The sequence below is a fragment of the Barbus barbus genome (assembly GCF_936440315.1).
Source record: "Barbus barbus genome assembly, chromosome: 40".
NCBI classification, from domain to species: Eukaryota; Metazoa; Chordata; class Actinopteri; order Cypriniformes; family Cyprinidae; genus Barbus; species Barbus barbus.
In genome coordinates this window covers 10,727,305-10,839,731 of record NC_136718.1, presented here as the reverse complement: position 1 = coordinate 10,839,731, position 112,427 = coordinate 10,727,305, and the positions used below count along the sequence as shown (strand labels likewise).

Sequence of the window (112,427 nt, the reverse complement as noted above, 5' to 3'; positions counted from 1 at the left end):
AAGCGACAACGAAACCCACCTCAGCACCACTCAGACATGCACAGTGCTGAGTATGCACAAGAACAAGACAGCTTACCATCAGAAGACATGGAACAAGTCATGAAACAACTGAACGAGTTCCTTCAAGATAAGCTGAACACGGATGACTACAAAATTGAGTCATGCTCGCTGTGACCAGCGACAGAACGGAAGGCCGGTGATCACATGGTACAACACCATATCAGAGATGACAAGCACCTGTTCAACAACCACCCAGAATGAACAAGTCTCTCACGGCCAACCACTGACGAAAACTGAGGTACCAGAGAACATCACCTCAGTCACCCATCACTCACTAGCCAACTGCTAAATGAACTAAAACTTCAAGAACCACATTCACGTCTGTGCAACAGCAACCACCAAAGCACAGAAGGTCAGAACGTCTGCCACATCCAGAAGGCAGCACAAGAGGAATGCAACATAGGAGACGAAGTTTGCATCCCAGCTTCACACAGCCATGCCAAACTACCTCCGACTGTCTGCTTAAGAACTTCCTGCCTTGCTGGACTGACTCCCATTAGATCATGGACACGCCCTCATCCACGCCAAGGATGCAGAGAGCCAGTCTTCACTGACATACCAGAAAAGGGGGAAGACAACACAGACTGAAACAGATCTGACCACACCTACACTACACCACTAACACACATAACATTACCTATACCCAGAGGTAACCACATCTACTGATAACACATTCCACAAACATATTCTTCTCACAAGTAGAATATACAAATTGGAGCATAACAAAGTTACATACACCACCTTGAAGAAACATGCAGCTATCCTCACAATAGGTAGAACACCTGACACTAAGTTAAGGTACATTACTTCCTAGCTGCACATGACATCCTAGCTCAACAGAAGTTGCAAACCACGCTAGGAAAACCCACAGCAGCTTTGTTTGTTTTGTTCTTCTTTCACCTATACTTTTCCTTCCCCTCTTTCTTTAGTAGGTGCAAAACCTAGATACCCTGCAAGGGTCAAAGGTCTGATATTAGGATTGACTCGTCACACCTAATATCCGCAAGCCACTCTAAACTGAATGGAAGCCAGAGAGCTCCATGCACGATAGGTCAATTCATTTTACCACAAATGATGCCACCAGAAACTAAAGGTGAACATTCATAAGTTAAGACAACTTAGAAGGAACAAACAAATTTAAATCACAAAACTTGATCGAAGAATCAAAGTATTCAACCGAATTAGAACAACAATTTCCAAATTGAATTGTTCAATTTACTAAACTATACTGACTAATTGAATATAACCGTCTGTACCTCAAATAACCTGAGGACCTGCACCAATACAGTAACTGTTATGGAGGTGTTGTCTTGTTGTTTGCTGTGTTCTTGTCTGCTTCTTCTGCCTTTGTGTTTCCAGCGCTCGACGACGTCTTCAACTAAACACCTCGCCGATCGAAAGGGGGAGATGTAGGATATCATAGACTGAATCAGACAATTTTTAAGATGCATAACATTGAAACCTGAGATTCCAGAAAGAGAGGCTCCAAGAAACAGGATATCATAAATCTGTCCGGAGTCCTAGTTCCAACTAGCTGAAGCAAGCCCAACTAACAAGCTCTCTTTCACCAAACAACTTACAACCTTGAGACAAACTAACACTTATTGATAATTCCAATTCAAGAAGGAGACTGTCAAATTTGTTGCAAATAATCAAGACTGATGGTCAAAGAGATGGCCATCACGGGTTCCACGATTGTATTCACAAGCTTCCTTAGACTGACTTCTCCCCCACATAGAATACAGACCAAACCAACATTCCTTCTCTAAAGAACATGCCTCGTTCTCCATAGAACCACATAAAGACTTTCATTTTCAATTTTAATGAAACTAATAATTTCTATGCATAACTGCATATTGTGTATGTAACCCATTTGAATATCCTTGTTTTAATAACTCAATATGTCTTGCTTTTAATGAGTATTGAATGGCTCGAGCCTTAAAGAGACCTATTGCATGTTTAGTATCTATGAGTTTGAGAATTCATGCTTGAAATGTTTCTTCCAATCAATCCTTTGTCAAATGCATCATAGTCGTATTATGAAATCATGTTCAAAAAGGTATATTTTGCCAAAGCCTCTAAAATTCGGACCATGTGACTGATAACAGGCTGATTTATGATGTGAAGAACACACCCTAGCTAAGCAAGGACAATACCTAATTGGTCAATACGTCCAGATGGGACGGTCCAGAAGCTGAGTTTAAAACCTCAGGACATCCTCCATTCTCTCTTCTACGTTCTCTCTCTCTCTCTGACTCTCGGACCCTTGTCCCTCTCACCGCGTGCGTGCTGCTCTTTGAGCGTGCCCTGGCCCACGTGCCATAATGAGAAAGAAAACAACTTAGTCTCATTACATCATTTTATTTTATTATTTTACTTTAGTTTCTTTTCTTTCCGTGGAGTTTCGTGTTCTAATGTAAGTTTGCTACAAAGTCTAGCTCCGACCCGTTTCAAACTTCAACCAGAAAGAACTCTGCATCCTCAGCCAACGCCCAAGAGACATCACTTCAAAGACTACTGAACCTCCAGCCAATCAGACACTTCGGGGAACCCCCTTGTCTGCAACGACGACACAAAGGAAACCCCGTAACACAGGCAAGCAAGCAATGCCTCCAAATACTGAATTGGTGACTTTAATGTAAATTTTAGCCTCATTGAGAAACTCAAAGCGAGGGTTAAATAAGTGATTGATGGTTGTTCAGGTCTATGCAATATTACATATTGCTGTAAACTTGGGATTTCACGTTTCCATTCTCTTAAACTCATCCTTTCCTCACTCTCTCTCTTTCTGCAACGTGTGAATGTGTGAATGCTTGTGTTCATGTGTTAGATTAGTTTATGTCTTAGGTTTATATAAATAAAATCTGATTTATATTTTAAAAGAGAAGTATCTTGTGTTTTCTGCTCACAAGTTAATGCCTTAATCTGTCGATTTCGTTACTGTGCTATTTAATAGTGTTTTCACTATATTTGGGATTTTAATATCCAGTGCAGAGTTTGTTATACGGCTCGTTCAGTGAATCGCCGTAACGCTGATTCTGTTCAAATCCCTAGAAAATCATAAATGATTCCCTTTGAGCTAAATTAAACTATTTGTTTAAATTACGTATTAATATTATAATGTAATTAACCTTACATCACATATATTTTCAAATTTGAGAATAACCTGATTGAGAAAATAACATATGGTGTGTGTATGTATACATATGAGGGCTAGCATGAATTGATTTTCTGCTAATTTCTGTCTATTTCAATATAACATGTCATATTTAATGATGTAAACTTCAGATCCATTTATGGAAACACCCACTCAGAAACATCCATGAATATCCACTAATAAACACATCTCTGTTTTTGGATCACCCACAATTAAAGACATCAGTTTTCCTTTTCACTCTTGGTTAGTTTATCAGTCCTTTCTTTATTTGTCTGACATTTGACCCTTACCTGCTTCAGTATGTGCCCTGAGGTCAAGTTAGCATGTACCACCCTAACAACTGCCTGTAGCAAGGTGTTTACAGACAATGAGCGGGAATCACTGTTAGATGGAGGAATCAGTCGTTCAGGGACTCTCTCAAAGCCAGTTCTTTTGTTTGGGGTTTGTGTTGATTCTCATCCCCTCCCTTTTTTGTCCCTGTACTTTTCCTTCTCCTTCTTTACCCAGTTTTTCTGCTGAACGTTTGAGAGGAGAGACAGAAATCTTTCGCCACTGTCCGCAGCTTACAAAGTGTATTTTTTCTCGTTCACTCTAGTTCTTTCTTTTTACTTCTTTTCTGTACAGGCGTGGGTTAGTCTGAGCAGGTCATCACTGAAGGAAGTGTTTTTTTAGTCTCATTTGAGGTGCTACAGCTCTGTGCCGACAGCAGCGGTGCCCTTGGCCTCACCTTATGACCCTTTTCTCACAACTTAAATTAGCCTCTCTCTCTAACCTCTTCCATGTGCACATCCTTTACTCTAGCTCTATCTTTTGTAATCTACCCTTCATTTTCTTCACCCTGATTTGCCCTTTCTTTCTTTTCTGGGGTCTTGTTTCAGCAAGTCACTTTACTAATGAGACACATAGTTCTAAACGAACATTTTAGCCAATTCTGACCTCTAGTGTCTAATGCGCCTAACTGCAATTAATCAGATGTGGAATTCAAACTGAACATGAGCAGGAGGAACACAATAAAACCCCTCTGTTTAGGGATGGCACTGTAGTGTGGATTATGCATACTTGCATTCACCATATGTGCATACTTTGCATACAGTATAGTATATTACATATTATACAAATGTATCATTATATGATAAAATATTCAAATTTTAGTTTAGTATTATAAAAGCGTAATCCACACCTCTTAAAAAATGTCTGCTTTCTTTCATGACTTTATTTTTCTTGGTCAGTTTCTTAATGTCTGGGTCATAATTTGCCACAAAATCAAAGTGGAAAAAATAAATTATATTTTGGTTAAAGAAAATTAAGTTTATTTTAAGATTATTAAGATTTTATTTAACCTTATTATTATTTATTTTATTTTTTTGTACTGTGGTATTATTTTCATGGCAATTAAGCACATTTCCCCCTAAATTCTCATTACTGTAATGGTAAAAAAAAAAGAAAAAAAAGAAGTAGTAGTAGTAATTAAATGAACCTGTCTGGAGGTTATATAATATGTTATTATATGTGATATTCTTTAGTTTTGTCTCATATTCATCTTTTAATCTTATTTGTAAATGTCTTGACTCCACAGCCAAAAGAGCAGTTGATTAATCGCAATTAATTGTATCCAAAATAAACGTTTTTGCTTTGTTTACATAATATATATGTGTACTGTGTATATTTATTATGTATATATAAATGCACACACATACAGCATATATTTTGAAAATATTTACATATATGTATTTATATTCATATAATTTATATAATATATAAATATATTTAATATATAAAGATAGTTTTCTTAAATATATACATGCAATATTAACATATTTTTCTTGGTCAGTTTCTTCATCTCTGGGTCATAATTTGCCACAAAATCAAAGGAAAAGAAATTATATTTTGGTTAAAGAAAATTAAGTTTATTTTAAGATTATAAAGATTTTATTTTATTTTATTTTATCTTATCATTATTTATTTATTTATTTTTTGTACTGTGATGTTTTTTTCATGGCAATTAAGCACATATTCCCCTAAATTCTCATTACTGTAATGGTCAAAAAAGAAGAAGAAGAAGAAGAAGAAGTAGTAGTAATTAAATTAACCGTCTGGACACAGCAATTGATTAATGATTTTTGATTGATTATATATATAGTATGTATACAGTGTGTGTGTGTGTGTGTGTGTATATATGTATGTATGTATATATATATATATATATATATATATATATATAAGTGATGTCAAATGATTAATCGCGATTAATTGCATCCAAAATATAAGTTTTTGTTTACATAATATATATGTGTGTACTGTGTATATTTGTGTCTATATAAATAAACACACATACAGCATATATTTTGAAAATATTTACATTATATGAATATAAATATATACATTTATATCATATATAAATATATTTAATATATAAATATATTTTTCTTAAATGTATACATAATAATATGTATTTATGAATCAGTCATAAGCGGTCAATTTTTTTTGGAATAAATAAGCTTTCTATTAATGTATGGTTTGTTAGGATAGGACAATATTTGGCAGAGATACAACTATTTGAAAATCTGGACTCTGAGGGTGAAAGGAAAACTAAATATTGCGAAAATCGCCTTTAAAGTTGTCCAAATGAACTTCTTAGCAATGCATATAACTAATAAAAAAAAAAATATATATATATATATATATATATATTTTATTTATAGATATACATGATTCGCCTTGCATTACTTAGCATAAATTATTGGTGAAAAAAATTAAATAAAATAAATAGCAAAATCTTCTAAAGGTTAATCTTCTAGTGTTTGTGGTTTTACTCATTTCTTAGTTCCCAACAGCATGCACATCGCCAATGAGTGAATGAATTCTCATTCTGAGGAAAAACAATTCTCTCAGAAGAAATGGTAACAAAAGAAAGGTGTTCTGGAAAGTGTGTGTGTTGGCATTGGCAGTATTTTTGTGCCCTACCCCCCGACTACTGCAGGAGGCTGTGGGGAGGGGGAGGAGAGGAGAGATAAGGGAGGAGGGGGAGGGGTCAGCCTTGGGACAGGCCCGGCGTGCTAGTGGAGGGGAAGCAATGGGATGGCTCGGTTGCCAGGGCGATGAGAGAGGCTGGAACTGAGGTGAGTGGTAACTAAGTAACAAGAGCAAACAATAGACGAGAGTTAGAATAATGTAGAAAGAGAATTTTTTCACTCTTTTATATCAAATCACATGCTTTTAAAGAATACAAAAAAGCATGTTAACTCTGCGCACCTGCATATCCTTACTGCCCGTGTTAATATTCAGGATGCAGATCACACTTTCTCAAGGCATACAAGTTGAGGCCCTTCTTCCTTCAAAGTGGCCTGCGCAGGCCGTCTGTCCTGCCCAGATTAGAGCCGCAGCGCCTGGGGGTGAAATACTGCAGGAAATCCCCCTGTGCACCACAGCCCAATCTACACAACACAGTGATGTCTGTGGTCTGCACCCCAGAGGAACCTAAAAAAGAAACCATCAATTATTCTCCAGTGGACGAAAGGCTGAGGAGAGTGTGTGTGTGTGTGTGTGTGTGTGCGTGTGTGTACACGTTCATGAGAACAGGACAGAGTGAAAGGCGCAGTCTGAATGAAAGTGTGCACATGGCTGTGAGAAACGCAGATGGGGGAAGAACAGGACCGTATATGAAAGAGGAAGACTGTAGGAACCATACTGGCCTTGTTTCCTGTTTGAAACTGCGCCCTTGAGAGGCTCATGGCTGGAAATGTGTGTCTGTGTGTGTGGGATGAGTATCAGTATCCTGGTGTTCAGCCCACTGAGCCCCTGTATGGGGCTGATGAAGTGCTAAACCCTCTTCTTCCTTTCTGAGCAACTGTTTCAGCTCAATTTCTCACTCCGCTTATTTATGGCCTCAGTGGAATCCACACACTTAGCTTTTTTTGTGAGAAGAATTGTGGAACGGATTTAAATGTGTTGAAGCCAGTGTAAGACACATTTCACAATGCATTTTTCTGCTGTAATGCAATATATTTCCAATGTTGCTATTGTTAACTACATAAATATAAATTAAAGCTAAACAGAAATATTACAAATGAAAAACTAATAAACTGAAAATATAAAAATTAAATTTAATTCAAAATAAATACTATAATTACATACTAGTATAAATATGTATTATTAATTTATGAATGCGAGTCATTTTAGAGGATGAGCAGGTTATTACATTTTGATATATTACAGACAATAGAATAAAATAGATTTTTTTATTGCTACCAGGGTATCTATAGGATTTTTAAGATCTGATTTAAGACTTTTTAAGACCTGCACAAACAAAATTAATACTGCATGAGTGGAAAGGGGAAATGTCTATGGAAACATAATCTGTAAAATGACTGTAAAAAGCATTTACACTTCAGATTTCACAAAAACAAAAAGTTTTATAAAATGATAAACTTCACATTTCAGCTTTTAAACTATTTTAAAGAAAAGTAGTAATTATATTTATTCAAACAATTATTATCAATCATTAATTCTATTAATTAAACAACATAAACATATTTTACTGTCTTAAATGTTTAGATTTTTATAATGCATTATCTTCTTGTCGATCTACCAGTTCACATTTACAACCCTGCCTGTTTGCTGCATAACAATATGGGATTTTCGCAGTGTTCTGAACAAAAATAGCTGACGGGCCTAATGAAAATCCACATTCATTCTCTGCCAGCAGGTGGCGCTTTCGGAACGGCAGAAATGTAGCACCCGCCTTTGAAACGTGCAGCACTCATATTTATTCAATGAAATCATAGCCTTTTGAAGCCATATCTCAATTCTTGTCTTTTAGTCCCCAAATTTAAGACCTCTTGTCTTGATACAACTAAATTTAATACTTTTTAAGGACCCTTGGAAACCCTGTACTACACAGCTATGCCGAAGCTATAAACATATATTAAGAAAGTAAATTGGGTCAATTCTGATTCCATCTTGATGATACAGTACTGTATTCTTACTGGTAGGAAGATCTGCTTTGAAAGTTTATGGAATTAAAATGTGTTACGTGGATTGTTTTAACATTAATGATGACCTCTGCCCATTTTCTCTGCCCTAGACATTAGAAAAAAGAAAAAATGCCAGTCTAAACTAAAAGCAGGACACAATTGGCCCCCAAAAAAAAATAAAAAATAAAAATTCTTCATGACCTCCATACTATTGGATGCCCGTTTTTGGTCCAAAAAGTGCAAAAAGACATTAGCAGCTAAAGTTTCAGAAGATCATTTTCACAAGATATATATATATTTTTTTATCTCATAACTTGCCAGAAGTGCATAGCAGATGCTTGGAGAATTGCTTTAGGGTATCTAGTAAATACTCGTGGGAATTTAACTTCTTTTTCCTGTCTAGAGTAACAGTAACTTTCCCCTATACCTTTCTCTACTTTCAGTTATGTTCATACCTCACACTCACTCACACTCACACACACACACACACACACACACACACACACACACACATGTTGGGTTTCCATGTTTTATGGGGACATCCCATAGGCGTAATGGTTTTTATACTGTACAATCTGTATGTGCTATTGCCCTACACCAACCCTACACCTAAACTTAGCCCTCACAGGAAACATGCTGCATTTTTAGAATTTCAAAAAACTTTATGCTGTATGAATTACGAGCTTGTTTCCTCATGGGGACCAAAAAATGTCCCCACAAGATTAAGATTTACTGGTATTACTATCCTTGTGGGGACATTTGGTCCCCAGGACGTGATAAATACCAGGTGCACACACACACACACACACACACACACACACTAGGTAAGCTAATAGTATTTCACAATATTTTAAATCTGTTTGTACAGAGAATTATTGTAGCACATAGATTACAATTACTGAAAGTTATATGGAGCAAATAATGTCACTGCTGATTCAAAAGATGTTTAACTTTAGATATAACTTTAAATTCAATTGATCAATGTACTGTATTAGTACTATTCATGAAATATCGAATGATGTTTTATGAGGTCTGCATTTGATCATTTCAAACACCTATTATCTACCCTATTGCGCAAAACGAGCAAGAATTTTGCAATATCTTTGTACAGCAGACAGTTGGCAGTTTTCAAACGATGAAAGATTTTGTTTTTACATTGTGATGAACGTAGGACATATTTTTCATACGTCAACACACCCTTGCATAAAGTGGTAATTTGATTTTAACTGACACAACTTGAGAACTGGTTTGCCCTATTCTTCCAGAACATATTTATGTCATAGCAAGTCGTAATTGTAAATGTAAAAAACACAGTCCCAAGAACATTGCCACAACATCATTTGATTTTTTGATGTGCACCTCGGGCTACATTATAAAGTTTAGGGCCACACTGAGGTCAGTGATGATAGCTTTTACTTTCACAGCTTTTGGTGTACCGACTCAACAGCATCCCAAACTATGCAAGCAATCTTGTTGTTTGTTTAGCAAGAGTTGTAACCGAGGTTTTTAAGTTTGGCAATAAAATGTCCCACTGTCTAGATACCACAAGCAGCTACGTAACTTGATACCTGTCAGCTTTTAAAAAACTGTTTGAGTCCTTTATTTTCTTTGCTAAGTGACGTCTACCTTCTCCTCCAGCTCTCCCAACTTCAGAAGTGCTTGTTGAAACAAGCTGTTTTACATTGGTATCAAATGAGGCAAAGACATCCATAGAGGTTTAAATGATTTTTCCCTTTACTGTTACATTTCTTTGCTTTTTTATATGCTCTCATTGACAATTATTTCTAATTTGATGCATTAGTCTCATTAGATTAATATGACCATTAATATGAGGAATAATTGACTGCTTGAGGAAGATCTCTGTAAACATTTTAACAGCACACAGATTATTATATCATTAACGTGAGTCTTGGTAATATTTACCAGTAACGATGGGTGTTACAATCCATTTTATTTCTTAAACCTGCTTCAAGCTTTTCATGAATTGCTTGCTTTCAGCTGGCTATTCTTCTTACTGGTTGGGAAAAGGGGTTTGAATGAATGCTTAGTGTGTTTACATAGATTGTTTGTAACATTCTCTGCATATTTACTATGGCTCAGACCTTCTGGCCCTCATAAAACTGGGGATTTTTTTTTCTGTTTTGTCCACTGAGATACAATTTAATTGCCTGTATATATAGCCGTCCCTCACATCTGTCCTGTGACAGTTTTGCAGCATTCCTCCATCACCCCAATAGCAAGCTAGAACGTGTTTGTTTAGGGCAGAGTGTTCAAATTCACCCTGTATTTTCATATTTGGGTTATCTTATGTAAATAAAGGTTGTTTTAGAGAATGAGAGGAAGAGTAGGTAAAAATTGAGGGTGAAAGTAGAGCTTCACAATCCTTCTGGCTTATAGATTTTAAAGAGATAGTTAATTCTACTCACCCTCATGTAGTTCCAAACCTGTAAGATCTTCATTCATCTTCGTAACACAAATTATGATATTTTTGATGAAATCCGAGAGCTTTCTGACCCTCTATAGACAGCAAGGGAACTACCAAGTTCAAGGCCCAGAAACCTAGTAAGGACATTGTTAAAATAGTCCATGTGACATCAGTGGTTCCGCTCTAATTTTATGAAGCTATGCAAATAATTGTTATGCGAGTGTGCCAAACAAGCGCCACGCATCTAATGAACCACACAGCAAGTTGTGGAGAACCTGGTGCTAATGACTCATGACCTGCACATTCTGCACATGCAGACAGAAGAGTAGCAGTCAATAATTGAGAAAATTAGATTATGAAAACAGGCCTAAATTAACTAGATTTCTCAGAATGAAAAGAACGGAAGTATTACTGCTCAAAGAGAGGGACACAATGACATGTAAGGACAAATCAATTGGATTATTTATCTACACAGCCACTGGGTGTGTTCTTTTGATATTGTCAGTCTTGATATTAAGTTGCTTCAGGACACAAATACCATCTAGGGAACTCATATTTAACACAGTGTTCATTTATTACATCCATCTGACTCTTTGTAAAGCATGACAGCCTTTGATAAAGGCAAACACTTTTCAAATGTCTGCTGACAGCAAAATTAATACATTTCTGTAGTAGACCTACTAGCAGTAATAGTCAAAGTTTCAAATTCATTACCATTAATTAAAACGTTATAAATTTACATTTTATTTGATTTGTAATTATGTTATTAATACAATAAGCAGATGGTTTGATTTGAAAAATGTCTTAAGTAGTGGCTTTTTATTTAAAATATATTAATTTATTAGTGAACAAAGTACATATGCTGGTACAAAGACATGTATAAAAGGTTTAATAAACAGAAGATCATCAATAAAGAGTATGAATGTGTAATGTCATCTTTGTACCAAACAAAAACAAGGGTGTACAAGGGTGCAAACAATCACACAACTTCTTAAGATTAGAGAATTATAATTATTAAAGTTTCTTCTTAAATCATTTGGTGAGTATGGGAACATCATTACAGTGTTTTACTGTTCAACAGGCAAAGAGGCAAACACACCTCAGTTACAAAGACCTCGGTTAACTGAAACAATCCATACTGGCTTTGGCGCGCTCCATCTCATGGAGGAAGTTGTAGAACTGAGGTAAAGTCAGCTCTAATGTGGACAGATACAAACAAAATTACATTAAAGCTGCTGAATCGTATACAGTATGTTACAACTTGTTACAACAAGACAATGGATTTGGAGAAAACTTACCTATGTACACATTTTCTGTCGTGTTTCCTTTTCTGATCACCAGCTTCAGCTGTGAGAAGAAAGAAAAAGCGAGTGAGCCTGTATATTTTGTCTAATAACTCTAAAACTTCCTAAAGCAGAGAGATATTACAGATCAAGAGTTTGATCACTAAAGGAAACATTATACTGCAAGTGAAAAACAACATAATACCAAAGATTAGCCAAATATACCCCACCATAGGTATAATATGACTAATATAATATTCCAGGGGAGCCATGAAAAGGTATTTTCTCCACATTAGAGTGCAGTTAATTGGAAGCATAATTAGAAACTGACAATATTTATATTTTAGCTAGGATAAAAGGAGATGGTATGTACTTTTAAAATATAAAAGAGGAAGATGACGACATAATTATTTACTTTGACAGTTACCTGCCATTAAGAAAATACATTTTCTTCCAAGACGACTAATAGCACACCATCGATCCCTGAGGCTTGAGTGTTTTGCTGGAGTGCACTGATTCAGATGCTTGTGATCATGCAGTCTCTCATGATCCTGGTGCGGTTAGTGCATGTGCTAAGGTTCTCATTAAGTCGGCAAGAATCTTTCTCTCTATCATTTCCTGCCTCATCTCTCATTTTTTATATAAATAAAACTTCTGTGTTACATGAGTCTAAATATACTTAGATAATTAATAATTAGGCTACTCTACTAATCATCTCACTCATTTAAAAAGATACTCCACCCAAAAATGAAAAATCTCTCAATAATTTATAACCTGCTGTATTGTTTATTGGTTTATAGATTACAAAAAAAAATTTCTTGCTCAGAACTATCATTTTGCTTCAGATGACTTTGTGTTGTATGAATCTTGTATAGAAATCTCAGGTTCTGTTAAATTTCTTCACGCACTTAAGTACCGGATTAAATATTTGAGAGGTTGGAATATACACAACTTTTAAAATCTGAATGCATTTTTAAAACACTAAGCATCATACATTTTATAAATGGTTACAGAGTGGGCATCATACACTGAATGTCTGAGACAAACTCTCGTGCAAAAATAAGCCTCTCATTGCTAGATGCAGCATGACAAATAAAAATTCTAAAGTTCTAAAATTAGCTCAAAATATCAAACATGTCTCATATCCTCTGGAATCATAATGGGTGAAATCATAGTCTGCAGCTTTGCCTATCATACACTGTACAATTTTCGGTGAAATCTGTCAAATCTGACCACCCGAAATCTGCAGACTGGAACTGACTTTTTTTCGACAAACATTCTATAGCCTAATACAACCTTAAAGGGTTAGTTCACCCAAAAATGAAAATTATCCTGTTATTTACTCACCCTCATGCCATCCTAGGTGTATACGACTTTCTTCTTTCAGATGAATCCAGTCGGAGTTGTATTAAAAATTGTTCTGGCTCTTCTAAGCTCTATCATTGCAGTCAGCGGGTGTACACAGTTACACAGTTCAAAACACATAAAATAAAGTGTGCAAAAAACATGCCTCACACGTCTCCCTTGTGAATAAAGGCCTCCTGTAGAGAATCGCTGTGTTTTTGTAAGTAAAATATCCATATTTCAAATGTAATAAACACATCTCTCTCGCTTCATCTAACGGTGGTACGCGGAAGCCATTCCAGCGGATGACGTAGGACGTCGGTGTTGCGTGATTAGTGACAAAGGCAGAGAGAGAACAAAACAAAATGCTGGTCACGAATTAGAAGCACAAAACGAGGATTTGTAAAGAAAAATGACGGAGGATTTCGATATAAGCCAAGAAGAGACTGGTTTTCCTATGCTAAAGTAAGGAAATGTTGCTTCCTTTGCTCCTATAAACAAACGTTGGTGCGCTGTGTGTTACTGCTCCTACGTCATCCGCTGGAAAGGCAGTCTCTTGTGAACGCGCGTACAACAGATAGCAGAAGTTACACAAAACTGTTTATATCGTTTTAATATGGATTATTTTATTTTTTTTACAAAAATGCATTGTTTCGCTACAGGATGCCTTTATTCACCCCGGAGAAATTTGAGGCAAGTTTTTTTATGGATTTGCGCACTTTATTTGACGTGTTTTGGACTGTGTAGCAGAAACACCTGCTGACTGCAATGATAGAGCTTAGAAGAGCCAGGACAATTTTGAACATTATTCTGATTGGATTCGTCTGAAAGAAGAAAGTCATATACACCTAGGATGCCTTGAGGGTGAGTAAAACATGGACTAATTTTCATTTTTGGGTGAACTAACCCTTTAATTACTCACCCTCATGTCGTTACAAACCCGTAAGACCTTTGTTCATCTTCGGAACACAAATGAAGATATTTTTGATTAAATCTGAGAGCTCTCAGCCCCTCTGTAGACAGCAACAAAACTACCATGTTCCCAGCTCCAGAAATGTAGCAAGGACATCGGCAAAATAGTCCATGTGACATCAGGGGTTCATCCATAGAAGAATTGATGAAGAATTGTTCAATAAAGTAGTTATTTTTGTTTCCTTTGCGCACAAAATGTATTCTCACTGCTTTATAAAATTACGGTTGAACCACTGATGTCCCATGGACTATTTCGCCGATGTCCTCGCTATGTTTCTGGAGATGGGAACATTGCAGTTGTGTTGCTGTCTACAGAGGGGCTGAGAGCTCTCAGATTTAATCAAAAATATCTTAATTTGTGTTCCGAAGATGAACAAAGGTCTTACAGGTTTGTAACGACATGAGAGTGAGTAATTAATGACAGAATTTTTGGGTGAACTAACCCTTTAAATCTGATTCAGAATCATGTAAAGGGTAAATGTATCTTAAAATCAATCTTGTGATAAATGTAAAGAGTTTTACCTGTAGAAAAATGTTTCCGGTCTTTTGCAGCTCACTAGTACCAACAGTAACTGTAAAGAAATATGCATCTTAATTACTCACATATTATTTAATCACATTACTTATATTCTTATTTGCGCTGTAGATAATACAGATTTACATGCTAATGTTTATCCGTTGCTTACCACCAAATTTCCATTCCATGTCAACAAGCTGGTTGACCATTAGTGTCTGTCCCACGGCCAGTCTGGACAAAACAGGGTAGTGGATTCTCCACTGAGAAATGGAAGATGTAGACATACTGAATCTTCCAGTCATACCCATCCACAAACACATGGAAAAACAATTAAATAAATATTTTAAGACAAACCTGGTCAGAGAAATGACTGGCCTTGTCTTCATTTAATCCTGTAATTAAGCAGTAGATCCCACTGTTAAATATTGACTTGTGACAAATATAATCAAACAGGTACAGATGATGGGAAAGATGGTACCTAATGAGAGCAAGTCTGCCTTCACCTGTTCAGCTGTTAGGTTTCTTTTTAAAGCACCTGAGAAGGAAAGAAGACATTTAAATTGCTTCTATATGCACATTATATCTCTGTTCCAAATCCTAGGGAACTAAATAGGCAGCATTCTAACTGATATGGTACCCTAATAATGTATCAATTAAATAGGGGTGTAACAATACATTTGGATCAATGCATTCTATGGCTCGTTTAAATGACTAATCATATGATGTATTGATGTAAAACGTAAAAAAGATGCAGATTTTTATACTTTTTTAATACCTTTTGAAACGGTCTTTACAGAGAGTACACTTGTGCTACCTACGTAGGCAGCTTACTAGGTTTTGAAATACAGCCTATACGGTTTTTACATCTCTGTCTGATTTCTCAGATTCTTATCATTCTACACCCCCCCCCCCCCCCCCCATCATTTTGGCCCATCAGTATGATTAGTAATTTGATACGTTCCTCTTCATTCTAATGTCTAAAAGCACAGGCAGCAGGATAATCATTGCATGCAAATGTAGCAGCATACCAATGCATACTGATTGGTAGGGTCGACCAGTCTACATGTGACATTAGGTCCAGATTCCCAGGGGCAATTTGCTACAAGGGCTATTTGCATATGTTAGGATCCTCTAGACGCATAATGCAGCAATTTGGTGTAAAATAAACTGAACAATCACTCAGTGAGATTAGGATCATAGCATGTTTTGATCAGTGCTGGGGTCAGGCTAAACGACTACATTTGATGTTATCACCAGGGGAAGGGACTGCATTATTCATTGGTGAAATTTCAGATAAAGGTGCTCGATTTGTTCAAGATGAGGGTCCTGAAGGATTTACCATGAGGTAGGAGGAGGACACTCTTCATCAGAGCCCTGAGTGGTCCTGCACTCATCCCATTCTCTCCAGCAAACTCTGTCAGCTGACGCAAGAACCGCTCTGACTGATGAGGAAGAAGCACAATGTGTAACTTTTATTTGTGTGTGAATCCTGTTAACTACATATTTTCACAATTTTACAAGTTATCACAATAAACATTCACATAATCAGTCTTTCTGTACCAGCTTGCCTGTACCTAATTCAGACAAAACAACTTTTTCCCTGGAGTAAGCAATATTATGGATACAAGATTTGTATTTTTGCCAGAAGCAATTTAAAAATGTCTAAAGGATGGATTTGTTTCTTACAAACATTTGTTTTCTTCCAGAGCTGTTCACTTCACAAGACATTCATTTATGGACTGGAGTGGTGTGGATTACTTGTGAATTACTCTGATGTTTTAATCAGCTGTTAGGACTCTTATTCTGATGGCACCCAGTCACATATAATGCTAAATTTCTCTAAATCCGTTATGATGAAGAGACAAACTCATCTACATCTTGGATGGCCTAAATGTGAGTAAATTGTCAGCAAATTTTCAGTTTTGGGTGAACCATTCCTTTAAAAAAAATGTTTGGTTCATGCATTTGCAGACACTTTTATACAAAACAAATTGTACTGCATTTAAGGTACATATTTTATCCTTTCATGCAGTTACTGGCAATGATTTAACACACAGAAATGGCTTTACAGAGATGTAATCTCAGAGCGTTGACTCACCTCTTTGGGTTCTAGAAGGAACCCGTATAAGATCTCTATCAGACTCACAAATTGCTGCAATGGGGAAAAAAAATAAAGCTGAGTAATTGGCATTGAATGAAGGTTGCATATCTGCACTATCTAGGTGAAAAGCATAAAATATATTATATGCATATTAATGTATATTAATACAGACACCTTTTAAGTAGCAGAGAAACACGCAGGTAATTACACAAACCACTATTTCCTATTTCACTATTATAAATTATGAAAAAAGTAATGGAAGTATGGAAAAATAATGTAGTCACATGAACATTAAATAAATCAAAACTACCTAATATATTTTAAATTCTACAAATTTCCACCGACCAACTTTATGAGGTATATCTTGGGATGCTTTTAAACAGTTTTGAATGCGTTCCCAAAGACTCAAGTGTCTTATTGGCTGCACTTCCTGAGTTTTTCATCCATTAAAATATAAACTTAAAAAAATCAACATATACAATAAAATAAAGTAGTAAAATAAAATGGACATTTATCAGCAGAAGGCTAAAATAAGAACACTTTCATATAAAGGATAAAACTGCATGATATGGTTTTATGACGTGTCTAAATGCAGTAAATATAAGTTTATCGTGGTCGCGTTTGGCCTCTACATCACTAAAGAAGCTCAGGTTAGTCGTGCTAATGCTAAGTGTTATGGTAATCACACGCGACGAAACGTTATAGACACATCAGGCGACTTTTTTCTGAAGGCGAGATGATCGACAGACCCGTTTATTTACATCTAATGAAATTATACAGAAAATCTGTTGATCACAAATACACTAAACTCATTCATTAGGATCATAATTCCCACTTTCCGCTCGCAGCATACTGGATTCCTACCTGTTCACTGAATTTATTCAGATTCTGAAAGTCAGTGCTGACATTATCGGGTAATGTATCATTCGTGAAATGTAACTGCAACATTGTTTCTCTGCAGTTGATACCCTGAACTCACATCTGCTTCCACACTTCCGCTGCCCAACGAGTCCACGATCAGCACTTTCGTTATTCTCATACTTGTGCATATGTGATCGGGAAATTTTGTAGTGCAGTGATAATCTGGATGTTTGTATGCATTAATTAAACTCTCATAGAAGACAAGATACGTAAATATTATTTTCTTTGCAAAAAGTAGATAATTTCGTTTTATTCAGGCTACATCAAATCTGTGCCGATGAACTTCCAAGACATTAACCCTTAAATAGGCAGAAACATAAAACATAGCTCAGGAAATTAATTTAATATTATTTAACAAAGCAAATAACAAATTTTTTATGTTTTTCTTCAAAATGTTGTATAATTGTCCATTTTGTATCTACCATATAAACAACTTATGTGAGTTCAGGCTGGACCACAAAACTAGGGTCAATAAGGGTCAAATAGGGTCAATTTTTTTAAACTGAGATTTATACATCATCTGAAAACTGAATAAATAAACTTAAATGTATGGTTTGGTTTAGGATAGTACAATATTTGTCTGAGATACAACTATTTGAAAATCTGGAATCTGAGGGTGCAAAACAATCAAATATTGAGAAAATCGCCTTTAAAGTTGTCCAAATGAAGTTATTAGCAATGCATATTAGCCTACTAATCAAAAAATAAAGTTTTAATGCATTTTATTTATTGTAGGAAATTTACTAAATATCTTCATGGGACATGATCTTTAATATGTTAATCACTTTTGGCATAAAAGAAAAAGACCCATATTTAATAATTCCCAACATTATAGATAGCCTACATATAGAAAACTGTGTGATAAGCAATCCAGTAAACATTAAGAAGTAGTTCTGTAAGCGAGAGTAAAAATAAGCATATTTTATGGCACAAAATAGAATCTCACAGAACACGTGCATGGCATACCCATCTCATCCTGAGAAAGGGTTAAACAGTAGGAGGTAAAAGTAGCTTTTATTTAGTGGGAGTGCGATTCGAGACCCGGGAAAAGTCACGCCTGAGTGTAGAGGCGAAAGACCGAGCGGTCCTTGTGAACGAGACTCCATTTACATATTCACCCTAAGGGTTTAAAGGCGTGTGTACCAGCAAAGATTAGTGTGACATACCTCCGCACTTTGGCAGTGGACTACTCTAACGGCACCTTCAGTCTCTGCGTTTCTGTAATAACACTACTTCTCCAGAGACAGGTAAGTTTCATACCTCTTCTGCATGGAGCACTAGTGCGCGTTCTCGAGGAGAGTTCAAGTGCAGCGTGGCCACACATGTCTGATGATATAGACTACTTGCTCAAACTTACTTTTATTTGAGTTACTTTAACCTGTAGACTCTATATGCATCTAGAAAGTATTTAATTTGTTGTTGTGAGAGCATGAGATAGTGTGTGGTTATCGAGCGCGCATGGCTGAGGCGCGCGGAAAGCTCGTCTTATAGGTCATTATATAAGCGTGGGGAACTTTTGTGAGATTTATTCCTCATTTTCCTGCATTACCGGTCTGAGTTCTTTAGTGTTTTGTACACATTTTCGGACGAATTTCTATTCAAAATCGATTATTCTAAGATTTACGTGTTCTCGTGAAAATCCAGATGTTTGATGAAGATGCAGCGTACAAAAAGAGGGCTTTCCTCACATATTAAAATTATTGAAACCAATATTTTTAATTTTGTGGTTTAATCTTTTTTTCCTAACTTTATGAAGTAAATGCTCTCAAATAATTTTTGTTGCATTAAAACCGGTTTATTTCGTTGACGTCATAGAAGTGTTATAACGCGCGTCACGCGGATTAAAGTTTTTACTGTTCTGACAACGTCTCACTTTTGCAGCATAATTAATTATGGAAACATCTAATTTATATTTCTGTCCTTTTCTCTTAAGCGTATTGCCATGCATTTATAGTTAACTGAAAATGAAAGTTCTGTCATTGTTTTACTTACTCATCCCAAAAAGTATGACTCTCTTCTGTGGAACACAAAATGAGACGTGGTTCAATCTCGGTCATCGTTCACTTTCCTTGCATCTTTTAGGAAAAGGGAATAACGACGAATGAGGCTGTCATTCTGCCTAACCGCTCATTTTGTGTTCCTATGAAGAAAGATAATCACACAGGTTTGGTCCAACATGAGGTCGAGTATATGATGACTCTGGACTTTCATTTTCGAGTGAGCTATCCCTTTAAAACAACAGATATGTGAGCGCGTGCAGGGGGGCGCTGAGTGCAGGTGAATTCCGCAGCGGGGTGAATGTGAGTTGAGTCGAGCGTGCATCTGAGCGAGGGTAACGTGCTAATTGGCGTTGGTAGACTGTACGGCGTGCCCGCGGGGCCTCTCGAAGGAATGCCGCGCCGTCACTTTGGCTTTGCGCTGCTGCATAGAAATGACTCAGACTTCAATCAAATCACCAGTAACAATGAGAATGCACTTTGAAGTTACAACGATATGGCCAGCTCGAATACCGCGACCTTCTCTCGGCTTTTATTACTAGGCTATCTGAGAGTATCTGTATCCTCGGTGCACGCAGATTAAGAAACTAGTGATGTTTCATTCGTTTACGAACTGTTTTTTTTCCGGTCTCAAATATTGCTTAAAACTTGTTTTTTTTACTTTAGCATTAAATGAAAATTCACACTATGATTTTTCTAAATGCATGTTATTCCATGTATGTTTTCAACGTGTATTTTGACCTTTAATTTTTAACTAAAAAGTCATGTCAGTGACAAAAATTACGCTATATTGATGTGCGCATGCCCAGTAGCGGCAGCTGTATCTCTTCTAGCCACAAGCATGCTGCAGGATTTATCCAGTCACGTGTTCTGCCGAAACCCTGCCCCTGCAAGCTAAGGTTTACCCAAAGTCCCTTTCAAGGAAAGTCTGATCACTTGGTGGCTATATTTCCAACGCCTCCAGGCAGCTATTTCAGGCACCCAAGACCAAGTCCTATTTACTTGAATGGGGAAATCCTGAAATCAACAACAAAATCTGACATGAATGGTCCCATTAATGTTGTTTTTTTATGCTCAAATAGTATAGAAAAATCTTAGATTTCAGGCTGAACCAGTAAATGTGCACATGCAGTCCTAATCACACGTCTCAGAACACTCACTGTTTCTTTGGTCCTGTCCCAAATGGCACTTTTCATGTGTACTTGCAGTGTTGAGGGCTTACAATGGCAACCACGAGCGTTTGTTCGTTAGGTCCATAAATTAGGGTGTCCAATTTGTCATTTTAGCTTTCAGAAGGATGCTCATGAGTGCCCACTTTGCAGCCGTTGCACCTTCGATAAGCACTTCTGCCGAGCCCACACTGAGACGAGCTATGCAGCAGACATCAAGAAAATTTGTGGACTCAGAGGAAGATCGCAAGGGTTTAGGGTGTGATTTGGGACAGAGCCCATGGCAACCGGAGCTTCTAACGGCAGTGATGTAATGATTTTACCAACTGGCCAATTGCTGTTATATTTAGAAAACAGAACGTATTCCACCATATATTGGTATATCCGTCTTGGTATATCTAAAGTCTTCGGTTCACTTGCCTCCACTTTTGAGTGCAATGCCCACATCTACAGATCTAATCAACAACCAAAGTATAGAACCAAGTCCCCGCTCACCAATTTTTTTTCTTTCGATAATCTGTTACACTTATAAATGTTATTGTACAATTTCAATAGAATAACAATTAATTTCGCAGCACATTCTTAAATGGACTAATAAAAAAAAAAAAAAAAAAAACAGACCTGATGCACATTCTTTATCATTACAGTATTTGAGGAAACATGTTTTGTGCTATTTTATTATTCATAATAGAATTTGATAATGAGCTTAATCTCTTTTTATGTGAAACTTAATATAGGTTTTGTGATCATTGTGGCAGATTCAAACACACACATACACACTCAAAGGTGCGTTTATACAAAAACCTTCCTCACATTAGGTTCAGTCGACAATCTGTCATTCACATAGACCTTTGATGTGGCCTCTTATTGTATTCACTCTTATTCACTTCTCAGTTCTCCCACTGGGCTGTGGAGAGAGCATGTGTGTTTATAGGACCCATAAGGAAAACTTACGCATTGTCACTTAGATAATGACTTGAAATGAGATCCATAGAAGTTAAGAAGTAAGTGCCTTTGTGTGTGTACTTGCACGTTCTTGTCTGCAGACTTAAGCACAATGTCATTTAGCCATTTCTTGTAGGATGCACCTGGAGGCCTTGCCTGTGTCCTGTTTGCTTAATGTGGTTTGACACTTTACCCAGTTTCCCTATTTCCCCAAAACTAGTGTGCATGTCAGATATAGACTTTTATATAGGCTATAACTGCCTTCCAAAGCGATGGGAAAAGGTCATTATGAGTTATAATGACACAGAAATGCATTCGCCACCCTCAGGGTGTAACGTGAACAACAGCTGTGATCTGAAAGCATGAATGACTGATGAGTGTTGTGTTGACAGGCTAAATGTTTCTACCTCGTGATATTTTTGGACTACAGCTGAACATAAACTCTAGATAATGATATTAAACATGACAGTATTACAAGGCAGTTCACCCAAATATGAAACATTTGTCATCATTTACTCACCCTCATATCATTCCAAAAATTACTTGCTCTCTTCTGTGGGATTCAACAAATAATTAGAAATTCATTAAAAAACTGAATTTAAAGTTTTCTTAATCACTTTGGCTCAGTTCTCCAATAAGATTGATTGGATTGTGACAATAAAACCAGAATTCTGACCTCTAAGAAAAATCCATAAAAAAGTGCCCAGAGAACCATGTTAATATGAAGGAATTTTCCTTTTTGATTTTTCACAGTTGTTTTACCCATATTTTGAAATGTACATTGCATTGTGTTTTAGGTTTTCTCATAGTGTAAACAATTAATTTCTTGTTTACACCAGATTTGAATTTCTTATTAATTTAAGCAAATTGCATGCGTTTTGGCCCATGTTTGCAAATCAGTAAGTACAATTGTGTACAGTTTACACAATAACTAAGCACATGGCTTGCTGATCAAAACTGACAACTGTCACACTCTTCAAAACTTCTAAACAATCTATTATTGTGTAAGCCATCAATAATCCAAAAATGATCCATTCAATTCTCAGAAACTGTCAGACCAATTACTTAGAGCCCTGCACGGGCCTCAAATTTAGGCCCTAGCCTGGCCCTGGCCCGAGACTCTCAGGCCCTAGCCCGGCCCGTGTCCGACATCTTATCAGAATTACCGGCCCGAGTCCGACCCGAGCCCGTCTTTTTTTTCCCCTTCTCCTAAAAGAGTTTTAAGCAATGTTTAAACGTTAAACCTGCGCTATAATAATAATGTGCGCCAGCCTATATCTAAGTTTGTGCAGAGAGTGGAAGTTAAAGTGCGCTCTGCAGGACATGAAGGCACCAGCTTTGGATTTTTTTCAGTGAAAACAAATTAAAGTAGCCTACGCCGTCATTTTTTTTTTTTTTTGATAAAGCTAAGAGTAATACATCATTCGGACCTGTAAAGGGTCCACTTGTATTTGTGTGCACTCACAATACCAACAAAAGGTAGTTCTTTTATAAAACAAAGAAGTACTTCTATCATTTAAATGGGTAGAACTAAAGTCATCATAGTAGTTATTTGAGAATTGGCTTACTAGTCGCGTTCCGTCTCGCGGAGGGGAGCGAAGCGGTTCCGGGTAGAGATCCCGAAGACCGGAGGGGGAAAGGTCGTCGCCCGGGTCCTGGCTCACGTCTTCCGCTGCTGGTGCACCCAGGGTCCGTGGCGTCCCGGCGCCGGAGTGAAGGACATCTGGGAAGATCGCGTCCTGGCTGGATCGCGCACTGATGACCTGAGAGGATTCATTGAATTGAAAATGAATCTTCGTCATTGTCCTCTTGCATTATTGACAAGCTATTTTCCTGTTGATACTGTAAAGCTGCTTTGACACAATCAGTACTGTATAAAGCTCTATATAAATAAAGGTGACTTGACTTGACCTATTTTTCTATTTATTGTCCTCAAAGGATATTTGAGTCTCCTAAAGTCAAATGTGATCACATATTTAGTTGAGACAGAGGTCAATGTAGTCTGTAACACTTATCCATTAATTATTTCTCAGAGGTCCTTTATGTTTTTTTGAAGTCATATTTGCTATGTTTTGCCTCTTTTTGACATTTATCCAAGTCTAATGTTTCTTTTTTTGACAGGATTGAGAGGAAGAAATAAAAAAGACGACTGAAATAGTGATGCCATCCAACAAGTACTCCTCCGCTATCATGGCGGAAAGTGACAAGATGACTGCCACGGTAAGATAAAGAAAGAGTGTTGAGATAGCATTAGGTTCTCTCATGATTTACCATCCCTTTACTCTTTTTTTCTTCTTTTGAAAAAACATTCTTGTTGCTCTTAATGCAGTTGCAATGAATGGCCAAAATCTGGATTGCACGCATGAATGCTTTGTATTTTTCCTATATATTGTGCAGTCTTATTTAATACACTCTAATATTGTGCAATAGCTTTGACCGCTATTCACTAAAAATCCAGCATCCACCCCAACATGCTATTCCAGTGTCTGCATCACTTTAATGATATCAGCCTTACATTTTTCTCTCCTACATGCACACAAAGAGTGTGTGGAGTGGTGTGGGTGTCTCCCTCGTCTCTGGTGTTTTGGGTTCAAAATGAGGCCAAAGGTGCAGTGGAATTTATGGGATTAGAGAAGGGAGAGAGAGGGAAAAATGGCAGTGTCTGGTTCTCTTGGTGGAAGAGCTGCTCTAACAGGTTTTTTAATGGCAGCTCGATTCAACTTTGTCCTGAATTTTTTACTTTCTAACGGATATTTCTCCATATTCTTTGTTATTGTAAATGAGGCAAGACTGCTTCATTACTTTCTTCTGATCCTGCACTCCATAAAGTGCAAAGAGAGAGAGATAAAGAGTGAGAGCAAGCTCTTTGAACGCTGCACCTGGCCGAGGAAGTGCTCTGGTTCCCAGAGACCAGCTGCTTGGCCGGGGAGGAGAGAAAAGCACACTGGCCATTCAGATGCCCAGGAACACGCACCATGTCAGTTTGAGCTCAACTGAACCTAGTCTGTACTAACAAATCTGTATTATGAGACGTTTTAAAAGGTTCTGACCTCCTTTTACTCTGTTGCAGCATGTCAGTGTTTTGAGCATCATTATTTCTTTTTAAATTAGAGGAATGTTTGGGTTCAAAACGGGTTAAACTACTGACACAATTTTTCATATGCTGTCAGTAACCACAGAGAGTAATTTTAACTCGCCTTAGAGTTTGAAAAAAAAATGCGCTGACAGAAATGGAAGTCTGTGGTGTAGGGTTGTCACGATACCATGATTTCTTTCTGAAATCCTGAAAGTATGGTTATAATCTTGCCATACTTATGACCTGAAAGTTAAGAAAAAGTAATCCTGGCATCCTTTCCATTTACAGTGCATGTTGTAAGTCAAACGTTTTGAGGATACCTCAGTTTGTTGGAGGCATTCATAAGTATTCAGAAAAATATTCTTATTAGTAGTATTTATTTATTTATTTTTGGAAATATCACGTGGTGGATCAGAATTTCTAATCAAATTAATAGACAAAAGATTTAATAATCAATTAGGTAATTGGGCTGTTCATGGAGAACAGAAGTTCTCTATAAAAGTAGTTTCTATAAAACAGGCACATTGGTTATTATTCTTATGTTATTCTTATAATGCAAGCATTTCTATTTTACAAAGCAGTGCGTCCAAAATCAATTGAATAAATTGTTAAGCTTCAATTACATCACATTGTGTGCATGTAAATATCATTAAGATTAAGTCATTTTGGATCATTAGGTTTTAAATGAACACAAATTTAATGAAAGAAATTACTTCACTTTTATTTAGTAAAATATACATTTTAGACCACAATGAAGTATATATTGCATAAACTTACAGTACATATACATTATATAAATACACTGAACTTTGTTTATTGGAGAGCATTGGGCAGAGGTGTAATGTTGATTTTATTGATTAATGAAGAAATGATTGACTGATTAATTTATTTTCAAGATTAAGTCATTTGTCGCAGCTCAAGAGTTTTGAGTTTAAAGTGATAGTTCACCCAAAAATGAAAACTCTGTTATAATTTACTCTCACTTCAAACCTTTATGTCTTTCTTTTCTTCTGTGGAACAAAAATGAAGATACTTTGAGAAACTTTTTTTTTCTTTTTTATCCACACAGTGGAAGTCAGTGGTCACCAAAACTGTGGTTACCAACATCATCCAATGTCATTTTTACGTACCACAGAAAGTCATGCAGGTTTGGAACGATGAATGATTCTGTGTAAAGGCTGATAAAAGGGTCCTGTCCAAACTGTTGCTATAAAATTAGAAGCACACAATTCATATCATTATATATAATAAAATATCATTATATGCTTAAACATTAAGATTTGTACTAACTAAAGTAGTCAAACATGTTCATTAGAAGGGGGTGACTATTTTGAAAATACATTTGCGGGAAAAATTACAGAGCGGTTATTTTTCTAATGTACCGCGGCCGCACAAAGTGGCCTATATACACGTGATCGCAAAAGGAAGTTATTACAAACACTCGATGGTGGTTTAAAGTGAGTAAAAGTGTACTATTAATCTCATAAACTGTCTTATGTAGCATGATTCTAATGTTAGCTCTAATGCACCTGCAGAACAGGTCCAATTCTTCTTCATAATACATTTTATCATAATACTCCATGTAAGGTCGCAAGAAAATGTTTTGTTGTATTTATTTAGAAATACTTTTGATAATAGTTGGGTAAATGTGTACTGGGATTGAAGTAAATGTTTTATTGCCAGTGTAAAGCAGGGCTTGACGCTTACCTTTTCCCCTAGGAGCACATGTGCTCCTAAGTCAAAAAATTTAGGAGCGCATTAAAAACATTTAGGGGCGCAATGCAAAGTTTTCAAATTAGGTGTTTTAGCTTAATAAGGGGATACAAAGAGACATTTACAAGCACAATTATTTAATTTATCAGAATACAGAAAGTACACAAGGTTTTTAAATAATTTTATTTCAGACACTATTTAATAGGCTAATTATGTAATTAGTTATAATCCTATTAAACTGTGTCGGTATAAAATTTTCACAATAATCATTGAAGCTTTTGTCATATGTTTTTGTTCTTAAATCACAATATATAATTTCTAAGTGAAAAAAAGTGTTGTCCTCCTAACAGGTTAAATAACTTTATTAAAGATAATTTACTAAAAGACTTTTATAAAAAAATACATAAAAATATAAAGTAAACAAGTGTTTCAAGATTAGAGTGCAAAAGATTGTTCAAATGAACGAAAGAACAATATGTAAGTAAGGTCCCATTTGTTAACATTAGTTAAAGCAGGTTAACATTAACTAAAAATGTGCAATAGCTAATTGTTGCAGTAGTTAATATTCTTTGTTAATGTTGATTAATAAAAAATACAACTATGTTAGTTAATGTTAGCTCCATTGAATTATATTAAGACAACTTTTGATTTTATAATGTATTATTAAAAGTTGAAATTAAGATAGCATTATTAATAAATGCAGTCATTGTCTTTTTCATGTTAACTAATGGAGCTTGTGTTACTGAACAATAATAACGAATCAGTCGTTGATATATAGATAGGCCCACTGTTCTCTATTATAGATCAGTGGATGGGCCATGTTTTAGGTTAGAAAAAATGTTTGAAAATAAATAGCTCATTAAGAAAGAATTATTTGATGCTATTGTGAAGACTAAAGCGAATATAAATATCTAAATGACTGTGAGTGTGAGACATTATTTACACAGTTTTAGGAAAGTAGCGCAGCTGATTTGTTTACTGGGTTACCGGGGTAACGGCAGCGCCCTCTAGTGGCGAATGTGCGTCATTCAGCGCGTCTTCACTTTAACTCGCTCCGCTTTTGTGCTCATTTAAATTAAACCGTTGCCTTTTTAAAGTTCTAAAGTAATCATATGAGGCTGCATCGCAATTTTTCCATAAATAAACAGAATAAATTAATACGTTTGTTATAGGCTACTGTATAAGTTAGGCTGTTTTGTATTTTGTTTTGTATTCGCACTTGTGCTCCTAAATACATTTTCCAGTTCGCACACATCTATTTTTAGTCGCAAATGCGAGTGAAATGCTCGCACTGTCGAGCCCTGGTGTAAAGGCTGATAATGGCTGAATTAAAACAAAAGAATAATAAGTCTCATACCTGGCGGAGGTGTGAAAGGTTCAGTTTCCATGCATTCCTTTATTTCAACACATTTACAGGTAAATTCTAGTATTTTAAATTTGAAATTAATCGTGATTAATCACAGTCCAGGACTGTGATTAACGCGATTCAATTTTTTAATCGATTTACAGCACTAATATATATATATATATATATATATATATATATATATATATATATATATAAAGCTTATGTTTGGAAAATGGCACAGTTTTTATAAATATCTCACTTAGCATCATTCAGTCAAACATTATATGATATTATGATAATTTAGCATTGAATGAAGATAGAACTTTAGTAATTAGAATAACCATGTCTGAATGCATATTTGTCATGTTGACTGAATTTAGGTCTGGTGCTTAAGATATTGTTTGTCATTTAGTGTTTCTATAAAAAAAGGGGAAAAAAACTACAAATAATACTGATAAGATAAAACTATTACGAATTCTACTACTAATAAGAACAATATAAAACACACTAAGGATTATTGAGCTGCTGGCTTCATGAATATTAATCAGGTTGTCTGCGTTCGCTCGAACTGATTCACTGAAATCAAAAAAGGGAGGATAATAGGTGAGTGCCAGCCTATGAGATTGTCGTTTGCGCAATCAAGTCAAGTCAAGTCACCTTTATTTATATAGCGCTTTTAACAATACAGATTGTGTCAAAGCACTTAACAGAATCAAATTGGAGGATAGAGTGTCAGTAATGTATAATAATAAGATTAAACACTCAATTTTCAGTTAAAGGCATTTCATTATTGAATTCAGAGATGTCATTGTCTAGCTCAGTTTAGTTTAAATAGTATCTGTGAAATCAAATCGATGATAATCGCTAGAACTTAAGTGTCCCCAACTGAGCCAGCCAGAGGCGACAGCGGCAAGGAACCAAAACTCCCTCTGTGACAGAATGGAGAAAAAAACCTTGGGAGAAACCAGGCTCAGTCGGGTGGCCAGTTCTCCTCTAGCCAGGATATTATTGTTTATTTATTGTTTACGTATTGTTTTAATTAAAATTTTAAATGTAGAAATGTATTATATTTCTATTTTTATATTGTTGCAATTTCTAACAATAATAGTATTATGTAGTTCAGTATTTTATTATATTTTTAGTTATTTGTTTTATTTTACATTTTATTGTATTTTAAGTTGAGGTCTTCACTGGGGATATGTCCCCGGGGCTCATCCAGGTGTCCGGCCTCCGCCGACGGTCAGGGCCACATACATCATCTCCCGGCGCCGATCCACCATCTGATCCGGACACGGACTGAGAAACAGAATAGAAACAGACAAATATTAGCGTAGATGCCATACTTCTTATGATGTAACGAGTACATCATGTGTTATGGGGAGTGTTCCCGGTTCCGGTTGATCTAATTAATGCAGCCTAACAATCCTTTAATGGATTTGAATAATAGAAGCATATTAGTGTGTTATGTGTAAGCTAGGTTAAAGAAATGTGTCTTTAATCTAGATTTAAACTGACAGAGTGTGTCTGCCTCCCGAACAGTATTAGGTAGATTGTTCCAGAGTTTGGGTGCTACATAGGAAAAGGATCTGCCGCCCGCAGTCGATTCTGATATTCTAGGTATTATCAAATGGCCAGAGTTTTGAGAACGCAGCAGACGTGGAGGACTATAATGTGATAAGAGTTTGCTCAAGTACTGAGGAGCTAAGCCATTCAGGGCTTTATAAGTAATTAACAAGATTTTAAAATCTATACGATGTTTGATGGGGAGCCAATGCAGTGTTGACAAAACTGGGCTAATGTGGTCATACTTCCTGGTTCTAGTAAGGAGTCTACCTGCTGCATTTTGGACCAACTGTAATTTGTTGATCAAGCGTGCAGAACAACCACCCAATAAAGCATTACAATAGTCTAACCTTGAGGTCATAAACGCATGAATTAGTATTTCTGCATTTGACCTTGAGAGCATAGGTCGTAATTTAGATATGTTTTTGAGATGGAAAAACGCAGTTTTACAGATGCTAGAAACATGGCTTTCATGGCTAGTCCCGCCCACTACCAGAAAACCCGGCAGTTCTTAAAAGCTGAAGAATTCCAAAGGAACTCAAATACAACAAAGTGATATCATTTACATGCAGCGCGTCAATTCTGCATGATATGTAAGACCGCAAACTGCGGACTTGGCAACATAGCGTGCCAACTTGATGCTTCCTCTGAAGACTGCTTAGATGTGTTCGACTTGAAGCAGCGCAACTAGACCGATCGCTGTGTCATCTAATACTGCGAGAGCTATAAGCTATATAAGAGAGCAGACGTCTCCTTATGCTTTCGCTTGCTGTACTTTGATGTCATACACCAATCGATCTTCAAGTTGAACACACCTCTTTACTCTCGCGTGTCACGTGACAGTGTAATCACAACCTCTGCCGTTGAAAAATCGCGTTTTTTCATATCGCGATATTATCACAAATGCAATTAATCGCTCAGCCCTAGTTTGTGTTGTCATTTTGAATTTCACTCGTGGATTAATTGTGTGATAACAGGCTTTACTGGCTAAAATATGTTGTCTTACAGGTTTGAGGACATGACATGTGCTTCCACATTTTGCTCATTTTGCATCTTGTCTGGAATTATGTATGTCTGCTTTAACATAACTGTTATCTGATGAGCCTCTCCGCTCATCATTGTGCTCAAATATGCTTTTGTCTACTGTGAGAGTGTGTGTTCACATGGTTGACAAGCATGGCAGCAGACACACACAGAACTAACAGTTCTGTGGAAACAGGAAATAACAGTGAGTTTTCACACATTGCTATTTCTTGGTGTGTGTGTGTAGTATTATGTGCCATAAAAGGGATCTGAGCCACCTGGTTTGATCCGCTGACTTTCTTTGGCCTTTCAAAAGCTCGAGGACGGGGCCAGGGGCCCCTTTAGGCAAAACCAGAGCAGGGGGTGTCATTAGGAGCCAGCAGATAAATAAACTGAAAAACTGAAGGAGCCCATAAACCCTTTCACCTCTCCAGCCTCTACTTGCCTCCTTAAACGGAATACATGCTTTAGTTTTATGTAAGCTTATTCTTGTGTGTTCATGCTAAGATGATTTGAGCAGCTCTTGCTTTGATCTATAGAGAGATTTATTTTGATCATGCAGTGCTCCTATCATGCTGATGACATAAGCAATAATTCATGTTTCAGGATTGTCATTCCTATGTGAGTCATTGTTCAAGTCATTGTATTATTATAAAACACATACTTAAAGGGATAGTTCACCCAAAAATGAAAATCCTGTCATCATTTCCAGACCCATGAAATTTATAATCTGGTTTAATCTAAGGCTTGTGAAGAGATATGATGGTTTTATATAATGTACTGATTTAATTTAGGCTTTATTCACAAATAAACACACATACATGTGGCAAACATGGAAGCTTGTGTGTTGTATGCTAGAACAGGTCTCATTGGTTCCTGTGCATGTTTGAACTTATTTGTTTACCATGTGTGACCCTGGATCACAAAACCAGTCTTAAGTCGCTGGGGTATATTTGTAGCAATAGCCAAAAATACATTGTATGGGTCAAAATTATCCATTTTTCTTTTATGCAAAAAATCATTAGGACATTAAGAAAAGATCATGTTCCAAGAAGATATTTTGTAAATTTCTTACTGTAAATATATCAAAACTTAATTTTTGATTAGTAATATGCATTGCTGAGAACTTAATTTGGACAACTTTACTGGCGATTTTCTCAATATTTTGAATTTTTTTGCACCCTCAGATTCCAGATTTTCAAATAGTTCTATCTTGGCCAAATATTGTCCTAACCTAACAAACCATACATCAATGGAAAGCGTATTTACTCAGCTTTTGGGGGATGTATACATCTCAATTTTGAAAAATTTACACTTATGACTGGTTTTGTTGTCCAGGGTCACATATGTGATGTGCTCTATGTATGTGTGTCATTGTTAAAATGTAAATAAATGCCAAAAATTAAAGTGATAATTCATCAAAAGAAACCACTGTCATCATTTACTCAAGTTGTTTCAAACCTCTATGACTTTCTTCTGTTGAGCACAAAAGAAGATATTCTGAAGAGGAGGAGAATTAACTTTCATATTATGGAAAAAGATTGGCTACCGTCAACTGTTTGGTTACCAATATTCTTCAAAATGTTCTTCTTATGTGTTCAACAAAAGAAAGAATCTCACAGGTTTCTTCAGGTTTGGAACAATATGAGGGTAAGTAAATGAAGACAAAATTTCCATTATCGAATGAACTATCCCTTACAGAACTATCCATTATTGCATCTCTTCACAAGACTGATTAAACCATTTGATTCATATGGATTAGTTTTTCTGGATGACGCCTGTAAGACCTTGTTGGATCTTCTATGCTTTAGTTACCTGGACAGAAACCTCATAGGTTTCATTAAAATATCCTCATTTGTGCTTTGAAGATTAACCAAAGTCTTATGGGTTTGAAATGATGTGAGGGTGAATGAATGATGGTATAATTTTCATTTTCTAAAGTCTGCTTGGATGAACTGTGTTCAAAGCTGTTGTTAAATTACTACAAACACACATCTGACACTGCACAGGTGCTTTGAGCAAATTGGTTTGTAGAAGTTTGAGTTGAAAATATGCATGAAGAATATTTGCATGCACAGACCATTTCTTTATTTAAAACATGTAAGGACTAACCTTTTACACATTCAGCTTGGTTGTTGTGGTAGTGTGTGTGTGTGTGTGTGTGTATGTTTCCATGTTGGCAAGACCTCTGATCCGCTGAAGCACAGCTGTGGCATGAAAGATGTCTGGCATTCCAGTGGACGGCACAGAATTGCGACAGCAGCCTGTATTGTTCCCACATCCATGAACACACAATCTTCAGCCTGTGTGCTTTACTCTGTGTCTGTACTTATAGAAAACTGTGTTATCTCTGGTTCATTAGTATAGTTTTCAATTTTCATATGCATGTCCATACAGAAACACTAATTCTCTTGTTCGAATGTTCAAATGAGGGCTGGGTTATGAAGCTGTAAAGTGTAATATCATATGAATATTTATATTTATAATGTGAATATTTTTCACCTATATGATATTTATGTACATTTTGATATTAATGTCTTAAGTTTATGCACTGTAATATTTATACTGATAAAATAGATAACATCAGAAATACAATATCAAATGTAGATTCTACTGCGTCTAGTATTTCAGCTTCATTCATCGCACCCAAAGAAAAACTGCAGTGCCTTACAACTATAGGACATGAAGAGCTAAATAAACTTATTAGTGCATCTAAACCAACAACGTGTTTATTAGATCCTGTACCCACTAAACTACTGAAAGAGTTGTTACCTGTAGCAGAAGAATCGCTTCTCAATATTATTAACTCATCGTTATCTTTAGGTCACGTCCCAAAACCATTCAAGCTGGCGGTTATTAAGCCTCTTATTAAGAAATCACAACTAGATTCTAATGAAGTGGCAAATTACAGACCCATTTCAAATCTTCCGTTTATATCTAAAATTTTAGAAAAAGTTGTGTCTACTCAATTGTGCTCCTTCTTGCAAAAATATGATCTCTATGAAGAATTTCAGTCAGATTTCAGGCCTCACCATAGCACAGAAACTGCACTTGTTAAAATTATAAATGACTTGCTTCAGACCAAGGCTGCATCTCATTGCTAATATTACTTGATCTTAGTGCAGCGTTCGACACTATAGACCATGACACACTCATATATCGATTACAAAACCATACTGGTATTTAGGGTTGTAACGGTATGAGATTTTCACAGTATGATAATCGTCTCAGAAAATATCACGGTTTCACGGTATATATTAAACAATAATTCTTATCAGTAACAATGACTCTTAAAAGAATAAGAACAAGTTATTTGAGTGAACAAATTGTAACAAACTTGAAATCATTTTAATGAAAGTAAGCCTCCCTTCTGAGGAATAAAAAATTACAAAATAAAGCCATAAGCCTTATGTATATCTATATCACACTTTAACATTTTAATTAATGTTTTAAAATGTTATCAAATGAAAATTTAACAACTTTTATTTTTGGCAAAGTGCTGCACAACAGAGGTATTCTAAGTTAAAACATGGACAAACATGATATTCCTTAAAAATAATGTTTAAATAAATGAATTATTATAAAAAATATTATTATTGTTGTCATAACTTTTAAGTACATTGTACAATGCTAATTTATTTCTGTCAGGACTTCAAGTTAAATTGAACTTTTATTTTGACGGGTTGTAGCAGACCTTTGAGTTATTTGACAGTGGTTTTTCTCAAATAAAACTTGTTTTCTCTCAGAGCAGCTCTGCTGATGTTCATGTTTATGTAGACGCTGAAAACACCATTAGTGTCATGCATGCATACTTCAGTAGATAAAACGGTGCCACTCATATCTACTGATTTATCCATCCATCAGATTGCGCGTTTTAAATGACAACCTCGTTAACGTTATACTGTAAATCCCATGTTCACGACTGCACCGGGATTCCCTCTGCATCACGGAAATGATACAGCCTTATAACTTGTTATAAATGCGACATACCTTTATCTGCACAGAGGGATGGTGTCCGTGAATATGAGCGAACATGTTGGATGTATTGCCTGCTTTTGCAGCCACTTTGCGTCCACATTTTTTGCAAATTAGATTCGTCCTCAAGGACAACCCCACGCTCGTGTTTTTTTTTTTTTAAATATCCAAAGTATTCCCTTACTGCAATTTTTAACTTTTTTTCACGGGGGATGGAGATTAGATACAGTCTCTGTCATTTCAGCAGAGTGAAGCAGCCGAAATAAATTGCATATGCGCGGGTGAGATATATATATATATATATATATATATATATATATATATATATATATATATATAATTTTTTTTTTAAACCATAGATATGCAAATGTTTACGGTATGCTAACCGTGTACGTTCAAACCGCGATAGACGGTCATACCGGTATATCGTTACAACCCTACTGGTATTCAAGGGCAGGCTTTAAGATGGTTTAGATCCTACCTGTCCGATCGCTATCACTTTGTTCATTTAAATGGAGAGTCATCTCAGTTATCACCAGTAAAGTATGGAGTACCACAAGGATCTGTCCTAGGTCCTCTGCTATTTTCAATAAACAAGCAATAAACAAGCTACAGAAATGCAAAATGCAGCGGCTAGAGTTCTTACCAGGTCAAGAAAATATGATCATATTACCCCAATTTTACAGTCTCTGCACTGGCTACCTATTAAGTTCCGTATCATTTACAAAATATTATTACTTGCCTATAAGGCCCTAAATGGTTTAGCTCCTGCGTACCTAACTCGTCTTCTACCACGCTATAATCCAACCCGCTCCCTAAGGTCGCAAAACTCTGGAGTTTTGGTAGTACCTAGGATAGCAAAGTCCACTAAAGGAGGTAGAGCTTTTTCACATTTGGCTCCCAAACTCTGGAATAGCCTTCCTGATAACGTTTGGGGTTCAGACACACTCTATCTATTTAAATCTAGATTAAAGACACATCTCTTTAGCCAAGCATTCACATAAGGCATTTTATAATATTGTACTGCAGTTATATCTGATCAAATGTACATTATTATTATTCTTTAGCTTGGGTTGAACAAATCATTTTTGCTTAGATGGAACAGCAGCTACGCTAATTATGTCTCTATTTGTTTCTCTGTTTCTGTCACGGCATTAACATCCTGTGGTAACTAGGAATGACAGAAGCTTCAGTCTGGATCCAACCCTTAAATGATCTGAGATGACCGAACACCTGAGAAAAGATAATGCTAACCCCTCAGAGGACCTCAGAGGATGCCAATGCTTAGACAACATAAAGAATTACCAAATTTTGCTATAAGTTAAAAATATTAAGGTTCTGCAATATATAAATATATTGTGGAAACTTAATTTCCTGTAGAGCTGCTTTGCAACGATTTGTATCGTAAAAAAGCGCTATACAAATAAACTTGAACTTGTAAAAAAATAAAAAATAAATTGAGCCAAATTGAAAGTTTAAGGCAACCAGCTTCGGCAGATTTTTGAGTTTTCTCAACTTAATTTTTAGGAAATTGCTCAACTTTGTGTTGAATAAACTTAAAACAAGAAGTTGAGAAAACTCAAAAATCTGCTGAAGCTGGTTGCCTTAAACTTTTAAGTTTGCCCAACTTTTTTTTTTTTTTACAGTGTGTTTAAGTTTTGGTAACACTTTAGTATAGGGGCCAATTCTTACTATTAACTAGCTGCTTATTAGCATGCCTATTATTAATAACATATTGACTGTTTATTAGTATTTATAAAGCACATATTCTGCATGACCATATTCTACATCCCTAATCCTAAAAAGCAGCAAATTAGGAGTTTCTTAAGGCAAAGGTTATACCTAATGGTTTGTTAATAGTGAGATTTGGACCTTAAAATAAAGTGTGACCAAAGTTTTTATTGTTTTGGCACCATAAACTAAATATTAGGGATAAATTCAGTATGATTAAAATTAGCGAGTTAGGTAACACTTTACAATAAGGTTCCATTTATTAACATTAGTTAACAACATTAGTAAACATGAACTAAGAATGAACAATACTTCTACAGCATTTATTAATCTTAGTTAATGTTAATTTCAGCATTTACTGATGCATTATTAAATTCACAAGTTGTGTTTGTTAACATTAATGTAATGTGAACTAACATGAGTAAACAATGAACAACTGTATTTTCATTAACTAACATTAGCAAAGTTTAATAGTGTAATAAATGCATTGTTTGTTCATGTTAGTTAATACATTAACTAATGTTAATAAATGGAACCTTATTCTAAAGTGTTACCGCGAATTATATTACAAAGTCTTGGAAAATTATTTTATATTATTTAATGAAATTAATAAATAATTATTTAAAAAACAGTTTCAGTTTTCGGGCCAGAATTTTAATTTCAGTGCATCTCTAATAAATATGGCAAAAATAACATTTTAATAGACTATATCTACAGTAAAATGCGAAGCAGGGATTTTTTTGAGGGACAAACAAATCTTTGATTCATAGAAAAGGACACTGTGCAAGCGTGGGTCTTTGATCGGCGAACAATATCCAGAGGGCTTGACAAGAGGGGTAATCCGAGTACACAAGCAATAGTCCAAACAGGGGCAAACAGAGTCCAAACGGAAAGACGAAGGGTGAATCCAAGAAACACAGGCAGGAATCAGAAAACAGGAAACAAGGCAACACGGAATGACAAGACTAGAACTGAACACTAGACTCAGTAAAGCAGCTATCACTAGGTGAGTGATAAACGCAGAACATTACATGAGACTAAACAGAAACACAGAATGGCTCGGTAAGGCAGCTAACACTAGGGGAGTGCTATACGCAGAACAATACACAGCGATCTGTGAAAAGAAGTCCATGGTTTATAAAGGGTGTGTGATTGTGAGATGGTTCTCAGGTGTGAGCGTGTGATGGAGACAGCTGTGTGTACTTGATGGGAAATGCAGTCCAGGGTAACATGTAACAGTCTGTGTGGTGTGAAGGTCAATGTGTTGGAGGAGTGACCTCTGGTGGTGAGTAAACGGAAGTTCATAGACCAGATTCGTGACACCTGATGAGAAATTAAATAGAAAGAATGAAATGTACAGCAGCCAAGACCGGCAGGGTTTTTGTATTCTGTACATCATCAAAGCAAATCAGAGAAAGGAACATTCTGTTATTTTATTATGTTGTATACATAATAGATTTATAGGACAGGGGATACATTTGATGTCTAGTAGTCCAGGGGTTTTCAACCTTGTGCCCCCCAAGTTTAATTTCACTGGTTTAACAGGTTTACCAAATTTGATTTAATCAATGTAAATCATGAGATTATATACATATGTATGCACATATGTTAATTTTTCTCTTTGAGGGATTTCAAGAAAAGAAGTGAGATATGAAGTTTTTCCTTGCTATTGTGAAATTGATCTTGGTCACTAGGTGTTTTAAGACTGTACTTGATAGAATTAAAGGTGTTTCTTTTCAGATGTGTACATCTAGTTTTCTTCTAATAGGTAAAAATATTTTCTGTCAACACAGTGCAAAAGAAAGGGTCAAGGGATCGAGGTTTGGCTGGTTAGCATGTCCCAAACTCTGGTGCTAAATGTAACCATTCATTGATAACCATAATGGGCGCTGTGTTAGAGTGACAGTGATGTTGTAGAGATGTTTGGGCCTGCCCACCATTAGTATCAGCGAACACCTGTACCGCCACAAACCCAAACTTCTGTTGTTGTTTTGCTTGTCTGATATTGAAGATTGTGAGTTGTCCAAATGTTCTAAACAAAATGTCTCTTTTTTTTCAGGCTGTTGTGAATGGTGACATGTCAGTAGGAGAGGGATTGTCAGAAAACGACAGTGGTCTGGAGATGACCAATGAGAACAGCCCGCTGACTGCGGCAGAGCCACCTTCACCTTTCTGCCCCAAACAGAATGGAGGCGCAGCCTCACCCGCAGGTACACAGACCCGATTTAATATACATTTTCATTTTATCACTAGTACTAGATGTAATTCCTGTAAAACCTGTTTTTACATGTGAATGCTAGGAATGTTTTATGACAGGAATTAAAAAATTTAATATAACTTTAGCAATTCTGTCACACTAGTCTTATTTTCACACAAATGTGGCCATACTTTGGAGAAGGGATGCACCGATCCGATACTCCGTATTGGTATTGGTACCGGATAATGATATTTTCTGTCGGATCGGGTATCGGTCAGATGAGACCGATCCAAATCCGATATTCTGCGTATACTATTCTGTGTTATCATTAAGCCCCACGAAAGGCAAAAAAAATATTATAAAGCAATGTGAGGTACAGATGAATATTTAAGTCCTTAAATTCAAGTTGAGATAAACTCTTCTCTCCGCTGCGGCTGTCTGTCATCCTCCATTTAGTATTCAAACTGCGTGTCGTGTTGGAATAGACAGTTAAAAATGATAAAACTCTCTAAGAGCACACAGTAACTGAAATTTAAAACTGTAGTAAACTATCGCACAGATATAATAAATTATGCATCAATATCTCTTCACCGTGTGCTTTGAACATTTCTGTTCAAAGCTGCTTCAAGTGCATCATTCTGCGCACAGGATGCGCATAAGCACTTTGTGGCACTCTGCATTGAGCATTCTTTTGAACAATGAAAGATTATTAATAGCCTTTCTTGTTCTGTCCTATCTACCATATGTGTAGGGCTGGTCCGAATACCTTTTTTTGATTTTCGAAACTTCGGTAGTAAACAACACCGAATATGCGAAGCTTCGGAGGGAGGGGCTGAACATATTCTTCTCTCTAATAAAGGCAGGAATCTCTGTGTGTCTGTTTGCATTTTTATTATGTCGAGAACCGTTCATCCAATCGACTTCACGCGTGGCAGATGTGTTGCTGCGGACCCAAGGGAGCTCAGTGTTGCATTTTGGTGCAATATGGACACACGACATGTTCAGAATTAATAAACTACAGAACAGCACGAGCCGGAAGAGACACTAGCTGCGTTTACATGGACCCTATAATCCGATCGTAATAGGACTAGAAGCACAATAGGAATAAAACAGTCACATGTAAACACGTCAATCGGATTGAATTGGCCAGATCTGATTAAAATTTTGATCGGATTGTAAGGGGTGGTTTATTCCTTTTGTAATCCGGACGAGAGGACATGTAAACACTTGATCGGATTGAAAACTGAAACTGGAAAGTACTGCGCATGTGCAGTGATGTAAAAATAGCATAATGACATATGACGCGTGGAACGAGCTGTTCTTCCCGGTGAATAAAAGTGTCATAAATGAGTGTCCAGTCATTCTAAAATTCTGCTTTCACTCAGTGAATGTGAAGTGGAGCAGGACAACGTCCCACCAGTCCTTGTTTAAGACTCTCATCCACAGACGACTGGTTTTGGACACGGGAAGGGGCACTTTTACTGCTTTCTAAAGTAAGCAGCACTGCACAATAGTTAATGTGCTGGTCATCGACAAATTAGGAGCCGAAGTAAATAAATATCAAATATGCTTTTTAAAACAGTATGCTCTGACAGCGGGAAACTCTGAATATTCATGCAGTGTGCGCATGTCAAAAGATTAAATCCGATCAGAAGCTTGTGACATATAAACGCTCTCATCAACCCGATCACTTTATTTAGCGTACATGTAAACACTACGTTCAGATTTGACAATCAGAATGAATTCATTCCGATGGAAGCAAAAAGTGTCCATGTAAACGTTTCTCAAGCTACTGTTTCTCAAGTGCCTTCCGCGAGCGCGATTCGAGACGGAGCGAACACGGACAAATGCGTTTCATTCAATCGTTCATAACCACTCGTAACCGTGCTCCCACACAGCTGAGGTCTTTGGCATTTTTGTCTTCTCTTCCAGAGGAACTGAAACATGACGTTCATGATGTTCACTCATGGGTGATGAGTGTCCCATACATTCCCAAAGTGCGAATGAGAACCGTTCTTTTGGTTCTTTTGAACCGTGGGTGCCTTGCTCAAGGGTCTCACCTCAGTTGGTATTGAAGGTGGAGAGAATGTTGGTTATTCACTCCCCCACCTACAATTCCTGCCGGACCTGAGACTCGAACCCACGACCTTCGGGTTACAAGTCCAATTCTCTATCCATTAGGCCACAACTGCTCTAAGAGAAGACGCTTCTCTTAATTATTCACAGCAGCATGTGTTGATTTGCTATGACAGACGCCTCAGACTCTGAGATCACGTACATTAACTGAGAGAAACGTTCATGGATCGAAGGAGAGTGTTTGTTTTTGCTTTGTTATAAGAGTTCAGCACAAAAGCGATTCAGTGAGTGTAACAGCTCCTTGACACAACCCATCTGCAATCACCGCAGAATAAGCCTTAAAAGTTATTTTAAGGCATTTGCACTCTGCATGTTTTCGATGCAGAGTGCAAATGGCTGTTCATTTGTGTTAACTCAATGGGAGTGAAATGAAACTGTCTAAAACCAAAGTTGTCTGTGTTGTCTGTCTCCCCTCTTACCCCTCCACTCACAGCGCACCACGACCACTAAATAAAGTTATTTCACTAAATGTTTAGATTTGAAAAATTATTGTGCACTCATGATTTTTCTAGAATAAATTTTGCTGCTGAATTATCCACTAACCTAGTTTATAATAGATATGTCATAGATTATGATTAGATATTTTTAATTTGTTATTTTTCTTTAAAGTTGTCTATATTTAGTAGATTGTGTTTAATGCGCAAAACAGTGATGATCAGGTCAACACACAGAAGTATATAAATTCTACATTGATTTAAAAAAAACAAAAACGCTGTTATCAGATCGGATCTGTGTCGGCCGATAATCCGAATTTTCAGTATTGGATCGGTTCTGAAAAAATGATATCGGTGCATCCCAACTTTGGAGCAATATGTTATGATGTTTATCCTGGTGCACGACCTTAGCTTTTTTGCTTGTACTTTCAATGGAAATCAACAGTGTTACAGACAGTGTCAAAAATTTGCTTTATTATTAAGGAGCAATATTTGTCTTTAATATGTTTTCAGTTTTTTTTATTGTACACGGTTTCATTCATTTATGTCACATATTATATTACTACTACAAATACTACCAAATACTACATACTGTTATTCAGTTGAATATATAAAATGAATGATCACTCCGATGTTTAAATTTCATAACCAGGTAGGCTTAGGGTGAAGTATTATGCAGTAAGTGTCTGAAATTTCATATAACCCCTTATTCTTCCAGATGAGAGCGAGAACAGCATCAGAAGAAAGAGATCTCGTAAGCGCTCCGACACAGAGGAAGACAGCTCCTGGGATTCCTCCTACAGTGAGGTGAGAATTTATGTACTTCACATCTGATCTTATCACACCTTGACAGAACGGTTCACATTCCAAAGGTCATTTTGCTGTTGTTTCCAAACGCATGGCTAAAACAGGTCAAAACACAATTGTTTTACTACAGGAAATATCATTTTTTTAAACCAATGGCAGTATTGTTAAATAAGTGAGGAGAATGCACTACAAAATTAGTGGTGTAATCATATATGCATCCATTCATTCACCACAATTCACGTTTATAAACAAACATCATGAAGCCTGCAGGAAAACACATAGAAACCTGAATTTGATATCACTTTTGAGGCCCTCTGTGCATTATCAGCATAATGAAATAAGACATGCAGAACATTGTGTGGCATTCCTGCCCCCCTTTAAATAAACACTCTGCCATACACATGCGTGCTAACTGCAAACTAAGTGCATGTGTATGCATGTCTATGTGTGTGTTGTTGTGATACATATCTGTACGATTAACACATTTCACTCTTCAAGGTGATAAGGGCTATTCATTCTCTACTGTAAAGACTCCTTACAATCAGATAAATCATGATAAGCAGAATTTACTATTTTATGTCTGTTCTGTAGTGTTTATGCTTGACTACGGTTTTACTCTGTATTGATAAAACTTGTGCATCCAGTGCAAAGCGAAAAAAGCAAAACAAGTCAGATTATGGGCAGTTTACAGACTGAACAGATATGGGTCAGATTTATACAGACTGAACAGGTGCTGTAATGTGCATAACAGGTTGCCATTAACCTTTGAGGTTATGGAATTTAATTTCAATAAGGAAATATTGAGAAAGTTGAGTTGAGCTCATTACTTGACAATTCCTCTCGATAAAAGTGTAAATATGCTGCAAACAACATGTAAATTTAGAAAGTAATAAATCATAATAAATAACCATTTTCAATTAATTTCAGCTATAATATAATATAATATATAAACCTATGTAACACTTTACAGTAAGTTTTCAGTTGTTAACATTAGTTAACATGAACTAATGAACGAAACTTCTACTGCATTTATTAATGTTAGCTAATGTTAACATTAATTTTCCTAAGATGGCGGCGCGCGCAGTCGCAGCAGCTTCTCTCTCTCCCGACAAATCGGTGTTTTCGTGTTTTTTGTCTTGTAAGTCGCAATGTTTTTACACATCTTCGTCTCGTCTACCTGTCTTTAAGCGCGCATACAGTCGTGAGTTTCTGCTCAATGTCGACAGAACCACATTTTTAGAGTTAAACTCCGCGCACGCTGAAGAGCTGCGGGACCTCGGTCTGCTCCGAATGCCTTCTCCATCACCGACCCCCACTACTGCATCTCGCCCTCAGCGGAGGCGCTACAAGCGGCGTGAGAGGAAGCAGAAGAGGGGTAAGCGCGGAGGTATCCGAGTTAGGCTAACGGCCAACCCACACAAGCCAGCTATCCCCACCATCGTACTGGCGAACGTACGCTCTACATCCGACTACTCCACTCTACTCAGAGGACTGTAAGAGACTGTTGTGTTTTTGTGCTTACGGAAACATGGCTTAACAACAGCGTACCGGACTGTGCCATACAGCTCAACCAGCTAACATGCTATCGAGCTGACAGAGCTCTCGTCGAGGGAGGTAAGATCCGCGGCGGTGGTCTCTGTGTTTACATCAATGATGCATGGTGTCGCGACGCTGTTGTGGTCTGCAAACACTGCTCACCCCTGGTGGAGTTTATGATTATTTAGTGCCGCCCGTTCTATCTACCAAGGGACTATACAGCCATACTGCTCGTTGCTGTATACATCCCTCCCAGCTCCAACAACAACAACAGGAGTGAGGCACTAAATGATCTGTACCAGCACACCAGTGAGCAGCAGACAGCCCACCCAGATGCTTTTCTTATCTTGGCTGGGGATTTCAATCACGCAGACTTAAAGAGTGTGCTCCCAAAAATTCACCAACACATAGACTTTCCAACAAGGGGAAAAAACACTCTGGACTTTGTTTACACCACCCAGAGAGGAGCTTACAAGGCCCTCCCCCTCCCCCACCTTGGAGCCTCAGACCACATCACTGTCATGCTAATGCCTGCATACAGACCGCTCGTTAAAGTCACCAAACCAGTTCACAAACAGATTCAAGTGTGGCCGGAAGGGTCGTCAGAGGCACTTCAAGACTGCTTTGACACCACTGACTGGAATATGTTTAAACAGGCTGCCACATACAACAATACTACAGACCTCCAAGAGTACTCAGAGACTGTTACTGCCTACATCTCCAAGTGCATTGATGATGTAACAGTCACAAAGTCCATCACTGTCCGGGCCAACCAGAAGCCGTGGATGACAGGGGAGGTCTACAGACTTCTGAAGGCTCAGAACGCTGCCTTTAGAGCTGGAGATGAGGAGGGCCTGAAGACAGCTAGGGCCAACCTATCCCGCGGCATCAAAGAGGCCAAGAGACAGTACTCCAGGAGGATAGCCCATCGTTTCAGCGACAGCAGAGACACCCGGAGCCTGTGGCAGGGGATACAGACCATTACGGATTACAAGCCCCCACCACAGACCTGTGACAACACCATCCCCCTGCTGAACGAGCTGAATGTCTTCTTTGCTCGCTTTGAGGCACAAAACAGCACCACTGCACAGAAGACTCCACCTCCTCCCGGTAACCAGGTGATGACGCTGTCCCCGGACAGTGTGAGGAGATCCCTCAGCAGGATCAATGCACGCAAAGCTCCGGGTCCTGACAACATTCCTGGGCGTGTACTGAGAGACTGTGCAGTGGAACTCACTGATGTCTTCACAGACATTTTCAACATCTCGTTAAATCAGGCTGTTGTCCCCACATGCTTCAAAGCTACCACCATCATTCCAGTCCCTAAGAAGTCATCTCCATCCTGCTTCAATGACTACCGTCCAATAGCACTCACTCCCATCCTCATGAAGTGCTTTGAACGGCTAGTCTTGCACCACATCAAGTCTGTCCCCCCCCCCCCCTCCCTGGACCCCTTCCAGTTTGCATATAGGTCCAACCGCTCGACCGATGATGCCATCACCACTGCCCTCCACCCAGCCCTCACACATCTGGAGAAAAAAGACTCATATGTCAGGATGCTGTTCATAGACTTCAGTTCAGCATTCAACACAATCATCCCTCAACAGCTCACTCACAAACTGGCCCAGCTGGGGCTCAATACCTCTCTGTGCAACTGGCTGTTGGACTTCCTGACCGGGAGACCTCAAGCAGTACGGGTCGGCAGTAACACATCCAGCACCATCACACTGAACACTGGGGCCCCCCAAGGATGTGTGCTGAGCCCCCTCCTCTTCACTCTGCTGACCCACGACTGCACACCATCACACAACTCCAACATTTTCATTAAGTTTGCGGATGACACGACTGTGGTGGGTCTCATCAGCAACAGAGATGAGACAAACTACAGGAGCGAGGTGAGCCGCCTGGCCGGGTGGTGCAGTGACAACAATCTCTCTCTGAATGTGAAGAAGACGAAGGAGATTGTTGTTGACTTCAGGAGAGTACACACTCAGCATGCCCCTCTGACCATCAACGGTGCGACTGTGGAGAGAGTGAGCAGCACCAAGTTCCTGGGTGTGCACATCACTGAGGACCTCTCCTGGACTAACAACACTGTAGCACTGGCCAAGAAAGCACAGCAGCGTCTCTACTTCCTCCGCAAACTCAGAAGAGCCAGAGCCCGAGCCCCCATCATGTGCACCTTCTACAGAGGCACCATCGAGAGCATCCTAACCAGCTGCATCACTGTGTGGTATGGTGCTTGCAACGCATCCTGCCGCAAGTCACTTCAACGCATAGTGAGAGCAGCTGAGAAGATCGTTGGTGTCTCTCTCCCCTCCCTCCAGGACATCTACAGCACCCGTCTCACCCGCAGAGCCCTCCGCATTGCAGGTGATCCCACCCACCCAACACACAGCTTCTTCAGTCTGCTGCCATCAGGGAGGAGACTGCGGAGTCTCCAGGCGAGGACCAGCAGACTGAAGGACAGCTTCATACATCAGGCTGTCAGGAAGCTGAACTCCCTCCCGTCCTTGCCCCCCCTCCCCTCTTTCACCCCCATTTAACACAGCAACACACTAGGAACGCACTGGCTGATCACTACCCATCCAACATTGACTGCAAATTACCTCTTCGGATAGTCTGACAAAAATCTATCCGAACAGTCACTTCGACTTGTCACTTCAACAGACTGATAAGCTCTTCTTGCACTACACTCATAACAAAACAAAACAAAACAAATCTGCACAGTTTTGTTTTTGTACATTCAACTGGTTTGCACTCCATCTATTCTGCCATGTGCCTTATGCACTTTATCTATCTCTCTTTTTTTTATTTTCTACAATGTCCTCAGACTGATAAGCTCTTTTGCACTACAAATATATCTACACAGTGTTGTTTTTATTTAACTGGTTTTGCACTCTATCTGCCATGCGCCTTATGCCACTTTATCGATCTAATTCTTATTTTTTTCTACAATATCCTCATTTGTATATTTGTATAGTTGTATGTACATATGTTTAAACTGTATTTATCTGTATCTGAACGTGTTTAATGTTAACTGTATGCACCAAGGGTCTGAGAGTAATGCAATTTCAATTCTCTGTATGTATGTGCTGTACATGTGGAAGAATTGACAATAAAGCTGACTTGACTTGACTTAATACATTTTTAAGATCAAAAGTTGTATCTTTTCATATTAATGCTGTATGAACTAACATGAATATGAACATTTATTCAGTAACAATAACAAGGTAACACCATGTAGTTCATGTTAGTTAATGCATTAGCTAATGTTAACAAATGAGACCTTGTTGTGAAGAGTTATAAATATGTGTGTGTGTGTAATAAAATATATTATTTGACATCAATTATCAGTTATTAAAAAAATAAGCCACCCCACACTGTAGTGATGATGGCCATTGAAAAACCCATAAACGTCAAAACACTAATTATTTACTCTACACATGCATCAGCTAACTGTCACAGCATTATGGTTTTAGGAAAAGGCTGACGTTGGGTCCGGTTGTGAGACGGGTCTGCGGCAAAGGCCTCGTCCAAGGACTATTTTTCAGGCAGGACTGACAGCTCACAGTAAACCCCGCAACAGAGAGAGGGGACATATCAGACAGGATCACAACAACCTGGTAATGCTCACATTCACACACAAAAAGCTTCTTTATTCTGTGAATGTCTGTCCTTCAGACACACTGAAATCAATGCAGATGTGCAGAGATCACCCTCGCGGCAGATTAAAGCTGTCATGCCTCTGTCAGCACCTCACACTTAACTCAACACTTTTAAGTCGAGTCTTTATGTTGTCAGACATCTGAAGTTGCCTGTACCTCACCCAATCAAAACAGTCAACAACAGTTTTTTGTAATGCTTTATTTTGTGTTTTGTCTTTTGTTTTGGGGTTGAGTTTGTTTTGTTTATTTTTTTATTTATGCATTTATTATGTTTTTATTAATTTCTATTTATTATATTTTTGTTTTGTTTATGTTTGGAGGGGGGGGGGGGGGGGGTTATTTTTTGTGTTTTGGGGTTTTGTTTACGTTTGCCCCATAGATTTTCAATGTAACTATCATTGTAACTATTTAGATTTTTTTTGTGTGATATTTTTTTTGTGTTTTTTGTTTTGTGTTTATTTTGCTTAGCTTTACTTAGACATGTAATTGTGTGTGTTTGTAGGATACTAGTGTCCCTGAGGGTCCCACACTAGAACTCATGGAACAGGACTCTAAAGACTCTGCACAGAGCAGCACCACATCCATCTCGACAACTGACACAGTCAGCCAACCTGAGTACAAGGTACCAGGACATCTCTCTCTCTCACACACACACGTATCCACCTATCCTGTCATGTCCCGTTCCTTTTTATGTTCATGCACAAACAACACATGAGTATCTATATTTGTCCACCTGCCTTTGACATGTAACAGTAGCCTCACAGAACTACTCTGTTTGAATGTAAAGATAACAGCCTTTGTTCTCACGGTGTATCCTCTCCTTTGCATGTCACTAAGCCAGGCAGCTGCACGTTTAGAGAGCATTTATGACCAAGACAATGAGACCGTGAAGGTCTTGAATGGGGGTTTTGTGGGTAGTAACGTCTGGGTAAATCACTGTTGACCACAGACTCATAAATACTCACAGACACTTGCACAGGTGAGGAAACAACAGGGCTGTTGAAATGGTCCTGATTGATTGAGAGTCATGCTCAGACAAGCTCAGTGTCAGAGGTTTCACTTGTGTCTCAGTCCAGCTCTCTGAGTGCCATAGAGCATGTGATTGTCATTTTTTATGTAACTGGATCAAAGAAATCTGTGCAGTGATAATGTTAATTGTCTGTCTTATTTAAATGGATAGATCACTCATAAATTAAAATCTACAAGTTGAAACCTGTATGATTTTTCTTTCTCTGTGGAACACAAAATAAATTATTTAGCAGAATGTTCAAGCTGAAAAGGAAACAAAAAGGACCGAAAAACACAATCAAACTAGTAACGAAGAAGCCATATTATCAGATAGCTATGTCTAGGGAACAGAAATCTCATATGCCATTGTTAACTGAAATTTGTGACTCCTTCCTGTTCAAATCTGATACAGGTTTCAGTGAACAGAAAGTATGAAATCATGGTGAACTGTGTCTCATTTACATTTCTGCTCCTCAGGATAATAAAGGCTTTGGTATTGGAGAGTTAGTCTGGGGCAAGATAAAGGGCTTTTCTTGGTGGCCAGGGATGGTGGTGACCTGGAGAGCAACAGGGAAGAGGCAGGCTTCCCACGGCATGCGCTGGCTACAGTGGTTTGGCGATGGGAAATTCTCAGAGGTAACAAACAAAACGAAGGGTTGTCATTATACCCGAATACCACAGTACCTGATACTAATAGCAATACAATTTCAGGATCAATTTCAGCAGCAAAGTATAAGCCAAAATGCCATACTTCTTTTTTAATGTTAAAGGGATAGTTCACCCCAAAATGACAATTCTATCATTAATTACTCACCCTCATGTCGTTCCAAACCCCGTAAGACCTTTGTTCATCTTTGGAACACAAATTAAGATATTTTGATAAAATCTGAGAGCTTTCTAACCTTCCCATAGACAGCAACGGAACTGACATGTTCAAGGCCCAGAAAGGTAGTAAGGACATCATTAAAAGTCCACGTGACATCAGTGATTCAACCTTAATTTTACAAAGCTACGAGAATACTTTTTTTGCACAATGAAAACAAAAACAATGACTTTATTCAACAATTTTTCTCCAAGTGACCATCTTCCGCCATTATGGAGACCATGACTCTATGTCAGCAGAAGCCCAAACATGCAGCATGGTACTCTCCAGCACATATTAACAACATGCTATATGTTAAGCATGTTAGCAATGTTATAGCGACTTGGTAGCAACATGTTAACAACACGCTAATCATACTAAAACACACACTAGAGCATGCTAATCTTGGTAGCAGCATGGTAGCAACATGCTAAAAGCATGTTAATCATGTTAGAAACATGACTAGCAACATGCAAATCATGCTAAAACATGTTAACAACATGTTAATCATGCTAGCAACATGCTAATCAAGTTAACAACATGCTAGAAATATGTTAATCATGTTAGCAACGTGATAACGACATGTAGCAACATGTTGACAACGCGTTAATCATCCTAACAAAGTGCTAAAACATGATTCTAACATGATTAGCATGATATTAGCATGTTGTTAGCTTGATTAGCATGTTGCTAGCATGTAGCCAGAATGGTTCTAACATGATTATCATAATGTTAGCATGCTGCTATCATGACTAACATGTTAGAAACATGTTAAAAACAGGCAAATCATGTTGATTTTAAACTTTACAACTGTTTCAAACTTCAAGCTTTTATAACTACTTCAAATGTTCAGGCTACGCTTTCTCAAGCCAACCTAATATTTGTCTTGACATTTTTTTATCTAGTGGAAGTTATTATTTGATCCTGAGGTACCTCTGACATCACTAGTTTGAACCATAGCCCTGGTGTTATGTGAAATTGTGAAACAAAAGTGCCTGAAATTTACAGTTTCCCTCTGTAGCGGATTACTTAAATGTAATAAATGTATTAACATAAATTCACTTCAAAATTGCTTATTGTTATTTATAAAATTAAATTAAACATGAAGTCATATTTTCTGTTGTTGTACATTGTGTGTATTGTGTGTATTCTGTGTAAATTGTACATACAGTCAAATCAAAAATTATTCAGACACCAAATATTATTATTATTATTGATTTATTTTTTTTTACTAGTGGGTGCAGGACACTATAGTTAATTTATGTAAGTGAGGATAGCAAAATAAAGTAAACTGTGACATATTATACCCAGAAACATTTTGGACCAAAAATCATTCAGACACTTTGACCTGACCATGTTTTGCTGAAGTGTTTTTTTTTTTTATTGCTAATGCAAACTTTTTACACCACAGACTGAACAAAATTAAGCATTGCTTGGTAATTGGTTGACCTAAATTGGTATTATCTAACTGTGTACTTAAATTTAACAGCTGACATCTATTCAACCTAATTCATTTGTGAGACAGTCTAACAGAAGGATGGCATTATCAAGATGAATTTGTTCTGACACGGTTCTTGTCATATTTTATTACCATAGCGATTAAACTGTGATAATGGGAGAAATATTGAAGGTGTCTGAATAAATTTTGGTTTTACTGTATATACATAAATATATAGAGAGCGTGAGTAAAATCATATATATAATTTTATAACAACATATTAATGACAAGGCCATGTTTTGAATTTCAAGCATTGAAAATTCTTGCTTTGAACCCTGGTTACTTTTTGACCCTGGTGTCATGTGTATCTTGCAGGTGTCTGCTGACAAACTCGACTCCATCACAGCCTTCCCAAAGTTTTTCAACCAGTCATCCTACACCAAGCTGGCCTCCTACCGCAGAGCGATCTTCCAGGCCCTGGAGGTGAGAACAGAGACAGTCTATGTTCATTGTTTTATAACACTTAAAGACAATTGTTGTCTATGGGCAGTTAGACACAACAATGCAGTTTACAACATCTTTAGTACATTTAATAGAGGATAATTATACAAATTTGCACCTGATGTACTGAAAGTCGAGTCAAGTCACCTTTATTTATATATTGCTTTTAACAATACAGATTGTGTCAAAGCACTTAACAGTATCAAATTGGAGGATAGAGTGTCAGTAATGTATAATAATAAGATTAAACATTCAATTTTCAGTTAAAGGCATTTCATTATTGAATTTAGAGATGTCATTGTCTAGCTCAGTTTAGTTTAAATAGTATCTGTGAAATCAAATTGACGATAATCGCTAGAAATTAAGTGTCCCCAACTGAGCCAGCCAGAGGCGACAGCGGCAAGGAACCAAAACTTCCTCTGTGACAGAATGGAGAAAAAAAAACCTTGGGAGAAACCAGGCTCAGTCGGGTGGCCAGTTCTCCTCTGGCCAGGATATTAATTGTTTACTTATTGTTTTAATAAAACATTTTAATTGATTATATTTCTATTTTTATATTGTTGCAATTTCTAACAATAATAGTATTATGTAGTTCAGTATTTTATTATATTTTTTGTTATTTGTTTTATTTTAAGTTTTATTGTATTTTAAGTTGAGGTCTTCACTGGGGATATGTCCCCGGAAAGCTGTGTATGTGTTTTTGTGTGAGATAAACGGGAAACTGGGCAAGCACTCATCTGGAAAGTCTGGAATTCCCCAGAGGTTCCTTAATGATCTCTCTGTGAATCTTACCACTTAACAAAAGCATCCAAGTCCAGACATGCACCAGAACAACAGGACTGGCTGTACTTTACATTCTCTCCCTCTCTATCTCTCTCTCTCACTCTCTCTTTCCCTGTTGTTGTAACCCCCTGCTTCGCAGTGTACACAGCATGATTAATATCTGCAATTTGTCTCCATTTCCACGAAGAGGATAGTCTTACTGAATGTATGTTATTTTAGACACAGTACACGTAGTTGATTTTATTCCACGGAAGGTTTCTGTTTTCTTACACTTACTCTGACATACTGTTCTCCCACTGTCGGTGTGTCCTCAGGTGGCTAGTATACGAGCAGAGAAAACTTTTCCTCAATGTGAGTCAGACAGTCTTGAAGAACAGATAAAGCCCATGCTTGACTGGGCTCATAACGGCTTTCTGCCCAAAGGTCAGGAGGGCCTGAAACCCAGAGAGAACGCAGGTGAGCACATGTTATATGATTCTCTTTTAGAACTCGCTCCCGATCCTTTGTAAAAAAAACTACTTGAGTAAAAAGGTTCAACTTGGGGTCAAATAAAACAGTCTTTATGACAATAGGTGTTTATTGTGAGCACAGTTTAAATGCATGAATATCAGTGCAATTATATATTGCAATATGCAATTATAAATTGCAATGCAGTGCAATTATATGCAGTGCAATATTTTGAATTACAAAATATTGATCGATGTAGAATTTAACTAACTATAGCCATGTATAACATATGCTACAGTTTTGATTCACAAGTAAGGCAATTCTGGCTGATAACAATTTAGTCAATAAATATTTTTGTTATGGCCAATAACGCCTCAGGTTACGTATGTAACCCTGGTTCCTCGAAGGAACGAGACGCTGCGTCCGGACGGTTTAGGGAATGTCTCCAGCGTGAGCGGCTCTGAATATCGTGTGTAATCAGTCCAAATGATGGGCGAGACGTCACGGGTGGGGTGACGTAATGACCAGCTGGTATAAAAGCACGTGCAATGCAGCTGGCATCAGCTTCAAGGAATGAAGCAAAACGCTGGCAGGGATGCAGGAGGTGTGGCACCGAGATGCAGTGTCTCGTTCCTTCGAGGAACCAGGGTTACATACGTAACCTGAGGCGTTCCTCTTCAGGAACTCGAGCTGCGTCCGGTAAGATGCTTTGGGGAACGAGATGCCAACGCTACCAGACTGCCAAGTCCCTGCCCTGTGTGTATTCCTCAGGAGCATGACGACGGCGAGAGAACGGAAGAGCCTGGAGTGGCCTGCATATCGAGGCCATAAAACCTGACGAAGGTCAGGGGCGTGGACCAACCCGCAGCGTTGCAGATGTCCTGTATTGGGACACCTGCGAGAAAAGCCTTGGAGGCCGCCACACTCCGAGTTGAATGAGCTCTGACTCCCATCGGCGAGGGGAGCTGAGAGGACTCAAAAGAAATGTTAATGGCATCCACAATCCATCGGCTGAGGGTCTGCTTTGTAGCCGGCAGACCTCTCTTAGCAGACTCTCGTAGCAGACTAGCAATTGGTTTGCCTTTCTCCACAGGGCAGCTCTGTGGAGAAAGGCGAACCACATACAATACAATTGTGTTTTTGCTGGTCAGGTTCCCGAAAGTGAGGAGGACAGAAAGCCTGCAGTACTATAGGCTGTACTGGAGGCCTCAGCCTCAGCGCACCGCGGAGGAAACGTGTAACCAGGGGGTTTCTGCCCACTGACTGTACACCAAGAGAGGCGTGGTAGGCCGCCACATAAACCTTCAAGGTGGAGTGGGTCAACCCTGCGGAGAGATGGGCCTGCAGGAACTCCAGGACTGTACCAATCGGGCAGTTGACTGGGTCGAGCTGGCGGTCTCCGCACCATGAAGTGAAAATTTTCTTCGTTGAGGGAGCTCTGGATTGGAGTATGGTCTCAACAACCTCGGTTGAGAGACCGGAAGCTATGAGCTGCGCCCCCTCAGAGGCCACACCCACAGCTTCCATAACTCCGGGCGGGGGTGAAAGACCCCTGCCTGTGAGAGGAGATCTCTCCTGATGGGAATCTTCCATGGAGAGCCGTCGAGGAGAGAAATCAGGTCAGAGAACCATACTCGGTCCGGCCAGAACGGTGCTACTCATGCCACTCATGACTGCTCCCCAATTGGTGAGGCGACAAGGAGCTCTCAACACCGGTCCCTGATACAAGAACCAAGGCTTCCTCCACATGTCTAAGGCGCGTTGGCAATGACCTTGATCATGCGAAGCGGGTTTCCCCTCGGGGAGAACCCCTTGGTCTTGAGCCACCACTGTAGGGGTCTCATGTACAGCAGGCCAATAGGTATCACGTTGGACGCAGCTGCCATCAGACCCAGCAGTCTCTGAAACTGCCTCACAGTGAGTGTTCGGCCTTCTTTCACCCTCGCGACCACGGTGAGGATCGACTCGATCCGAGCAGGTGTCATACGAGCCTGCATTGTGAGTGAATCCCACACCACGCCCACATAAGTGGTTCTCTAAGCCGGAGAAAGCACACTTTTCTTGGCGTTCAGTCTTATCCAGCATCCACACACTTCGTGAAAGTGCGGGGTGAGAGTGCTCGGCCAAACGGAAGAACCCTGGCCTCTGGTGTAATCAGAGCAGCTAGTTCGGTGCCCTGGAACGGCGCACCGGCAGGGGACGGCCGAACTGACTTCTCTAGAGACCCCCGAAGGGGTGGCGAGCATCGCAGATCCCGCCGGAGATCGTTGCACCCTGGAGCACCAGGGTTGGCAGACCGACCTCCTGAGGGTACTGGCGGGAAACGGGCACCGGGAACCGTGGTGAAAACCGTTTCCCTCCAGTGGGGGCTACCCTCATAAGCCCTGGGCTATGGCTTCTTCGAAGCCTTCTTGGCCTGAAGCACAGCCCACAGGTCCGTCTTCGGCTTAGAAGGCCCCTGGGTCCCGACTCGGAGGAGCATGAGTGGCGACGCTCTGTGCCTCCATTTACGAGGAGCTGGCACGCGGTTGGGGCTGCTCCCGTCCAGCAGCTGACTGAGATGGAGGGCTAGGCAAGAACCGCTGGAATGCCATTGGCGTCGCCGAACAGACCCAAAGGCGCCTCTTTATCTTTAATGTCAGATAGGGTCAACCAGAGATGCCTCTCCGCTGCCACCATGGCTGCTATAGACCGCCCAATAGCACGGGCGGTCTCCTTGGTGGTGCAGAAAGCCAAATCAGCGGTTCTCCTGAGCTCCGTGATGTCATTGGAGCTCATGGCCTCGCGCTCATCCATTTCTTTCAGCAGGTCAGCCTGGTATGACTGCAACACCGACATAGTGTGCCGGCACATGCCAGCCTGACCTGCTGCCGCGTACCCCTTGCCTACCAGCGTTGAGGTTGTACGCAACGGCTTGTAAGGCAAGGACGGAGCCTTTAGAGACGACGCAACGTCAGGGGACAGATAGCTCGCGAGTGTCTGTTCCACCCGAGGCATCGCACTATAACCGCAATCATTCAATCCCCCCACATTACCGTAGTAATCTGAAGAGGGGATGAAGATGCGGGCTGAAAAGGGTCTTGCCCACGACCTCGACACTTCGGCGCTCATCCAGTCTGCTTGTCTGTGGCTCAGCTTGGTCCTCGGCCCGCCAGTCGATCTTTAACTTGGCCACTTCACGAGTCATCACCTCCAACAGTTCCTCATACTGGAGCGACTGAGGGGGCGGAGCCTCAGCGCGCTCTACATCAACCTCCTCAGAGGAAGATAAGAGAAGCGCCGAATCCGTCCCCTGGGAGAAGTAACCGCCGAGCGGCCTTCCGATCCCGGAGAACGGCCGAAGAATCTGATGGGTGGGGAAGGAGATAGGGACTCGCCCGTCTCCATTCCCTCCATCAGATCCAATTGCGATCCCCACGAGTGCCGACGCCGCCCCGCCTCGGCGGCAGCGGGACCAGCACCACGGTGAACGCTGGTGAAGGCTACTTCAGCGTCAAAAAGAACCTTCCGGGAGCGGAGAAAATGCATCGGTAGACCCTCGAGAGCCGACCGTGCGTGCACCGCTCCCAAGCAGACAATGCACAAATCATGTGTATCACCTGGGACCATGTAGCAGGGAGGAACACATGATCTAAAACGTGAGCTGCTCTCGCCCTCTTTCTTAGCGCGATCGATTAAATATCTCCTTGACATTCTGCTTTCTTTCTTTCTTTTTTTTGGATGCAAAAAGATAAAATCGACCTTATGCACACACAGAGTGCTTCTGCTGAATGACAAAAAGCTGATGCCGGCTGCATCGCACATGCTTTTATACCAGCTGGTCATTACGTCACCCCGCCCGTGACGTCTCGCCCATCATTTGGCCTGATTACACACGATATTCAGGGCCGCTCACGCTGGAGACGTTCCCCAAAGCATCTTACCAAATGCAGCTTGAGTTCCTGAAGAGGAACTGATGGATGGACAGTATTAAAATTCTGTACTGTTTTGTATAAATACAATTATGATAAAACACTAAAGACTAAATCCGACATGAATTTAGGCATCACAGCATTATAATGTACAATATGAAAATGCATATTCATTTTGAGATTTGATAAAGATTACATTTAACAATATTATTGAATTTTTAGTGTTTTTAAAGATTAACTTTGGGTGAACATTAGATGAAGGCAGAAGTAATCTAAATGTAAAAATTCAGAAAATTAGCATGAAATATTTTAAATAAATTGATAACAAAAAATTAACAATTTTTATCAATATATCGTGCCTTGAGATGAGTTAGTTAAAAGCAAAAATGGATTAGAAAAGTGAAGTTAGCTCTGAGAAAAGCTCTAGCATCGGATGCCACTTGTTTGTTATTTTGTTATTAATACAATGGCATTTAGACAAATGCTCTTTTTATGGTCACTGAATACACAAACTATCAAAATAAAAGACAAACTATAAAAATAAAAGACAAAATATCAAAATAAAGGGGTAACCTGGACCAACATGACACGTGAACAGACAAACCCATAAAAACGCACTTAAACTGTTAGAGTGGTTTCTGCTGGCAGAATTTCAAGCAAGTTAAGTAATATGAAGTGTTAGTAATTGGAAAGCAATGTAACTTGTTGGTCAAGTTTTTCTCCAACAAGAAAATGTTATGAATTCATTTGTAGTCTCACTGTAGTTGAGCTCCAAGACTGTGGCCCATTTTTTTGCAGTGTTATTAAAATATTAGTGTTTTTTAAGATGATCTTCAAGCGAATGTTAGATGATTAGAAAGGTAATCTAAATGTAAAAATATATTCAATATCAACAGATATCAATCCATTAAAAAAATTCTAAATAAAAGGGTAACATGAATCACCACAAGACATAGTTGATTTATTATTTATATATATATATATATTATATATATTATTTGATTAAAATGAATAAAAGAGCAACATAATTGCTAAACAAACAGAAAATTACACAGAATGTGTGGAACCATGTGAAAAAAGGGTGATTAAATACTGTGGAACTCTATGGCTGTCAAGTCTTTGTGGTATTGCCTCAGGCATTAAGGTTCAGTCAGGTATTGGCAGCTTACTCTCTCACACTCACAGACTCGGTGTGTCTGATCATAGACCTCTGTTGGGATTCATTCAAGCTGGTCTGTCATATTTAAATGTCTGCACCTTTTCAGGAGAACACTTCAGAATGGACATGCACAATGGCTTCAGAGCCTTCAGTGTTTAAAACACACAGAAACCAAAACTAAACACTCACATATGCATTTATTTGTATTTCCTGAATGTTTCTGTTAGATATCGGGGCATTTCTAAAAAATTTAGTTCTCAGCTTCTTAGAAATTTGAAGAACATTATATCCTTTCCTTTCTTCTGGGAAAAAATAGTAAGTAATAGATCAGTTCAGTGACTATTTTACATGCATAAACCCTGCCAAACGTATTTATATAGGCAGTCATTATGTTTGTTTTCTATTCATTTTATATGACAGTGAAATTTGGGCTATTGAGAAGGAGTACTTTATGATAAAGAAACTTAATTAGGGCAAACCTCATACTTACTTTATTACTTATTGGCATGATATTAACTTGAGGCAATATTCACAAGCTGAGCTGGTGCAGACATTTGTTGGCAAGGTTTAGGGTGTTTCATCTCATTTAAACAAGTCAGTCCCTTAAGTATCTTTCTAAAACTTTGTGGTTGAAACTTATCAATCAAATATTTTGTTTTTGAAAATCGTGCCAAGAGTAAATGTTTACATATAGTCGATACTTAAAAAACCTAGGGTTATTTAGTATGGGATGATATTAGACTCAAAATGATTAATAGATGCATGCACAATTATCCATGTACTGCATACATTTTATGCATGTATCTTACTAACCACGAACAAATGTCTTTCAATTTGAGTCTGTGGAATTCAGGATTAAATGATTGTGCAGCGATTTTAACAAATACAGACATGTTTGAGCATAAAAATGTTGTGATCTGCATTAATATATCATAAATTGCTCATACAAAAAGGAATCCGTGCATATGTGAATCAGGTGACACGTGCATTTATTGACATCTTGTTTGCATTAATCTTGTTCGGTTCATTTGGATTTTGAGACTTCATTTTCGCAGTTTGCAGCATTTCACGACGCCCACACACACAACTACCAATGAACAAAGCCCAGTGCAATTCATTAACGTGTACACGATTTGAAAAATTCGCAAATGTGCATCACTACACTGAAACAAATGCTTTTCAGCCAGTGTCTGCAGAGTTAAGAATTACATCAATGTGCAGCATTTTGTACAAATAGAGACTTATTTTTGAATACAAATGTTATAGTTTGTATTAAACTATCATAATTTGCGCATGCAGCGATTAAAATGTGCATTTGTGGATCAGGCGACGCACGTGCATTCATTCACATCTCTTCTGAGTCGATTCTTTTGATTCATTTCATTTTGAGACTTTCATTCCGCCCGTTTAGCCTTGCCCAATCCACACACACACAGCTCGCGATCCACACGCAGCTGAGCCTAAGAACATCAGCGACCACTAGATGGCACTAGCCCCACTAAGTAACAACAGTAGCATTTTTAGAGATTTGCTGTTTACACTAAGTGAAAATAGCCATTCTATACATGCTGTAAAAGTAGCAGATATTTGCAATAAGTGTAAATAGTAATTAGACGATATTTATAGGCTACTTATAAAAAAATGGCGAATTAGCATTGTCAACTTCATCTTTGTAGACGATACTGACTCAGAAAACAGTTTAGTAATAAGTAGGCCTAAATAAAATCCCCAAACATTCATTGTCATTCCATTAGCCAGCAGGCTTTATGCTAATAGCCTATAAAAGGCTCATTGTTTTAATACAGTACAGTTTAAGTTAATGTAATAGTTTAATTCATTGAATATAAACGTGCAATTACTAATGGCTTAAATGAGCAACTATAATAGCCCTTTAATGATAATAATAATAATAATACAAGGAAGGAATAACTGACAACGTGCCGCTGAATTACAGAAAAAAAAAACACAAAGGTACCATCAGGACGTTCTTGTTTGGCTAAATTAATATGAGCTATTCTGTGTTCTAAGACTAGTTAAATTAGAACAAGTTCAATAAAACATTTTTATTATATTTCTACGGGCAGAGTAGAATAGCCAAACCAAAAAGAAACAAAGAAAACACAATGTAACATTCATAAAAGTGTACACAATGGAATGAGCACAGGTGACTGGGGCTAGTGCCATCTAGTGGTCGCTGATGTTCTTAGGCTCAGCTGCGTGTGGATCGCGAGCTGTGTATGTGTGGATTGGGCAAGGCTAAACGGGCGGAATGAAAGTCTCAAAATGAAATGAATCAAAAGAATCGACTCAGAAGAGATGTGAATGAATGCACGTGCGTCGCCTGATCCACAAATGCACATTTTAATCGCTGCATGCGCAAATTATGATAGTTTAATACAAACTATAACATTTGTATTAAAAAATAAGTCTTTATTTGTACAAAATGCTGCACATTGATGTAATTCTTAACTCTGCAGACACTGGCTGAAAAGCATTTGTTTCAGTGTAGTGATGCACATTTGCGAATTTTTCAAATCGTGTACACGTTAATGAATTGCACTGGGCTTTGTTCATTGGTAGTTGTGTGTGTGGGCGTCGTGAAATGCTGCAAACTGCGAAAATGAAGTCTCAAAATCCAAATGAACCGAACAAGATTAATGCAAACAAGATGTCAATAAATGCACGTGTGTCACCTGATTCACATATGCACGGATTCCTTTTTGTATGAGCAATTTATGATATATTAATGCAGATCACAACATTTTTATACACAAACATGTGTGTATTTGTTAAAATCACTGCATAAACATTTAATCCCGAATTCCACAGACTCAAATTGAAATACATTTGTTTGTGGTTAGTAAGATACATGCATAAAATGTATGCAGTACATGGATAATTCTGCGTGCATCTATTAATCATTTTGAGTCTAATATCATCCCATAATTTAGAGATGTTTCAGTTTAGCATCAAGACACTGAAAATAATCACTGCAGATGAGCAAGCAGAAGTGCTTGTCTCTGGTGGTGTGCTCTTACAGTGGAATCAGAAAGAGGAAATAGCATATTTAATTACTTTATAACTTTATAGATCCTTGGCTTTTTCCCACAGTGATTATAGATGTGCTTTGTCTAACAGCTGCTTGTCTGCTTATTCATGACTGTATTTCTCTTGGATAGTTTCCCGATGTCAGGCTCATAATTTTCCACAAAATCAAAAGGAAAAAAAAAAAGAAATTATATTTTGGTAAAATTAAGCTTATTTTAAAATTATTAAGATTTTTTTGTAATGTGGCTTTATTTTCACCATAGCACATTTCCCCCCAAATTACAAATACAGTAATTTGCATTACTGTAATTGTAAAAAAAAAAAAAAAATGATGTAATTAAATGAACCTGTCTGGACACAACATTACCATGAGGTACATTTGCACTAATATTAATAATATAAAATAAATAATTGAATATATAAATATATATATTGTTTTTCATCATAAATAGAACGAGGCATCAGTTTACTGTCGAGGATTTTTCATACTGTGCCGTGCTGCATCCAGTGGAGACAGCATCGCTGATTATAATGGGTTCTATTATATTTAATTTTTTTGCGTCTGGTGTAGACATTTTTCCGCTAGAAAATAAGAGTTTAAAAGTCACTGTGACCAGTAAAGTATCAGTAAAGTTTTCTAATTTATTTTATGTAGTAATGCTATAGGGATTAGCCAGCTTCTGAAGTAGTTCTCACAATACAGTTGCTTTATTATCTAAATGCCTGATCTATGAAATGTAAATGTCATTATTTACAGTTCATGTGTGAGCATGTTTGATTGTAACAGTGAATAATATAAGTCTGCTTGTGTCTCTTCCAGCTGAGTATTGTGTTTTTCCCCTGGCCTCAGAGAGCTCAGCGCTGCTGGACTCCAGCCCTCCGGAGTTCCCCCCCTCTGCCAAGAGAGCTCGGCTCAGCCTCTGTAAGGCCAAACCTGGCACTGAGGACGTCTACAGCAGAGGTTAGAGCTCACACATGTGCTACTATTTATGTTCATGTGTGACTGCTGCACACCAAATCTGATGTTAAAGGATTAGTTCACCCAAAAATGAAAACTAACTCACCCCATAAGACTTTTGTTCATCTTCAGAACACAAACAAAGATATTTTTAATGAAACCAGAGAGATTTCTGTCCATCCATTTAAAGTCTAGGACTAGGTAATAAAATGTTATTGGTTTGGGATGATATGAGGCGAGTAAATGATGACAGAATGTTTTTCATTTTTGAATGAACTGGCCCTTTAAATGAGACATGTGAATGCAAATGATTAATTGATGTCTAAATGGCCAAATTCCTGTATGAAATCATGTGTGACAAGATTGTGAGCGAACTCTATGAGCGTCTTTTTTATTCTGTAATTCTGAACAATTATTTCAGCCATAAAAACCTTTTCAGACAATATTTGCGATATACTTTTGTGTAATTGAGTAGCATTGGACTTCATTGAGCTTTAACTCTCGCAATGTGTTCCTCGTGACTGACAATTCATCTGCTTTTCAGAACAAATGGTCCATGAAGTTTTGAAGAATCACAGAAGCATAGAAGGTGTGTAATGTTGCTACCTGTTACAGGTACTGCCTTCACCCATTAAAAAACACATTAGGAGCCATTCACACAGAACATTGCCATGTGGTGTAGGGCAGTCGAATTAAAAACACCAAGGTCTTAAGAAAGGTTTTTTATAAGTTGAACTGGCCTACATTTATTTTGAGTGGTGCATCGTGTGTGAGGTGCTGCAGAGGTGCTTAGATTTTTATTCGGAATTAGAGTTTTTTTTTATTTATCAATATCAGTCAATATTGGATATAAAATTTTTCATGCTCATTTCTTTATTTACATTTTACATTCAGATTACCTTTGCATTCATCTAATGCTCAAAGTTACACCGATTTTTAATATCAAGTTAAATATAGCAGGTTTTTAGCAGATGTCAAAATAAATGTATATCCATTTTTCATACTGTACATTTATAATGTTGCTATGCCTAAATTTGCAGCATTTCAACTTGTTTTAGTTTTTAGTGTCTTTTTTATTTATACAAAATAGATAAGAATTTTAAGAATCAGCTACTTGTCAGTTACCATCCAAAACATGAAAATAATTACCATCTTACCTGTATCAGCCAGAATACTGGTACTGGTACATCCCTATTTTCATATTTTCTTTACAAATATGTATCAGTGTTTTAATTAGCACTAATATCAGGAAAATATACAGCTATTATGTAACTCGGTCATTGCTATATTCAAATACATGCTTTTGTTGTAAAGTGATGGCATAGAGTATACTTTTATGCATTGAACAGAAGCTTTTATCCAAACCAGCTTACAAATGAGGAGGAAAAACCATTCGTCAAAAAAACAACAATATTTGTAATATATTATTTCAGATTTATTAGACAACTAGATCAAAAAGCAATCTGGAGAAAAGGAGAAATTCAGAGAAGATTTTTATTTATTTATTTATTTATTGCAAAACACTTCTCATAGGTTTATTATTTTTTAGCCCATTAAAGTTACTCTTGTATTTTTGACTCTGCCATCTGTCAGTATGCTTGATTTTTTTCCTGTTTCAGAGTTCTGCCTCTCTTGTGGAAAGATGAGAGTGGTGACCTTCCACCCGCTGTTTGAAGGAGGCCTTTGCCTAACATGCAAGGTAAGAGTTGACCTTATCCTACACATTCTCAAAACACAACACAACTCGAGAGTCTGGGATCATGGCACTGCAACATGATTGCTCATAAAAGTGTCAAACAACAGCCCTCGATCCTTACACCTGGACACCAGTATTGTATCTATTGAATACCTTAAGGGGACAAAGGAAGTGCCATGCATGTATGGATTTCACCATAGATCATTTCCATCATCGCTGCATTATCCTGTTACACTCTGTTTGCAGCAACACGATACACTGCTTCGGGATTCTGGTTGGTAGGACACTTAGATATGTAAGTTATTTACACGTGTTTTTATTTGTGTATGTGTCAGGATGTTTATTTGGAAATCTCCTACATGTACGATGAGGATGGCTACCAGTCGTACTGCACTGTGTGCTGTGGCGGCAGAGAGGTGCTGCTCTGTGGAAACGCCAACTGCTGCAGGTACGAAACCAAATGCATGCTTCTCACCAACTCATTCTTGTCCCACAATCTCTTATTCAATCTGGCATTTCATTTCACTAGCGTCTTGGGATTTCGTCACACTTCACTTCCATAACCGCCCTTACGCCCTCGATCAATGAAACATTTGAATCATAATTAACAACAAATAATCATACTCTGTCGTTCAAAAGTTTGGGGCCAGTAAGATTTTGTAATGTTTTTGAAACAAGTTTCTAATGCTCATCTGCACTTATTTGATTAAAAATTGTGAAATATTTTCAAATTGTAATAATATTTCAATATTATTTTATGTATTATTGTATGCATGTATGTAATATTTGTAATGTATTTTACAACATAATTTGTTCCTGTAACCACAAAGCTGATTTTTTTTTAGCAGCTCTCATGAATAAAAAGTTTAAAATAACAGCATTCATTTAAAACATAAATCTTCTGTAACATTTTAAATGTTCTTACTAAGATATTTCAAGCTTAAATTGTTCAAATGGTTGAAAAATCCTTATGAAATTTATGTGTGGGATCAAGAAACATGATTAACTGTGTATTAGTGTTAATTGACTTGATCTGATCACAGTATTTTTATAATTAATGGTAAATTACTTTGTTTACTTGACAGTTGTACCCTTTATTGTTTAGTTCCAATGAACTGACAATACAGAACTAAACTTAAAACTTCTATATATAATTACATATAAAAATAAGAACATGAAAGCAATGAAAACATTATCATTGCTTTGTGCAGTATTTATTCATAATCTAATTATAATAAAGACGAACGCCAAACCGAAAGGATAAACGAGAGACATACAGATGAACTAAAGCGCGAAACTAAACTAAACATCAACATGAAAATAATCCTAATCCTGACAGTTCAGGTGCTAGATTTTGTCCTGTATTTTTGCGTTTTTTTGTGCACATGTACTCCACCTTAAATTCATAAAATGCACACTTTCATCCTTTCAAGAACATTTTTCTGATTCCCATTATTTTTCTGTTTTGTCACCTCTAAGAAATGTTTGGAAACTGAAATGGCTTTAGAACTTTTGGTTGATGAACTGTACAATAATTATGTAATATGGTTGCTGCAGTGATACAATTCTCTGCAGTTGATCTACAATGCTGGCTAATAATTTTTCTTTAACTGTTTGAAGCTTTGGCTTTTCGGACTCATGTCAGGCTGCTCAAACAAAAAGTATTGTTTTAATTGTGTCACCCCATAGTGTCACTCTACAAATGGCTTACACATTAATCTCAAATAGAAAAAATGTTTGAAAAAGGTACACTTACACCTTTAACCTTTGCCTTTTTAAAGGCTGTCTTTGATCAGTGTCTCTGCTTGCAGGTGTTTCTGTGTGGACTGTCTGGATATATTAGTGGGAGCAGGAGCGGCCAACAGCGCCCGTGATCTGGACCCATGGCGCTGCTACATGTGTCAGCCTTTGCAGCAGTACGGCGTGTTAAAGAAACGCCACGACTGGAGCCTGAAACTACAAGAGTTCTTCGTCAATGACAATGGACAGGAGTTTGTGAGTCTCACATTAACCTTCATACAGAGGGAAATACTCTGTTTGCAAAACTGTAGATTTTTAGTTATACATTATATTAACTTTCATTTTCTTTCAGGAAAGTCCAAAGATTTACCCTGCGGTCCCAGCAGAGCAGAGACGTCCAATCAGAGTCCTTTCACTGTTTGATGGCATTGCCACAGGTTAATATGATATCTCTTTGCATTCTATATTCACCTTTTCCGGGTAAATTATCAAAATTAGTGACTCACAGATGTCAATAATATATATGTATATATAAATATATGTGTGTGTGTGTGTGATATGATGAGTTTCTCTCAAATTACAAGACTTTTCTAGGTCTATAAATAATACTTTAATAAATGTATTATTAAATTTAAAGAAAAAGGGGGTGATTTCAAATAATACGTATCCTGCACCATTGGTATTTTATCTAGTAACTTAAAATTATGACACAAACAAAATGAAATTAATTAAAGTTAACTATAGATATATATATTAGTGCTATCAAAATTAGCGTGTTAATGCATGCGATTAATTTTTCCAGTTTAACGGCGCTAAAAATATTTGGCTAGGGTTGGCCACCCCACTCACAACTGCTGCTTCTGTCTCTTTTTTTTTTTTCATGACAAAAATTGCGATTATTTAGACGCGCAGAATGTCTTTACGACCATATCAAACGGGAGACTTTTCAGAAGCACACTCCAATTCGCCTCAAAACAGCACGGAAAACGGTAAAGGTGACGAGGAGCTTCAGTAGAACAGTGAAGTGAACTGCGGTCAGAATAGATGTTGTCAGGCCATGTCAGTAAAAACAAATTGTCCTCTCCTGTCTGCCGTTATACTGTGCTTGTAACGTGCTTTTCAAATCGAAATTATATATAAAAGGTTGTGAGAAAACAAGATGCATGTCAGCTCCACGTCACGTTCAGCAGCGGCAGCTCTTAAAGAAATAGCAGCCAAAAAACCTAATAACCCAACTGAGATGTCTCTTAATCAAAGAACAAAAGAAAAAAGAGGAAATCAGTCAAACTTTTTTAGTTTTAAGGATTCATCTATGTTTAATTTAGAATTTAGTGTTTGATAACTTTATTCAATTTCTGTATATTTCCTATTTGCTGAAGGGCACAGGTAGCTAAATATGACATTTGTTATAATGGGATTTATGAAGATTGAAGTTAAATAAAAAGTTATTTTTTAAAGTCTAATACATATTAAAACTGATAGCTCCCACTTATACTGTAATGTTGAATGGCTATAAGCTATAATCAATGGCCAATTTCATAGAGACATCAGTATTGGTATCAGTAATACTCACCTTCGGTCATAAAAAAAAAGATGCCATTAAAAAAAACTTAAAAAATATACTGTCTTTATGTCGTTTGCCCTCTCTCTCTCTCTCTCTCTCTCTCTATATATATATATATATAGGGCACTAGTGATTTTGAATGCTAATCTCTACTACTAATCTAAACTATTTTTTTTTTCTTAATTTAGGTTATCTAGTGCTTAGAGACTTGGGCTTTAAGGTTGATGTGTACATTGCATCAGAAGTATGTGATGACTCCATTTCAGTGGGAGTTGTCCGGCATGAAGGAAAAATCCAGTATGTGCATGACGTTCGCAACATTACCAGAAAAAACGTGAGTTAACAGTCATCTGTTTCTGGCTGTTCTACCAGTTCATCTCTGATGTAGATATTTAAAATAAGAGAGAGTTTAAGCTCTTTATTTTATTGTTTTGTCTTAAAACTCAACAAAACCATTTTCGGTGCCACTCTCTATTTGATGTTTTCACTGAAGACTATTTAATGATTGTTCAGGTCTGTTCACACACCTGGCCCAAAGTTATTTGTTCAGTAGCGCATTGCTTGTCCCAACAGCGCTTGATAAGGCTAATGGCCTCACCTGAGTCTGGTCTTTGTCGTCACACCTCTAAGTTTCTGTTTGGCCTCCATTATCTCTCCAGCTCACATTCAAATGCTCAGGCACACACAGGGAGCAAGTTGTCTTAAGCCTTAGTGACGGAACACAAAAGCGCTTTCTCCCTTTCTAAATCCCCTCTCCTCAACTCATCCATTCACTGCCTCACCCTCCTATTCAATCTCTCATTCACTCACCCATTGTTGTTGCGAAGCTGGATTGGGCGGGAGCGCAGAGAGGGACGCATAAAAGGACTGTTGTCGTGGAAGAAAAGAGAGAAGGGATATATTGGAGGGGGTTTTTGGGGCCCTGGGTTGGGTTATTTATGAAACACTGAAAGAATGAGAAAGCTTGAAAAGAGTCCAGCTGCAGACACGCTCTCGCATTGGTACACGCAGATGTGCCAAGGGTAAAGATGTACACAGGCCATTCCCACAGGTGTCTGAAGCATGGGTTTCTTTCAGCAGAACATCTGGAAAGTATAATTAAATGCCACTTTTGACCTCAGTGACTGGTAATTGCACCAAATTACTTAGAGCTGTTCTGGCAGTTTCCTTATCAACTCAAGGAACAGTATAAGACAGAAAAGGTTGCACTTCATGTTGGAAAAGTAGGAAGTCACAATACAGTGCAATAGTTGCATTTTGAAAGTTAAAATACCATTCATTTTCTCCATAGGGGGGTTGATTATTAATAACTTATAAACTATTAAAGAAAGCCCTACTTGTTAATGGATGGGAAAATAATCGTGTTCAACAACTGAATTCCTGGTGAAAACTACATTGCCCATGATTCTGTGAAGAAATCTCCTCCGATCAGACAATGGTGACAAGCTAATAGCTCCAAAACAGCTCTCAGCGACCTCCCACTCCCATGAGACATGCGAATGACATCTCCCTTTGCTCTCATAGTACTTAAATATGTGTGTGTGTGTGTGTGTGTGTGTGTGTGTGTGTGTGTGTGTGTGTGTGTGTATACGGTATATGCATATTTTGCAATAAACTAAAAATATCTTGTTTCTATTATATAATCAAGATCTATAATCCATTTCTCTGAAGTTATGTCATTGTCATTAGCAGTGCTTCATGGGATTGTAATTTTTTTTCTATCATTAAAGCCATTATTAACTTTCAAATATGTTTTTGCTTCAAATCAAAGGTTTGGAATGTTGTGATTCATCTCATAGATGGTTCATTTGGTTCATGGCTTGTAACTTTTTAATGAATACCTTTAAAAAATCCTTATGGGGAAAAATTAATTCCTTATGGGAAAAATATTTCTGGGAAAAATACTTCCAGGCGGCTGAAAAAGTGGGTGGTGACTGTTGCAGTATGTAATAAAACATTTGGAAACAAATAATTGATTTTGGTGATGTGTGGTGCAGCTGTGCTAACACTAGATGGTGCTGTTGTGTTGCTCAGATTGCTGAATGGGGGCCGTTTGACTTGGTGATTGGTGGAAGTCCCTGTAATGACCTTTCGATTGTCAATCCTGCCAGGAAAGGCCTGTACGGTAAGACATTATAGCTCTTATGAATCTTATTAAGGGAATCTTTCATTCTCCTACACAAACCCCTTGAAGATTCTATCATTTGTTATAATTACATGCTGTTTCATAACACGTGAATTATTATGGTGATGTGTTTACAATCTGCGCTGTGGCAGGGTGTTTTTTAATAAAACTTTTTATTTAGAGTTATCCACTAATCCATCCATTTTCCAAAACTGCTTATCCTCTGTAGGGTTGCATGACAGACATGAATTTTGTTTAAGTGGATTTGTGCCATCACACATATAATTGTAGTTTCGATTTTAATTACTAAGACAGTAAGTAAGGCTTTACTTATAAAGCAAATAGTAAAACAATGTTTACAAATTGCTTTACAGCAGTGGTTCTCAACCAGGGGTTCAGATCCCTCTAGGGGGCCTCAAGCAAACTTTCAAGGGGCCACAGGATGACTTAAAATAATTTAAAGTAATATATCATTATTATTAAAATGTATATTAATATTATTAATATATTAAAATATTCTCACTTAATCGAATCGCTTAAAAAAAACATACAATCATTTTTTTTTCTGATTCCAATCACTTTTTTTCCCTTATTTTTTGGAACATGCATTTATTGAAATTTCTGAAATCACAAAATGCATTGTGACTAATTAATATATCTTCTACGTTCTACTTTCCTTCTACTTTCCTTTGAGTCAAAAAGACTGAGAACCACTGCTTTACTGAAAAAATATAAATGTTTTAGAAAAACATAAAATAAATAAATAGAACTGAAGGAATAAGAAAATATAGATTTCACTTATACATTTTAGAATTTTCATATATATTTGTCCATTTATTAGTTTTCCATTTATATTTTCTTTTAATATATTCCATGTCTTATCTTTATTTATTTACATTAGTTATATTGAACCCAAACCATATCTAAGGGCAATAATCGCCCAGAACACACTAGCAAGATATTAACAATCAGTCCTTTACAGTCCTTAACAAAGAGTCCTTTAGCAACCACTCAGAATATAAAACATAAAATATTTGTGCTGTCAAATGATTAATCGCAATTAATCACATCCAAAATAAAAGTTTTGTTTACATAATATATGTGTGTGTACTGTGTATATTTATTGTCTATATAAATACACACATATATGTATATATTTAAGAAAAATTGTATGTTTATATATTAAATATATTTATCTGTAATATAAATATATACATGTAAATATTTTGAAAATATATACTCTAAGTGTGTGTATTTATATAGACATAATAAAAATACACAGTATATTATGTAAACAAAAACTTTTATTTTGGATGCAATTAATCGCAATTAATCGTTTGACAGCACTTAAAAAATATGCATTATTTTGTGTTTAGAGGGGACTGGACGCCTGTTTTTTGAGTTCTACCGCCTCTTGAGTGAAGCGAAACCGAAGGAAGGAGAAGACCGACCTTTCTTCTGGATGTTTGAGAATGTGGTCGCCATGAGCATCAATGATAAGAGAGACATCTCACGATTCCTGGAGGTCTGAGTTTATCAGTGGTTGCTGTTGTTAGAGATGGATTGATATGGTTGATTCTGATTTCAATTTGTTTTTGCATATCTCTAGTGTAATCCAGTGATGATTGACGCCATTGAGGTATCAGCTGCACACAGGGCACGTTATTTCTGGGGAAACCTGCCAGGAATGAAGAGGTATTTGCCATCTCATCTTCCCCAGTTCCTCTTAAATGATCTCCAGACACCATCTCTAAACCTTTTTAACCAGCATCACAATAAAAATGAAAACATGATATACAGTATCTGGCAGAAGTGAGTACACCCCTCACATTTTTGTAAATATTTTATTATAACTTTTCATGTCACAACACTGAAGAAATGACACTTTGCTACAATGTATAGTAGTGAGTGTACAGCTTGTATAATAGTGTAAATTTACTGTCCTCTCAAGATAACTCAACACACAGCCATTAATGTCTAAACCTCTGGCCACAAAAGTGAGTACACCCCTAAGTGAAAATGTCCAAATTGGGCCCAAAGTGTCAATATTTTGTGTGGCCACCATTATTTTCCAGCACTGCCTTAACCCTCTTGGGCATGGAGTTCACCAGAGCTTCACAGGTTGCCACTGGAGTCCTCTTCCACTCCTCCATGACGACATCACGGAGCTGGTGGATGTTAGAGACCTTGCGCTCCTCCGCCTTCCATTTGAGGATGCCCCACAGATGCTCAATAGGGTTTAGGCCTGGAGACATGCTTGGCCAGTCCAATACCTTTACCCTCAGCTTCTTTAGCAAGGCAGTGGTTGTCTTGGAGGTGTGTTTGGGGAATACTGCCCTGCGGCCCAGTCTCTGCTTCAGTATGTCACAGTACATGTTGGCATTCATGGTTCCCTCAATGAACTATAGCTCCCCAGTGCCGGCAGCACTCATGCAGCCCCAGACCATGCCACTCCCATCACCATGCTTGACTGTAGGCAAGACACACTTGTCTTTGTACTCCTCTCCTGGTTGCCTCCACACACACTTGACACCATCTGAACCAAATAAGTTTATCTTGGTCTCATCAGACCACAGGACCTGGTTCCAGTAATCCATGTCCTTAGTCTGCTTGTCTGTTTGCGGGCTTTCTTGTGCATCATCTTTAGAAGAGGCTTCCTTCTGGGACGACAGCCATGCAGACCAATTGCATGCAGTGTGCAGCGTATGGTCTGAGCACTGACAGGCTGAGCCCCCATCCCTTCAACCTCTGCAGCAATGCTGGCAGCACTCATACATCTATTTCACTGGATACATCCACTGGATATGACACTGAGCACGTACACTCAACTTCTTTGGTCGACCATGGTGAGGCCTGTTCTGAGTGGAACCTGTCCTGTTAAACCGCTGTGTGGTCTTGGCCACCGTGCTGCAGCTCAGTTCAAGGGTCTTGGCAATCTTCTTATAGCCTACGCCATCTTTATGTAGAGCAACAATTCTTTTTTGCAGATCCTCAGAGAGTTCTTTGCCATGAGGTGCCATGTTGAACTTCCAGTGACCAGTATGAGAGAGTGAGAGCGAAAATACCAAATTCAACACAACTGCTCCCCATTCACACCTGAGACCTCGTAACACTAACGAATCACATGACATCGGGGAGAGAAAATGGCTAATTGGGCCCAATTTGGACATTTTCACTTAGGGGTGTACTCACTTTTGTGGCCAGCGGTTTAGACATTAAAGGCTGTGTGTTGAGTTATTTTGAGGGGACAGCAAATTTACACTGTTATACAAGCTGTACACTCACTACTTTACATTGTAGAAAAGTGCCATTTCTTCAGTGTTGTGACATGAAAAGATATAATAAAATATTTACAAAAATGTAAGTAGTGTACTCACTTCTATGAGATACTGAATGTACTTTATGCAAGTTTGAAATGAATCTGCTTTATTTCAGACCGCTGTGTGCATCTGGGATGGATAAATTAGAGCTTCAGGACTGTTTGGAACATGGCCGTGTCGCCAAGGTAAGTTATGGCTAAAGCCAACAGGCCTTTATTGATTTACTCTATTTATTCAGTTCATGACCTTGAGCAGGCTATACCAGGAGAAATGCTTTAAATCTAACTCTGTGTCTTTAGTTCGGTAAGGTACGCACCATCACAACACGGTCCAACTCCATCAAACAGGGCAAAGATCAACACTTCCCTGTCATGATGAACGGCAAAGAGGACATCCTGTGGTGCACTGAGCTTGAGAGGTGAGTTCACAACAACAATTGGATTTTTGGATTATATCAAAAGTCGAGTGCTTGTGCTGATTTCATATGGTTTTTAAAACCCTTTAAAAAAATGTCAACAACCAGTTAAATTTATTGACTCTAAAAATGTCTGGTGGTATAACCATCAAGTAAAATGTAACATCAAAATATTTTTTTTTCAAGGTATAATTTTTCAAACAAATAACAGATTATTAATTATCATACTTTTCTTTGTACCATATGACATTTTACAACTAACCCTGTCATGTCAAAAATGTCAAATTATCTGATTTTAGTTTATTTATTGACCTACAGTCATGAAGATCTGCAGCGGTTATTTCTATGATACAATTTCCTGTTTTAGGTTTCACTTTGAGTTGGACAACGCTTTTTAAAAATCATTTTAATATTTTTAGCATTTTAAACTGCTTTACTAGTAACTGATAATAAAAGATGATTAGCCTATTTAATAACATTTTCTTTAATAAAGATTTATTTCATTTAATGAGTCGTTTCCATTCATTTTGATATCAGGAAAGTTTTTTTTAATCAACCTGATTTTTGACTTAATGCCTTTTGAAAGTCAAAACGAATTTCAAATTCATTCAGAATTTCATTCTAATAAATAAATTATTCAAGTCGTTGTGTAGTGAAGCACATTCATATTCAGAAATTGCATTTTTTAGTATTGTTAATTGAATAAATAGATTAAGAAATAAGCATCACATAATTGATCTTATTCTCTCTTCCTCAGGATTTTTGGCTTTCCTGTCCACTACACTGATGTGTCCAACATGGGCCGTGGCGCCAGGCAGAAGCTACTGGGACGGTCTTGGAGTGTTCCTATAATCCGGCACCTGTTCGCCCCACTGAAGGACTACTTTGCCTGTGAATAACACATGTAGTCCGTGATCAGTCAGTCCAAAGTCACACAACAAACATCGTAAAGTACAAAACCAAATGTCCTCAATAAGGAGCTCTTGGAGACTAGCTAACCTCCACATTTACAAGACGATTTCAGCTTTGCAAAGACAAGCTGAGACGTTGAGCTGACTTGAGGAAGTGGGTAGTCTTGACCAAACTCAAGGTAGACGCTGTGTTGTGATGCTTAGAGTGTCACTTAGTAAAAACACAGTTAGCTTTTGTACTAGCCATTTTTTAAATTGATGTGCCTGTCAAGGTCTTTAAAACTGTCAGGGTTCATCTCATCACATGCAGGTAGATTTGATCCTTTATTATCATGACAAAAAAAACATAACATTGTCCATGTTGCCTTAAAATCTTAAAAAAAAAAAAAAGTTCAAACATTTTACAGTTTATCCGGCTAAGAAAAGTACAAATGTACAATTTTTTTATTATGTAAAAGAATCAGTATACTTGCATGTGACGCATTTCCATGGTATTGTTGATGTGAGAAAAATACTTGAAATCTATCAATGCAAACGTACAAACACCAAGCTGTGAGCCCTTAGAAAATGCATTTCAAAAGATGCGTGACAAGAATCGATGCCCCGTTCATGTTTTATACACCCTATATTCCCTCTGTAACATTGCACAATAACAGTATAACCAGAAGGTGTGTTTATTAGCAGAACTCAAGGGCATTAGCCTGCTAAACATTACACGATTGTTTTCTTGACAAGTAATTTGTGTCAAATAATTACTCAAGATAGAGGTCAGTGTACTGTATTTTAACCTTGAAATTAATGTTTACAAACTTTAAAGCTTTCTTATTATACCTTGAATTTTTTTTTTTAGATTGACCTGTATGACGAGGGATCGGTGTAGATGTAAACTGTTAGCTCTATATGGGTTTCTCTCAGATAGAGGCTTTCGTTAGTCTTTGAAACTGTTGTTTTTATACTTACTGTTGCTACACACAATAACAAACGCAATGTAGCTTAAGAGTGATGCCTCATCTGTCTAAAACACTTAGTGTGGTGCCTTTTGAAGAGAACAGATACAGCCTGCCATACGGGGGGTGTTGCGAAGAAACATTCTGCTTTTGTTTGATAGACCTAATGCTGTAACACAAGCTGTTTTATACGTCTAATTGTATGCTTAATGTAAACTACTGTCCAAACTTAAAGCTTGAAGACCATAAATAACCTTAATACTTCATAAGACATGGAACAGAATAATCTTTGGATACTGCATGTAAATTACACTCATTTGTCCTGTACACATCTTGACAGGCAAAAATGTATGTAAAACAGTGCAACGATGTCCTTACTGTCATTTTATTTTCTTAAAAGTTTTTTTACTGTAGCTGTAGTGTAAACACAATTTTGATATCATAGCCTTAATATTTTGCTTAGTAGATCTTTAAATTTGATATATAAAGCTGTCTTTTTACTTGTTTATTTGTTAACAAAATGAACATGTTAATCTATACCTTTGAACATTAACAGTGCTTTTATGCGGTCAATTTATATTTACTTTATTTTTATACTGTTTTCTTATAGTTTTTTGTATACAATTTATTTTCTTTTGGGACTTATGGTATAAAACTGAAACAGTAACCAAAAAAAAAAATGTTAGTAGCATGAGCAAAACCAATAAAGACAGACTCCAAAGCTGTTTGAGCTTGTGTTTTGTGTTCAGTGTCTGCTTTTAATTGTGTGGTTATGGCTGGGGGTCATATGTACCGATTTGAAATTAATATAATCATAAATCTTATGTTTTTAAAAGGAGCCTTGTAAAACTGACTAAATTCACTTTCATTTCACTTTCATTTCACATTTACATGCATCTAAATGTCTTTAAATATAATTTTAAACTACTTTAACTATTTTGTTCAATTAAATGCTCTCTAAAACTAAAAGGTCCAATACTACCTGCACATCATGGATATTTTTTAAAAAGGGTGATTAAGTCAAAGGAATTTAAAGCAAAATGTTCCAAATGAAAAAACATCGGTCAACATTCCAAATGATTTTTCTTGCATATCCTCCTTATGTTGCAACTCTTACTTTCAACTGCTCTCATAAATCTCATTGATATAATGAAACATTACTTATATATTATATTTCAGTTCCACTGCAAAGACATTATGTCATGGCACTTCTGTCAACAGCAAGCATTACAAAATTAAAAATAGGCTATTTATTTACAACTAAAAACTCTGATAAGACTGCAGCGATAACTGATTCATTCTTGGTATTCAATGCCTTTTGGACATCATGAAATATAGAAAATCAAAAACAGATTTTAAAATCTTTTATTAAATTTGTGTAATCATGATAGGGAGACAAAAAAAAAAACATCTGAAAAATGATTTTCGTGAAGTTCAGGCAAAAATAAATAAAATAGACTAAAGAATAAAATTCAAGACCAAAAATATCCACCCTGTTAGGGACTAATGAACAGTACTTGATTTTGTATGGGCATTGTGGACAAAAAAAAAAAGCATCTCATGCCCCTTTGTCAATTTAAAAATGAATCAGATAAATTAGCCATGTATGAAACGTACTTACGTTGTCGCCAACGCATCATTTGACATTTTTTGCTTTCAGGTAGGCTACAAATGCATGTTTTGAAAGCTATATCAGTGGTGCTCAAGTCCAGTCCTCAGGACACTCTGTAGGCTGTGTCTCCCTTATTGATTCAGATCATCAGCTCGTTAAGAGAGAGATCCATGAACTGAACTGAGTGACAGATAAGAGACGCATACATTATGAGCAGAGCAGAGTGTCCCGAGGACTGGAGTTGAACCACAGGCCTACATTATTGAATTTTCATTGACACTGATTTTTTTTATTTTTTTTTTATTATCAGTTTATTTTCTATCATGCTCTATTTTTATTAGCCTATAAAAGAAAATAACTCTTGGTATTAATGTGGCACAAGAAAATATTTCAGTCCACCAGCTTTTTCTGTTTCTCCTGATTATTTTCTATGTGTTTCGCTGTATTAATATGAAAACCACGCGGTTGTGGTGTGTTCTTCTGTTTTATCTCCAAATCTCACACCTCTTTGCCGGTTTGTCCACACGGCGCTTTAAAATTGTCCCCCTTTTCACTCCCGATTCCTATCAGCGGCGTTCACTGAAATACAACATTTTTCTGTAAAAATGAAGAAAGCCGTTTGAAATGTCCATCAGTGTTCAAGCTAATGCCGGGAAAGTTTTGATTAACACAAGTAGGCCTATGTTAAATAATAGACCAGCATTACTATACAGGATGATCTAACATGCACATTATTATATTGCTGCTGTAAAACTCACTCATTTGAACTTTTGGGATTATTCTGATAGTAATTTATTAGGCTAATATAGCCTACTTTTACACAATTAATTTAATTTGAATTACTTTGCTTTTGATGTTCGATGTTTGAAGAGAGAATAATGTCGCCTCATTGTGCCGTTTTTGCAAATGAATATTAGTGCATTCTTGAAGCGAACCTTTAAATTAAGTTTTTGGCACTCCCCTAGCCTACTGTTTTCAGTTGGCGCAAAGCATCATGGGGCTTTGAGAGGTAGATAGCCTAACAAGAAAAATAAAAAAATCAAGTTGTAAAACGGTTTGCGCTAGTTTGCAATATCAAGCAGACAATTGGCCGCTCTTGTTCTTATTGTTAAAATAAAGAGGAGATATGTTGTCAAATTAGCTTGTTTAAGGTTTGCCTCTCGAAAAGGCATTTTGTTTTGTCTCGTTCAACCTTAACCCTTTAACAGTCACACTAAGAAATACATTTTCCAAAAATTATTTATTGTTAAAAATTGTGTTCCTGACACCACAGTGAGCAACTTTTCATTTATTTTTTATTTTTTCAGATGACCCATACACTAAGAGGATACACAAGTCATTATCGGCATGAACTAAAAAGTATAATGCATTAATGGAATTTTTCATTTGTGCAACTGAAGTTTAATGTTTTTGTGTATAAAACATTACAGACAGTAGATTATGTTAACAATACACATGATTTACCCATGATATATATATATATAAACCCTGTTCTTATTATAACACAACAATCCACTGTAAAAAAAATCAACATTAAATGTAATAGAAATCTAACAATTTAAAGTAAATAAACAAATACATCAAAACAAAATAATGAAAATAAAAACAATAAATATAAAATAATTATTAAATTACATTACAAATAATAAAAATAATACATAATAGATTAGTGACAATCTGGATAAAATGTAAGGTAAAAGGCATATAGTCAATATATATAGATGTGTGTGTATATATATATATATATATATATATAGTCAATATAATAGAACAAATTATTAAAATGATATGGTGTGATATGTAACAATGCATTGGTTTTAGTTCAAACAAAGGAACAACTTCATCTATGATCTTGTGCAGTGCTATACCGAGTTATGATCGCGTTGCTGAAATATAGCTAGCACCCTGACCGAGCGGTTGAGCACTTTTTAATATATTTTTTATCATTATATCAACAATATATTTTTGCTGCAGTGCCACCCAGTGGATATAATCGCAGTAACACACTCTATTCAATGAGGGATAAGGACAAACAGACAAAAATGGGGTTTTGCGAGTTTTACATACACATTACAGTAATTTGATCGCAAAAAAGGTCAATGCGGTTACATGTTAAAGTCACATTCTGATAAGCATCAAAATTCTTTCAACAGTTGCGTAAATTAATTTCACTTCCGGTTTATGTATTACTAGCCACCATTACAAAAAAAGCGCCAGGTTAAGTCGATAATATCGCGGTTTACAGCATTCAATGCACTGTTGTACCGTGTTTATAAAAACAGTAGCCCAGCACTATATTGTATTGCAACAGTTCTATCGTAATATAATTCAAACATTATATCTAACTGCTTCGTCTTAAGTTTTTAACCATTTATTTATCAATACATAAAGATTAGTTGCTATATGACATTGTAAGATCTTTTTCATTCTCTTCCATTTGTATGCTAAATTCGGAAAAATACTTTCTATAAAGAAATAATGTGGTATGGTAGAATGTTATTCCGAAGTCAGGCTACTTTTCGTTCCCTTTTGTCTTTTTGAACCGCTTTTATGTTTTTACAGAGTGACTATAGCGCGACCAAATAACTTTATTTTATTGGTTGGACCAAGTGAACGAACACGCCCCCATCACTAAACGAGTCATTGTTTTGAATCTGAACAAAGATCTGCTGACCGACACGAGAGAGAGAGAGAGAGAGAGAGAGAGAGAGAGAGAGAGAGAGAGAGAGAGAGAGAGGCCGTCGTGTGATTTAGTATCGTTCACAACTACACAATTGAAGTGTTGGGAAAACGCATATGATACTCATTTTTTTTCTTCCAAAATCTCTTAGTATATTTGCAGACGTATAACTATAACGGAAAAGTATACGTTTCGGTTGCGAATGACTCGTTTTTTTGGCGATTCGGTTGAGTAAATTGAAGACTCGCTTATAACACGCAAAAGACACGCCATCTACTGGAGTAACGATGCATTTTACATAAATCCGTGAACAAACTTTGTGATTCAAAAGATTCGAATCACTAGGATGATTCCAATTCCCCGCTACTGACCTACAATGTTTCCACTTTGCTTTTGGATTCAAACGCGATCGACTCCCTGAAGTCAAACCGACCAATCTGATGATCCACAGAGGGAGGTCCGATGAAAACACCGAACGGGACGTGGTGGTAAGTAGCGTCAGTAGTAAATGTAATGGATTTTACTCCCTGGACGTCCGAATAGCTGGTCGCGCGATCTGGAAGTGTGGGTATCGCTAAAGATGGTTAACGTTATGCATGTTTGTGTTGTATATTTTAATATTGTTTGCCGTTAACAGCCTGTAACGTTAGTTGGTTCACTTGATAGAATTTTTAAAGAACAAAAACAAGGCTTCAATAGGACAAACACCCGAGTGCTTGGTGGTGTTTTTATATATAGGTTAAATGGTTGCAAGCAGTATTCGAGTTTTTTAATACATTTATCTCGTTACATTTAATATACCGTTGACGATATAATTTAGTTTTTGCCAAAGTGTGTGCCTCACGTAATAAACACAATAAATGTTCACTTACAAGGAAAATCTGCCACTATATATCTCGTTTAAGAAATATATTGTACTTAAGATTATACTTAAATGGATTTCTAACTGCCTTAATGCAGTGTTTGAACGTATAACATGACAAATAAATAAACTGTTTACATACAGCAGTCATTTTAACCGAACGTTTTATCACTGAACAGTAAGATGTTTAAGACATGTTTTTTTCCGCTTCTTTGTTTCCCATGGAGTCTGTGGAGGAATGGCTGCTGGGAGGCCGCTCGTGCTTCATTGGCCCCTGCAGCTGTTTCCTCCCTTTAAGATTTCGCGGCAAATGGAGGGGTGCGCGTGCGCGTGCACGGATATGTTCTATAACCGATTCTGAGAGTTCTTATCTTCCAAAACGTCATTTAACTTTATACTTAATGAATCTTCATCTGGGAGGATTTTCTTTCAAGAAGAACATATGTTTTGTCTTTGCTTAAGATTTTTTTTTTTTTGATGGTTTATGAACAAACCTACATTTAGCGCATATAGTGGTCAGCGGGTACATTAAAATGTTATTTATTACTATACTCGAAACTATACTATGACTCAAAAGTTATATTAATGATGCTGACGTTATTGCATACTGTCTCTATGTGTGTATCATTGTTAGGGTATACTTATCTGTAAACAATTATATCGTCAACGTTTTCAGACTGCAGTGTCCATAGGTTTTCAGATTACAATGTCTCCACAGGTTATGAAAAATGGTGGTGAAAAAGAAGATTGGAGATGAGAAACACAATCTCAGTGAGCTGCTGGATTGGCTCAATCACATACTGCAAGCCACTTTCAGCCAAGTGGAGCACATCTGTTCAGGTATTTTTGTTACCAGGTTAATAGAAAATGTTGAATGTTAGATATTTTTCGCTAACACTTTTATGGTGTGTTTTTCCAGGTGCCGCATTTTGTCAGTTGATGGACATCATTCACCCTGGATCTGTTGACACAAATAAAGTGAAGTTCACAGCAAAAGAGAATGCAGACATCTTGGACAATTACAATCTGCTACAGGACGCTTTCAACAAGGCACAAATCAAAAAAGTGAGCAATTAAATAATAAAATCACTTTGAAAATGTTTGAAGCAATTAAATTAAAATTCAGATTATGTTTGTAAATTAATGCATCATATAAAATGTGTTTTATTTATATGGCTATGCAGTGATCAACGTGCAGTATTGCTAACAGTGCATGTTTTTTTCCTCTCTTTTTATAGGAACTAGAGCTGAAATTGTTGGTGAATGGAGACACCCTGAAAACATTAGATTTGCTTTCATGGTTCAAAGATCTTTATGATATCAATGTTGCAAAGCGGAAGTATAACACTCAGGAGGGTTTTGTTGAACGGGAAGTGGTGTCATTGAAATCAAGCAGAGACTTTGAAATCTGTAGGTGTTTACTTTTTGAGTTTTATTATTGATATTGTGATTTTATGTAATTTTTATGACTTTCCCCCCTCTTTTTATTGATAGCTAAGAAGGAAGAACAATCTTCAAGACGTTACAGTCCTGTACAGACAAAGTATCTAAACCAGAAAATGGAAAATTTTAAGAAGGGATCACACGAGTCTTTCTTCCGGAATCCGGCCACAATGTCTTTCATCAGAAAGTATGGCTCCTCTACCTCACCTGATGCTGGATCAAACTTTGCCAGTAGCAAGGATAGTCTAATATTAGGCCAGAAATGTCAAGAAGACATTACAGCCTTCTTCATTCAGACTCCTTACTGCCTTTATTTATTCCATGGAGTGGAGTTTGAGGACGAGAACAAGGCCAGTGTGCTGCTGTTGGGCTTTTTTGACAAAGATACTGGGGAAAACAAATTCAGACTGCTTGATGCTTTTCATCCAGAGGAAGAGACTGCTGATGCCATCTGTACCTGCATTGTGGAGATGCTGAAGAAGTTTAGAATACCTCTAATGAACATGGCAGTATTTTATTCAAATTTCCCAGATCATGAAGATCTTCTCTCAGGTCTGAAGCTGCTGAAACCTGAGATTGTGTCTTTATGTGGACTTACAGATATGGCAGGACGAGTGTGTCAGAGTGGTGTTGAGAAAATGGAGATTTCTGGCCCGATTGTGAATCTCATCACAGAGATCTACAAGCACTTTCCATCTTTCCCAGCTTCTCTACAAACTTTGCTTGAAGATGTTGATTGTTCGAACTTCGGTAATATCCTGACGTCCCAATGCTCTCTCTTCTGGAGAATCATCCAGAAAATGACTTTAGCTTGGTCAGACATTGAGAAATACTTTGGATCTCTGGATGCAGATGAAAAAGTGATCTGTCATTGTCTTAGTGATCCCAAAATAAGACTCAACATCCTATTTCTTAGCCACGCTTTGCAACCACTTTGCGATTTTCAGGAGAATATTGATCGAGGTGTCAGTGTGACACAGCTCCTGCAAGATGCTTCTCAATTAGTGAGATTCTACACAGCGAGTTTCCTCAGACCAAAAGCTGCAGAGTTTTTTCTCAGAAGAGGGAAGACCTCGCTTATACAGGAAACAGTGGGACATTTACCGAGTGGAGAGGTTAAAGTTGGCAAACAGGCTGCTGATTTTCTCCTGCAATGCTCTGAAGAGTTGACTGACTACTTGGAGACATTCCACAGTTCTGTCATCTCCTTCTACACGACTGTGACTGTTAATATTGTTAAACATTTACCCTTCTCAGATTCCACCATGAGAAACTTGTCATTAGTGTTGTGTCCAGGAAAAAAGCTTGAAGTGACTGGCAAAATAGTTCAAGATTTAGGTGTCTGTTTTGGGGTTTGCTCAAGGCCTGAGAATGTCAGCTTACTCACAGATGAGTTTTTGGAGTACCAGCTCATTGATGGAGGTGACACACACCCAGATGACCAGTCAATGGAGGAGTACTGGAAGACTGAGCTGAGAATTATGGGAAGGACATCAAGTTTTGGGAAATTAATTGTTAGCTTGTTGGCATTGCCCAGAACTTTGAAAAAAGAGATAATTTTTGAACAGGTGAGTCACTAAAGTATGAAGAGCTTGAAAAAACAAAATTTCATGTATCTGTGTAACAAGAGATTTTTTCTCCCTTTTAATGTGACAGTGGTTATGAAATTAATTTAGTTTGTATTAAGGGACATCTGATGATTTTTAAAATGTCGAGAACATCTTACGTCCATAGCAATTCACTGTCAACCGTCTAGAACATCCTAGCATGACAGCAAGTTGTAACAAGCAAACGTCTAAAGGTTTTGTTTGTATTTGTGTGTGGTTGTCTGTATACCAGATGTTTCAACAAACTGACTATCTCAAGGAGATGAAAATGGAGAACTTTGAGGAGAAGGACATGGCTGAGGATGACGTTACAGACAGCAGCTCATATAAAAGTGCTCCATCACATCTCAGCCCGGAGACTCAAGGGAGCATTGCATCTGGTAATGAGACATACATATACTCCATAAGCTGCATGACATATTGAGGATCCGTTCTGTACTTACTTTGCATCATGAATGCATTTAATTTTCAGATATCATTGACTTAACGGAAATGGATGATATGGCGCCAATAGATGTAGAGGACATTGCACCAATGGAAGTGGATGATATTGTGCCAATCTCTTCTGATTCAGACACAGAAAGCCAAAATAACACAGAAGGTTTCAGACCCTGTTCAGATATATGAACTATCGGTATTTTCTTCTACAATTCTGCAACATTGAGACAGGTCTAAGTAAAACTTACTTTGCCCTTCTTTTTGCCAGGGGATCATCCATATGTGTCTGTAATCTTGGATGATGACGATGATGAAATCACTGATGATGATGACGATTACAACTGTGATGCTGATGATGTCACATGGAATTATGCGGTAAATGTCTGCCCATTTGTTCAGTTCTGGATGTCTTGATAAAACATTTTGCTTTCTCTGCAAGAAAAGAAAAGAAAATACATCTTCACCTTGTGCTTTTAACTATTCTTTAAAAGTATTTTAACATCAGAAAGTATAGAGCAAGACTTTAGACTCTCCAGCCAATGAGTGCTGTGTTGCTCTTTTTAGGATGGTTACACAGTGGGTGAGATGGTTTGGGGACCAATTGAGGGTTTTGGTCTTTGGCCTGGACTGGTTCAGAGCTGGGACAGCAAGAAGCCTTGTGGTTCCATGCGTAAAGTGGTTTTCTTTGGGAACAGGATGCAATCAGAGGTACAAAAATGACTGCAAAGTCTTATGTTCAAGCTTTTAGGTATTCTTTTACTTAAATATGTGTATATAACAAATGGTCTATTGCAGGTCCAAGCAGATGACCTCCTGCCCTTCTTTTCATTTGCCAAGTGCTTCTGTTCGAATTCCTTCGCTACAGTAATGGCGTATAAAGATGCAATTTTCAGTTCTCTGCAGGTAAGACAAATTTTGTTATTAGTGCTCTATAGTCCATGTACTTGCATGCAGTTTGTAATTTACTCTGATATTACAGCCTGGAAAAACAGTTTTGGAAATCGAAGCCTAATTTCCAAATCTAAATTTGGAAAAATAAAACTTCCAAATGTTAGTACAGAAACATCTTTGCCTCATGTGTCTTTAGGTGGCTTCCAGACGCAGTAGAATGTTTTTTTCTCCTGAGACGGACTCTAAGGATGAACTACTTAGAGTCATGTTGGACTGGGCTTTTGGAGGCTTTGAACCATTGGGTCCAGATGGACTTCAACCTCAATCAGAATGCAACAGTATGCAACAAGGATGCTCTTTGACTTTAGTGCTATATTCGAATGTGTATCATGTAGTATTGTGTGCTGTATTCATTTACTATATATATTTTTTTCTTCCTTAGACAAGATTTATATGCCTCCATCAGTGAATAGGAACATGGGAAACCACAAAGACCCTACAGGAAAGTCATTTAAATTAACTGTGTCTCTCAGCAAACTCCCTGAATCCCTGGACCTGCACAATGGCTCGATAGACCTTGGGACAACAGAAGTTTATAGGAAAAGCATGTATTCAAAATGGAATCAGAGGTCCTGGCAGACTGTGAAGACGAGTAGAAAACAAAAATACACACAGCGGAATAAGCATCAAAATATTACCCCAAGCGTACATATCGAGTCCAGACAGAACAGCCAAAAAAGACGTATGTACATCATTAATATTTATTTTTGCTGTTAAAATTGTGATGGCAAAGCAAGAAAAAATCTGGTGTTAATTGAAATTTTTTGACAGATCAAATGGTGCATGAATTTTTGGAAAACAAGAGAAACATAGAAGGTGAGAAACCCTTTCATAAACATTGCAGTAACTGTTGATAATGAGTGAAGTTCATCCTAACTTTATTTCTCCTCCTTCTCAGAGTTCTGCTTATCATGTGGGAGTACACCTGTCGAAATCATCCACCCACTCTTTGAAGGAAGGCTGTGTTCAAACTGTAAGGTACTAAACACTGTAGTTCTGTAGCTGTAGTTCTCTCCTCACAGGGGTTTTGGCTATACCAGCAAAATACTAGTTATACTAAAAATACTATTACTAAATGTTGCATAAAATCATGTATGCAGTACAATACAATCCTTCAGTAATTTGTCTGTTTACACATGTAGTATAATTTCACGGAGACGCTGTACAGATATGATGAAGATGGCTATCAGTCGTACTGCACCGTTTGCTGTTCAGGCATGGAGGTCATTCTGTGTGGTCATGACAGCTGTTGTCGGTGAGTGTTTATGATATTGGTGATACAACGTCATGGGCTTGATTCCCAGGGAAAGCAAAATCTGATAAAAATGTGTAGCTTGAATGCAATGTAAGTGTAGTATTTTCACTGACTTGTGTGCTCCACTCTGTATAGTTAAATTGAGTCTTTTTCACTTCTCTAGATCCTACTGTGTGGACTGTCTGGATATACTAGTGGGTGAGGGGACATTTAACCAGCTGAAAAATGTGGACCCATGGACATGTTACCTGTGTGCACCTGAGAGCAGCTCTGGAGCTTTGAAGCCCAGGCATGACTGGAGCATCCGTGTGCAGGAATTCTTTGCCAACTACAGCGCTATGGAGTTTGTTAGTGCTTGTTTTATGTAGTTCATCATCTTATAAAAATGTTGGATGATCTTCCTGATTTGTAATTATATTGGTTCCACCACTGACATATGTCCTCCTCAGGAGCCCCACCGTGTTTACCCATCAATCCCTGCTAACCAGCGACGTCCAATCAGAGTGCTTTCCTTATTTGATGGTATAGCCACAGGTAAAACTGTCTGTATTCTTCACCACTTGTACTGTAATACACGCTTATTATAGTCTGTTCTTGTACTGGTTATGTGGCTTATTTACATACATTTTTATTTTTCAGGATACCTTGTTCTGAGGGATCTTGGCTTTAAAGTGGAAAAATATGTGGCCTCAGAAGTTGATGAAGAATCCATCACCATTTCTATGGTTAACCATGATGGAAAAATCACTCATGTTGATGATGTTAAGAACATTACCAAAAAGCATGTATGGTTACAAAATCATTTCTCATCTTCTTTGGCATTTTTTTTTCTTGTCTTTAAAGGGTTGGTTTACCCCTAAATGAAATTTCAATCATTTACACTCATCCTCATGTCATTCCAAAACCACAAGACTTTTGGTAATAAAATATTTTTTACGAAATCTTTGAGAGATTTCTGTTTCTCCACTGACAGTCTCTTCACCCAAAATTCTGATGTTTCAAGATGTTTGTAAAGAGATCAAAAATAAATCCATATGAATGAAAAAATCCCAGTCTTCTGAAGGGAGACAATCACTTTATATGATGAACAGATTTAATTTTGGCGTATAAGCATTGATTAGTGAACGTAATCACAAGCTCAGCTATTCCTGCTTGACTAGTGAGACCAAACCTCATTGGTTCTTGTGACCCGCAAGAAAGAACCTCATTTGATTTAAATGCTGTAAACATTCATATGGATTTATTTTTTGATCCGTTTATGAGCATTTAGAAGTGTCAAGAGTTTTGGGTGAATGCACTTTTAGTAGAGGGACAGAAATCTCTGAGATTTGATTAAAATATTTTAAAAGTTTTAAAAACCTCTCTATACTAATTGAGATTTAATTACACATCTGAAGAAGACTCCTCAGCAGTCTGCCCTTTGAATTATTTATCTTTTATTGTTCAGATTGACAAATGGGGCCCGTTTGATCTTCTCATTGGTGGAAGTCCTTGTAATGACTTGTCCATAGTCAATCCTGCCCGGAAAGGCTTGTATGGTAAGTCAAGATTAAAGTTTTGTTAAACATGCTACTGCTGAGCAGGCTCAGTGCTTGGTCTCATGTCAAAACAGGTAACAGTTAGCATCATTCATTGCATCTGAGATCTTCTTTACTCTCTGCAGAGGGCACAGGGCGGCTCTTTTTCGAATTTTATCGGCTTCTGAATGTTATGAAACCAAAGGAAGATGACCCACAACCGTTCTTCTGGCTGTTTGAGAATGTGGTGTTCATGCAAACCCAGGTTAAAGCTGACATTTGCCGCTTTCTGGAAGTGAGTGTTCTTGTTGGATAGAAGTTTCATATATACTCTGAGCAGTTTATTGTAAATTTAAAACGTTCTTATATTCTATTAAATTTTTCTTGAATCATAGCCTCACATTTTAAAGGGGTCATGAACTGCCTTTGTTTTTTATTTCATACTGTTCTCTCAGATCCACTTATAATGTTAAAAAGATTTTTACATCAAAAAACATCATAATGTAGAAGTAACGGGCTGTTTACTGTTAAAAGATCAAGGGAATTTTGGTTTCTCAGTTCATGACCCCTTTAAAAGAATACTTAGTCTCATGGTGTAGTAAGTCTGTGTCTGTTGTTGTTGTTGTTTTTTTAGTGTAACCCTGTGCTTGTTGATGCTGTGAAAGTGAGTCCAGCTAACAGAGCAAGATACTTCTGGGGGAACATACCTGGCATGAACAGGTGCGTCAGTTATATTCATATGAATAACACACCTGCTTTTTTTTACCTGGAAAATACACTCAGCTGTGTAAACTGAAGTAAAGAAATATATAGGACATCATCCATTTTATTCTGTTTTGACCAGACCAATCATAGCATCTCAGAATGATAAACTGAGTCTTCAGGAATGTCTGGAGCCTGGCCGCACTGCAAAGGTTTGTCATGAGCTTCTAACCAAAGATATGCAGTATATAATTATTGTAATGATATTACTAGTGATGAGTTCTGAAACTGTTATGTACTGTTTTGCTTGTTTTGCAGTATGAAAAAGTTCGCACTATCACCACACGGCCAAACTCACTGAAGCAGGGCACCAATGACGCCCATTTCCCCATCACCATGAATGGAAAAGATGACAATATATGGATCACAGAAATGGAGAAGTAAGTTTTAGTTCTACACTTGGCTATAAATAAAAATGAAAATATATGTATTTTATTTATGCTGATTCTGACACTTTCACAGAATATTTGGATTTCCGAAGCATTACACAGATGTGAAAAATTTGGGGCGTTTGCAAAGGCAAAGAGTGCTTGGGAAGTCGTGGAGCGTTCCTGTCATAAGACATCTTCTAGCACCTCTGAAGGATTACTTTGCATGTGATGAGGTCCCCTTGAAATGAACTGACATTGATTTGAATCTTTTTCTGTCAGTGTGAACAGACTCTGGGACATGAGATTTTGTTGCTTTTATTTGTTTTACCTTTTTTTAAACTAAAATGGTGTAACTAACTAAGAATTGTTTGGTGCTGGGAAACTGAAGAAGGTTGATTCCATATTATTGAGTGTTGCATCAAATCACATCACTTTTTAAAAATGTAATTTTCTTAATTTGCAATCATGTTTAGCTACAAATGGAGTAACACATTTGATGTGGGATTGAACAAAATGAATAAATGTGTGCAATGCTCTGTGAATTACCAAGATTACTATGGTGTCTAAAATAAAGAAAATGATCAAATAAATGAAATATTACAAAAACAGTAATTCACCACAGGACATCTTTGCCCCGCATTTTTATTTATCTGAAGCATTATGTCACTAAGTGACATTTATGTCCTGAGCCTCGGTCATTTTTAACCTTGATGATTGTTATTATAAAATGCAATAGCTAAAGTTTTTTTATTATCTTAGTTACATTTACTAAAGTTATTTAGATATTCAGGGTTTTCAGATATTTTTAGTATTTAAAAAGCCTTATGTGAGTTACTAACTCGTACCAAATTAAACGAATCAAAGCGACTTTTATTTTGAAACGCAAAGACAGAAGCGTATTTGGCTGGACAGTCACGGCAAAGTCTTCCACTCACTGTGTAAGTAGACCTTTAGTGCTATTTTACAATATTAAGAAGAGAAGTATGGGATAGAGGTATGTGTAAAGTGTTTATATGAATGTACCATGTGAAGGAATGGATGCTGTTGGAAGGCCGCTTTCGCTTCATTTGCGGCAGCATCCGTTTCCTCTGTTTTAAGTTTTCGCGGTAAATGGATTGCGGAAATGCTCAAAATATTCTTATCTTCCAAGTGTCACTATTGAATTGTAGAGGCGTCTGCAAAGGCGTCTTCATTCGAGAGGGCCTCGTTCAAAAAGAACATCATTTCGGTTTGCTACTTTTCCTTTCAGGATTTAATGTGGTTAACATTTTCATAATTCCCGCACATTACACACTGACTGACAATAGTGTATACAGCGCTAATTAATCTAAGGTCAAAGTTCAAAAGCGTGAAATGACCAGGTGTCCAACGTTATAGCCTAGCTGCCCTGCTGAAAAAAACAATAGCAGCCTTCCCAAAACACAATAGAAGATTTAATGATTATGATGGGAATTGTATTGGTTTTAATGGAAACTATAATGGTGTCTACTGGTATGTGATGGATTCTATTGGTGGGATGTTAAATCCTATTGGAAAAATGCCCAAAACACACTACAAAAAGGAATTTTGTAATGGGTTTACTGGAAAAAGCTAATGGTTTATACTGGAAACCACTGGAATTTCTGTGATGGTTTCTATTGGGCTTCTATTGTTTTATTTAGCAGGGGGTAAAATAGGTTTCAGTGTAGTGAGAAGCACAACAATCATTTATCAGAATACTTATCATTTAAAGATAACGGTACGTTAATTACTCTTAACCGGCCTACTAACATTAGTTTATCGATGTCTTTATTAAATAACTACTTAAATGTATGGGACTTAAATATGTGTTTGTGATTTCAGAGAGATTTTACACATCTTAGAATCCAGATCATATTTTGCAGACTAACATTACATACCATTTCTCTGCAGGCTATGGGAAAGTGTTGGTGAATCTCAGTGAGCTGTTGGATTGGCTCAGTGACATACAGTCAAGTGGAGCTCACCTGCTCAGGTATTTGTATTTCCCAGCCAATCAAAACACTTTTTGAATTGGGTATACCAGTCATGTTGTCACTGATGTCAAATTATTTGTGTGAAATTGGGTATGAAAGTTAAAAGATCTTCCCCAAACATTAAAAAAGACACATTTCATCTTAAATATGAAAGTCTACATGGTGTGTTTTCCCAGGTTCAGTCTGATGTGATTCACCTTTGAATATGTTTATATAATTAAGAAATTGTGAGTTATATTATTATTATATATATTTTTTTTTATTATTATTATTATATTTATATTATTGATTTATAATGCAGTGTTTTTAGAATAATTATGATATGCAGTGATCAATAATAATTTTTTTAACACCTTTATTTGTACCTCTTCTTATAGGAACTGGAGCAGACATTGATGGTGAATGGTAACATCCTGAAAACATTAGATGTGTTTGTTATCGCAGAGCTTGAAATGCGTAGGTGTTTACTTTGAGTCTATATTTGTTGATTAAGCATATTGAAAAATTAAATATGGCCATTGGTCTTGTAAACGTATTGCCATTTTTATGACTGTTTGTCATTATTTTATTTATAGCTAAGAAGAGGAGACGTTCATCAAGGCTCAAACAGCCAAAGTACCCAAACCAGAACATGAAAAATGCTAAAAAGAAATCAGATCACTCTTTCTCCTGCAAACCAGCCACAATGTGTTTCATCAGAAAGTATGGCTCACCTGATGCTGGATCAAACTTTGCCAGTGGCAAGGATAGTCTAGTATTAGGCCAGAAATACTGGGAAGACATTACAGCTTTCTGCAGTCAGACTCCATACTGTCTTTATTTATACCATGGAGTGGAGATTGAGGACAAGGGGGACAGTGTGGTCTTGTTGGGATTTTTTGACAAAGTGATTGGAAAAAACAAGATCAGACTGCTTGATGTTCTTCATCCAGAGGAAGAGACTGCTGATGCCATCTGTACCTGCATTGTGGAGATGCTGAAGAAGTTTAGAATACCTCTAATGAACATGGCAGTATTTTATTCAAATTTCCCAGATCATGAAGATCTTCTCTCAGGTCTGAAGCTGCTGAAACCTGAGATTGTGTCTTTATGTGGACTTACAGATATGGCAGGACGAGTGTGTCAGAGTGGTGTTGAGAAAATGGAGATTTCTGGCCCGATTGTGAATCTCATCACAGAGATCTACAAGCACTTTCCATCTTTCCCAGCTTCTCTACAAACTTTGCTTGAAGATGTTGATTGTTCGAACTTCGGTAATATCCTGACGTCCCAATGCTCTCTCTTCTGGAGAATCATCCAGAAAATGACTTTAGCTTGGTCAGACATTGAGAAATACTTTGGATCTCTGGATGCAGATGAAAAAGTGATCTGTCATTGTCTTAGTGATCCCAAAATAAGACTCAACATCCTATTTCTTAGCCACGCTTTGCAACCACTTTGCGATTTTCAGGAGAATATTGACCGAGGTGTCAGTGTGACACAGCTCCTGCAAGATGCTTCTCAATTAGTGAGATTCTACACAGCGAGTTTCCTCAGACCAAAAGCTGCAGAGTTTTTTCTCAGAAGAGGGAAGACCTCGCTTATACAGGAAACAGTGGGACATTTACCGAGTGGAGAGGTTAAAGTTGGCAAACAGGCTGCTGATTTTCTCCTGCGACGCTCTGAAGAGTTGACTGACTACTTGGAGACATTCCACAGTTCTGTCATCTCCTTCTACACGACTGTGACTGTTAATATTGTTAAACATTTACCCTTCTCAGATTCCTGTCTGAGAAACGTGTCATCTGTGTTAAGTCCAGGAAAAAAGCTTGAAGTGACTGGCAAAATAGTTCAAGATTTAGGTGTCTGTTTTGGGGTTTGCTCAAGGCCTGAGAATGTCAGCTTACTCACAGATGAGTTTTTGGAGTACCAGCTCATTGATGGAGGTGACACACACCCAGATGACCAGTCAATGGAGGAGTACTGGAAGACTGAGCTGAGAATTATGGGAAGGACATCAAGTTTTGGGAAATTAATTGTTAGCTTGTTGGCATTGCCCGGAACATTGAAAAAAGAGATCATTTTTGAACAGGTGAGTCACAAAAGTACAAAGAGCTTGAGAAACCAATATATAATTTATCAGTTATCTGTGTGACAAAAGTTGATTTCTCCTACCACTTTTAATGTAAAGAGTTTATGAAAATGTATTTAGTTTTATTTGAATTAAGGAACCTGTGATGACATGTAAAGTGTCCTAGAACACGTATTAGTTTGAGACACTATGCTTGACTTCCTTTAAATGCTTGTAAAATTAACTTGTTCAGAACCTTTAATTTAAGTACATTTAGTGGTCTTTTCTGAGGCAAGAATTTTATCTGGCATACAAAAATGGGTGGACAAAAAAAGCCTACCTATGGAGTATGCAAATCCATATCTGTGGACCAGAATATTGTGAGCTTGAGCTATTTTGACATGGACCAGTAAGTAACTAACTAGCAGTGGCCTAGCAAATGGATAGCAACATGCCAACAATCACCCAGACCACCTTACCCCCATAGTAATGAACAAGCTTTACATAAATATCTAAAAGTTTGGTTTTTGTATTTTTGTGTGGCTGTCTGCATCTCAGATGTTCCCAAAAACTGACTCAAATCTCAATGAGAGGAAAATGGAGGACTTGGAGAAGGACATGGCTAAGGATGATGTCACAGACAGCAGCTCATATAAAAGTGCTACATCACATCTCAGCCCAGAGACTCAAGGGAGTATCACATGCGGTAATGACACACAGGTTGTTGTAGCAACCTTTAACGCTGAAAGACTTGTTAGTTTAACTTAACTGTATCTCTGAATAAACTCCCTGAATCTCTGGACCTGCACAAAGGTTTGATAAACCTCAGGAAAACACGTTTACAGAAAATTCATGCATCTAAAATGGAATTGTAGCGACCTTTAAAGCTGAAAGACATTAGATAATTGGAACTTGACAACAAGGTTGTTAAAATACTATCGAGGAACTGATCTCTGTCTGCTTTGCATCACACTCTAACAAATGTTTGATTCTCAGATGGCATTGACGTATGGGACGTGGAAAATATTGTGGCAATGGAAGTGGAGGATACTGTGCCAGTCTCCTCTGATTCAGACCCAGAAAGTCAAAATGACACACAAGGTTTTATGCCTTGCTCAAATATACCAGCTAGTGGGATTTTATCTATTCTGAAACTCTGGGACATGACCCAAATCAACTCTGTCTTTGCTCGGTCTTTGTTGCCAGAACATCATCCAAATGTGTCCATTGATGATAATGATGATGGCGACGACAAGTACAGCAGCAGTGATGACGATGACGATTGCAGCAGTAGTGATGATGATGTCATATGGACTGAGGTAAATATTTAATTGTTATTTGCAGTGAAGGGTGTTGTTTTGTTTCTGGATATCATGATTGAACACACTGTTTTTCTCTACCAGAAAAGAAAAGGAATCATGTCGCATAACAACGAGAGAACCAATATTCCATACCAGGTAACTTCAACATTTATAAAATTTTAATTAGATTTTAATTACATTTGTGCATTGTAGTAAAAAGATTTCTGCACCGTAAATATCACCAGAGCATCATAAATGCATTATAACGTGTAGGCCATTTGACTTATTTGCTGTAATCCAGCTCTTCTCAAGTCATATGATAGTTTTATGTGAGGATTCATAGTCATATGATAGCTTTATTATGAGATGGAAGAAAGTATGTTAACAAAAAAATACTCCCATCATCTTTATAGTAATCTGCTTTATTAGATTTCAGACTATGTCTAACAACTTCTGTGTTTTTAGGGGGATTACACAGTGGGTGAGATGGTTTGGGGGCCTATTGAGGGCTTTGGTCTTTGGCCTGGACTGGTTCAGAGCTGGGACAGCGAGAAGCCTTGTGGCTCCATGCGTAAAGTGATTTTCTTTGGGAACACGATGTTGTCAGAGGTACACATATGAGCATGCACAGTCTTTTGTGCGAGTTTGGGGTTTTGCTTTTATTTACTCAATAAGAAAGATCATGTGATGAATATTTTTCTGTTGTAGATCCAAGTAGATGATCTCCTGCCCTTTTTTTCCTTTGCTAAGTGCTTCTGTTCGAATTCCTTCGCTACGGTAGCGACATATAAAGATGCAATCTTCAATTCTCTGCAGGTAATGCAAATTGTATTTTGTTAGTACCATGTTTTTAGTGCTCTAAGATCCATTTACCTTGGTGCAGTTTAGTGTGACAGTGTTACAGTCTGGAAAACCAGTTCTTGGAAGCAGTCCCAGCATTTTGCTGTAATTTCACAGATATAACGTTTTTGTTTACCCTTTCAAAAATTTTGATTTCTATTCTTAAAACTGCTAAGATCTAATAATTTTCCATGTACGTATGTGAATACAAACATAAACACTTGTAGACATGTAAGAAATGTTTTATACATGTTATGGTCTAGGTGGCTTCCAGACGCAGTAGAATGTTTTTTTCTCCTGAGACGGACTCTTTGGATGAGTTGTTTAGAGTCATGTTGGACTGGGCCTTTGGAGGTTTTAAGCCATCAGGTCCAGATGGACTTCGACCTCAATCAGAATACAGTGGTATGCAACAGATTAGCACTGAAAGACACTCTTTGACACTCTATTTTAGTGCAAGGACTGTAGTATTAAACTTCAAATTTGTTGTGTATTTACTATTTTCATTTTTTTTCCTTCCTTAGAACAGCCTTTTATGCCACGATCAGTGAATGGTAATGTTGGTTCCTCTCCAAACTACAAAGACCATCGAGAAAAATTATTTAACTTAACTGTATCGCTGAATAAGCTCCCTGAATCTCTGGACCTGCACAAAGGTTCGATAAACCTTGGGAAAACACATGTTTACAGAAAATTCATGCATCCAAAATGGAATCGGAGATCCTCGCAGACTGTAAGGACTTGTCGAGAACAGAAACATACTTACAGGAATAAGCGTCTAATTCACTGCGAAAGTATGCAGGTTGAGTCCAGACAGAACAGCCAAAAAAGATGTATGTGCATCACTAATATTTATTAAAGCATTGTAATGTAAACTAAAAAAAAACATCAGTTAACCTGGTGTTTATTTGAATGTTTTCACAGATCAAATGGTGCAAACATTTCTGGAAAACAAGATAGACATTGAAAGTAAGAAGCTTTTTCATAAACATTGCAGTATCTATTGATAATGAGTGAAGTTCATAATTTAATTTCTTCTCACTTTCAGAGTTCTGCTTATCATGTGGGAGTATATTCGTTGACATCATCCACCCACTCTTCAAAGGCAGCCTGTGCTTAAAATGCAAGGTACAGTGAAATTGCACTGTTGTTGTTTTCAGTGATCCAGTCAGTGAATGTAGGATCAAGTTTCTTACTGACAGACACCTGCTATAGTTTAAAGGGGTTAGCTCTTTCATCTAGTAACAGTTGTATAAAATCATCTGTATAAGACCATACCCAGCATTCTGCATAAAGCTAGTCAGTTCCTTCAGCAAGCTTTTTGGTGTGAGTACAGCTCCTATCTGAATCATAAAATTCTCTACTTTAGCTCAAAAAGCTAGTCCAACTAATACGTATATGCATGAATTAAGAGTTAAAGGTGTTGTATGTAGGATTTTGACTCTACTAAAGCATAAAAATACCATAGCATGTTTCTTAAATATCTGCGAGCATATTAAGTTAACATACTTGTTTATCTGAAAAACAATGCTACAGTCAGTTATTCTCCTTTGAAAATATGTATTCCGGCCCGGAATGTCTGTTTGTGTTATGGTTTGTGAAACCCGCCCACTGCCAGTTTACCCAATTCTATTTTGGCATGCCGGGTTGCCAGTTGAAAAAACATCGTATTTCATTTCATTCATCATCATGTGCGCTCGTTCCTGTTGGTGTCGTTAATCTGGCAACCTGCATGTGCGTCAAGTCTGAGGAGGAGGGGCCAGGTGAAAAAAACAGTCTCCAATATTTTGAATTTGGACTGCAATGCATACAGCACCTTTAACAAACAGGCGTATGGTGTATGATTCTGATTCTGATGTGAACAGCATTAAATAGGCAATAAACAAGTGAAGTGGGACTTAAACCACCACTGAGCTCTACAGTTTCTCCCATTAATTTTTCTTCGATCTCTGACAAAGCTTTGTTTGTTTGTCAGTTTAATTTCACGGAGACGCTGTACAGGTATGATGAAGATGGCTATCAGTCGTACTGCACCGTTTGCTGTTCTGGCATGGAGGTCATTTTGTGCGGTCATGGCAGCTGTTGTCGGTGAGTTTGTTTGTGTTGATCACAAAACAATCTACAAAATAAAAAAAGGACTTGTTTTAGGTTTTAAAACTAAGAATCGTTATACATTTGAGATGCTGCACTATTTCTCTGCCCCTAATCAGATAAGTAAATTGAATCACGTTTATGCATGTTAAATGGTGCTGTGATGCAGGTTAACTGCAAATTGGACTCAATCGATAATACAATTTGCAAGGGAAAAATATAAAATTGGAAATACACAGTGAAAATAATTACACTAAGTTTTGACCCCAATCTAATTTGGTCTCATTCTCTAGCTGCTACTGTGTGGACTGTCTGGATATCCTAGTGGGTGAAGGGACATTTAACCGGCTGAAAAATGTGGACCCATGGACATGTTACCTGTGTGCACCTGAGAGCAGCTCTGGAGCTTTGAGGCCTAGGCATGACTGGAGCATCCGTGTGCAGGAATTCTTTGCCAACAACAGCGCTATGGAGTTTGTTAGTGTTTGTTTCATATATTTAGTCATCTTATACGAATGTTGAATGATCTTCCTGATTTGTATTTGTATTGGTTCCACCACTGACATTTGTTCTCCTCAGGAGCCCCATCGAGTTTACCCATCAATCCCTGCAAACCAGCGACGTCCAATCAGAGTGCTTTCTTTATTCGATGGTATAGCCACAGGTAAAACTTGAATTACTCAACCACTTGCAGTGTAATATACACTTATAGTTTGGCTCATTCAAATACATTTTTATGTTTCAGGATACCTTGTTCTGAGGGATCTTGGCTTCAAAGTGGCAAAATATGTGGCCTCAGAAGTTGATGAAGAGTCTGTTACCGTTTCTATGGTCAACCATGACGGAAAAATCACTCATGTGAATGATGTTAAGAACATTTTGAAAAACCATGTACGGTTACAAATAATTTTTTCATCCTCTTGTTTGTTTTCTGTTATTAAATAAAATCTCTGTGCACATCTAAAGACGACGACTCAACACACTCATTGAGTTTATTCTCTGTCTTTGTTCAGATTGACAAATGGGGCCCGTTTGATCTCCTCATTGGAGGAAGTCCTTGTAATGACCTGTGCACGGCCAATCCCAACAGAAAGGGCTTGTTTGGTAAGACACATCTGATGCATGTTGCACAAAAAATGCAAACCTTGTCTTCATGGAGCTGCATAAGCAAAAATTTGAATAATCAAAATGAACACATGGTTTACTCATCAAATGTAGGGATTTTTTTTAACTATCTTAACAGATAACACAACTTGTTGCATCTGACATCCTCTTTACTCTCTGCAGAGGGCACAGGGCGGCTGTTTTTCGAGTATTATCGGCTTCTGAATATTTTGAAGCCAAAGGAGGATGACCCACGGCCGTTTTTCTGGCTGTTTGAAAATGTGGTGTTAATGGAAAACAAGGCTAAAGCTGATATTTGCCGCTTTCTGGAAGTAAGTTTTCTTCAGTATGTTGGATAGAGGTTTGCTAAAGGTTCTCAGCAATTCTTATAAATTAAAAAGCTCGTATGTTAAGTCTGAGATCTTTCTTGAAACTTGGGATCAGATTTTAAATGAATGTTTAGTCTCATGGTGTAGTAAATGTGTATGGTTTGTTTTTAGTGTAACCCTGTGCTCATTGATGCTGTGAAAGTGAGTCCAGCTCGCAGAGCAAGATACTTCTGGGGGAACATACCTGGCATGAACAGGTGCGTTACTGACTTAAGGCACTCAACCATGTAAATTAAATCAATGTGATTTTATGATTTTGTTTTATTCTGTTTTGACCAGACCAATCATAGCATCTCAGAAAGATAAACTGAGTCTTCAGGAATGTCTGGACCCTGGCCGCACTGCAAAGGTTTGTCATGAGCTTCTAACCAAAGATATGCAGTACATAATAATTTCAATGACATCATTACATTTGATTGTGAGTGCTGACGCCATGTAATTTACCATTTTTCAGTATGAAAAAGTTCGCACTATCACCACTCGGCCTAACATACTAAAGCCGGGCACTGATGACCGGCATTACCCCATCATTATGAATGGGGAAGCTGACAGTCTGTGGATCACTGAACTGGAGAAGTAACTTTTACTAATTCTGCTATTTCAGTTTTATGTCTTATCAAAATTCATTCCCAATTGTATTTGATTTATTCTGACTCTCACACTTGTCTTTGTCAGAATATTTGGATTTCCGAAGCATTACACAGATGTGAAAAATTTGGGGCGTATGCAGAGGCAGAGAGTATTGGGGAAGTCTTGGAGCGTCCCAGTCATAAGACATCTTCTAGCACCTCTGAAGGATTACTTTGCTTGTGACTAGGTCCCCTTGAAATGAACTGAAGTTGATTTCTGCATTTCTAATCGTTTTCTTTATGAGTAAAAAGCCTCAGGGACACAACAGTTTGTCACTTTTCATTGTTTTAACTAAAATTTAGAAACCTGGTAAATGTGTGTAGTGCTCTGTGAAGTGCTAAAATAACAAATCCTGTTTAGATTGGTCTTGATTTAAGAACTAAATATTAATGTTGACCAGTGACTGAAATGAAGAGTTTTCATTAATTCAGCTATTAATTAAATTTTTTGTTTGTTTGTTTAAGCTCTCTGGATAGTTTAGTACTTATTTAAAATAAGTGAAGTGTCTATTTGTATCAAATGTTAGGTAGGAGAATAAAAATAACGTTCACCACGGAACTTTTTTTTTTAACTCCACAGTTTAAACATTGCAGCATTTTTGCTCCGAAGCCCTAGTTATACTTACAAGGCTGTTAATTGTGTTTATTGCAATCACCATGGGATTAATAGTATTTTTGTTTTTATTTTCAATAAAACATTTGCTTATTTCGAGAGTATTTGAGAGTCTTTACTGGGGCTTTAAATGAAACGAGAATGAGGACTTTTATTTTGAAATGTGATTGGTCGAAGCGTGTTATGGATGGACAGCCATGGCAAATTCTTACCCGTTGTAAATTGTTAATTCTAAGTTTACAATGTTTATAGTAAAAGTTAAAAGTCGTTGTATTTGTGGGCCGTTTACATAGTTAACAGTAGACAGTTTATCCGTGGTTTAAACGTTTCGTCAAGCTGTCAAGAAACTAGGTATCTATCATAATGTCAAAATTCGGTCAGTCAACACAACCTGAACACGTGTGTTATGTGCTATGCTCTGAATTCTCATGAAGGCATTTCATTTAGAAATCATGCTTTTGTTTATATTTTATCCCGTAACGTGGGTCATTATCAAAAATGTTGATCTCCCGTCATAAAAAAAAAGGTTCTAGAAGTTTTGAATTAAGACCAATATTGGTGGTATTTATTAACATCATGGAATTATTACTACTAATAAGGACAATACGAATAATTTTCTTTGTTTTGTTTAGGTTATTTGTATTATTTCACCAAAAATAATGAAAGCCTGTGACACATTCTCATAAAATATTCATTTTCTATTGTCAACAGCATCTCAAAATAAACATGAATAAAATTAAACAGGATTTTCAGCCTGTGGCCCTTGGGAACATATTTTTCTGTTTTGTTTTTGTGTGTGTGTTTGGAAAAGTCACTGTTGTCACCATATTTTGAAAATGACCCATCTGCCAAATACATAATTAGTTAATTTCCATCTTAGTCGAAATTATGTTCACGAAAAGCATTGTGTAGCTTAAACAATTTACAAGATGTTTACCTTTAGGTATGTTATAGGTGGGACAAACCCACACTGAAAACTGATTCAATCTAGAAACTCTTTGAGGTATTTTTTTTGCATGTATGCTGCCTAATCCCCACTGAAAACTGAATAGTATTTATTAATAATTACAGATACTTTGATGCCAGATGCTGGAAAACAACTTGTGACAACAGCAATGTCCACAATTAAATGTGTGGTAGTTGGAGATGGAGCCGTGGGTAAAACTTGCCTTTTGGTTTCATTTACAAACAAGTTCCCATCAGAACCAACAGTAAGGATTTTTTTACATTTATGCATGCAATACTATTGCTCTCCTTGGTATGTTTTTTCTCGACTGGCATAAGAAAGAAAAAAATACAACCCATATACCTGTTATCAGCGATAACTGCTGAATAGACAGTTATCCCATCCCTTGCAACACATTGAATGTGTGAAAATCATCAGTGTAGTGTCAATTCGGTTGCTCTGTCATGTTTTCCTCTTTTTTTTTTTTCCCTCTCAGGTGTTTGATAACCAAGCTGTGACTGTAATGGTTGATGGTGAACCGTATACCATTAGATTATTTGATGCTGCAGGTATGATAATAACACTGTTTGTGAAGCATTGTCAACTTCTCGTGAAGTTGACTTTTGACGTTAAATCAACATTTGGCACTGATCCTGACAAATCTAAATATATTTCAATATTTTGTAGGTCAGGATCAATTAAGACCCTTACACTATCCCCAAACTGACGTCATCTTAGTTTGTTTCTCTGTAGTTTCTCTGTCCTCTTTTGAAAATGTAAAAGAAAAGGTGAGTCTTTCAATGATCTGTCAGTCATGTGGAATAATGTGTTTGTTGCTAACAACAGTTCATTTATAATGCAGTGGGTGCCTGAGATAACTTATCACTCTCCGAAAACCCCCTTTCTGCTGGTTGGAACTCAGATTGACCTTCGAGATGATCCTATAACTATTGCAAGGCTTGCAAAAAACAAACAAAAGCCAATCAAACCAGAGACAGCTGAAAAACTAGCCGGAGACTTAAAGGCAGTGAAATATGTTGAATGCTCTGCTCTAACACAGGTGGGTATGTGTTCTTTCACTGTGTTCGGTTTATAAAGCCAAGTTTTAAATGTTTTTCTTTATTTGTACAACAAAGCGATACATTTTTTTCCCCTTTGTTACAGAAAGGACTCAAGAACGTATTTGATGAGGCGATATTAGCAGCTCTAGATCCCCCAGGATCCCAGAAGACATGCAAATGTGTGGTTTTATGAACTGGACACGGAAGCATCATCAAAGACAAATCTGGGTGTTAACCAATAGGATTGTTTTATTTTTGTACAGGTTTATATCAGGAAAGTAACAGTAACTTTTACTCAACAGGTTTTTTTCCCTGTCATTTACGTCTGTACTCATATCACATAATGAGATGATATGTGTGCAAATGTTACTGTAGTGCCTTTAAGACTTTAATGAAGCTTCAAAACAAAGATATTCAGATATGATAGGGTAGAGTATGCTAATTTGTCTAATAAGGAAGGAACATTTTGAAGTAAATACTTTCATTTATGTGCGGATGTCTGTTATCAGCTTAAATTAGAAGACTTTACAGAGCCATATGAATATGTCTTGTCCCATGTTAGGGGTAAGTCGTGTTATGTCAAGTTGAGTCACTGGGGAATATCTGAGAAATCTGACTTAAATAAAAGTATGAAAAAATATTTATACAGAAACTGTATACTAAAGGGATAGTTCATCCAAAAAGAAAATTCTGTCATTAATTACTCACCCTCACCATGTTCCAAACCCGTAAGACCTTCATTCATCTTCGGAAACACAAATTAAGATATTTTTGATTAAATCCGAGAGCTTTCTGACCCTACATAGACAGCAACGCAACTGACATGTTCAAGGCCCAGAAACGTAGTACATCATTAAAATAGTCCAATGTGACATCAGTGGTTCAACCGTAATGTTATGAAGCAATGAGAATACTTTTTGTGTGCAAAGAAAACAAATATGACAAATCTGCCAAATGACTAAATGTAAATATAAATGACGACTTTATTCAACAATTTCTTCTCTTCTGTGTCTTCGATGCCCATTCATGAGAGTACCATGACGTATGCGCACGCATGAACAGAGGTCTTATGGGTTTGGAACGATATGAGGGTGAGTAATTAATGACAGAATTTTTATTTTTGGGTGAACTTTCCCTTTAAGATTCTTGGTCTCAATGTTATCACAATGTTTGATAGATAAGGCTCTGATAAATAAGAAAGGAGTGAAATATAAACATAAAACTTGATTTATATGTTGTCCAAAAATAAATACAAATGCAGAATGATCATGATAGAGTCTTCAAGTCGCATCCAATACTGAGAGATGCACTTATAATTTTCATAAGGCTTTTAAGGTCACGGTTACATATAATAGTGTTTCAGATAGCAGACAGTAAAACACTATCTCTCTTCAGCTGGACAGATCTCCACACTACTGTTAGTGACCCGTATACCATACCAGCCTGCCCAGAACTGTGTATCCTTCCCTCCATGAGTGAAACGGACAAACCGAACCCCAGGTCCATAGTTCTTAAAGACATGTGTCATCTGAAATCAATTTAAAAATATATATATGGTGAGAATGACAGTTATTTTATCAGGTTTAATTGATCATTTTATTTTCTTCTACTCACTTCACACCACTGCTGATCACTCCACTGTGGAAAGAAAACTGGTTTAGGGTCAAAGGTACTGATGGGTTTCTTCTTCTGATCAAGCAACTCCACACAGATCTGATACACACTTCCACAATCGCAGCGTGGTGCGTACCTGCATCAGACAAAACATTGTCAAATTAAACTTTATTAACTGGTATGATATATAAACCACTGATACTGTATCATGAAATCAGAGTTTTAGTGAACGCTCACCAGTCTGATATTTTGATATGAGGTTGCAGATGATCCATGAAAGCAGCGCTGTAGCCTTCTTTCTTCAAATCAATCAGCTGTTGCTTTAAACATAACCTGAGGACAAAGTTCATGGGTGACAAAGAAGGCCTCAGCTATTATCTCTTTGGTTAAATATATTTATTTTAGGTTTGACTTATCAGCTGAAGAACAGGTCGTATCAAACTTACCAGTATGAAGTGACAAAATATTTTGAGACTGTGCAATTTGGGATTTCTTCTGAATTATCTTCTACTGTCCAGCGGTCACCACCATTCTGTACAATCTTCCATCCACTGAACTCCTCTAATCAGACCAGCAGAGAAGAGCACAGAATATAAATGGAGCGAGTGACACTGGCATTGCATTTTCAGAAGGGAATATGGTGGCAAACGAATAGTGTTAATATTAATCGTTTAAATATTGAGTGAATTTAGGGTCATTTCATTTCAAGTGGTCCAATGAATGCTGCTTGACCATTGCCTCTGTGTATTGTTATTGCAATACCAGTATTTTTATTTTATTTTATGTGGTTTAACCACAGTGGCCCTCATGGCCCACAATATTTGCAAATTGTTGTTGTTCTTTAGACTTAAAATTTAAGGCCAAATGTAATGATCAATATTGCTCAGGGTTCAAAATTGAGGGTCAATTTACAATGGGAAGGATTTGAGTCTCAGTCATAAATAAGTATAGCATGCATGCAGAACATTTCAGGGGTTTTTTTGTTTTGTTTTTTTAATGGGAGTGAGAAAGTGTGGAAAAAGTGCAGTTTCTTAACATTTGGATGTTTGCTGAGGCCCCCTAGTGGTCCCTAGCCCCCTGCATTAAAGCCACTGTTTCAGATCTCATTAACAAACAAAAGTATGTCAATCATAAACAATTACTGTACAATACTGTTCAGTTTTATTATTTGTTATTCATATCTAACAGTACATGAATACTGTAGGCTTTTCCCCAGATTTCTACTAGCTCTAGGTCTGTAAACAGCATAAAATCATACTCTAATTTTTACTGCAGAATGCTTTCATAGAGGAAATGTATCTGTGAAAATTTCATCTTCCAGTTTGGCCCCCCACCAGAAATAATCAACTAAATTGAAGGACATTTTTATAAAAATGGCACTTTCTCACACCTTTTTCTGTATTTTTTTCTTATTATATGCCATCAAGATCTGTTTTTGAACTAATGAATTATAACCCTAAGCTAAGATATTGAGGTTTGTGTAAACGTCCGTATAACCAAATTAGTTGTGGGCCAATAAACATGATGGTCACTGAGCTTAAAGTTAGAAAAAAAAAGGTTAAGCCACAAACTTTAAATTATATATTATATATATATATAAAGTTTATATATATAATATATATATATATTATATATATAAACTTTATATTATTTCTATATTATAATACACAGTATGAAAAAAAAAGATTTACGAAAGATTACGTTTAACTTTTTATTTTATTTTAACTTAACTATTTCTTTAAATGTCCAAGTCTGGAAAATAGTATAGTAGTCTAGAACATGTGAAAACGAAAAATAAAATGTTTGAGGAATATCAATAAAGTGCTGCAAAATTCTACCACTGTGATTCCCAAAAGCCACTAATGGCTTCAATGATCAACTTAGATGCTTCTGGGAAATGCAGTCCAGAATATGAAGTGTACTGCTTCTTAAAAATATTACACATTTTCAATTTTGTGGCTCACCTTCTGCTCTGGGATTCTTGATTAAGTTACGTCGTTTCTTAGTTAAGAAGTAAAACAAGCGCCAGTCATCTGGTGGTCTGGAAGCATCACAAGGCTGGATCCCCTCTCTCCGACAGCGCACTCTCCAGTGTGCAGCACTGTCCACCAGCTCCTTCCACTCATGACACACCAGACGACAGACTCGCACCACCTGATGCGCAGGCAGGTTCAGGAGGATCTCCTCAACCACAGCTAGAGGAACATCTGCCTGCATAAGACAAGTCAGTCCATTTCAACTAGCATTTAATTTCATGCTAATTCTATGACAACTGGCTATAACTGAAACCAAGAGCTCAACAACTTACTGAGTCTGGTCTGGGTTTAAAGTCCATCGAAGCATCATGAATGTGTCCGCTCTCTGACTGACCCATCCTTTGTTTTGATAATTTATGACATTCGATTGATATAAGTCACTTTTGCGGGTCTGGATGTACCTGCGTGTGGAAACACGGAAGTTATGTCTCATAGTCTGACGATGCTGCTGTTGCGTTCTTCCAGATAATCACATGTTTACCGAGACCCCGAACCGAAAGTTCTGTTACCGGAAGCGTTATGCGAGCAGCATGAGCGTTGGCTGTGTCCAAATTCAGGGTCTGCATCCTTCGGAGTACTCATTTGAAGGATGTTACGTCACAGCGCCGCGACGAAGGCTGTCCAAATTCGTAGGATCCTTCAAATGCGGCCCACAAATACGTCCTCCTTTTCCCCGAATTGGATCCTTTCCCGTCCTACCTATCCCATAATTCTTTTCGGCAGAGCGTAATGGCGGACGAAGCGAGCGGTAGCGGAGTTTCTCTGACAAAACAAGCTAAAGTTTATGCTTCGGCTCAATGAATTTGTAGGAGAAATTAGTAGAATACTTAAAAACAAATAAAAATAGGCTATAATGGCTTACCTGGATGTGACTGTCTTGTAGTCTGATATAAAAAACTCTCCGACAACGAGCAAAGAAAGTATTTAATTTATTTAATTGCTTTATTTCTTCCAAAATAATTAAAATGAGGAGAATAACTCTTTGTTTGTCCATTTTCCCGCTTCTTGCTTGGCGCTGTCACGATTGCTAGGCGACAGGATATGAGCAACGGGTAAGGGAGGGAACTGAAAGAAGGGTAGGCTGTCCAAATTCACAAACACCGACTTCCGGGTTTTGCGGTCGTCGGAGGATCCCTCCTCCTTCAACCGGGTAGGAAGGATCCTAAGGAGGATGCAGACCCTGAATTTGGACACAGCCAAAGTGGCCGGAAATCATAAGGATGCTTCTCTATGGTGGCCTAGAGAGTTCAACGCGCTGCTAATAGAAAAAACACCCGCAAATTAAGAAAACAACTTCATCAATTTGACAACAAACGCGCTGCAACAACACAACCAAATAAAAAAACGCACTGCGAATAAAATGATTTATTTGGTTGTGTTGTGAGCATTTGCTGCACCTGCTGTCAAATTGATGATGTTTTCTTGATTTGCTGGTGCTTTTTCTGTTTGCATGTGTTTTCTGAAGTTGCAGCGCATTGAGCTCTCTCTCCTTTTTATTTGTGTTAAGTCACTCAGGTTTTAGCATCAAATCAATTTAATGGTATCATCACAGCTTTAGGTGTACAATTTGAACTTAGCCAATTTGCTGATGACACTGCAGTGTTTTTGAAAAACAAATCTGAAGTACCAAATATATTGAGGTGTTTCAGGCCTTAAAATGAATTTAGATAAATCTGCATCATTTCCCTTCAAAGATTGCTCCTCTTCAGAAATAGAGAATATAGATTATAATACTCTCAATGACACTTTGATAGAGTTTGTGAAGAATAGAGAAAGTCCTTGGAATGCATTTCCTAATGATATATTTAATACTCTTGGAGGCATAGACTTTGTTGAAATTTAATTTTTCTATTGACAAAATTCCTGTTAAATTGTCCGGTCCTGTTAGCAAAATTGGTGTATAAGCAAAAGTTTTCACCCCACAACTATTTCATATGAATAACAAGGATTCATATTATTTAAAAACAAATCTTTATTCCATCATACTTGGTTCAAGGAAGGTATTCTTTTAGTAAATTCCCATGGGTACTTGTTGTCGTATACTGAATTTCTTCAGAAATTCCAATTACCAGTTAAACCAAGAGAATTTGCTGTTGTTTTTGATGCAATTCCAAAGAGTGTGATGTTACTGTAACTCAGAAGAAATCAGCATGGTTAATCCTTGTGAAAATGTTGATGTTTTAAAACAACAGTGTAGCAATAAGATTATAAGGAATGCTCTTTGTTCTGTGTTTTTACCTGCAGCAAGATTTTTTTGGTCTTCTTTATTTGGTAATATCTCTTGGGTTAAAGCATGGAAACTGCCAAATAAGATTTGTATCAATAACAAAATTAAAGAAGTGTGTTACAAAATACTTCAAAGAATTTATCCTGCTAAATTCATATTTCGTATACTTGTGAATTTTGTGGTCAAGAAAAATAAACTATGTTGCATCTTTTTTGTCCAGTGTATTTACTCAAGATTATTTTGGAAGGATTTGGAATTCTATATTAACAGAAAAATGGAGCGTATGATAGAAATTTGTACATTTGATGTATTGTGATTGTAAAGAACATATTATACATTTATTTTATTAGGAAAATTTCATATAAGAAAAAGTGGGCTCAATGTAAACCAAATTTTGCACATTTTATAAGTGATTTTAAATTATATGTAAACCTCTTGGAACAAAGAAAAAACAAAAAAGCAATGTATTTATGTAATTGAAATTTATGTAATTTTCTTCCATTTATCTCTCTCTCTAGCAGCTAATGTTAATTTGATCATGTGAATATGAAGACTATATGTGCACCTCTTATTCCTGTGGCACTGAATTAATAAAGTGTTCTGGGAAAAAAAAAAAAAAAAAAAACACACAAGAGGAGTTATTATTGCCTGTTTTGAGAAGATGCATTTGATAAAGCGAATGATCTTTCTCGCTCTCAATTTAAGATTTAATATGAACAAATATGAATGACTATCTGCTTTCCAAAAAATATTTCAACATTTTTTTTTTAATATACAGGTTTCTGAAATCACATTGTAATAATGTTTGAAAATTTAAATAATTTTAATAAGCAGTGATAAGAGCTGTTTGATTTGTTTGTAAAGTATAATTTGCTGTATAATTGCTGCTCTTTATTATGTTTTTTTTTCGATACATATTTTATCCATGTAAAACATTAAACATTTGTATAGATTGCAAAAGTCCTTACAGCTTCATTCACTTCCTTTATACATTTCTTACATTCTTTTACAACTGTTACAAATGCAAAATTAGTGTAGCAGATAAATGAAAAAAAAGTATCAAATACTTTAAACATGTAATTTTACTGCAACACTTTAAAATGAACTGCACCTCGAAGTCATTTCATTTTCAGCTATATTTTGTAATAATCAGTAGGAAACCATAAATCTCTGGATTATTATACCATCACTTATGCAAACCGATTATTCCATTAAGTGATATAATTTCTAGAAGTGCTGTGTATTCCTGTATTTAGTTGCAGACTAAGGTCCTTCAGCTTAACATACAGCGTTTATTGGAACCAAATACATGCACAACAGAGCTTTTTCATTTTTCTGTCTGTTCATTTAAGGAATGTGTATATATAGCCTATAAACACTATCTCTCTTCAGGTGGACAGATCTCCACACTACTATTGGTAACCCGTATCCCATACCAGCCTGCCCAAAACTTTGTATCCACCCCTCCATGAGTGAAACGGACAAACCGAACCCCAGGTCCATAATCCTTAAAGACGTGTGTCATCTGAAATACAGCAGAACAAATAAAGAGACAATGAAGCCTAGGCTGTTAGTTTGATTGTAGGGGAATAACTTGACTGTCAGTATTATGCTACTCACTTGACACCACGGCTCATCATTCCACTGTTCAAAAAAAACTTTCTCAGGCTGAAAAGTACAGATAGGTTTTTTCCTCTGATCAAGCAACTCTACACTGATCTCATACTGACACCCACAATCAAAGCGTGGTGCATACCTGTAGAGAAGGCAATACGTAAATGTGCTTTCATATTAGAACCTGGTTTGTAAGTAACACTAGTACTGCATTTAAAGGGACAAAAATTAAAATTCTGTCATTGTAACTGTGGAATAAAAAATAAGAGGTTCTGAAAGTCAACAGGGTCCAAATGACACTGGAGCACATTGACTTCCAAAATCAAAGACGGTTTTCAAAACATTCTTTATGTCCCAAAGACGTTTTGGACATGTTTGGATTTTTTTTTTTTTTTTTAAACGAAGTTACAATTTATGCAGATTCTTGCAATAATAATTATAATAAAACTATAGCAATAACATACAGTCCCCTCCATAAGTATTGGAACAGTAAAGACAAAATTGCTCTGTTGGCTGTGGAGTTAAGACATTTGAAAATATGATTAAAAGATGAATATGAGACAAAACTACAGAATGTCACATTTTATTATTGGGTGATTCAACACACAGATGTTTTACCAGCTAAGAAGTTCAGCACTTTTCATCTCCCAATCTGATGTGAGCATAAGTATTGGGACAGTTGAACATAAGGCAGATATAAAAGATTAAAAGCTATTATTTAGTTGCAGATCCCTTGCACACAATCACAGCAGTGAGTCTGCGACCCATAGACATCACCAGACTCTTGGTCTCATCCTTTGAAATACTTTTCCCAGTCTTTAATGCAGTCAATTCTAATTGTTGCTTGTTTTGGGGAGTTTCTGCCTTTACTCTCCTCTTCAGCTGGTGAAATTCATGTTCAATCGGATTTAAATCTGGAGATTGACCTGGGCAATCGAAGACTTTCCATTTCTTTGTCCTTATAAATTCCTTGACTGAACTGGCAGGGTGTTTTGGGTCATTGTCCTGATGCAATATGAAGCACTTCTAAGATGGTTTTGTACCCTTCCAAATTCATTCTGCTACTGTCATCATACATTAAGTCATCAGTAAAGTTGAGAGGGCCTGTTCCAGAGACAGCCATGCATGCCCATGCCATGACACCACCTCCGCCATGCTTTACAGATGAGGCTGTATGCTCGGGATCATTGCAGTTCCCTTTTTTCTCCACATTTTTGCTTTCCCATCACTTAGATAAAGGTTCAAAAACACAGTTCAAAACTCTTCTGGCTCACCTTTGTGCTTTTTTGCAAACTCTAATCTTGCCTTTCTATTTTTGGTGCTGGTCAGAGGTTTGCATCTTGCTGTGTAGCATCTGTAATTCTGTGTCAAAGTCTCCTGAGGACAGTAGATTGTCAGAGCATCACCCCAGCTTTCTGGAAGTTGTTGGTGATTTTACAGACACGTCTTTTAGGGTTCATTTTCACAGCTTTTATTATTTGTCTGTCATCAACTACTGTTGTTTTTCTCAGCCGATCAGGTCGTTGTTGGTTGCTGGTGTCGCTGGTGGTTTCCAAACTCTTGATTTCTCCATGCCCTTTGTTTTTGCTATAGCTCTAATTGACTTCCTCTTTTCTTTTAGCATCCAAATTGCTTGCTTTTCTCTCAAAGTCAGTTCCCTCACCTTCATCCTGGTTTGTGTGCGTCATCATCGAATGCAAGATTCAGAATACAGAAGTAATGGATATAACTGATACAACACATTCCCTGCTTTTAATATCTGAAGAATTAATGCAACAGGACACAGCTGATCACTTAGAAAGACCTGTGAGGCAACGGTTCCAATACTTATGCTCTCATCAGATAGAGGGATGAAACTCTAAAAGTGCTGAACTTCTTAGCTGGTAAAACATCTATGTGTTGAATCACCCAATAATAAAATGTGACATTCTGTAGTTGTGTCTCATATTCATATTTGTAAATGTCTTGACTCCACAGCCAACAGAGCAATTTTGTCTTTACTGTTCCAATACTTTTGGAGGGCACTGTAAATATTTAAATCTGAATACAATGACCCAAATGGAAGGGTCATTCACATTCAAAATGTATTAAATTCATCATCAAAAGAATGAAATTGACCTCCTAAGATATAGAAGCATGAAATGAGTTTGAGTGAATGCTCACCAGTCTGATATTTTGATATGAGGTTGAAGTTGATCCATGAAAGCAGCGCTGTAGCCTTCTTTCTTCAAATCAATCAGCTGTTGCTTCAAACATAACCTGAGGACAAAGTTCATGGGTGATTCATGTGTGGACTGGCTTGCTGATTGATAATCACCTCTTGTCCAATAAATAAGCTCAAAACGTTCTAAGATTTAAAATATCAAATGTACCCATAAGATGTTACAAAACATTTTGTGACCGTCTCATCTGGAAATGGTATCCTATTTTCCTCTGCAACCCAGCGGTCACCTCCATTCTTTACAATCTTCCATCTTTCAAGTTTATCTAATAAGAACATCAGAGAAGAGATGTTAACTGAAACAAAAATTCCCACGTTAATAAAGACATTACCTTCAATTATATGAATGTATGCACTATGTTTGTACTCCCTGTACTGGAAGCTCCTGACACCAAGACACCTTGTGTGTGTAAATAAAGCTCTTTCTGAAGACACTTATTGTTCAAACCTATTTATGTAAATCAGGGTTATTGTTAACCTTAATTTTAGTTACTTGATATTTAAAACATTACTCGATATATAATAAACATTTATTCCAACTACTTGCAATGGCAACCGTTCTCATTTCCATTTAGTACTAAAATAAACTAAAACTGACATAATTAATAAACACTGTACAGACATTAGAAAAACTTATAATGACAAAAACACAGAACAAAATTAGTACAACTTCAACTAAAATAAAATGAAAACATAAAAATTAATTCAAAATATTTATAAAAACTACAATAGTATATCAGTGATATTGATAGGAATCACCTTCTGCTCTGGGATTCTTGATTAAGTTACGTCGTTTCTTAGTTAAGAAGTAAAACAAGCGCCAGTCATCTGGTGGTCTGGAAGCATCACAAGGCTGGATCCCCTCTCTCCGACAGCGCACTCTCCAGTGTGCAGCACTGTCCACCAGCTCCTTCCACTCATGACACACCAGACGACAGACTCGCACCACCTGATGAGCAGGCAGGTTCAGGAGGATCTCATCAACCACAGCTAGAGGAACATCTGCCTGCAGACCTGAGCACTGACACAGGAAGAAAGATAACCTTTCAGTTCTATTTTTTTCTAGTTTTTTTTTTTTTTTTTTTTATCTAGTTATCAACTGAAACCTTCCAAAAAAAAAAAAAAAAAAAAAAAAAACTGACCACTAAGCTGGAATGACCAGCTGGTAACTGGTTTATTGCTGGTCTACCAGCTCGAACCTCCTATAGAAACCAGCTACCACGTTCTGCAGAATAAAATAAAAATAATAAATATAGCTAAATCAAGCATAGTTGGCTGGTTTAAGGTTGTCTCCCAGACTGACCAGCTAAAGAAATGATCAATACCCCTTTAAAACCAGCCTGCAAACCAGCTATGACCAGGCTAGGCAATCTTAGGCTGGTTTCAGCAGTTTTTTCCCCTTCACAGGTCATCTGTTATCTTAAAATGGACGTTCTGGCAGAAAAGAAAGTCTATTTCTGCGTTTAATGTCCGGGCCAGTTTGATTATAAGCATGAGCAATTTACTGCGTCTAATCTGGGTTTCCTTGAAGGGACATGAATATGTCCGCTCTCCGACTGACCCATTCTTGTTTTTTGACATATTTGTCTTTTATTAGACATGTTTGCGGGTCTGGACCTACGGGTGCAAACACGGAAGTTACGTTTCATAGCCTGACGCTCGAGATTACACTAATCCAATTGAAACACAAACAGTAGTAGCTACTTCGCATTAGTTATATTTCAGACCCAGACAGACATCGTTGTTCTAAGCAGTGATAACGACTCTTGACTCTAATCTGCTCCTGGTAACCCGGAATGTGTCTGGCAGAGCGCGTCTTGGCGGCTCACTCCAGCATTTCCGTTTTATACATACTTCTTTCCGGTTGAGATATTCCATTAGCCACACGTACCATGATTCTGGTCAGAATTCGAATATATTCCTTAGGAATCACGTGTTATTATCAAGATCGCTGTAAAACGAAAGCACGGATGTATCTGAAGCTTGTTGTTTACGTCATGGCTCCTCCTACAACACTGACGAATGCAAGACGATTGCAGGATATAAACACTGCAATGGAAAAAAAAAAAAAACACTGCAATGGATACATTAATAAAGTTCTTACCTCTAGAGCAGTGCTTCCCAAACCTGTCCTGCACATTTTGTATGTCTCCCTAATCAGACACCCAATTTAGTTCTTGCAGTCTCTATTAACGAGCTGATGAGTGGAATCAGGTGTGTTAGATAAGGGAGACATACAAAAGGTGCAGGGCAGGGGGTCCTCCAGGTCAGTTTTGGGAAGCACTGCTCTAGAGT

At 37.3% G+C, this 112,427-nt stretch overlaps 7 protein-coding genes across 16 annotated transcripts; 4 read left to right on the top strand and 3 right to left on the bottom strand.

The window, feature by feature from the left end:
* Positions 1 to 10,333: 10,333 nt before the first annotated feature.
* Positions 10,334 to 17,875, bottom strand: LOC306859513 (COMM domain-containing protein 7-like). 3 transcript variants are annotated; one of them, XM_079400569.1, is made up of 10 exons: positions 17,697 to 17,847; positions 16,830 to 16,883; positions 16,071 to 16,173; positions 15,210 to 15,266; positions 15,086 to 15,123; positions 14,901 to 14,991; positions 14,737 to 14,786; positions 11,914 to 11,962; positions 11,715 to 11,811; positions 10,334 to 10,749 (listed from the first exon to the last, which is right to left on the bottom strand). In XM_079400569.1, the coding sequence occupies exons 1-9, from the start codon at positions 17,778 to 17,780 to the stop codon at positions 11,735 to 11,737; spliced, it is 603 nt and encodes a 200-aa protein (XP_079256695.1). In that variant the 5' UTR covers positions 17,781 to 17,847; the 3' UTR covers positions 10,334 to 10,749; positions 11,715 to 11,734. The 3 variants fall into 3 exon arrangements, with proteins under 3 accessions (XP_079256695.1, XP_079256694.1, XP_079256696.1); XM_079400568.1 differs by lacking the exon at positions 10,334 to 10,749 and having other exon boundaries at positions 11,057 to 11,811; XM_079400570.1 differs by lacking the exon at positions 10,334 to 10,749 and having other exon boundaries at positions 11,058 to 11,811; positions 17,812 to 17,875.
* A 916-nt stretch (positions 17,876 to 18,791) lies between these two features.
* LOC306859925 (DNA (cytosine-5)-methyltransferase 3B-like) lies at positions 18,792 to 75,295 on the top strand. The gene is made up of 22 exons (XM_079401340.1): positions 18,792 to 19,000; positions 23,986 to 24,084; positions 38,353 to 38,503; positions 41,779 to 41,867; positions 46,886 to 47,029; positions 47,574 to 47,693; positions 48,557 to 48,715; positions 50,755 to 50,862; positions 51,978 to 52,119; positions 61,049 to 61,189; positions 61,731 to 61,775; positions 62,806 to 62,885; positions 63,218 to 63,330; positions 64,694 to 64,877; positions 64,975 to 65,059; positions 66,375 to 66,520; positions 68,221 to 68,311; positions 69,688 to 69,836; positions 69,921 to 70,006; positions 71,747 to 71,816; positions 71,931 to 72,049; positions 72,804 to 75,295. Exons 2-22 carry the CDS (start codon positions 24,025 to 24,027, stop codon positions 72,943 to 72,945), a joined length of 2,424 nt encoding a protein of 807 aa, XP_079257466.1. The 5' UTR covers positions 18,792 to 19,000; positions 23,986 to 24,024; the 3' UTR covers positions 72,946 to 75,295.
* A 2,863-nt stretch (positions 75,296 to 78,158) lies between these two features.
* LOC306859924 (uncharacterized protein) lies at positions 78,159 to 88,025 on the top strand. Of its 3 annotated transcripts, none has more exons than XM_079401337.1 (24): positions 78,159 to 78,684; positions 79,777 to 79,898; positions 79,978 to 80,123; positions 80,297 to 80,468; positions 80,553 to 82,069; positions 82,341 to 82,488; positions 82,581 to 82,709; positions 82,815 to 82,921; positions 83,111 to 83,254; positions 83,342 to 83,449; positions 83,634 to 83,775; positions 83,880 to 84,179; positions 84,269 to 84,313; positions 84,396 to 84,475; positions 84,640 to 84,752; positions 84,916 to 85,099; positions 85,202 to 85,286; positions 85,392 to 85,537; positions 86,200 to 86,290; positions 86,416 to 86,564; positions 86,904 to 86,989; positions 87,114 to 87,183; positions 87,290 to 87,411; positions 87,494 to 88,025. In XM_079401337.1, exons 2-24 carry the CDS (start codon positions 79,787 to 79,789, stop codon positions 87,648 to 87,650), a joined length of 4,353 nt encoding a protein of 1,450 aa, XP_079257463.1. In that variant the 5' UTR covers positions 78,159 to 78,684; positions 79,777 to 79,786; the 3' UTR covers positions 87,651 to 88,025. The 3 variants fall into 3 exon arrangements, with proteins under 3 accessions (XP_079257463.1, XP_079257465.1, XP_079257464.1); XM_079401339.1 differs by lacking the exon at positions 78,159 to 78,684 and adding an exon at positions 78,685 to 78,760; XM_079401338.1 differs by lacking the exon at positions 78,159 to 78,684 and adding an exon at positions 79,362 to 79,581.
* Positions 88,026 to 88,296: 271 nt separating this feature from the next.
* Positions 88,297 to 98,516, top strand: dnmt3bb.3 (DNA (cytosine-5-)-methyltransferase beta, duplicate b.3). Of its 2 annotated transcripts, none has more exons than XM_079400583.1 (24): positions 88,297 to 88,340; positions 89,314 to 89,395; positions 89,774 to 89,852; positions 89,972 to 91,467; positions 92,005 to 92,152; positions 92,443 to 92,547; positions 92,653 to 92,765; positions 92,850 to 92,903; positions 93,213 to 93,356; positions 93,456 to 93,563; positions 93,851 to 93,992; positions 94,112 to 94,420; positions 94,512 to 94,556; positions 94,636 to 94,715; positions 95,563 to 95,675; positions 95,972 to 96,155; positions 96,258 to 96,342; positions 96,424 to 96,569; positions 96,692 to 96,782; positions 96,966 to 97,114; positions 97,283 to 97,368; positions 97,451 to 97,520; positions 97,626 to 97,747; positions 97,847 to 98,516. In XM_079400583.1, the coding sequence occupies exons 3-24, from the start codon at positions 89,792 to 89,794 to the stop codon at positions 97,986 to 97,988; spliced, it is 3,993 nt and encodes a 1,330-aa protein (XP_079256709.1). In that variant the 5' UTR covers positions 88,297 to 88,340; positions 89,314 to 89,395; positions 89,774 to 89,791; the 3' UTR covers positions 97,989 to 98,516. The 2 variants fall into 2 exon arrangements, with proteins under 2 accessions (XP_079256709.1, XP_079256710.1); XM_079400584.1 differs by having other exon boundaries at positions 88,332 to 88,396.
* A 55-nt stretch (positions 98,517 to 98,571) lies between these two features.
* On the top strand, positions 98,572 to 101,687 carry LOC306859452 (cell division control protein 42 homolog). 2 transcript variants are annotated; one of them, XM_079400475.1, is made up of 6 exons: positions 98,572 to 98,764; positions 99,485 to 99,624; positions 99,856 to 99,928; positions 100,047 to 100,147; positions 100,222 to 100,419; positions 100,524 to 101,687. In XM_079400475.1, the coding sequence occupies exons 2-6, from the start codon at positions 99,493 to 99,495 to the stop codon at positions 100,611 to 100,613; spliced, it is 594 nt and encodes a 197-aa protein (XP_079256601.1). In that variant the 5' UTR covers positions 98,572 to 98,764; positions 99,485 to 99,492; the 3' UTR covers positions 100,614 to 101,687. The 2 variants fall into 2 exon arrangements, with proteins under 2 accessions (XP_079256601.1, XP_079256600.1); XM_079400474.1 differs by having other exon boundaries at positions 98,579 to 98,789; positions 100,524 to 100,631.
* LOC306859449 (F-box only protein 44-like) lies at positions 100,645 to 105,096 on the bottom strand. 3 transcript variants are annotated; one of them, XM_079400470.1, is made up of 7 exons: positions 104,933 to 105,096; positions 104,343 to 104,471; positions 103,999 to 104,245; positions 102,481 to 102,595; positions 102,272 to 102,367; positions 102,035 to 102,170; positions 100,645 to 101,948 (listed from the first exon to the last, which is right to left on the bottom strand). In XM_079400470.1, the coding sequence occupies exons 2-7, from the start codon at positions 104,406 to 104,408 to the stop codon at positions 101,802 to 101,804; spliced, it is 807 nt and encodes a 268-aa protein (XP_079256596.1). In that variant the 5' UTR covers positions 104,409 to 104,471; positions 104,933 to 105,096; the 3' UTR covers positions 100,645 to 101,801. The 3 variants fall into 3 exon arrangements, with proteins under 3 accessions (XP_079256596.1, XP_079256595.1, XP_079256594.1); XM_079400469.1 differs by lacking the exon at positions 104,933 to 105,096 and adding an exon at positions 104,580 to 104,776; XM_079400468.1 differs by lacking the exon at positions 104,933 to 105,096 and having other exon boundaries at positions 104,343 to 104,791.
* Positions 105,097 to 105,975: 879 nt separating this feature from the next.
* Positions 105,976 to 112,156, bottom strand: LOC306859451 (F-box only protein 6-like). Of its 2 annotated transcripts, none has more exons than XM_079400473.1 (6): positions 112,024 to 112,156; positions 110,892 to 111,153; positions 110,284 to 110,398; positions 110,075 to 110,170; positions 107,918 to 108,053; positions 105,976 to 107,822 (listed from the first exon to the last, which is right to left on the bottom strand). In XM_079400473.1, exons 1-6 carry the CDS (start codon positions 112,024 to 112,026, stop codon positions 107,676 to 107,678), a joined length of 759 nt encoding a protein of 252 aa, XP_079256599.1. In that variant the 5' UTR covers positions 112,027 to 112,156; the 3' UTR covers positions 105,976 to 107,675. The 2 variants fall into 2 exon arrangements, with proteins under 2 accessions (XP_079256599.1, XP_079256598.1); XM_079400472.1 differs by having other exon boundaries at positions 111,987 to 112,149.
* Between the last annotated feature and the right edge of the window lie 271 nt (positions 112,157 to 112,427).

What these genes read in the sequence shown, in the direction of transcription:
- LOC306859925 (XM_079401340.1), top strand. Translation starts at nt 24,025, where the DNA reads ATGCCATCCAACAAGTACTCCTCCGCTATCATGGCGGAAAGTGACAAG. An exon ending in GGGATTCCTCCTACAGTGAG is followed by an intron (nt 41,868 to 46,885) that starts GTGAGAATTTAT and finishes TTATGGTTTTAG; the next exon opens with GAAAAGGCTGACGTTGGGTC. An exon ending in GCAACATTACCAGAAAAAAC is followed by an intron (nt 66,521 to 68,220) that starts GTGAGTTAACAG and finishes TGTGTTGCTCAG; the next exon opens with ATTGCTGAATGGGGGCCGTT.
- LOC306859451 (XM_079400472.1), bottom strand. Translation starts at nt 112,010, where the DNA reads ATGGAATATCTCAACCGGAAAGAA. An exon ending in CAAGAATCCCAGAGCAGAAG is followed by an intron (nt 110,399 to 110,891) that starts GTGATTCCTATC and finishes TGTTCTTATTAG; the next exon opens with ATAAACTTGAAAGATGGAAG. An exon ending in CATATCAAAATATCAGACTG is followed by an intron (nt 108,054 to 110,074) that starts GTGAGCATTCAC and finishes CCTTCTCTACAG; the next exon opens with GTATGCACCACGCTTTGATT.
- LOC306859924 (XM_079401337.1), top strand. Translation starts at nt 79,787, where the DNA reads ATGGTGGTGAAAAAGAAGATTGGAGATGAGAAACACAATCTCAGTGAG. An exon ending in GGCTGTGTTCAAACTGTAAG is followed by an intron (nt 84,476 to 84,639) that starts GTACTAAACACT and finishes TTACACATGTAG; the next exon opens with TATAATTTCACGGAGACGCT. An exon ending in TGGATCACAGAAATGGAGAA is followed by an intron (nt 87,412 to 87,493) that starts GTAAGTTTTAGT and finishes ACACTTTCACAG; the next exon opens with AATATTTGGATTTCCGAAGC.
- dnmt3bb.3 (XM_079400583.1), top strand. Translation starts at nt 89,792, where the DNA reads ATGGTGAATGGTAACATCCTGAAAACATTAGATGTGTTTGTTATCGCA. An exon ending in TATCGCAGAGCTTGAAATGC is followed by an intron (nt 89,853 to 89,971) that starts GTAGGTGTTTAC and finishes TTTTATTTATAG; the next exon opens with CTAAGAAGAGGAGACGTTCA. An exon ending in GGTCATGGCAGCTGTTGTCG is followed by an intron (nt 95,676 to 95,971) that starts GTGAGTTTGTTT and finishes CTCATTCTCTAG; the next exon opens with CTGCTACTGTGTGGACTGTC.
- LOC306859449 (XM_079400470.1), bottom strand. Translation starts at nt 104,408, where the DNA reads ATGGGTCAGTCAGAGAGCGGACACATTCATGATGCTTCGATGGACTTT. An exon ending in TTAAACCCAGACCAGACTCA is followed by an intron (nt 104,246 to 104,342) that starts GTAAGTTGTTGA and finishes TGTCTTATGCAG; the next exon opens with GCAGATGTTCCTCTAGCTGT. An exon ending in GTGATCAGCAGTGGTGTGAA is followed by an intron (nt 101,949 to 102,034) that starts GTGAGTAGAAGA and finishes AATTGATTTCAG; the next exon opens with ATGACACATGTCTTTAAGAA.
- LOC306859513 (XM_079400569.1), bottom strand. Translation starts at nt 17,780, where the DNA reads ATGTTGCAGTTACATTTCACGAATGATACATTACCCGATAATGTCAGC. An exon ending in CCAGTCATTTCTCTGACCAG is followed by an intron (nt 14,992 to 15,085) that starts GTTTGTCTTAAA and finishes TCCATTTCTCAG; the next exon opens with TGGAGAATCCACTACCCTGT. An exon ending in CATGGAATGGAAATTTGGTG is followed by an intron (nt 14,787 to 14,900) that starts GTAAGCAACGGA and finishes ATTTCTTTACAG; the next exon opens with TTACTGTTGGTACTAGTGAG.
- LOC306859452 (XM_079400474.1), top strand. An exon ending in TTGAAAATGTAAAAGAAAAG is followed by an intron (nt 100,148 to 100,221) that starts GTGAGTCTTTCA and finishes TTTATAATGCAG; the next exon opens with TGGGTGCCTGAGATAACTTA. An exon ending in AATGCTCTGCTCTAACACAG is followed by an intron (nt 100,420 to 100,523) that starts GTGGGTATGTGT and finishes CCTTTGTTACAG; the next exon opens with AAAGGACTCAAGAACGTATT.